This window comes from Cupressus sempervirens, chromosome 9, assembly GCF_028749045.1.
Source record: "Cupressus sempervirens isolate cs-2001-9-10 chromosome 9, ASM2874904v1, whole genome shotgun sequence".
Lineage (NCBI taxonomy): Eukaryota > Viridiplantae > Streptophyta > Pinopsida > Cupressales > Cupressaceae > Cupressus > Cupressus sempervirens.
Genome location: NC_143126.1, coordinates 730707823 through 730852001, shown reverse-complemented (window position 1 = coordinate 730852001; position 144179 = coordinate 730707823). Strand labels below are relative to the sequence as shown.

The window sequence follows — 144179 nt, the reverse complement described above, 5'->3', positions numbered from 1 at the left end:
TCTACTTTGGATGCTCTGATCTCTAGGTTTGCAAATGACCTTCTTTGAGCCCCTTGGAGGCTTATATAGGCCCTCCAAGGCCCCCGTTTGAGTTCATGTCTTCCATGAGCCGTGTCCAGCCCCTGTTTGTTCACAAGTCATGCAATGTCTTCATTTATTTTATTTTTCTCTTTTTTCCTTTTCTTCCAAAGACTTTTTCACGAAAATTGCCCAAATTTATTTTTTTTGCACAATTTTCATGAGGGGGCACTCTCCTCCTCTGTCGTTGCCCTTAGGACTCCTACCTTCTCTAGGGCAACCTATAATTATTTTTCTTTGATATGATGTCATCCCAACATTACATCAAAGAGGGGCAAAATGTGGATGCTTAAAATTGTCCCAAATGACTATATTAATTTATTTAATATTGCCCTTGACATTATAATTAATTATTAATTAATTAATTATATTTGTCATATTCTTCTATCTATTTAATTAAATTTATTTAATTAAGTGGGTTCACTTTTCTAAGGTATTTAAATTTGATTTAATACCTCTAGCCTTAATGTGTTAAATTTATTTAATACATGATCCTCCATTAACCCCCCTTCAAAATAAATTCTATTTATTTAAATCCCTCCATCTCATTAATTCCTCTAAACCCATGATTAAATTAAATCTTGTTTAATTTAATCTTAAACCTAGCCTAAAACCTAGTCTACACCTATCACTTTCATCCTCCTAAGCCTATCCACCATTTAATCCCACTTGATTACCTTAATCATCTTGCTAATCCCTTCTTAAGCCTAAGTGTGTGCTCACACATGTGTGAGACCACTCCCTCTTTCAAGCTTTGTCCCCCACTCTTCTCTCCAAGTTTGCTCACACATGTGTGAGCACCTCACCCAGGGTCTCCCTCAAGCCTATAAATAGAGCTCTTGTCTCAAACATTATCATCTTCTCCACATGCATTATTATCATGTTAGTTTGAGTTTTGAGCTTTCATGGTGTTATCATGCTAGTTTGAGTTTTCATAGTGATTTCATGTTGCATACTAACCCTTGGTAGCTGATTTTAGATTGCATTTGCATTGTTAGATTTAGCTTACTCATGCATTTAGATCTTCACTTCTCTTGCATACTAGTCTAGCTTGCACATTAGCTTAGTTTTCTTTATTGCATTCCACTTCCACATCCTTGAATGCCTTCAAACATGGCTTCTTCTATAGCCATTTTTTGAAGTGTTCTTCATTTCATATAACATAGGTTCATGGTTTCATCACTCACATTTGCACATTCACCATTCAAGAGATTCAATCACATAGTTGTGTTTGGGAGAGCACACCAAACATACCTCCAATCTTAACACACCAACAAGGCCTTTTATGAGTGCCTTTGTTGAGTTATTTGAGGTTGCTTGAGGATTTGGTTTGTTGGTTGTTATGAGTTGCAAAACTCAAGCAAGCATTGGTTAGTTCTTCTATCTTGATAAGTGCTTGATGCATATGTGATTTAAACTAATGTTTGTTTGTTGATTCATACTCCCAACAAGTCACTTCCTTTAGCATACAGGACTAAAAAGAGAGTCATTAAAAATCATTGAAAAAAATTACATGGGCCTTTTACACGAGTAACAGGATTCATATGTGATGTTGGGGAAATCCTTGTGTGTTCATTTTGCATCAGTCCTATGTAATATTGGTAATAAGGCCTTGATGGTCTCCATTACCTTGGCACATCTCCAACATTATCATATCAAACTAAGTGCTCAACTATATAGCAGTATACTTTCTCAGGGTACCCCCCACTCAAGCTTCAATGGATTTCACTCACCTCTGCCACATTCATTCCAAGGAAACACAACCTACATTTTAACTCCCAAAAAAAACCAAAAAAATTAGTTGATCCATGTAATCCTTTTTTAAATCACCAATCAAATCAGTCCTACAAACATGATCTTGATCATCCTACAGTCCCATCATATCTAAAGATTTTTGACCCCCCGCTCATCCCACAATCACTATCTAAAGAGTTCATTTTAAAAGCCATCCTCCCCCACTCCCCCACAAACCTAACTTGTTAACTCATTGAAAACAAATTGTAAATGGTTTCCCTTTATCTCATACTCCCGTAGGGAGCATATGATTCCCTTTTAACCATCTTTTAGCCTCTTGAGTCCTCCTACTCACCCTAGTTTCTTGTACTTTTCAAGAAGTTTTCGGGCCTCATCTTCTCTCCTCGCCACCTTCTCGAGGGGGCATCACACAATCCATTTTCTCCTCTTTCTTTTCGAGACTAGGACACCTTTTTTTCTTTAAAAATCTTCTTCGCGTCGTCTATCTTCAAACTTCTTTGAAAAGTGTTTTTCCAACATTGTGTCAAAGAGAGGCAAAATGTAGACACCTAAATCTGATTACATCATTTAAGTAATCATATTTAGTCATCTCCTAAGGCATTATTGATTAAGTATTTAAAATTTAATCAATTTTATGTCATCCCTTAATTAATTAATTAATTTGATAATAGTCCAATTGATAAAGTTAAATGACAACCAATAGTCCAATTTATTAATTAAATCCCCCTTCTTCTATTAAATTAAATAATTGCACTATACCTATTTTATTTTATTCTAAATCCCTCTTCTTCTATTTAATTAAATAATTACAATATACCTATTTAATTTAATTCTAAATCTCTCTTTTTACCAAATAACCCCTTTAATAAAATCCTCAACCCTAAGCTAACCGTTAACCCAATCCTAACTCTTGGGTTCTAACTCAATCCAACCCATTCACCCATGCTAAGCTTATTTAATTAAATAATTAAACCCATTTTATTAAATGACCCACTTATAGTTGTCTAACATGTCCACTTGCCTCTTAATCCCCCTCTAATCTAAGCCTAACTTCACCCTAATCACTTGCAACACTAAGCACGAGGATTAAGAAATTCTAATCCAAACCTAAACCTAAACCTTATCATATTCACCCACTCACAAAATAAAATATCAAAATATCCCTTACATATTCCTTACACCCTTGTCCCCTTCATATTCTCTCAAATGATTTTTATATTCATCTTAACCCTACCCTCCTAAAACCATGGTAACTCTTGAGCCTTACCCCAACCCTTGGAAAAATCTTATAAATCAAACCCTCTACCCTTCATAAATCATCCACCACTTATGTATTGTTATCATGCCAATTTTCCATCCAATCCATTGAGATGCAACATAATTATGCAGAAATATCTCCATGTCGTTGAACCTTGAGAATCCAACATTTGAGCTCACATCCCATCTTTCAGACACCTCTATGCTTCAAAGAGAATATTGCTTGGTTTAAGAGGTGTTAAGATTAAACCTCAAATAGAAATAACAATTACATGCAAATATAACCAATATCAAAAAATAATAGATCACACAAAAAAGAACACAAGACACCAAGATTTAACGTGGTTCACCCAATCCCTAGGCTACGTCCACCAACTAGCAAGTCCAATATTATTAGGATCCAGTGATTACAACCTGATTACAATCTATAATCCCTTACAGCTCAATATTGTCGCAAGAACCAATTTTTGCATCACCTTAGAGATCAATCCCTAACCCTAAGCCCTTTTATACAAGTATTTTTCCTGTTTTAGGGTTAAAATTAGCTACAACATGTTGGCCATACATTGGCGAATATAAATAATAGCTAATTGGTGAAGAGTACCCCAAAATTTTGTGCCATTGGTGAATGGCGAATAGTAGCCCAATTTTTTTGCCATTGGTGAATAGTAGCCCAATTTTTTTTAAAGAATTTATGAAGTATGTATAGTAATTTCCTAGTCAGTCACCACAAACTAACAAGAAGTTTGCATGTTCTTAGGCTATTTGGTTTTTTAGTTCTCTTTTGTTCAGTCATATATGGCTTAACTCTCTTGTTTTCAAAGTTTTGATTATTCATTGCATTCATTTAAACACTAGTTTTATTGTTTACTGGGAGGACTAGGTCAACCCGGTCCAAGACAATAGGTCCTAGGTGCCACAGGGAGCTAGAGAAGATTCCAGAAGGATAGGGTGAAAAGATGGAAGAGAGAAGAGGAAAAGAGGAACAAGCATAGACATATTCATGGTTTGAATAAGGTTTCATGAAGAGGAGGGATCTAAAAGGTATTAAAAGCCAAGTGAATCCATTTTAAGACAATACAACTTATTACTTCTTTAGCACCATCTTTTCCTTTTCCTTTTCCTTTTTTCTCTTCATCATTGGGTGTTGGTGCTCAATTCCTACACTCTCTGCATAGGTGATTGACCTTTTGACAGTGAAAGCATACTAAACCAAAGTTCTTCTAGCTTCCTAATCTACCTCTGACGTGTTCTTGCATAATTTGTTGCAACATGTCCATAATTTTCACATATCTGACAAGTAACCCAAGTACTATAGTCCTAATTTACTGCATTACCTTGCCTAGTTGTATTTCCTTGACTTTTAGGTGTCCAATTCTATTTTACATTAGATCTACAATCTCATGCCTTATGACCATACTTTTGACATGTATAGAAACAACCTTCAAATCTATATGTAGTTGGTGTCTTACTGATCTTTTTCTACACTTGTATGCTTGGTTTCCATACTTGTTGAATTAAAGCAATAGCCATCAAATTTAGCTTTTGGATTGGACTTATCATTTTTGCTCCTACTGACATTTATTGTATGACCTAGTTTTCCATAGTGATAGCGTGTAAGCTTCTTTCTCTTTTATTTTCATTCCTCTGTTCTCCGTAATTTGATGACTCACCTTGCTTGACAGATGATATGAACTCAGTACAACCCAATCCATTAATATCATGAGATCTTCTTTTTACTTTTAACTATTAATCAAGTTTTCTCATGGCCCCTACAAATCTATTCATTCTCTCAATAATTTATTTTTCAGCTCTTAATTCATTTTTCAGTTGATCATTTTCCAATCTCATATTTGCAATTTCTTCCACCTTACCAGGAATTTTATTATTAGTGCTTAACAATTGATTGACTATGTCAAATTGATTGTGTGTCATCTTTTGTACTTCAGTGATCCTTTCATCAAGTCTTGTAGTCATTTATCTCTTATCTTCATCAACCACTATCTTATCAACTTCAACTTTTTAATTTTGTTCCATGACTTCACAGTCTTACTAAGTGTATTTCATATTCTCTCTTCGGTCCTTTCAATTCTTCATTTAGACAGTTGTTCTCCTCCAATATATTTGTTATTGTTGCATTAGGTTCACTAGATCTACCTTCATCACATAAGTCCTCAATGCTTTCTCCCTAGTATTGTGTGCCATTTTACTGGATTGCCATATCTTTCCTTCTTTTCAAGGATTTCTTTAGTTCCTCCTTTGCAACCTTAACTTGTTCCAAATCCAATATGCAAATCAAGCTTCTAATTCTTATTCACCTTCCCCAATTTGTAGGCTTCTATCTCCATGACCTTTGACTCTCAAGTGGTTAGACTTCTTAGAGAATTGAGCTTTGATGCCAATTATCAAAAATCTAATGGGAAAGCTAGATGTTGAGAGGGGGAGGTGAATCAAGATCTCCAAAAACTTTCACTTCAAACATAAACCATACTAAACATAATTCGCCAACTCCTCATTAACCTTAATCATGAAACATCATGTAATAACATCTATTATCATGAACCATAACACATAAATAAGTAAACAACAATTGATACAAGATTTGGTAATGCATAAACACTCCAATGTGAAGGTGAAACTACGCTAGGGATAGTGCCCACAAAATCTTCACTATTGCAATAAAAAAGTGCTTCTTACAGTTACAATTTTGATCGCTTCTTATGATCTACCTTGTGAGGGTTCTACTTTGCTAAAATCATATAAGACTGTCAAGTCTACCTTTACAATTAAGTGAGTACCATGTTATGAGATTTACAATAAGCCTTGTTGAAGTTGATCAAAGCTCAACCCTATAGCTCCCAAGAATCACTTGCATGCAAACAACTACCACAGAAAGAGAGAAGTAAAAGCTGTGGAGGTTAAAATTCCTAGATTCATAGATGAGACATTCTTGATGAGCAAAAAGAAAATTTGCTATTATCAAAAGTGAATAAATGTTATAATCACAAAGCGAGATCGTCCTTATAAAGCAGATCAAAATGCTAACAAGTAAAACCTAAGTTGCATGATAATAATTGATAAAATAATCAATTACTATATGACCAAAGTTTAGCTTAAGTAAACTAGAGATAATAAGTGACTTAATAATTAAATCAATATGGTTTAATTATTAAGAAAATAATTTATTACTCTAATACCCCCCCTTAAGATAAATTTAGGGAGTAGCTAAAAACCTAGAAACTACTATTGAAAGGAAATTTGGGCCCCAACAATGAAGCCTAATGAGGTATTCAAGCAAAACCAAATCTCTGAAAAGAGGAGAAATAGAGAAGACCACATGGGAAAAACCCTACTCAAAAAAGAGATGAAAATAATGCTGAAATAACTAGTGAAGGACAAAATAAACCTCCAAACTAGGGAATGTCCCAGAAGATAGGAACAAAAGATGATCATGAAGAACACCACTGAAGCATGAAGTTGCAAACACTACCAAACTACTGATCAAAAGAACCTCCAATGTATATAACATGACCAGGTAAAGCAGACTAAGTTTGAAGAGCTAATCAATCAAAGATGGAAGGTATCTTTATGGCCTCCAAAATAGGAATAAAAGAATGTTTATATGGTAAATGATCCATCTCCCCGAAATGTATAAGTATCCATCCATTGCAGCCGCCTAGTACATAGGATCAAATATTGAATACATAGCTCACTCCATCAAACCAAGAAAGAAATAAAACCAATATAACCCCCTTATAATGTTGAGACGTAAGACATGAATGTTGGAAATGATTGAAAAGATCATTGGAATGATCATATGGAACTCGTAAAGAATGTTCTCAATCATTGTTTTGTCATTGATGTCAAACTTGCTACTTGCAAGAATGACAATTGGTTTAGTGATCCAAATACTATCAAGTGGTTGATTGACAAGGAGGAGGCAATCAATAAGCTGTAACTAGAACACCTAGAGAAAAGTTGAAGTTATGATGTTGTAATGAAGTACAAAGATTAGCTAAGTCATTGATGAAATAGTGTATTGATGACATAGAGGATGGGCACGCTGAAACATATCAAAGATGTAAGGTTTTAGCTAAGACATCTATAAAGCCTAACTAAAGTTCATTAGAGAGAGGGATCCAAGCAAGCTAGTAGGTGTCGAATAGATTCCTAGTTGATGCCGAGCAAACTTCAGATGCCGAGTGAACTTCAAGTGTCGAGCAAACTTCAAATGTCGAGTGAACTTTAGATGCCGAGTGAACTTCAGGTGCAGAGTAAAATCAAGTGCCGAGCAGATACAAGTGCTGAGCAGAAACAGATGCCGAGCATCAGAAAACCAATAGTGCCAAGTAACACAGAGATGTCGAGCATTAGTAAATCAATAATGCCGAGTTGCTGCATTATTTTAAAAATTAAAGATTCACCAAATCCAAGCTGACAAGGTTGTTATCTAGAAATTTTGAATTAAATGGAAGATAAGAATGATGAGCTGGTGGCACAGAACACCATGTAGAACATTTTTGGAGATTACAACTGGAGTCTAGACGAAGTTTCTAGATAAGAGCAAGATATAGGGTAGATACATTGTATCCTACCTAATCCATTTGAAACCCTAAAGTTGGAAAGGGGGAATCGAGCGGCAAATGCAAACTAGATTTCTATTTAAGAAGTCATAAGGTCGTGAAGCAAAGAGAGGAAGAAGGTGGTCAAGCATAAAAGCATGAAGTTCTGAAGGAGGTGCTAAGGAGAAAGAGAGCATAGTTACTCTGTTTCGATAACAAGACCCCAGATATGATTGCATTGGCATGATGAGTAAGAAGACTCAAGGAGACGAAGCTTGAGAGGAAGACAAGCTATCAGAGCTAAAGTGATTAAAGCTAAGCAAAAGGATAGAACTGAAGAGTGATCTGAAATCTGCAAAGTATGTTGTAAGTTGTATCAGATCAATATTCTATTATTGTTACTCTCTAGCAATTGTAACAGTTAGTTTAAATCCTATGGACTTAGGTTGGTTTAATAGCCATGAGGTAAATCCTTTAACAGGGTGACATTCCAAGTGAATGTTCTAAAGTTCTTTGATCAGGCCCATTCCTAACAGTTTGGTGAAATCCTCTAACAAGGTCACATTTAACAGTGTGTTGTAAGCTTTTAACAGGGCAAGCTTTTAACAGGGCATCACTTTAGAAGAGTGAGAATCAAGTAGCATGTTACTGGTGGTTTTTCCCAAATTGGGTTTCCACGTAAATCATTGTGTCATGTGTTAATCTTGCATGTTTTATTGCTGCATATTGATTTACTGTAACTTGCTAATATGGTTGATCTAAGTTTGAATGGATGAAAAGTGTATGGATTCATTAAAAGTAGTGAAAAAGTATTATTAGGGCATTTGGACCTTGGATAATTGATTCACCCCCCCCCCCCTCTCAGTTATTCTAAAGAATTCTAACAATTGGTATCAGAGCCAAACTGTTGTTTTAGTTTAAAGGGACTATAAGCAGGAAAGATCAAAATGTCTAAGAGAGAAGTCCCCAAGCTCAACAAAGACAACTTTGTTGCATGGAAAAGTTTGGTGAAGCTACATCTTTGATCCATAGGAGATTATGCCCAAAATTCAATTATTACTAAACATGTTGATCCAACTGGTACTCTTACTGCAGAAGATATGAAAAATAAATAGGAACACAATCAGACAATGCTAAAAATTGCCTTTGCACTCAACTATGCTGGATTTGATGATATCAAAGGATGTGACACTGCATTCAAAATGTGGAAAGCCTTATCAGACATCTATGGAGGAGATTAGAATGTCCAAAGAGCAAAAAGAGAAAGCCTCAAAGGAAAGTTTGATGATATGAAAATGGAAGAAAATGAGAATGTTGCTCAGTATGGTGCAAGAATAAAAGAAGTGGTAAGTGCAATAAGATGTTTGAATGGTCAATTGGATGAAGATAATGTTAATAGTAAGTTCTTAAGAACCTTGTTCCCTATCTATACTATTAGAGTATCTACAATACAAGAACTAAGATGTGTACTAGGAAACAATCTAAGTTTTGAAGGTATAGTGGGTAGACTCACTGCATTTGAGTTATCTAACTTTGACAACTACAAACCTGAGAATGCTGAATCTGCTTTCAAGGCCAAGCTATCACTGAAAGATGTTGAACAGGTAAAATCAAAAAAGGGAAGAAAGATGAAACATGTATCCAATGACAGTAGCACTAATGAGGAAGATGTGGAACAATTGGAAGCACTACTTGCTAGAAGATTTCACAGAAGTAAAGGAAAATTCAAAGGTAAGATGCCTATCATTTGTTTTAATTGCAATGAAGTAGGTCATATTGCTACCAGATGTACACAAAAAAAGGATTACAAGGAAGGAAACAAATACAAATATGGAAAAGAAGACAATAAGAGAGATTACAAAGACAAAGGCAAGAAGTGTTATATTGTTGAAGAAAATTCTGATGATAATGATGATGAAGTTGTTTATCTAGCCATGAAGGACCAATCTAATGAAGAAGAGCCTACAGCACTGGTAACATGTATGAACAAGAATGACAGATGGATCATAGTCAGTGGATGCTCACATCACATGACAGGAGACAAAAGTAAGTTTGTTAACTTTACTCAGTATGATGGAAATAGTGTTAGATTTGGTAATGGTGCTCCATGTCAAATAAAAGGAAAAGGTTCCATTAAGCTTACAGAACAAATTTTATGTGATAATGCATACTATGTTGAAGGATTAAACTACAATTTGCTAAGAGTCTCACAGCTAGGCAATATAGGATGCCAAGTAGAGTTTGGAAACAAAACTGCAAAAATCTATGATATTGATGGTATACTGATAGGTGTAATACTCCAAAATTGGCTCATTGCCATTATACCGATTCTGGTCTATTTCTAATCATTTCTAAGTCCTATTCTAATAGGCAATTCTCATTTTGCTATTCGCTACTTGACTTAATTGTCAGATGCAGAAAACCCTAATCTGCATTCATCATATTTCTTATTTAATTCCTATAGTACGTACTCATATTAGTCACATTAATCCTACTTGATTTAATTATAATTTAATTATTAAGTATTTATACTTTAATTAAATTAAATTATATCCTAAGGCTAATGTACTATGGAATTAAATTTTTTTAATTTAATAAATACGCCTATCTTGATTAATTAAATGTAATTATTTAATTAAATGGGAAAGGTATTTCTAATTAATTAAATGAAATTATTTAATTAAATGGAGTACTTACTTCTAATTAATTAAACAAAGTTATTTAATTAAATGGGAAGCCATTCCTAATTAATTAAATGAAGTTAATTTAATTAAATAAGAAAAGTATCTCTAATTAATTAATAGATTATTTAATTAAATAGAAAAGGTAATTATGAGAGCATATCTCATTTTATTAAATTAAATATTTCATCAAAATCTCTCTTCAGTTCAAAAAAGGGAAATTTCCAATTCACTATTGATCAAAAATGAGTTAAATCAATTAACTCCTTTTTTTACTCAAAATTGAATCAGTTAACTCCTTATTTTACTCAAATTAAATCTGTTAACTCCCTGTAATTTGGGAATCTCCCTTTATGACTGAACTTCACCTTTAATCTTGACCATTGATTGAAATCGATCTCAACCGTTGATGGGTTCCAGGAAAGTCTATTTAAGAGACCCTCATCTCTTCATTTTGAGAGGATGAATTTGGAGAATTTGCATCGAAATGCTGCTGGAATTCATACTCACATTTGCTCATATTTTTACATACATCTTGCATTCTTAGTTTAGATTCATCTAGCTTAATAATGCATGCATTTTTAGTTTAATGTCTTTATTTCTTAGATTAATTGCTTGTAATTTGTCTAGATTACTTGCACATTCATATAGATTAATTTGCATTCAAATCCTTCGTTCTTACAGGGTCTGGTTGCTTAACACCTCAAATCTGAGGATATCTAACAAGAAATTCCCTTTAGATAAAAGGCAACAGGTCGCTTTGCAGGCTAATTTTTGGATGAACAATCCAATGTTCATTTCAGGATGAATCCGCATACAATGACTGTGTTGAAGTGTGTGTGTTAGCATAGGCCGCATATTCATGCATACATTTCTGGCGCCCACCGTGGGGCCCGAAAATCAGTTTTTCTGGCCTCTTTATGTATTTTTAAAATCATTTTTTATTCTCTGTCCGTATTGTTCCGTACAGATTCGAGAATCTTCGCACGAGACTATTCATTTTGACGTGAGGATCCAGAATCTTCACGTGAAGATTCTTTCCGCATTGCGTGAGAAAGTTCTTTGGCGCGCGAAACTTTGCGCGAAACCTGTTTCTTTGCGCGAGCCGAATATAATTTTGCGCGAGCCGTAAAACTTCTTCGTGCGGGCTGTCAGGGATTTCGCGTGAAACTCTACTGACAGAGGCTTTTTTTTCTTCTTCTTTTTGCATTGATTTTCGTGTTTTTTGGTTTTTCTACTGACTATTCACAGTTTCTAGTGTTTCTGTATTTTCTGATTTTTTTGGAACAACATAACAACAGTTTGCGAGACAATGGGAAAAGCATGATAAAGTCACTAAAAATAGGTAAAATATACTAAGCGCGTTACGAGGATCATCAGGTAACCTTCCTCAGCTGATAACACTTCATTTGGATCTAAAACAAACATCTCTCGTGTCGAGCTTGTGTGTGTTTCCTTCCGTATTTTCATTTTACAACACATGCATAATTTGATACTAGGGTGTGATCTTCGTTAATATTCATTTAGCAGGCTTAGGTACTAGTGATAGATTTAGATAGCTATTTTGGGTTATTGGACTCGCTAATCCGCCGGCCCCTCGTTCCACCCTGTGGTTGCAAGATCAACACCATGTTAAAGGGGAAGGGTCTACAGGACAGAAGCGTTAAAGGCTCCACTAGGCAACCCTTTTGTGCTTTCTAGAACTCACTAGTTTCTGATTTGTGGACTCGTGTTAGCTTATGTGAGGGGTGAAATGTTCCACATCTTTGGAATCACCTCACATTAGTTAAAGCATTAAGTGTACCACCTTGTGCTTTTTGATTGCTTTTGGATAGATTTGCTTTCGAAAATTGACATCTGTACACACATAGTAATTAAGCCCCCATGAACACTATTCGTGGATCTTGAGGGAGTGGGTTCCTAGTGAAACTCCTCTCTAAGACAGATTCCTTGTAGGTGGGGAGGATACTTTGAGCATCTCGCAAATAGATGAATCTTCAACTTATTGATTAAGGCATCCTTTCTCCGGAGAGGTTGATAGATCACTGGGAGTTGATATCATAGATCTTTAAGAGATACTCTTCATTTAGCGTGTCAGATTAGTCTATTTGCTTTGATTGGGCTAAAGGTGAAAAAGTGTCAAAACCTTAAATCTGGAAGCTAAGTCCCCTTGTGGTATACTATTGTGAGTCGGTCACCTTTAGAGAGGGTTAACTGTAGCAAACAATCCCTCTACAGGGAAAACTGTGTTGACGAAACCTCAAGCAGTAATAGTCATTTTCGCCATGGTAGTGACAACCGTTATATAAATGTCCTTGTGGAAGAAATCTCCATGGGTGTGGTTCATTGTGGGTTGTCAGATCTCCCTAGCAGCTCTTGAAGATTAAGTTCTTGGACTGTGTCAAAACTTCGGTGCGCTGGGATTGGAGGTCACCCCTATGAGTCATGAAAGTTGCAGAGTCAAACCATTACTAAATACCTTAGAGAGGCCAACTTTTATTTTCTAGAGATGTATGCGTGATTGCAAAACTCTTTGAAAACGTACACAAATAGCTCTCTTAGGGATTAGCACAAACTAAGTCACTTGATTGTTCATGCGCAAGGTTGCTTTTGCCCTTGCTCATTGTTTTCAAACGTACTTGAAATCACTTGCTTGCTATTCTATGTGCCTGTTTATCTGCCTGGTTATTGGAACGATCAAAAATTTTGTTAAAATCAGTCGTTGTTGTGAAACTGTTTTGCCCTTTCACGCGAAATTATTTGGGTCTCGCACGAAATCATCTAAAACTCGTGCGAAGCCATTTTGTCCTCACGCAAAATTAAATTCCTGTTGTGTATCTTCGTGTGATCCTTGAACACTTTCGTGCGAAATTAAACCATTGTTACTGACCTTCGCGTGAGACAGAAACATCTTCGCGTGACCCGTAAAGGTTTTTCGTGTGAGACTTTGTATTAGCATTACCAATTCGGGTCTGTTCTAGCTATCTGTGGCCTACACACTATCCTTTTCTGCGTCTGTTTATCGCTCTCTGTTTGCAAACAGCCCTGAAACAGCGACACTTCGCTTAGCCGAAGACTTGTGTCTTATACCTTGACTAGTCTCGTCTCATAAGTAATTTTGGTCCTCGTCTTAATGCTTGTCAAACTTTGTGTCACAGTGGTCATAATCTCTGGTTGTTCTAGCCTTTAAATTAGACCATTTGTGCCTTAGTGAATAATATTCTTGCTATTATCTTATCCTTTTTTGAGACTAAGTCTTAGTGTAGTCCTTGTCCAGGTTCTAGCTTCTTGTCCTTGCCTATGACTGTCACAACTAGAAGCGGCAACGTGTTTTATCCCGATAACCTTAGACGTGGTCGTGCTAGGGGTCATAATCGCGGTAGAGGTAGCTTACCTTTTGCTATGCAATCTGTATCCAGTTTGGCTAGTGAGGTGTCTTTACGGTCTTCCTCACCTGCAAGGTCATCTCAAGTTCAACGAACATTTTCCAATTTGCAACAAATTAGGAATCCTTTTTACCAAGAGGATACTGAAACAGTTAGAGGTCCTACTTTCCCAAAACCAATGTATGATCCTTTCTCCACAGACCCTTTTGAAACACAACGTACAGAAACTGAACACGTTCCTATAATGACTAATCATGAACTTGAATAGGGTAGTCATAGTCGATATCAAGAACAACCTAGGGATGACAAGGAGAAACAGAAAGAATATGACACTGATGAAGAACAGGAAGAGGTGGAAATCCTTCTTGAACACATAGCAAAATGTCGAAGAGACAAAAACTTTTAGAAGGTCATGGGAATCCTACTCAACAAAGAGAAAGAAAAGTACTTTCTCAAACTTGCCCAAGAGGGAGCTAAACTACCCACACATTTCAATGTGGAGACCATTATCACATGTGAAGAAGAAACTGAGACCGCTAAACTCCAAAAATAACTGAAAATTATGCAAGACCAATTGGCTCAGATGATGCATGAGAAAGAGAAACCCACAAAGACATACACATTGGACGCTCTTTGTTCATTCCCATTTGACAAAAGTATAAACATGTCACCTTTCCCACGAGGCATAGAACTACCCAGATATGACAAGTACTTTGGTACTACTGATCCCAAAGATCACTTGTGAGAATTTGGTGCTTTTTCTATGGAGTTTATACATAATCAAATGTACCTCATGCGTTTATTCCCTAGAAGCCTAGGTGGTCAGGCTTTGGAGTGGTTCTCACATTTAACTCCTGGTATCAAGACGTTTGACGAAATTGCTAATTCATTTGTTGAACAATATTCTCATAACATTCAACATCCTGTAAATATTCAAGATCTATGCAACCTTAAACAGAAAGTTGGTGAGCCTTTTCTCACTTTCCTCCAAAGGTGGAGACAACTTTACACTAAGTATTCCCGTAAAATCCCAAAAAAAAAGAAGCTTGACATTTTCACTGATAACCTCTTACCTGATTTCAGGTATAGAGTCCAACTACAAGGTCCACGTACCTTTGAAGACATGATTACACAGGCTATCCGTATCGAAGAATTTACGGTCAAGAAAGGTGAGCTCACTCTTCAGAGAGACACAAAACAAGGTTCCACTTCCAACAGGGATAAAACCAAACATGTCAACAAGAATCGGGAAATTGTACATGATGGGGTTGTTGATAATGTCACACCCAAACCTGCCAAAGCAGCATTTAATCTCAGAGATTTCCTCAAAGCGGCCAAAAATGCTGAGAAGCCTCCTCTTGACAATAAGGCGTCTGGGAACAAATCGAGAAACTCATGGGCAACACGACCCAAGCGAGAGTATACGCCTTTAGGAGAACCTTTGGATGTGATTTACAAAACATTGCTACAACACAAGCTTATCTCACCAATGGATAACCCTCGTCCCTATGATCCACAACCACGTCCACCATGGTGGAATGAGATCTCATTTTGTGAGTATCACCAAAACAAGGGACACAAAACCAACAACTGTATAAACTTGCGTCATAAAGTCCAGGACATGATTGATGCTGGTGAACTTGTGGTAGATGGACATAACAAAAACTCGGACCACAAGGCATTCAAAGAGCCTTTCCCAGCTTATGAAAAAGGAGATACTTCGAAACCAGAACCCTACAATAAGGTCAACTATACGTATTCCAATGATGACAATATCATTCACATGGTTGAACCTGTAGATTCTGAATATTGTGACGTTATTACTATAAAGGGGAAGCAAGATAATGACAAACCCAAGACACCATTTGTCTTAAGAGGCCCTACTTCCAATAACATGGATAATGCGTCTTCTCAACATTGTGCTAACGTTGTTACTCGCTCTCATGCAAAGTTGGTGCTCAAAGGCCCTACACCTCCTATTTCAAATCTTGAACAACACAAGGACAAAACCCTTGCTGGTCCATCTGGTAAAGGTGCAAAACACACAACGAACTTGACTACAACCAGTTATAGTGTTCTAGATCAATTAAAACGAACCAATGCTCACATTGCCATATTTGAGCTACTTAAAATCTCGCCTGCTCACTGGAAAATTCTGGACAAAGCCCTTACTGAGGCAAACGTTCCTCAAGATCTTGATCTTGAGCGATTTTAATCCATGGTAGGTCACCTGACCTCACCTCATCTTATGACCTTCTCCGAGGAGGATGACAACTAAATGAATCACCCACACAATCAGCCTCTACACATTGAGGTTATGATCCACTAGACACGTGTTCGTCGGGTACTCATTGACAATGGCGCTAGCCTAAACATTGTTTTTGCTGCTCTGCTTAGAGAATTGGATTATTCTGAGGACTCTGTTGATCCTTGACGAAAGATCACTATTAAAGCGTATGATGAAGTAGAATGAAAGTCACTAGGTCTTGTGACTTTACCAATTCGTGTCGGTCCTATCAAAAGGGATGTCACCTGTCAAGTGCTTGACATTCTCTTAGCCTACAACATTCTATTCGGACGGCCATGGATACATGAGATGTGTGCTGTGCCATCCACATACCACCAATGCATTAAATTCCCATTTCATGGCTCTGAAGTTACTAGTCCTACCACTACTAGCTACACTTGTAATATGCTCAAAGCTGCTGATTCTTTCGTCCCTACTAACCGTGAGTCTTCTGATTGTCACAACAATAAGCTGAAACAAATTGAGCAGTCATTTTAAATTGAAAGAAACTAGTATGGGAGAGTACTACATGGAATCAGTGCTATCATTAACATCTATTCCAGAGTCCCCTCGATATTTTGGGAGACCCTCAGAAGCAAAGAAGCCATTCGTGTTGACACCTCAAACCAAGTTTAATGGCTCTTTTGTCAAAGCTACAATTCCCTTAGAAGATGAAAGTGAAAACAAAGCCATTGTTGCATGGATTTACAAAGAAAAGGCTCCAATAGACCTAACAGAACAAGCTCGAGAAATCACTCCTAAGAAATATGGACCCGGTCTTAAGCTTATGAAGCATTTTGGTTACAAGGGAACTGGCCCTATTGGGTGCAATAACAATGGTTTAATAGATCCTATCAAAGCAACAGCTCGAAGCAACAGTGACACAACTGGCCTAGGGTTTAGGAAGGTCCCTTTCCATTTGGGATCCAATAAATTCATACCCGTACTTGAGAGTTCATCTGAAAGTGAGTCGCAATCTGAGTCAGGTACTTGAGAGGAAGAATCTGATGATGAGGATTCTTTCCCTCATCCTATTCCTTATGATCTTGCTAAATTCTTTGCTGAGCCAGATGACTTTGTGCCACATGTTAGCACTGTGGATGATACTAGTGATTCTTCTAAGGACAATGCTAAGCAACTCAAATATCATTCAGAAAAGAGAGAATCTAGTCAGTCATGCCATATTGAGTATTTGTGTAAGAATCCAGAGACTAAAGGAGAGTATGTCCCTATCACTGTTGGGGAGTTCTATAGTCTCTCACCATGTAGCACCAATTCTCATGAATATGAATTTGACAATCTTTCAGAAGCGACTACTGATAAAGACATTGACCAAGTGCATGTCTATGAAAATCAAATCGAAGTGAGTGAAACGTCTAGGGTTAGGTCATGGGGGTCTGATCCAACTAGTGTCCTGGGGTCATCAATTACCAACGTTCGTACTCTGAGGCATTTGAATATACCTGTGGATGAGGTCGCCGTAGGACTCGAATTGCTGGTCCATGCATTTAATGACTATACTGTGAATGCAATTGAACCAGCCACTACTCTCTCACTCGCACATCCTGAGCTTATAGACTGGAACCCTAATGCATCTAACGAAGTCCCCACGTTCCAGAATGACTATGCTCTTGCATGTTACCTAAACGCTATTGAACATGTAACGTCTTCCACCAATGAGCAGAGCGTCAACATGACTGAGGCCAACATCAAATATCTCAGTCACATAATTAAAAAGAAACAGTGCAAGAGGTCCAATGGTGAAAACCACATTGTGGCAGTGTCGGATCCCAAAAAAATAAAAATAAAAGACGTATCCAAGGGTGAAAACCTCTCTAAGGCACCCGCGGATGAGATATTTGATGTCCTTCACAGTCACTTTCAGGAGAGATCATCAAAGTTAATAGAGTCGACACAGCCAATTAACCTGGGCACAGAAGAACATCCTCATGTGATACATCTGGCGCAGTCATTGTCGTCTGAAGAGAAGGAACAATTCATTGCCTTTTTCAAGGAGAAGAAGATAAATTTTGCTTGGACATATTAAGACATGCCAGGATTGGATCCTGATCTTATCATGCATCACTTGTCTGTAGCACCAGGCATCAAACCAGTTAAATAGAAGCTTCGAAAAATGCATCCTCATGTTGCATTGTTCGTCAAAGCAGAATTGGAGAAACTTCTAAAGGTTGGTTTCATTCGTGCAATTGATTATGCTGAATGGATATCCAATATTGTTCCTGTTTCCAAGCACGATAAATCTATCAGAGTTTGTACAGACTTTCGTGATCTTAACTTGGCATGTCCTAAAGATGACTTTTCACTCCCTAATATTGATATGATCGTGGACATGATGGCTGGCTATGAGATGTACTCACTTATGGATGGTTTTTCTAGATACAATCAGATAAAAATTGCGCTAGAAGATCAAGAGAAAACAGCTTTCACATGTGCATGGGGAACCTTTTGTTGAAATGTGATGCCATTTGGTTTAAAGAATGTTGGAGCTACAAATCAACGGGTTGTTACTACAATTTTCCATGACATGATGCATAGAACCATGGAGGACTATGTTGATGATACCTTGGTCAAAAGTGCTAAACGCAATACTCATTTGCACGATTTGGGACCCATCCTAGATCGTATGAAAAAATTTAGTCTTCGGCTCAATCCTAAGAAATGCACATTTGGTGTCACATCAGGAAAACTGTTAGGATATATTGTTTCTGCAAAGGGAATTGAAGTAGATCCAGAAAAAGTACAAGCAATAATGGACATGCCACCACCTCGAAACATCAATCAGATGAGAGGACTACAGGGAAGGCTTCAATCTATTCGTAGTTTTATTTCACAATTGGCGGATAAATCACAACCCTTCACAAAGACCTTACATAAGGGTGTGAAATTCAACTGGAGCCAGGATTGTGAGCAAAGCTTAACACAGATCAAACAATATCTTGTCAATCCACCGATCCTGATGCCTCCTATGCATGGGAAGACTTTGCTTTTATAATTTCAGCCACTGAAACATCTTTGGGAATCTTGTTGGCTCAGGAAGACAATGACAACAAAGAAAGAGCTATTTATTACTTGAGTCGAACATTGGTCTCTTATGAGAAAAACTACAACATTATTGAGAAAGCTTGCTTGGCAGTTGTCTTTGCTTCCCAAAAGTTGAGACACTACATGCTTGCCCACACTACACAACTTGTGGCTAAAATAGATCCATTAAAGTACTTGCTTAGTAAGGTAGCTCTCACAGGAAGATTGGCTAAATGGGTCATGATACTAAGTGAGTTTGACATCCAATATGTTGAACGCAATGCTATAAAGGGATAGGCAATTGCAGACCAGCTGATCGAGGCACCCATATAGAGTCTTCTACCAATAAACATTGATTTTCTAGAAGAGTCAATTCTAACACTCACTCACCATACATGGGTTATGTTCTTCGATGGGTCCTTCACAGAACAAGGATCAAGTGTTGGATTACTTTTCATTACACCACAGAGATACTCATTGCCTAAAGCATACAAGATTATGTTTCCTTGTACAAATAACATTGCTGAATATGAAGCTTTGATCAATGGTATGAAAATTGCAGCTGAATGGAGAGTAGATCAGTTGGATATCTTCGGTGACTCTCAGCTTGTCATCAACCAAGTAAATGATGTGTATCAAACAAAGGATGAAAAACTAATTCCTTATAAACACATGGTTGATGACTTGACAAAATATTTTGCACACATCACCTTCCAACAAGTTCTACGCGTAGATAATAAAGCGGCTGACGCCATGGCCACTCTGGCCTCCCTTCTACAAATGCCAGAAAATGATCTCCGACACGAGTTCTTGATGGAAGCGTTACACTACCCAGCCTATGACACACCTGATTCCAGGATGATCTGTTCTATTATAGGACAAGAATCATCCCGCTACCATCACATCTATTCCTATCTTCGTAATCAAACCATTCTGAAAGGTCTGACCCGAAATGAGAAATGTTACCTAATTCGTAACGCTCCACATTATGTCATTATTGCTGACGATCTATATAGGAGAGGTCTCGACGGAACACTCCTTAGGTGTTTAGAACTCGACGAGTCCAAACGCACACTAATTGACATTCATGAAGGCATTTGCGGATCTCATTCCAATGGCCTGACACTAGCTTGCAAACTCTTTCGTGCCGGTTACTACTGGCCTAAAATGGAGCAAGAAGCTGTTAAATATGCTAGGTCCTGCAAGCAGTGTCAGCTACACAAGAATCTCATTCACGCTCCAGCCATAGAGTCGATTCCCTCTACTAAAACATGGCCATTTCAACAATGTGCCTTTGACTTGGTGGGGTAGATTCACCCAACCTCTTCCAATGGACATAAGTTCATTATCACCGCTACAGATTATTTCACGAAATGGGTAGAGGCAGTCCCTCTCATAGTTGCTGATGGCAAAACTGTAGCGCTTTTTATCACAAACTACATCATCTGTAAATATGGTATACCATCCTCAATCATTACTGACAATGGAGGACAGTTCAAAAATAAAGACCTCAAGGAACTGTGCAAGAAATTCAAGATTACACAACATTGGTCTTCCATTTATTACCCTCAGGGTAATGGCCAAGCTGAGGCATCCAATAAGGCAATCCTCAAAATTCTTCATCGCACAGTCAGTAAGTCAGGGAGAGACTGGCATCTCCAGATCAATCCAGCCCTGTGGGCATATAGGACAAGCATTAGAACTCCAATGGGCACGACTCCTTTTGCGTTGGTGTATGGGGCAGATGCTATGCTTCCAATGGAAGTTGAGATTCCTACCTTGAGAATCTCCATGAAAGGCCTTATCACTGATGATGACTACAGGATAGCTCGGCTTCAAGAGCTTGTGTTACTAGATGAACGACGATAAGTGGCCTGTGATCATCTACGAGCATATCAACAAAGAATGGCATGAAGCTACACCAGGAGAATTAGGCCACGTGACTTCCAGCTGGGTGACCTCGTCTCGAGAGAGAACCCTAAGAATCAACAACAACGAATGCAAAAGGGAAAGTTTGAACCAAACTAGCTAGGTCCTTACATCATTATTGCAGTATATGGATCTGGTGCCTACCAGCTTTCCACAACCGAAGGAGAAGTGCTTAAAGAGCCTATGAACACTCTCCACCTGAAGCGGTTTTACAGTTGATTTAATCTCAGCAAGCTCTCTGTACATATCTAAATGTCCTAAAAAAAATTAAAAATCAAAAACAGTCCTGAATAAAAGTTAAAAAAAAAAAAAAAAAAAAAAAGGTCATGCAAGCAACATTCAGGTCATCCTAGCGTTTATGCTCTGATGCTTATGTTAACTTGCTACATTAAAAGGGCCAAATGTTCTGGTCATTCTGGCTTCCTACATTTAACCCCGACATCCCAATAACGTATGTTATATTCATATTTTCATGATTGCAATGTCAGTGGGAGTTGTATAACATACAAGCTTTATTTTATATCCAATGATGATAAATCGTCGAGGCTTGGTAACCAGACCTATGGTTGCATTTAACATAGTCTTGCATTACATACTTCATTTGCATTAGCATGCAATTCGATGGTACTGTCCATACTCCACATGCATCATATTCCTCCATGACTGCACAAGCATTTGGTTCGTTGATTCACACTCTTCAATGGAATACCTGTGACTGTCAAACAAAAACATGCAACACTACGTAAGATGTCAGTTCATACATATGCGTTCTATCTAAGTACAACATACATCTCATGTACATCAAAGCAAAACAAAACAGACAATGACATGTACACAAGAATACTCGGCTCAAAATCTCGTATATATATATATATATATATATATATATATATATATATATATATATATATATATATATATATATATATATATATATATATATATATATATATATATATATATATATATATCAAAGAATGGGTCAGTACAAAAATGGGCGCTACTCGAGCGCAATCAATTAAAAATGATACATGTGGTGCTGGCACACCAATCGATACATAGCCAGGGATCAAAATAAAAAATCAGGCACAGAGCGTCTAACTCTGTCCCGAACCCTCACCTCCAGGAGGAGCAGGGGCAGCAGGTGGCGGAGGTGGTGGTGGCATATCTGGCCTAACAGGAGGTTGTGTGCCTTCGGACTCTCGCGCGTACTGAGAAAATTGTTGCACCTGTAATGTCTCATCTGGCACGGCACTGGTGTATGCAGCATAGTAATACGCAGCCCGAGCAGACTAGAAGCGGATCTCATCCTGCGCTAGCTCCAACCTCCGCTCTGCAGTCTTCACGCGCTCTCTCTAACGATCTGTCTCTCGCTGTCTTTCCACTAGCTGCGCATCCCGGACTGCTACTGCAACCTGCAACTCTCCCAACTGTCGGGAGGCCACACGAATCTGCTCCCGGTACTGCCGTACTGCATCTTGTACCCCACCTGTTGGCTGATCTGGCATATCCTCATCAAGCATCTCAGGTGCCTACTATTGTGGTGGTGCTTGTGGCTGTAGTGGCACCTGCTGCTGAGGAGCCTCTTGCTAAGGGGACTCCTCTGTCCTCTGCCTGCAATGTCGACCCTGTCCACTCCCACTACCCTCGGCACCTAGGTTTGATCCCATCTAACGTGGGGGAATCTGTATCTGCTAAACTCGATGCCAAACTCGTAACTGTTGTTGTGGCTGAACTGGTGGCTGTGGCTATGCTTGCTGCTACTGAGGTGCCTGTCTCTCTGCCTGCCCTGCCATCCCCATTGGATCTGTAAAATGTGGTAATGGATGGCTGATCAAAAATGTCTGATATGCAGGCGTCATCCCTACATCTACTACCTCTGGCAGGTAGTCCCACTAAACAACAGCTAAACTACGGATATCTATCATGGATCGCCCTAGATCCATCCGTGGAGGCCATCCCTGCTCAATATCCTTCTGCACCCTAGCATAGGCACAATACTCAGGTGAAATATCCTGTGGTTGGCCATACTGCTGCCACACTCATGAGATAACAAATCTCTCAATTACTGATGTTGTCCTGCCCGCCAGAGGTCGAGAACTAAACATCCATGGCAGCTCTCTAGGAGCATCATCCCAGTCCTCTGTCTCTCTCCACGGTCGCCATACAACGGACACTAGGTCATCAAGATGAGTCCGCCAATGCTCAATCTTACCCAGGTGGGCCTGGGTAATATGCCCTTGATATCTGCATATGTAGGGCTCTATAGGCTCCCGGGCATCCTCAAAAATTGGCCTACATACAGGGAGATGCTCCCAAGCCTAGATCTGTAATACATATACACCCGCTGCCATGGTCTTCTTCTCATGGAAGAGGATCTCGTGCATCTCATGGAAAAGGTGGGCCAACATGCACTGACCCCACCCAAAGATCTCTGGTGCCTCCAACATCTTTCGAAGCATGACACCCCATCCACACTCCAACCTATGCTGTCCCCTGTCAGGACATAGGAAACAGCTCAGGAATATAGCTAGCACAAATGCCAGCCTGTGTGTCGGTCCATAGGTATGCATGAGCTCATCTCAGCTGATGGCCCTCCCCCTCGGTAGCTCTCTCCCGAACACAACTGATAATGCCTTTGTCCCTGCTCGAGGTACTGTATCATAGATGACCCGAGTGCCATGGAATGGAATCCTCAGAATCCTCTAGATGTTCTCTGGAGTTATGGTCATCTCGCCCATCGGTAAGTGGAAGGTGTTCATCTCTGAATGGAAACACTCCACCAAAGTTGTGAGTAAGCCATGATTCACCATCACGGTTGGAATCCGGCATAGAGAGGACAAACCCAATCGAGTAATGTGTGCTTGATCTGTGTCATCCAAACTCTGCAATAACTCTCCATATGGTGGATAGTGTGACCTAAATGCAATGTCTCCAAAGACCTCTTGCATGCACAAAAAAAGAGAGACAAACAAACGATCAATATCAAGTCGAAATGATGCATCAAAAATGAAATAAAATGCAATTTTTAAGTGCAAAAGTCAAAACTGTCATGGAATTTCGCGTGACATTCATGAAATCTCGCGCGAAATTATACAGTTTCGCGTGAAGACATTATTTCTTCGCATGAAGAATCACGCATTCGTGCAAAAAAATAGTTGCTCACGCGAGGAAATCAATGTTCGTGTGAGAAAAGAAGATTTCGCGTGAAAATCGAATCGACTAGCGCGAAGAATCTCTTTCTTTGCGCGAAACCAAATGCCTCCCGCGTGAAGATCCTCACCCCGCACGTGAAGAAATAGACAGAACTGAATCTTCGCGTGAAGAAAGAAGACCTTCGCGCGAGAAGAGATCGGTCTCGTGCGAAGAAAGATTTGACCCCTACAAAACATCCTAAAACATGCAATAAATGACCTCAAAATGCGTGAAAATAAAAGTACGAAGCTAAGAAATTGATGACTCATCGGTGGTCCATAGTCTGCTGGCCGGCTGTGTCATCTGGAGCGCTCAAAACGATGATATCTCACGTTCACTGCCATCTCTCTATTAGAGCTCAAAATCACTACAGGACAAAAGCACAAATGATTTGAAAATGACCCTTTGGGCCCTTATATAGGTGTTGACCAAATTTGTCAAAGTGCTCGGATTTGCGCAAAAATCACACCCCTGGCTAATTGGATCGTTCTGGATCCATTTTCGAGATCAAATTCGAAATCTAACACACCTAAGAGCCTCAAAAATGCATTTTAAAATTTTAGGGACTAACGCGATCGAACGCTTGTGCAGCCCAAATCTTTCTGATACTTTGTGATTCTTGGTATCCTTTCAACTTTACATTCTCCATATTTTCAAAATTCATTTTGAAAATAGTCAACTTAAGTCACCTGTGGCTAAATCGGGTCAACTTTTGGTCAAACTTGGTCTTTGCGCCTTCGCAATCATTTCAAATCAACCCTGAATCTTCTTTAGGTCGTTATGATCGCTTCTAGATTCTGCTGAATCTCAAATTTCTTCTATATTTCATGATATACTGCTTCAAATCATATTTCTGGTGTGTCATCTTTTGATTTCGCTCCCAAGGGGGCAGGATGATTACATCATTAAATACTTATTGCTCGGGGCATCTAGTTCCCATCTTATGTTCTCATCACTTGGGGCATCTCATCGCTCGGGGCATCTTGTTTCCTTCTATTTGGCATCTTTGCCATCTATCTTATATTTTCATCAATTGATGAACCTTATAACAACTCTTCTCAGAGTTCGATAGACAGGTATTGGGATAGTCTAAACCCTGACTCCTGAAGATCAAGCCTCGTTTTGGGGATGATTCTACGACTCATGATTGGACCTTGTTATCTTTTATCGATCTTAGGTATCTAGGTGTTCTATTTGGATCCTTGAAGGTTAAGCTTCGTTCTGGAGATAATCTTCTAAATGTTATCAATCTCGGGTATCTAGGTGTTCTACCTAGATCCTTGAAGGTTAAGCTCCGTTCTGGAGATAATCTTCTAAATACTATCAATTTCAGGTATCTAGAAGTTTTGTCTAGATCCTTAAAGATTACACTCTGTTCTGGAGATAATCTTTTAAATGCTATCAATCTTAGGTATCTAAGTGCTCTGCTTGGATCCCTTAGGATTAAGTTATGTTCTAGAGATAGTCCTTAAAAGCTTATCAATTGGTCTCTGTATCATCACCTTCAGAAGCAATCTCATGTTCGCATCATGCTTTCTGATTATCTTTGAATTGAACGTGTTGCTTGCACATTCATTCAAAGAGGGGAAAAATATAATACCACACAATTGGCTCATTATACCAATTCTGGTCTATTTCTGATAATTTCTAAGTCCTATTCTAATAGGCAATTCTCATTTTGCTATTCGCTACTTGACTTAATTGTCAGATGCAGAAAACCCTAATCTGCATTCATCATATTTCTTATTTAATTCCTATAGTACGTACTCATATTAGTCGCATTAAACCTACTTGATTTAATTGTAATTTAATTATTAAGTATTTATACTTTAATTAAATTAAATTATATCCTAAGGCTAATGTACTATGGAATTAAATTTTTTTAATTTAATAAATACGCCTATCTTGATTAATTAAATGTAATTATTTAATTAAATGGGAAAGGTATTTCTAATTAATTAAACAAAATTATTTAATTAAACGGAGTACTTACTTCTAATTAATTAAACAAAGTTATTTAATTAAATGGGAAGCCATTCCTAATTAATTAAATGAAGTTATTTAATTAAATAAGAAAAGTATCTCTAATTAATTAATAGATTATTTAATTAAATAGAAAAGGTAATTATGAGAGCATATCTCATTTTATTAAATTAAATATTTCATCAAAATCTCTCTTCAATTCAAAAAAGGGAAATTTCCAGTTCACTATTGATCAAAAATGAGTTGAATCAATTAACTCCTTTTTTTACTCAAAATTGAATCAGTTAACTCCTTATTTTACTCAAATTAAATCTGTTAACTCCCTTTAATTTGGGAATCTCCCTTTATGACTGAACTTCACCTTTAATCCTGACCGTTGATTGAAATCAATCTCAACGGTTGATGGGTTCCAGGAAAGTCTATTTAAGAGACCCTCGTCTCTTTATTTTGAGAGGATGAATTTAAAGAATTTGTATCGAATCGCTGCTGGAATTCATACTCACATTTGCTCATATTTTTACATACATCTTGCATTCTTAGTTTAGATTCATCTAGCTTAATAATGCATACATTTTTAGTTTAATGTCTTTTATTTCTTAGATTAATTGCTTGTACTTCGTCTAGATTACTTGCACATTCATATAGATTAATTTGCATTCAAATCCTTCGTTCTTACAGGGTCTGGTTGCTTAACACCTCAAATCAGAGGATATCTGACAAGCAATTCCCTTTAGATAAAAGGTAACAGGTCGCTTTGCAGGCTAATTTTCGGATGAACAATCCAATGTTCATTTCGGGATGAATCTGCATACAATGACCATGTTGAAGTGTGTGTGTTAGCATAGGCCGCATATTCACGCATACAATAGGAAAAGGAGATCAAACAAGAAGTAATCTATTTTACCTTGATATGGATGATGTCTCTTGTTTTGTTGCAAATTTTGATGATGAATGGTTATGGCATAGAAGGCTATGTCATGTCAACTTTGACAATCTGGTCAATATTAGTAAAATGAAGAAAGTCAGAGGTTTACCAAAATTGAAGAAGCCTGATAATACCATGTGCAAGCAATGTCAGCTAGGAAAGATGACAAAGTCAAGTTTCAAAAGTAAAAACTATACATCTAAAGAAGTACTTGAGTTAGTTCATGCTGACTTATGCGGTCCAATGGAAGTACAAAGTTATAGAGGAGATAAATACATAATGTTGTTTGTTGATGACTATTCCAGAATGATGACTGTTATGTTCTTAAGACAAAAATCTGATGCCTTTCAAATGTTTAAGTGGTATGTGACTAGAGTTGAAAAGGAAACAGGAAAAAGCTTGAAATGCCTGAGATTAGACAGAGGTGGTGAATTCGCATCAAAAGAATTCGAGATATTTTGTAATGATAAAGGAATCAAAAGACAAACATCAGCTCCCAGAACTCCCCCACAAAATGGAATTGCTGAAAGAAGAAATAGACCTGTGATTGACTGTGCCAGAACATTAATGATAGAAAAGATTGTTGCTCTAAATTACTGGAGAGAAGCTGTAAGTGTAGCTATTCATACACTAAACCGAGTACAAGTCAAGAAAGGTACAAATACAACACCTTTTGAATTATGGTATGGTCACTCACCTAATGTAAAACGTTTCAAAGTGTTTGGTTACAAGTGCTTTATCCTCAAAGATGCTAGAAATAGAAAATTTGATGCAAAAAGTGATGAAGGCATATTTCTTGGTTACTCCACTAGAAGTAAGGCATACAAGTGTTTGAATACTAACACTAACAAAATTGTGAAAAGTGCAAATGTAAACTTTGATGAGCATACAGAAGTCCAAGCTGAAGAATCAAAGAGAACAAATGAATATATAACCTTTGTGTATTCTTATGAAGGAATGCCTATTGATGAGGATGTTGTCAATCACATTGAAACTCAACAACAAATTTCAGTTTCAGCCGAGTCACAACCAGTGAATGCCAAGTTGCATTCAGAAGCCGAGTTGCAGAATGAAGGAAATGCACAATCTGATTCAAAAGTCAGTACACATGAAATAGATGAAGAACAACCTGACAACTCAGTACATAGTGACCCTGAATTAGAAAAATCAAGCATGGAAAGAAGGATAGAACCAAGATTATCCAAATATGTAAAAAAGACATCACCCTGCTGAACAGATAATTGGTGACAAAGATGCAATACCAATGACAAGGAACAGACTAAGATATGAATCATGTCTAATTAGAAAATCTGAACCTAAAACAGTATATGGTGCATTACAAGATGATGACTGGTATAAAGCTATGGAAGAAGAGATTGATCAAATAAAGAAGAACAAAACCTGGAGTTTAGTTCCCAGACCAGTTAACAAAAATGTGATTAGCACCAAGTGGGTATTCAAGAACAAGCTAGATGAGAATGGTGAGATTACTAGAAACAAAGCTAGACTAGTATGCAAGGGTTATGCTCAAAAAGAAGGACTAGACTATGGGGAAACATTCGCCCTTGTTGCTAGAATGGAAGGAGTAAGAACTTTACTTGCATATGCTGCATATAAAGATTTCAAAGTTTATCAGATGGATGTAAAGTCTACTTTTCTAAATGGTATATTAGAAGAAGAAGTCTACATTGAACAACCAGAAGGATTTGTTAATGAGAACAACAAGGATATGGTTTGTAAATTACATAAAGCACTTTATGGTTTGAAACAAGCACCTAGAGCATGGTATGAGAGACTTCACAAGTATCTAGTGCAAATAGGATTTGAAATAACAGATGATAACAGCAACATGTACATCAAAGCAGAAGAAGGTAAGGATATTATTGTATCTGAAATCTTTGTGGATGACATAGTGTTTGGAGGAAAGGAAGTGCTTTGCAAAGGCTTTGCTGACAAAATGAAACATGAGTTTGAAATGTCTATGTTTGGAGAGATCAAATGTTTTGTTGGATTGCAAGTACATAAACTAAAACATGGTCTATTTGTGACACAATCAAAGTATATCAAAGAAATACTCAAAACATTTGGATTGGAGGAGTCCAAACCAGTTAGCACACCAATGACGACAGAAAATAAGCTATCCAAAAATGATGAATCAGCTGAAGTCAATCAAACAATGTACAGATCCATGATTGGAAAACTACAATATGTTGTACATAGCAGACCAGACATAGCATTAGCAGTTGGAATAGTGGCTAGATTCTCTGCTAATCCCAAAGAAAATCATCTCATACCAGTAAAAAGAATAATAAGATATCTTAAAGGAACTGATAACTTTGGTCTATACTACAAAAAGAATGGAAAGTTTGAACTCAATGCATATACAGATGCAGATTGAGGAGGCAACATTGATGATAGAAAAAGCACAAGTGGAGGTGCATTATTTTTAGGTAAAAGGCTAGTTACTTGGACTAGCAAGAAACAAACATGCACATCCCAGTCCACTGCAAAATCAGAATATGTAGCAGTTGCAGTCAATTGCACAAACATTGTGTGGCTCACACATCTATTAAGAGGAGTGAAAGAAGAGGTAACAAAACCTGTGATATTGTATTGTGATAATACAAGTGCTATAAACATATCCAAAAATCTAGTAATGCATCCAAAAATCAAGCATATTGCAATCAAGTATCATTATGTCAGAGAATTGGTAGAAGACAAACAAGTGAAGTTGGAATACATTCACATAAAGGAACAAACTGCAGATATCTTCACTAAACCATTGCCCAAGGATACTTATGAATATCTTAGAGGCAAGTTGGGGGTAATACCCCTAACTCAAGCAGTTTAAAGCAACAAGGATGTTGCCCTGCATCAACAGGAACAAATCATTGAAATATCAACAGAATGATGCAGAGGATGACAGCAGGAGCAGAAACTCCAAATCAGTCACAAGCATGGTGATAGAAGGAGAAGACATCAAGAAGCCAAAGCTTATATTTTGCATGATAAAGATGCTACATATTTGGCATTTATGTCAAAGAGGGAGAAATATACAGAAAACTGATCAAAACAAAGCAAGAGGGAGATATATATAAAAGAAGGAGATTAATGAAGAAACTGAAAGATATATATGAGATCAGTAGTAAAGATGCAGCAGCCAAGAAAAGTAGCAGACAATAGCAAACAACATATACAATCTTGGTGGTAACTAAGTTGATCAATTGATCAGTTTGGTTTTGCCATCAATGCCATAGAGGGAGATTGTTGGAAATGATTGAAAAGATTATTGGAATGATCATATGGAACTGGTAAAGAATGTTCTCAATCATTGTTTTGTCATTGATGTCAAACTTGCTACTTGCAGGAATGAAAACTACTTTAGTGATCCAAATACTATCAAGTGGTTGATTGACAAAGAGGAGGCAATCAATAAGCTATAACTAGAACACCTAGATAAAGGAAGTTATGATGTTGTAATGAAGTACAAGGATTAGCTGAGTTATTGATGAAATAGTGTATTGATGACATAGAGGATGGGCACACTAAAACATATCAAAGATGTAAGGTTTTAGCTAAGACATCTGTAAAGCCTAACTAAATTTCATTAGAGAGAGGGAGCCAAGCAAGACTTCAAGTGCTGAGAAAACTTCAGATGCCGAGTGAACTTCAAATGCCGAGTGAACTTCAGGTGCTGAGTAAAATCAAGTGCCAAGTAAAATCAAGTGCCGAGTAGACACAAGTGTCGAGCAGAAACAGATGTCGAGCATCAAAAAACCAATAGTGCCAAGTAACACAAAGATGCCAAGCATTAGTAAATCAATAATGCCAAGTTGTTGCATTATTTTGAAAATCGAAGATTCACCAGATCCAAGCCGACAAGGTTGTTATCTAGAAATCTATGAATTAAATGGAAGATAAGAATGATGAGCTGGTGGTACAGAACACCATGTAAAACATTTTTGGAGATTACAACTAGAGTCTAGACGAAGTTTCTAGATAAGAGCAAGATATAAGGTAGATACATTGTATCCTACCTAATCCATTTGAAACCCTAAAGTTGGAAAGGGAGAATCGAGTGGCAAAGGCAAACCAGATTTCTATTTAAGAAGTCATAAGGTCATGAAGCAAAGAGAGGAAGAAGGTGGTCAAGCATAAAAGCATGAAGTGTTGAAGGAGGTGCTAAGGAGAAAGGAAGCACAGTTACTCTATTTCGATAAGAAGACCCCAGATATGATTGCATTGGCATGATGAGTAAGAAGACTCAAGGAGATGAAGCTTGAGAGGAAGACAAGCTGTCAGAGCTGAAGTGATTAAAGCCAAGCAAAAGGATAGAACTGAAGAGTGATATGAAATTTGTAAAGTATGTTGTAAGTTGTATCAGATCAACATTCTATTATTGTTACTCTCTAGCAATTGTAATAATTAGTTTAAATCCTATGGACTTAGGTTGGTTTAATAGCCATGAGGTAAATCCTTTAATAGGGTGAAATTCCAAGTGAATGTTCTAAAGTCCTTTGATCAGGCCCATTCCTAACAGTTTGGTGAAATCCTCTAACAAGGTCACATTTAACAGTGTGTTGTAAGCCTTTAACAGGGCAGGCTTTTAAGAGGGCATCACTTTAGAAGAGTGAGAATCAAGTAGCATGTTATTGGTGATTTTTTCCAAATTGGGTTTCCACGTAAATCATTGTGTCATGTGTTAATCTTGCATATTTTATTGCTGCATGTTGATTTACTGTAACTTGCTAATATGGTTGATCTAAGTTTGAATGGATGAAAAGTGTATGGATTCATTAAAAGTAGTGAAAAAAGTATTATTAGGGCATTTGGACCTTGGATAACTGATTCACCCCCCCCCCCCCCCCCCCTCTCAGTTATTCTAAAGAATTCTAACAATGAACACTAAAATTGAATAAAATATCTCATGCAGAAAGAAGAGCCGGGAACATCGAGAGTGCATAAGAAGTACAAACACCTCTAATGGCATGTGTCATCGACACATCATGAGGCTAATATCATGGACAAAAAACTCACTTGACAAAGGAAGATGGTGAATATGGTGAACATGAAACCCCCCAAGGCACTTTCTAATGTAGTGCAAGTACAAAAAAATACAAAGATGTGCAAGCTCCTAAAATGCAATAGAGTGGCACTTTATCTCAATGTATTTGCAAAAATACTAAAAAAGGATGTCAACAAAGATCAAAAGAGACATAAGGTTAATAAAAGAGATAATACAACCCATGAAAAATCATTTGAAGCAACAAAATTGATCTCCAAACCTAAAACAACCAAGATATCCACCAAAATGCAAAAAAGCAAAAAACTGAATGGGATGTGCCTGGAGCAGAATCTAGAAAATAGAATGTCTCAAGATATGTCTTCTGGAGTGCAAAATAGAACCTCTAACTTGGAGTACATAAACTAGCAAGAAAACAACATCAAAAGTCCAAATAAACTACACCATCATGATGGGCTCATAATCAACTTTCCAATAATATCTTGTTTGCGAAAAACAAAGTTTGAATGAGCAAGTTATGACCAAAAAACCACAAGTAGGTCAAAAAAGAGTATGAAGGGAAAAATAAAAAATCACTACCTTGGGGCCCATGCTAAATCACTTCAGAAAGTGTGCTAGTTCCGTACCAGAATCCATCTTGATTTCTATGCCCAAAAATGTCGTTGTTTGTATTGAAAAACCTCATTTTTTGTGCAAAAAAACTTAATTTTTGTGCCCATTTAAAAAAAATTATGCTAGAAAACCTTCATTTCTATGCAAAATCTTGATTTTTATGCCAAAAAATTCATAAAAATAACTGCCTCAGGAAACATGCCCAATTTGGGAGCAACTGTTTTTGCCTCTGATTCCAACTGTGTCCAAATGGATGTTTCGTATATGAAAATAAGGGTTTTGTGGTGCTATGAGCTCAACAATGAGTTCCATTTTTTTCTCAAAGTGCACTGAAAATCAGTGATCTCCAAATCCAATGCAAAAATCTCTAAAAAATTAAACTCTGTGAAAGAAAAAAATATAAATTTGAAAGCCAAGCCAAAACTCTCATAAATAGAATAGGGGCATGAAGATCTAGAGCTCTGATACAATGTTTAAGTTGATCAAAGATCAACCCCATAGCTCCCAAGAATCACCTACATGCAAACACCTATCACAAAAAGAGAAGCAAAAGCTATGGAGGCTAGAATTCCTAAATCCATAGATGAGACAACCAAATCTCTGAAAAGAGGAGAAATATAGAAGGCCACATGGGAAAAACCCTATTCAAAAAAGAGATGGAAATAATGTTAAAATAACTATTGAAGGACAGAAGAAGTCTCCAAACAAGGGAATGTTCCAGAAGATAGGAACAAAAGATGATCACGAAGAACACCGCTAAAGCATGAAGCTACAAACACTGCCAAACTACTGATCAGAAGAATGTCCACTATATAGAACATGACCAGGTAGAGCAAACCAAGTCTGAAGAGCTAATTAATCAAAGAAGGAAGGTATCTTTATGGCCTCCAAAAACAGGAATGAAAGAATGTCTATATGGTAAATGATCCATCTCATTGAAATGCATAAGTATCCATCCATTACAATCGCCTAGTACATAGGAACAAATATTGAATACATAGCTCACTCCATCAAACCAGGAAAGAAATAGAACCAATATAACCCTTCTATAATGCCAAGAGGTAAGACATGAATATTAAAATAGAATAAAATATCTCATGCAAAAAGAAGAGTTAGGAACATCGAGAGTGCAAAAGAAACACCTATAATGACATGCATCATCGACACATCATGAGGCTAATGTCATGGAACAAACACTCACTTGACAAAGGAAGATGGTGAATATGGTGAACATGAAACTCCCCAAGGCACTTTCTAATGTAGTGCGAGTATAAAAAACACAAAGATGTGCAAGATCCTGAAATGCAATAAAGTGACACTTTATCTCAATTTATTTGCAAAAATACTAAAAAAGGATGTCAACAAAGATCAAAAGAGACATAAGGCTAATACAAGAGATAGTACAACCCATGAAAAATCATTTGAAGCAACAAAATTGATCTCCAAACCTAAAACAACCAAGATATCCACCAAAATGCAAAAAAGCAAAAAATTGAATGGGATGTGCCTGAAGTAGAAGCTAGAATATAGAATGTCTCAAGATATGTCTCTTTGAGTGCAAAATAAAACCTTTGGCCTGGACTACATAAACTAGCAAGCAAGCAATATCAAAAGTCCAAATAAACTACACCATGTGATGAGCTCATAATCAACTTTCCCACAATATCTTGTTTGTGAAAAACAAAGTCCAGATGAGCAAGTTACAACCAAAAAACCACAGGTAGGTCAAAAAAGAGTAAGAAGGAAAAAATAAAAAATCACTGCATTGGCGCCCATGCTAAAATACACTAGGAAGCATGCCCACCAACACCAAAAATTACCTTGAGAAGCGTGTCACTTTTTGTATTGAAGTTGTCTAAGGAAGGGTGCAGGTTTTGTAACAAAAGTGCATCGGGAAGCATATTGAATCCATACCAAAATCACTTCAGGAAGTGTGCCAATTTTGTACCATAATCCATCTCGATTTCCATGCCCAAAAATGTCATTGTTTGTACCGAAAAACCTCATTTTTGTGCAAAAAAATCTCAATTTTTATGCTAATTTTTTTGAAAATTTTGTGCTAGAAAACCTTCATTTCTATGTCAGAAATCTTCATTTTATGCCAAAAAAATCATAAAATCACCGCCTTAGAAACGCGTCCAATTTGGGAGCAATTGTTTTTGCCTTTGATTTCAACTGTGTCCAAATTGGATGTGCCATATATGAAAATATGGGTTTTATGGCGCTACGAGCTCAACAATGAGGTCCATTTTTTTCTCAAAGTGCACCAAAAATCAGTGAGCCCCAGATCCAATCCAAAAATCTCTGAAAAATTAAACCCTTTGAAAGAAAAAAAATATAGATCTGAAAGCCAAGCCAAAACTCTCATAAATAGAATAGGGGCATGAAGATTTGGAGCTCTAATACCATGTTTAATTTGACCAAAGCTCAACCCCACAGCTCCCAAGAATCACCTGCATGCAAACAACTATTACATAAAGAGAGAAGTAAAAGCTATGGAGGCTAGAATTCCTAAATCCATAGATGAGACATATTTGATGAGCAAAAAGAAAAATTGCTATTATCAAAAGTGAATAAATGTTATAATTACAAAGAGAGATTGTCCTTATAAAGGAGATTGAACCCTAATAGGTAAAACCTAGGTTGAATGGTAATAATAATAAAAATAAATTATTATATGCCCAAAGTTTAGCTTAAGTAAACTAGATATAATATGTGACTTAATAATTAAGTCAACATGATTTAATTAATAAGAAAATACTTTATTACTCTAACAGGCCTATTAGGAGATTCACCTAATATACTGATTATAATGTAACAATACCTTGATCCTTCGGTTTGCACTAATTTTTTTGATAATAGATCTTCTCTTTCCAATATTTAATCACCTCACTATGATTGATCTACAATATCTCCTCACTACACTGCTCGGTCACCATAGTCCTTCACAACTCATTGATCTCCTTCAGCTTTGCATACATGCATTCCTTTGACTCACAATAATACTCTCTCTAAATTCAATTGTGAAACCCTACTTAAATAACCATCTTAAATAACTTCTAGATCGTAATCAATGATCCTCATTCATCCTTTTTGTTGCTTAAATGTCTCGATTTTCTGATTGGTTCTTCGTAGTGCTCAAGGGTTAGTGATGCAAAATTATTGTCGTAATTATCTCCTTGTTCTTCACCTTGATCAAAGAAATACGTTTCATGCTCAGAAAAATGGTTTTCCATAGGATTTTGTGTCATTCAAAACTCATATACTCAAATTGTACAACTCAACACATACAACCTCTGATGCTCAATCATGCTTGGTTTTTCCTCCTGATCCTTGACATGTACTTTGCTCAACTTAAACTAATTTATCTCTGAATTTGTTGGTTCGTATAACACTCAACTTATATGATGTGTTGCCTCTTGATATCTCAACAACCACTCTATGCTCAACTATTATTAACTGCTTGACACGTATTGAACTTGTGCACTTCTTCTCTTTATAGCTCAACCTTCATTGTGGCTCGGTCACAGTGTTGACCAACCAACTCTATCTTGTAAATGACTAAGTGTTTTTCACTAATAGACAATACTAAGATTTCCTTTAGGGTCAAAATTTTTAACTTGTCATTATCTTCCAAGTGTTTTCAACTCTAAGTTAGTGTAGTTTTTGTGATCCTTGGCTTAAATTTTAATGTTTAAGAGGTCGTGTGAAAGTTAGTTTTATGAATTAAGTTAGTGTGATTTTTGTGCAACCTGGTTGAAAAGTTGTGAACTAGTTTCCTTCTTTTGAACCCCGCACCTTGTTACATTATATGCATCTAAAGCTACTAGGATTATCTAGTGATAAATCTTTTGTGTTCATTATAGTTATGGGTTTTCCCTTCAAAACTACACCACCCTCGTAATTTTGGTGAATCACCTTTGTTTCAATTTAACTCTACGCTATTTGTTTTCTCTCTTCCCATTTTCCTAGAAAGATTAAGTCCAATTTTAATAGGTGATTCAAGGGAAGTCGACCCTTTCTACTGGAGGTTGATCTTTAACATGGCATACCCACATGCTGAGGATCATTGCATGTTTCACTAGATTGTTGAAAGTTCATTTCAGCACAAGGGTGCAATCTATGTGACAACTGGTGGTTGACAGGTTTTCAAAGATGGCACATTTAATTCCCTACAAGAAAACTAGTGATATTGTTAATGTGCCAGAGTATTTTTTCAGATAAAATGTGAGACTACATGGTCTACCAAAGAGTATAGTTTCAGATCGAGATACCATGTTTTGTTGGGCATTTCTGGCATAAATTATGGAAGAAGTTGAAGAAAAAATTGAAATTCAACTCATCACATCATCCACAGATTGATAGACAGACAAAATTTGTGAATATGAGTTTGGGAAACTTGTTGAGATATTTGGTTGGAGATAAGCCAAAAGGATGGGATCTGATTCTACCACATGCAGAATTTGCATACAATAATTCTATCAACATGAGTACTAGTAAATCTCCATTACATATTGTATATGGGAGTAGTTCCATAAATGATTTTAAATTGAGGAAGTTGGATAAAGGAGAGATAAGTAGTGTTAAAGTGGAGGATTTTGCAAAACATGTGAAGAACATCCATGAGGAGGCGAGAAAGCACATTACAAGGATAAATACATAGTACCAAGCTAATGCATATGAGAAAAGGAGGTATAAGAAACTTTAGATTGGAGATGAAGTCATGGTTAATTTGAGGAAGGAGATATTTCTAGTGGGTACATGTAATAAGATGAAAATGAAGAAGTTTAGACCATGCAGGATATTGAAAAAGCATGATTTTGAAAATGCCCATGAAGTAGAATTGCTTGGTGAACTAAATAATTCACTAATATTTAACATTTAAGATCTATAAATAATATCATGAAGGAGGTGATCGAGATGAAGTCACAAAAGTGTTGTGGAGTATTCCATTAGCTACTTTAGCTACAAAGGAAATTGAGGATATACTAGACAATCGTGTTGGTCGAAGTACAAGGAACATAACCTATGAAGAGCATCTAGTCAAATGGAAAGGAATACCAATAAAAGATTCATCATGGCTAAAAAAGGAGGAGGTTGGCCATCTTGGTTTTCCTCTAACTACCTAAGATGTAATGGGATCACTTCTCAAATTACCCCAAGTGTCTAACAGAGGTGCATTATGGGTGTAAGAGCAATCTTGCATCACCCAAAAATATTTCCTTTCTATTTCATGAATAAGGGTTGTCTTAGTGTAAAGTTATTGTTTGTGGAGGAATTATGCTAAGTAAGTTGTTTATACAAGCTCAAAATATCCTAATTGCAGAGGTGAATGTTCATCTTGGATATATCAACCTTCCGTATGAGGTTCACTACCATATCATGAGTATTCATGAAGTCATCACACATTTTTGGTGTGAAGATTTGGTACAAAAACTTTAGGTTTAGTTTTAAAGCCCTTAGAGGCTCTGGATGGGCTCCAAAATGAGGTCAACTAGAGCTTGCACAAGATAAATATTGTAGATCAAAAGTCGAGGATTCCATAACGGGGTCATAGTAGCCAATCAGGTTAACAATTTACAAGTTATGGTCTTCTAAATTTGGGCCACCCAAACATTCCAAAATATATGCCATAATTGTTTTGAGTTGACTTTATATGTAATTTTAGGGTTGGTAGGCCTCAAGGGTTATGCTTTGATGTTTAGAACCTTCCCAGGCGATGTAAAATTGCCTACCTAAGGAAGGAGCATAGATTGTCTAGGACAACTTTGGGTGATTGTTTGTAGCTCTGTCTTGCAAATTATTGTAAGGAAGGCATCCATGTGGGTTTGCATATTGTAATTTTTGAATTATGTAAGTCTGTATTTGTAGAGATAATAAGAAGCCCATATTTTGTTCTCATAATTTATTTGTTGTTTCCTTATTCGTGTTATGTGTTTGTATTATCAAGGGGAGCACCCTTCATCAAATAGTTGTTCTTGAATTAGTTCATAGTGATGTAGCTGGCACATTTCCAGTGCCATAATTTGGTAAGGCTCACTATGTTCTCACCTTCATTAATGACTTTTCATGCTACACTTGGGTCTTATTTCTTGCTCATAAGAGTGAAGTGTTTGATAGAATTCTCAGCTTCAAGGCTTAAGTTGAGAACCAATTAGGGACAACCATCAAGATTCTTGAAACAGACAATGAAAGGGAGTATGCGAACTCGAGACTTAAGGACTTTTGTACACATGAGGGTGTGATCTTCAACACTCACTTGCATACACTCCACAACAAAATGGTGTTGCAAAGATGAATAATAGAACTCTTAAGGAGATGGCCACTAGTATGCTACAACATAAGTCTCTTGATCAAAGCTTTTTGGGCTGACGCAATGTGTTGTGCCAATTACATTTGAAATAAAAGTCCTCATAAGGCCTTAGATGGAGTTACTCCTTTTGAGGCTTGGTGTGGAAGAAAACCAAGTGTGAAACACTTTTAAAGTGTTTGGCTGTACAACTTGAGCAAGGATACCTTAAAAAAAATGCATGACATTGGAACCATAAAGTAAACCTTGCATATTTGTTGGTTATCCTTACTATCTCAAGACATACGAACTCAAGAATCCAGAGACGTGAAATTTTCTTTGAGAGGAGTGTTCACTTTGAAGAGATTGCTTGGCTTCTTATACTCCTCCCTCTTCCTCCTTTATGGAAAGTGATGATGGTGATGATAGTGACTTAGAAGATGAAAATCCACCACCCTTGCAAAGTCCACAAATAGTGGAAGATATTCCTTCTTCATATTCTTCTTCCAATAGACCTTGTCGGGAACAACAAACACTTGATTGAACAAGTTTATTGGTGGGGAGTCCTTTAGATACTAGGAGGACAAGAGCACAATACAAATCATTTCCATATGCTTATATAGCCACTGCTTTAGATCTACAATCATTTAAGGAATTATCAGGGGGTCTTGAATAGGACAAGGCCATAGAGGAAGATTATAACTCTTTCATGAAAAACAACAGTTGGGACTTATTTTCTCTTCCCAAGGGAAGAAATTTGGTTCATTATAAGTGGATCTTTCAAACCAAATTTGTAGTAGATGGAAGCATGGATAAGTATAAGGCTAGAATTGTTGCAAAAGGTTTCTCACGAGTTCCTAGTGTTGACTGTATTGAGATCTTTGCACTAGTTTCCAAGATGAACTCCATTCATTTGACACTAATTATTGTTGCAGCTCATGGTTGGGTTGTACATCAAATGGACGTGAGGAGTTATTATTTACATGAGGATATTATTGAAGATATTTATAAGAAGCAACCACATGGATTCGTACAAGATACTACTATGGTTTGCAGGTTAAGGAATTATATCTATAGACTTAAGAAAGCTATTAGGGATTGGCATGCCAAGATCAATTCCTCCCTTCTCTTGAAAGGATTCACCTGTGTCATTCAGATTCAAATGTCTACATTATTCAAAGGGATGACTCGTACTTGATACTCATGCTTTATTTTGATGGGTTGATCATTATAGTGAGTACATCACCCATCATCGACAATGTCAAGACTTCTTTGCAAGACAGATTTACTATGAAAGACTTGGTTTTACTTCATTGTTTCCTTGGTATTGAGATCATACAATCTTCAATAGGGATCACCATTTATCAGCCCAAGTATGCTCTTGATTTACTTGTTTGGTTTTGCATGAGTGATTGCAAGGTTGCACATATTCCCTTTCCTTTAGGTGTCAAGTTGGGGGCTAAGTCCACAGGACCACTTGTTGATCCTACATTGTATAGACAACTTGTTGGAAGTCTCATCTACTTGACTCATACAAGTGCTAACATAGCTTTTGCAGTTGACATGGTTTCTCACTTCATGCAAGAGTCGCATGACCTTCCTTGGAAGGCAACCAAACACATATTGCACTACATACATGATACACATACACATGAGATACACTATGCAATATGTATTGAAATTCAATTGGTTGGATACACAAACTCATATTATGCAAGAGATCTTGATTCTCGTAAGTATATTTTAGGTTACATGTTTCATCTTGGTTCCGACCCCATTTATTGGCAAAGTAAGAAGTATAATTTTATAGCTCATTCTTCAATTGAGGTTGAATGTCAAAGAGTTGTTACTGTAGCTAAAGAGGCTATACGAATACCACGTATCCTAAAGTAGTTCAATTTCAACATTCCAAGTTATCTACAATCATTCATTATGATAATCAAAGTGCTATTGAGATCTCAAAACATCAAGTTCAACATCAGTGAACAAAATACATAGGTTCATATGCACTACATCAATGAGTTGATACAGGAGCGGGTCATTGAGTTACGATATTGTCCTACAACAGAGCAGATTGCAGACATCTTCACCAAACCCTTCATTGAGGTCAAGTATCTTCATTTGCGAGATCTATTGGGGATACAAGATTTTTTTTAGGGGGTCACTTGACTTCTGTCTTTGGTTTTATAGGGGGGGATATTTTCCTCACACAAGGTCTTCTTCTCTCTCATTTTCTCTTATTGCACTTATCTCTCATTTGGAGGCAGGGTGGGGGGCAAAGTTTGTACATGGCCTAGTAGTCAGAACCCATCATGGATTGTCATTTGGCTTTTGTAAGCTTAAGTGCATTCCCCCAATTTGCACTTAAGGGGGGTGTTTGTGTAAATAAGTATTTACTATTTACACTTTACTTAAGTTTACTTAAGATAATGCATTTTCATATTAGTTGTCATGTAGACACCTAGGAGTTTGCAATTTGATATTAGTTGTCATGTAGACACATAAGAGTTTGTATTCTATTTGAGCACATGTTGTTTACTACCTCTCTTTGTGAGATACACCTTTGCATTCTCATCCTCTCATTGCCACATGTATTTACATGCACAATGGAGGATAATCCACTCTTGGCGGACATGTGCTTAGTTGTCATGCTTATCTATTGCATTACTCCTAATTATCTTGCTTGCCTTTATATACATGCACATCTATGACGTATTCATCCATTATCATTTGATAATTATTGAGATTCTCATTTGATCGTCTATTATCTCTCTTGTGCCATCTCTTAAGCTTATAGATCTTGGCATTGCATTCACTGCCTTAGGCAAATTCCTCCAATCTGTTAAGTTGGAGTAAACTCAAACCCAAGACCTCCCAGATGATAGGTTCCAAATTTATAGTTGCATTGTAGGCTCTTGCCTATTTATAAAATCACATGTTGATTTCTTAAAAAAACAAGGGGAAAAAAAAAAACTAAGTGTATAGCTAGAAAAGAAAACTTTGCGGGAAGAGGGCTGATAATATTTTGACAACAAAAAGTTATTTTTGGGAATAAAGTTTCCACATAAAGGCTATCACCTTAATAATAATTGCTACTATGACATTTCTTAGAAAGCTATGGTGATTGAAATGTCGACGATGAAAATCATCTCCTGAAAACTACAATCGTCTTTTTAAAATAGATATATTTCAACCCTTTTCAATGTCAGAGAATGAGCAATGGACTTTCCATTATATTATAATGTTAAAAGATGACATAATTTGTAATAGTTTTAAGTTCTATCTTCTTGGTTATATAGTTTACATTATAATAACATTTTGAATCTATGTATTAGTTTATCTAAAGGAAATAATCATTTGTAAAATTATTTACTATTACAAATTGGAAATCACTTTTAAGTATTATTTCCTGGATATCAAAAATTTCTCTAAATTTTCAAATTCCTCGTCATGTCAAACAACTCTTTTAAAGGTTAAATGATCTCTTCTCCTCAATCTTTTTAAGCACTTTTTCCTTTTGAATATCTTTGGCTCGTTCCTATCTTCGTCCAACACTTTGAATTTTTTAAATCCACTTCCTGAGTCCCAAGTTATCAAAGGTTAATGAAGCATCCCAAAACACGTGTTTCATTTCAAAATCTTAACCTCCCCATCAAAAAGGTTAAGATAAGTTTCCAAACTATTTGTTTTCATTTCAATCATTAACCATTAACCTTTAAAAAGGTTAAGGTTCGGGGTCCAAAACACGTGTTTCAATTTGAAATCTTAACCTTTCCATCTTAAAAGGGGTAAGATAAATTTCCAAAACACTAACCTCAACCTCTCATTAAAAAGAGAGAGAGGTTAAGATTGGAATTCGAAACACATATTTTGAATACAGTTATTAACCTCTTTCTCTAAGCGATAAAAATGAGAATTGAGAACTGGATCATCTCAAAGGTAAGTGCCAAGATAGGGAAAGGATGCTTGTCTTAGTCAACTGTGGGAAAGTGAATGACATACTTAAATGTTTGGATCAAACACTCCTCAGATATTCTAGATTGTGAGATCATCAATGAAAGATTTATCTTGTGGAATGACCTACAAATCTTCTTACCAAGTGCCTCAAAGAAAATAGGAACCTCAAATCTAATGAAATCCATAGGTCAAAGCATGTCTTCTAATGGATTGCAAGTATTGTTGGATATGCATAAGATGATAGGTTCGACGTGATATCTATTAATGCGTAATGGCTAGAAGAATGGATACAATTTACAAGTTAAGAAAATGCTTGACATAGTTTTAGGATTGAAGTCATCAAAATGTTTGATGAAATGTATTGTGTGGACAACAATACTATAATCTACCACCGCAGGGAATGTATAGAGAAATTTTGGAGCTATACTCATGGCTAGATTTGGATAGAGAATCAATTATGGTGAATATAGGAATATGATGGTATCCACTTGAGAAAATAATTACATGTCGCTCAAATTGTTTGAACAAATGCCTCTATTGAGCTATTCCTCTCTCACGACATCCATGGAATATATATTTCATTTCACTATTGCACTTTCGATTTGAAGATTTGGTAATATGATCGGGCGAGTATTGGTGATATATATGCTGATGTATATGCTTATTGTGGTAGCCCAGAATAATTGGAGATGTTCCTATAGAATCTGAAGAGCACGAATGGAGATGTAAATTGTAGAGAGAAGAAGCTACAAACAGAGGTAACTTTGTGTTTCTGAAGGTCAGTAAGATGTGTTGATGCTGATTGTATGCATGGCATAGATGAAGAATGAGGAATGTGCACCCCATTCCATGGTATATCATTACTATCACATGGCTTTAAGATCATCAACCTACTAGCAATGAATTACCAATCCTAATCTCTGAAGATAACTTCAAATAGTTGACAGAGTAGATATAATAATGCATGAAGACTTGTCAACTATTTAACACAATGTGTTAATCTCCAATTTGTAATATAAAGGAGATTTTGTGTATGGTTTGTGATAGAATACTCCAATCCAGCCCACAACACATTTGATGGTGTTAGGCAATCAATTCCCAATGACTTAGAGTTCTACATGAGGAAGGAGTATTTGAATGCTAACCTAATAGGAGAAACATCACACATGATATGATTTACATGATGTCAACATGAGAAGAAAGTCCCAGAGCAATCGGTGGGCAGTTGCGAGTATTAAAGAATATTGCATCATGATCTATGTCTCACCTCCAGTTCGAGCCTAGATGAGACCACACTACATAAATTTCATTCGCATTCATTTTCCACTGCATGATGCAAGCATAGTCATAGATATGGTAAAGGTTCAAGAAGCTAAGTTTGAAGAGGATGAGTGGGAAGTGTTTGATTTAATGCTCAATCATGAATGCAAGATAAACCACACAATCCTTATGAGAATATTTTACGAAAACACTAGATATGAATATATAGTTAATGTACGTGGTTTGGAAAAGAGCATTCAAATTCTTTAGTGAGTTAAAACTCATTTGTCACCCTTGATTTGACTTGCATAGCATTGATATAGAAGACACTATTATGTGAGGCATTTAGAGCATATTAAAGTGTCGAAATTGGAGTGGGTGGTGGATGTTTGAAACACTCAACACTAATGGAAGGAACATATTGCAGAGACATATTGAGAATCATTACAAGATGTGGAATGAATATGATGGGCAGAGCATAAGGGATATTCATTTACACCTTATGAATGGTTACCCAAAGGAAGAAGTCAAATAGATCATGCAATCATGAGGAATAAACCATCACTAACTCGATAAGTGTCAAGGAGGAAGTGTTGTCTTGCATAAGGATGATGAAGAATATGAGAAGGTGCCAAATCGATGTTAATATTTGAGTAGAAGATACAATGTAATGAGATGTAATCTTAGACTCCACAAATTGAGCATTCCCTCCAAATTGATAGCCTCATGCTCTTGATCTCTTCATGAAAAGAGGGATATGTGTTCATCAATAAAGTGATGTAACTTGAATAACTCATTTAAATATCAAAAGGAGATCGACAAGGATTGATTATTCAATCTTCCTCTCGAAAGGTGTAAGAGCTAAGTTTCAGGTCATACTAGGTTAATTTTGTAGAGGTTAATTAACCTCACCCAAATCACGTATTTGGGAAGTAGTTATTAACCACAAAGGAGTAGTTCTTAACCTCAATGTCTATATAAGGAATCATATTGGCTCTATAAAGGGACTTTTTGGACTTTTGAATAGGGGAAGACTTACATTAGAATTTTGGTGATAAGATAATATTTGGAAAATGTGTACAAATTATATCTTTGTAATAAAAAATTCCTCTTAGGTTCTTAGCGCAAGAAAATAAAGCAAAATGCTATTTGAGTTCTCTTCTTTCAAAATCTAAATTGTTAAAAATGTTCGTTCCTTTTGCAATGAGCATTTTCATGGTATTGTGCAGATGTTTATGAATCTTTGAATCTACATGGTGCTAGTGGTAATTCCCAAGCGTAGATCTTGATTGTTGTTATTAGCGGTTTAAGTTAGTCTAGGAAAGCTTTGAAGTTATGTGGTGCATTCGTCATCAATGGCTTTCTATTGATCTTTTAAAGTTTGATTTCATCTTTATTTGAAAAACTTCAAAATTATATCATACGAGGGAGCTGCCCTCTAAATGCAGAGGAAGGCCGCATATCAAGGGCCTATCCAACTGTTGTGAACAGTTTGCCACATACACTCCGCTAAGCCATTTTCAAGTGACAAATCTGTTTACCAATAAGTATTAGAGTTTAACAACTTGTTTCAATGAGTATTCCTTATTTTTCAAGAGTTGCATAATAAACTCATCAGTTTTGGGTGTTTGTTCTTAGAGCAAAATTTAAGTTGGATATTTTTTTTTGCCTTATTTGAAACTATTGAAGAGCAAATTGTATTTAAGGATATATTAACTCAATTGGGTTATAAAAGTTGCACATATCTTTCAACTGAAAGGCTTAGAACTGATCCAAGAATTTAGAGGACCAAATATGAAAATGTACCGCACAGATCCTTCCTTATTCATTCTAAAATGACAACCCCAAGACATAAATACTTAATTGAAATATACAACTAAAAAATTCCAATCCCAAGAATTAAGTTCGTCTGTTTGATCTTAATCAAGGGAAGAGAAGATTGATCGTCTATGGTAGCTTGTAACATTAATTAACCTAAGTACTTATTGTGTTCAAAAGTTTTGAAAGATTGCAAGACATTTAATAGACATTAAGTACTTATTGTGTTCAAAAGTTTTGAAAGATTGCAAGATATTTAATAGACATTTTTCATTTATTTGTTTTTTCTATAATATTTTTAAAAATAAATTTAATGTGAAAAAACTAATGATTTGAACATTTAGTAATACATTAATAGTTTACATTATCTTTTTATTTCTACTTTGTAAATTATTATATCATTGTATAATTTACAATTTTTTTTTAATTAATCAATATTTTTAGAACAACCAAAACTAATGAATAAACTTGTACCATTCATATTATTATTATTAATTTATTAATAATAACTTATTATTAGCAACAATATTAAATAACATAATAACAATGACATTATTTAATAGTTAATAATCGATTTTTTTTTAATACTAAAAGTGGGACTAAAAGATGACATTTTTTTCTATTAAATTAACGCCTCGGTTTTCACGGGGCACATGTTAACAAAATAAAAATAAAAATACCGAACTCGATTGGAACAACCAGTTCACGTCCGCAAAGGACATTATGTCCGGTGTCCTTCAATTCCCTGAAAATTCGCACTCAAAACGCTCAACTGCGGATTTATCACAGATATAGAGATCGATTGTTCGGCACGCCCAATCTGCTCAAATTATTCTTAGGTTCTATATGTGCTGTAATCAGCACAACCTTGCAGGGCCCTGCGCCTCTGCATATATGTATTCGTTAAACGGTTCGTAGCAATCACTATTACCATTTCTACGGGCACGGTTACATGGAGAATGTAAAGGGAACCGAGGGTTTCAATGGCTTCGTCGAGGCGTGTCTCAGAAATGAAAATTCGTTGCAGTGCGTGATGGACGCACAGAGAGAGCTCCTCCACAATCAGATCGAGGAGTTGCAGAAGATTGTATGCTTGCAATGCCGACTTACAGACATAAATCCCCTCGCACAAGAAATGGTAAGAGATTTATTGTTTATTTATCCATTTTCGAATTGTTCTTGTTTATGAAAATAGTTTTCAATACACGATCTCTACAAATCTTAAGCCCCGAATTTTGAACCAATGCTTCACTCAACAGCGCTATATTAATATAGAAAAATTAAGCCCCCCCCTCCCTCCCCCCAGATGCGCTATTCCCCCCAGAATCACTTGGTGAATAACAACAGAACTGTTAGTCTTAGTGGTCAAGACCTCGATTATATTTGTCAATTAGGCACTGTTATGATCTTTTGATGAATTGTTTTAATATTTTTTATGGATTTGTTGAGCATTGCGCTCGTCTTCTGGTGACCTATTTTTAGACGAACCTGTATAATTTTAATTATTTTTTTAACATTTTATGTATTGCGTCGACTGCTGCATTTGCATTCATTACATCATGGTTTCCCCGAATACTGCGGTAGTAGGCTACAGCGGAGAGCTTAAAAATGTACAAAGTTAAAAGCTTTTAATGGCGGAGTCCGAGTCTGACTATTGACATCTTCTTGTAGATAAAACGGCCATGGCCTTTCAACTGTTTGAGTCGGACTATTATCATCTGAATTTCTTATTCTAGATACAATGGGTGTGAACCCATATCACATTTGGTATTGGAAACATTACTCGTGAGTTTACCGAACGTGAGTTTTGAAAGGGCGGTAACTAGGTTGGGAATCAGAATGAATGTTAGGGTAGAGTTAGACCCTTCGAGGAGGCAGCAGGAGACAGGGTCAGTAGGGGGAGGGCGGTGGAAATGCCGGCAACTTTTTTAGGCGATATGAGAAAGTTTTGCCTCCTACTTGGATCAGTCTTACAAGTGTTTCCTGTAACTGTTCCATTCAATATCTTATTGTTCTGGTGAGAGGCAGGGCAGTTTCAGGTAAAAAGGTGCCTCCTTTTGAGGCTGGTCTTTGAAGTCTATATCCAATTTTTTTCTTTCCTAAGACATATTATTGATGGCAACAAGTTAGCAGAAATCTAATAAATTTAAAATGAAATAGACAAAGGCCTGACACAGATAGTCAACTATATCATTTGGTTTCTCTAGATGTGAATGATTCACACTATCAATAACTTCCCTATTGATATGACGAGAACAATAAAGATATATATGTTAGAGTAAATAAAAAGAAGAAATTTGCAACCCTTTTTTTTTTTTTGATCGGTAGTAATTTGCAACTATTAGTAAAGTATATTGGGGCTCTACCATAAATGACTTGTTATTGGCATCTAGTTTCACCTCTCCATTGTTGTAGCACTAAAGCTGTTGAATACCTATATACCTATTTCTACCTATATATCGATCTATCTACCTGCCAGTTTATCTATTTATCTACATACCTACCTATCTATAAATAAGTTTAATTGGTTCCTTCCCTAAATACCTTGTTCTAAGCATCTTGTGTTTCACCTTTCCGTTGCCTTAGCATCTTGTTGTCCCTTGTCTATTGCCTCTCTAAAAAAGTGGCTCCCCATACTGCCATTACCATAATGCATTCCATATTCCACCTTGGTCATAGTTTTAGAACATAGCTTTGTATGTATTTCAATTCATGATGTTTATCACATTTTTTTGCAGATTCAATAAGCAGTGACTTTTCAAAAGATTCTTGTAGTTGTCTTTTTTCACTTATTCATTGTCCTGGCACTAGAAATATGAAAAGCTAACACTTTCCAGTGTAGCAGATCTCACATTATTTTACTTTTGAGAACTTTTGGGATGATTTCACCCATGAAGAAATGGTACTTGTCTAAATTAGTTAAAATGTAATAAAGCTAGAATTCAGCTCTCATATGAAGTTGACACCAAGAGAATGGCCATCATGCCTATTATTGTCTGCAGAAGGAGAAAGGAAATTTGCAGTAACAAAAGCAATTTGTAGTGTTTGCATAAGCTTTAGTTGTGGATGACCTTTTGTCTGGGCTTGAGACAACCTTTTCCATTATGTCATGCTTATCTACCAACACTTTTTTGGGTGTGGAGTGGTATGTGGATAATGGAGAATTAAGATGCTTGACTTGGAATAAGATCTTCAGCATTTATCTAGAATAGTAGGTACATATAAGTTGGGTGATGATGGTACATATCCTGTTATAGGAATTGGAACTTTATCTTTTCACCTACCTTCAAGTGATGGATGTAACTTCATAGTGTCTTATATGTTCTCGGATCAACTAAGATTCTACCATTTATTTCAACCATAATATATTTTAATCTGTATGGTTGAGTTTGATGATCAAAAAGGTTATCATAAAAAATCCAGGCAAAAACCTGGTCAAGTGTTGTTGAAAAGTATTCAAGAGGAAAGTCTTTATAAGTTGATTACTGATTTGATCAAATAAGAAGCCTTGATAGTGTCAAATTTTTGTGAATTTGGCACAATAGATTTGGCCACTTGCCCTATGAAGTTCTTCGTCCTTTGATGGATACAGTGTAGGGATTGCATAACTTTGAGTTAGAGAAGATTAGATCATGCGAGTGTTGTCAGTTTGATTATATAATTGCACCTTACTGTATTAAGTTTACTTAGATAATATATTTTTATTACTTGGAAGTTGGGTAAGTCAGGATAACTGAGTACGTGTTAATTTTTTCTTTCATGGAATTTTGTTTTTTGCTTATCTCGTCGGATTTGAAACTTAGTTCAGGCAATCCCTTCTTTTTTAGTTTATTGCCCTTGCCTGCTTGTTAGATTTGGAATTTGAGGCCATTAGACTTTTGGTCTTGGGCAGAATTCTTTTGTTTGTGAAATTCCAATATTTTATCAGAGCTATGATGTCCTCAACGTAGTTCCTTTTCAGGTTTTTTGAGCATGATTATATTAGATTCTTAGGGGCTTCTCTTGGTGATTTTTATTTTTTCAATTGAACTCTCAAGTTTCATGACACAAATTTGACCGCACCATAGCATGTAAAAGGCTTGAGAAAGTCAAGATTGATGTTGGTTTTATTGAATTGGATATCAAGAAGCTTGTTTGCAAATAAATGTTTAAGTGTTGATTCTGTCATACAATTTGTTTTTAGAGCGCTTTTAGATCAAACGGACTATGTAACTGCATCCAAAAGGCTCAACACCTCCATTGTTTATATTGTATTTGACTACGCTTGGTGCTGGGAGAGTCTTAGGCAGATTATTTTAATGCTATATGTTGTAAAGGCTTTGTGGTGGCAACTTTGTGCAGATTGCATATCCACACAGCCCGCTAGGGCTTAGCTGCTAGTGGCTTCACCCAAGCATAGCACCCTAGCTCCACCATGTGTAGCCAACTCCAGTGGTACCATCTTTCCTACAATAGCGGAAAGCATTTGGGGATTATTTGCCTAAAACCATGATTTTCTTCCTACACTGGTTTCCTGATGGGCTTTAGTGGTTGTAAAGGAGGTTTTTGATCACGAAGGCAATTTACCATCAGATGGAAGGCATATTTGGCATATTCTAGCTTCGTTTTGGATATGTTACACTTTCTCTCATCATTTGGTTGCATCATTAGATGATGGAGGTTATGTCGGAGTGATGGTGTGTGGCATTATCTTACAAAGCTGACACACATATTAGTTGTAGTGGACTTCTCCATTTTGATATATATGGTAGCTGAAATGCATCATCTAATTGTACTAGACTTCTCCATTTGGATATAGAAAGTAGTTGAAATGCATTATCTACTGAAAAGTGGATGGCCATGTTTCTGTTGGTTCTATATTTTTTTTTTGTGAATATTTTTTCTTTTGCAGAAGGCAGTGCAAGCATGTGACAGGTATTGATATAACTTCATGTGGCAGGTATTAATATAACTTTCACGAGTAATTGCAACTAAGTATTGAAATGCCCTCAATAGTGAAGCTTAGAAAAAAATCACGGAAGCATTACAGTGACCTCCATGTGCTGAAAATATTTCTACATGAATGAGCTAAAAGAAGAAAAAACTGATTTGCTTAAGAGTATTATGTAATTTGTTTGTACACAAAATAGTGCAGAGGAAATATTGATTTGTTCTTCACTTGAAAATTCCAACCACAGCAGAAGTAAGATCAGGTATTAAGAAAAAAATTTGCACAGATGTCCAAATGGAATAATCTAGAGTTACTTAATGATAAATGATCAGCACAAGAAAATTAGAACTGATTGGGGTCTAAACAAGAGACTGTCTAAGCTTTAATGGAGAACATGGCATTGTTACAAACTTCCAAGTCAACATGTACAAACTAAAAAATCCAGTGTACCAATAAGAAGTTTGAAGTTGTAATGGAGAACATGGTATTATTGCAAGTCATTGGCTGCTTACAAATCCAGGGATGCTAGTAAAGAATTTTACATAGACTTCTTACTGATTTATATGTACAGGTTAATGCTAGGGTAAATATTAAAGATATTAAAATGAAGGAATACTTTCTAGTGTCTGTCTCTTATGCCAACCAAGTCTAGTTAGAAATGGGTTGAATGTAAATGGAGAGTAAAAATGTTTGGCAATAGTACACATGCCACACTTTTTATGTTGGCTAACAGATTGGAAGCAAATACCAGATTTTTCGGTGGAAAGCCAATTTCATTGAATATTATTAGTTACTATGTGCACCTCTATGTGCATGATTTTTAAAGTAATTAAATATATGCAGTAAAGATTCCACAAGTGAGACTTGAGTCTAGAAGACAATGAGGCACACTCACATGTCTAGGACTTAATAGTGTGGACCTTGCAATAAATGACCTTAAAATTACATATTATAAAACAGCATATTAAAAGATTGGCAAATAGGAAATATCAAATATTTTTTATATACATTTTTGTATTTTTTACAGCTTTCTATGATTCTTCTTAGTTATTAGTATTTCCTAGAAATACCATTTGTTTTAAGGAGTTGCTTAATATCTAAATTAAACATTTAACTAGGGCATAAATCAGTAAGACATGTCAAGTATTCGCTTGAACATTGATCTTTCTATGATGGAAGTATAGAGAACAAAGGTGTGGTATGCACCGTATTTGGTCTGCACTGGCTTCTGTTCATGTGTCATTGAGTACTGATTAAATGTTGGTTTTTGACATTGTGCTTGAAGAAAATCAGGATATAGAATTTTAAAAAGAGAACTTTGTACACATCTATTCATTCTGTCACTTACATCATTGATGTGCTATAAGAATTTTAAGTTTTACATTTATGCTTCTTTCTCCATTACCTAACATCATTATGCATAACACTCGGTCAATTTTAAGAATATGGATCCATTTTTGTAGAGTAATACTGATTCTTTGACTTTATTTGTTTGCAGGCAGCTGGTGCACTTTCCATTAAAATAGGTGAGACTTTTTATAATTTAGCATATAAATTTAATATATATGTAAGCTGTTAAATCATACACATAGATGGCACAACAAAAAGATAGCTCATGCATTCATATTTTTTTTCTAGCAACGATCTCTTCAAGGTTGGAGAGAATAATTCAATGCGTGTGTTTTGACATTGCGACTCAATTTCCTTTACTCTGAGGCATGTCATAACCTTTCTATGGGAATTGTATGCATTAAAGGTTGTTAAGCATTTGAAGAGGTTCCTTGTGTATTCTTATATCCTTTTCAGTTATGGTGTCTTCAATGTTGGAGAAAATAATTCACTGCATTTATTTTGACATTGCAGCTCAATTTATATAGTTTCCTTTACTATGAGACATGTCATAACCTTACTATGAAAATCATATATTTTAAATTGTAGTTACGCATATTAAGAGACTGCTTGAAGGAGCATAAACTGCATCCCGTGTCAATAAAAATAAAATACTGACAAGCTTATTAGAACCTAAAAGAGATTGCAATAATGGCCCTCACATGAAATAGGAAATAAAAGATTGTTGAATTTATCATGGAAACGTTTGCAGCTTGATTACCCCAATCTACCATCTGTACAGTTATTATCAATCTATCACATGCTATTCTTTTGGGCAATAATAATTAGCTTTTTATCGGGTCAAGAGTCAAAGGTGAACCTCTTATCATTTAAATATTTACCTGCATATATCTGCTTGCCACCTCTCTGACATCATGTTAACAGTGTCATGCATATAACCAATTTTATTTTTATTTTTAATCAGTAGACAATAAATCCATTTAAAACAATCTAGATTCATATAATAAATATTTTCTCTAAGATGAAGACAATATTTGACTGTGTTAAAGATTTGCATGAGCATGTAACATGTCTCCTAAGGAGATGAACATGGGTCTTCAATAGGAAAGTTTTGATGATTTACCAATTGATGTCATTTCATTGGACACACATACCTGTTGTAAGAAGGAAAATTGGCTATGCAAAACAGAATCAAATCTAAGGTACAGGGAGGTGCTTGTTTCAAATTAATTTAGAAAAAATATCATTAAGAAAACGGACATTAAATATTGTGCGACTTTTCATCTTAATATTTGAATTTTAATTTGAAGTTAATAGGATGCACATGACGATGGGAAGGCATTTATGGCCTTTCTTTAGAAAATTGGGATTGTCATACAATATTAAGCAGAAAGTACAACACTCGAGCCATATATTTGTTTATCTATCTATCATGATGTAATCTACAAATCTTAGTGACTAACATCCTATATAAATGTATATTGGATATTATATATTTTATTTGTTTGTTCTAACAATCTCTCATTACATTGAAATTAGCAAGAAGTTACTATTGTTGTTGACAGGTTGCATATTGAATTTTGTAATTAATGAACTTCATTAATATGAGTCATCAGCTGCTAAATATCATTTCAGGTCCCAGGGATATCGTAATTAATGTGCTGAAACTGTACTGTGGGCAAATGTGCTGCCATGAGAAATCTATACGGGAGATTATATGTTTTATTTGTTGCTGTAAATATCATTTCAGGTCCCAGGGATATCGTAATTAATGTGAACTGTACTGTGGGCAAATGTGCTGCCATGAGAAATCTATACGGGAGATTATATGTTTTATTTGTTGCTGTAATAATCTTTCATTACATTGAAATTAGCAAGAAGTTATAATTATTGGTGAAAGGTTGCATATCAAATTTTGTAATTTATGAACTTTATTAATTTGAGTCATCAGCTACTAAATATCATTTCAGGTCCCAGGGATATTGTACTTAAAGTACTGAAACTGTACTGTGGGTAAATGTGCTGCCATGAGTTGAGTGTTATAAATCAACTGATAATGGAAAATAAAAAAGCCGAGTTATAAAGTTGAACAGAATTATATAACCATGAAATTAAAGGTCATGGTTTCTGTTAAAGATATTGCATGAAAAAAGCTGGTGGAGGATCTTTGAGTAATCATATTTCTGCAGTAGAACAAATTTAATGAAAATTAGTTTATTTTTCTCCAATGTTTCTCATGTCATATTTTTGTGATGTTTCATCTGACCAAGTTGATTTTGTATTAATAAGATTTCTGACCCTAATCCATTCGATTACATCTCCAAAATCCTGTCGTGGAATTAAAGTTTATTTTCTAAGGTGATGAATGAAAAGGGAAGTTGAAGATGAGACTCTGATTATTGGTTCGAAGAAGTGTTTGTTGTTTATTTAACAACATGAAGGTTGCTGAGTTAAATCTGGAATCTGCTTTGGTCATCACTATTTTTATTATGACAAAATCTATATATAAAATAACTACTATTTCTTTGAGAAAACCATTCGATACTATGTTGGAGACTATATGTCTTATTTGTTTGTTGTGTTTATTTCTCATCATGTTGAAATTAGTAAAAAAGTTATGTTTATTTTTGAAAAGTTTCATTGTGAAATTTGTAGTTTACGAATTTATTAATATCAGTCACAAGCTGTTAGATATCATGGTCAAGTAGAATGTAATCAAGACACTGAAATTGTACAGTGGGTAAATGTGCTGCCTTCAGCTGAGTGTTAGAAATAACTGCGCCAATGGAAGATCAAAAAGCTTTGAGTTAAAAACAGTATTATGTGAATGTGGGAGAATGTAAAATTAAAAAAAAAGCCAGTGGAGAACCTCCGAGTAATTATATTCCTGCAGCTGAACAAATTTAATGGAAAGTGATTTATATTGTTCCAATGTTTTTCAGGACATATTTTGCTGATGGCTCATCTAAACAAGTTACTTTTGTATTAACAAAGATTTTTGATTAATTTGTTTTTACCTCTAAAATACATACATTGTGTTAAAGCTTCATTGATAGTTATGCCTGTGCATTATTCTATCTGGTTTTTAAGGTGATGAATGATATGGGAAGTTGAAGATGTGAGTATGATTATCGGTTGAAGAAGTGTTTACTGTTTATTGAACATAACAAAGCTTGCTTAGATTCATCTGCAATCAGCTTTGACTTTGGTTATATCTTGCTTCCTAAGTTTGAAGCCATTGCAACCATATAGAAGGTTGTGTGAAAGTGGGACAATTAATGGAGAGCCAAAGATGTGTTGTTACCAAGCTAAAGGGCCCAAAATGTTATTGAATGTAATGGCTTTTGACTATTTAAAAAGTCGAGCAGTCCAATATGATCATGATAATGTACTTGAGAATCGAAATACAAGACAAAAAGTAAAAGTGAAGTGTCTTTTATAGTCCATGACAACAGCCATAGTTTTTGGGTTGACATATGGTGACAGTGTATGGGACTATCTCGTACTCCTTTTCGGGAGGTACCTAACTGCACTACAAACAAGGTGTACATACCTTACCCTCTAGTGGGATTTAAACTTGTGACCTCTCTTTCAAGAGAACAAGTTCTTCACCACTAGGCCAACTCAGGTTATAAAGAATAGCCTGTACAAAGAGTGAAGATGATATTTGCAAACAAAAAAAAAGTTCGTTTCCTGCATGGGATGTTGTTGGAGCAAAGCAGTTGCTCCATCGTGGATCAGAATTGTTAACTTTTCATCATGAGGGTGGAGCTGAAATATCAAGAATGTGATCTGTTTGGGTGCTCAATAATTGTTGAAACCAGATGAGATGAATATAGGTGAATTTGTTTCAAACGGAAGGCAGAGTTGAAATAAAAGACGTGAATGTAAATTGAAATTTCCAGAAGGATATAGACAATGTGAGAATAAAAATAAAACGGGAGATTGGCTAGAAGTTAATTATCAGTAACTCAAGCAGTAAAAGAGTGGAAATTAGTGCAGCTTTGTGCGGCGAAGCTATAGAGTTTGTGTAAGATTGGAATGAACTCATATGGTCACATGGTGAAGAAGAATTGCTAAATTTAGAATAAGGCGATGTATTAGGCATAGGTTGGAAGAGGGATATGAAATTAGTAACGAATCAATTTATATTGTATGTTATGCTGAAGTCAGAATGATGAAGCATATTGCAATCCCATTTTTCTTTGGAATAATAATCTAATTGCTCTCAGTTTATTGATATTTCATCATAAAACTATTTCAATCCTATTTGTAGCCTGTCTTCCTCATTATTTTTGATTTAACGTTAATGACAAAAAGTTGAGGTTTTGGCAATTTTCTCTCGGTTTATGGTATTTTTTTTCGGTTGTCAAAGGAGTTATTGACAATATATAACAAATAACAATCACTAGCAACATACATTTGTTAAAGAATGCAGTTTAGTAAATTTGATGGTAACATTTGAAATTTCAACTTAATTGATATAAACAAATGACCACTCTGCTATCACGGCGTGGTTTAACTTCTTACAGATGACAAGGTAGTTTAATAATCATCACCACTCCATGTAGAATCAAACACAATATCTCCATGCTATTCTGTAAAGAGCATAGCAAATGAAACACACAGTTATTTAAGTAAAATGCAAACTGAAATTGTAATAAACATAATGCTTGTGGTTCCAATAGCTGTATTATATGGAGCGTTTTGTGATAACCATATAGAAGTGGTTAGGAATGCGTCTAAGCGGATGAAGCACAATTGCTGATAGTGTTTAAGCTATGCATTTCAAGGATGAAATTGGCGGGCCAGACATTTAAATAGGTGCTATAATTTATGTTTTTCGATACCATTGCAGAAAAAAATTCTCAGTTTTTTGTATGCTGAATGCATTTCTAATAATGAGATATTTGATATTTTGCAATGTACATTGAAAACATTCTCTGGTTATTGGTAGAGCCATGACATTCCTCTTCAACTGCATACAATCTTAAAAATTAATTACTAGTTTAAAAAAACTTGATCTACCATCCCTATAAATAGGAGTAACTTTTACCAGCAACTTGGAGAATCATGACATTGACATATGCTTGTAATACATCACTGTTATCATCCCATCCCTCAATTTTTAATCATGACAATCAAGAATTATAAGTAGGAGTCACATTTGCAAGCAACTTCATGAATCATGGCATCAATATATGTTTGAAATTCATCACCATTACCATAAAATCCCAGTCTTTAATTCAACGTGCGTGCATTAATGAGATATTGGACATATTTCAATGAGCATTGAAGATTATCTTTGTTCATTGCGAGAGCAATGGCAATCCTTGCTAATTGTATATAAATGATAAAACTTGATCAATAGTTGCTTATAAAAATGTATTGATCTACCATCATTGTAAATTCTCTTGTAAGCAAGTGCCAAAATTGTGATGTCAATATATGCTAGAAATACATGAGCATCATCATGCCACTTGAATTGATCATTCATTATTTTAGTACATCACAATTATTACAATTAGATGCCCCAAAAAATTATCTATTGCTTAAGCTCCCACCATAGAGAATTAAAAAAAAACACGGGATCTTTTTAATCTGTGAACCTCCTTTTTATACTAATCACGTACTGTAAAATGAAAAAGTGAAGTCTATGTGAGCAAAGTAACAAAAAAGGTGTGGTTTATTTATGTTTATAGCTTAAGTTGAGTCAATATGCTCACAATGTGAGTGAAAATGGGAAAGTAATCTTCACTTGATCGATTGCTGCGTAGGCTTTGATGGTACAAGTCTCCAAGAATGTTGGAGGCCCATAATAGCTTGTGGGGGAATCTAAGAGATTGCCTCATGATGGTCTATCTATATATGGGACCATTTATATTTATCTAGTCCTTAATTGTTTTCTCATTTTAGTGATAAAAAGTTAAATGTCCATAATTGGAATGAGCCATGCTTTTGTGAAATAGCGAATTCTTCATGCATTATAAACTTTTTCAATTATTTCAGATTTGGAAAATCATGAGGTTGATAAAACTTTTTATTTTTGGAAAGTGCCTGGGTCCTTGAAACCCATATTTATCCTTAATAAAAAAAGCATAAAAAATATCCTTTATAAATTTGAATTTTATGCTTTACAAACTTAAACAAATAAAATATCTATTTGAATTTCAAGATCATATTATCATAGAAAATGCCATTTGAAACATCAATATTTACAAAATTTTCCCTAGTAAAAGTTAAGTAAATTTGCAAAGAATATTGGTTGCTAAACACTGAGGGATCAAAAGAAGCAAATAATTAGCAATTGATGGTTTTATGTAAGGGATGCAAGAGTACACATCTTGGGGCCTTTTCTAGGTAGTGTTCTTGTACCATTTTGAGTATGCATCAATAACTAGGAGATGGCTTTGGCTAATCCCAAAGAATTAAAAAAATGGGAGAGTAGTCTTGAAGTGCCCTAACAAATTCAACAATGTTTTGGGGATGTTCAGTGTTAACCATCCTATTTAAATAATGCAAAAAAAGAAAAAAATGCAAAAAAGAGAAAAAAACATTGACTTGTGATTAGTTATAACTATGTAAGCTTATTCAAAAAACTAGTAAAAAGTCATGGTGTTTTCTTTGCCCTAATTTCTTAGGGGTTTTATGGCCAAAAATTGAAAGTTAAGTAATCATCATTATTAAGTGAAGTAGCTTGATTTTTTTTTTGTCTGTAATCAATAATTTTAGGCACATTTGGCACAATTATTTTGGGGTGTTTCTTTTTTAAGTATTTGGAAAAACATTTGTCATATGATTTGTGTGTCTTACAAGGTGTAGTAATCACTTCAGGTAGTAGAGGTTAGTTATTAATTAGTTATTAGGTGGTTTTAGGTAGTAAGTTATAATGCTTTATATAGCCATCGTAAACTTTGGGTGTTACTGTTGAACCGTAACAACTAGTTGGTGGGTTTGAGATGTTGGCTTTTTGTTTTCTCAATTTCATAGTGGTATCAAAGCATTTTATTTGGGCTTCTTTGCTTGCTTTCCATTCACTTGTGTTTTCTTTTCCAAAATGTTGCTCAATGATGATGTAGTGAGGATTATGCGCAAAGTTAGTGTTATCCATATATCATTGTTGCACTTTGTTCTTAGAGGGCCAGTGTGGACTGTGTGCCAATCTCTTTGCTTTATTTGCATTTTGTCAATAGAGTTGCAATGTGGATCACATGCAACTCTGTTGGCTTTATTACCCATTTTCATTTGGTCCTTCTTCTTTCTCCATCTTGTTCCTTCATTTTGTTTATGCCCTCTCTCTATTTAGTTTTTATATTTATCATTCATAACCATTTATACTATTGGTATTTTTATCTTCTTTGAAGTTTCTATTCTAGACAAACATCAAGCTTAGCGGAACTTCCCATGGAAAACGTAATATAAAATGCAAGTTTATGAGGTCTTGGTCTATTGTGATAGCCCTTGTTTGAACTATTAAGGAAATTGATGAAAGTGAGATTGAGATTTTAGAGGATTGAATGCCAAAGGCACTAAATGTTATGAAGAAAATAAAAGTTTCAGCGATATGATTAGTAACAAATGTCACCAATAGGTATAGTTAAAACTGTTGCATGGAACATGGGGAGTCACATTCACAACTTTAGGTTATCGGAAACAAATAGGAGACTAATATTAAAGTCACTGCTCAAATCATTTAAAGTTTATAATTCTTGCAATGATGGAGAGCTTTGCTTAATAGATAAAGAAAAATATTGTATTCATTGTTGGTTTACATCCCTCATAGTGGCAGAGTCAAAAATGAATTTTATATTCATTTTTGAGATATTGAAGTACTTGATTTCATCCTTGTTCAAGATATAACAAAATGCTGTTAGTGTAGGTGCTACATGAACTTTCACATGCATAATGTTGAAGGCAGAGGTTGCAGAGTTCCATGCGATTGCTAACATGATGTTGGTCTAGGGTGTTCATGTCCATGTAAAGCAAAAGGTGTGTCCACTTGTTGAATGGTTGGAGTAGAAAATGTCATTATACATTCAACATTATCGGATGACTTGTGTATTTAGAAACAATTTACTCTAAATGGTCAAACATTGCGAATTATTGCCATGAGAGATTTATATACCTAAGGAAAAAAGTTTTGGCAAGCCATAGTATTGTAATCTCTTGATGTTGAAAATGAAAGATTGAATTTGTCTATTGGAGTCTTGTGCTTATTGTTTCCTATTTTAATATCTTGTAAGTAGATTAATGATTAATTATGGCATGTATTTCTATATAGGGGTTACATCTATCAACATTGTAATTGTGTAAGAGCATCTATTAGTTGTCTTAGACGAGGAGCTACATGAGAGAGCCATTTTTGACTTGTCAAATTTAGCCTCTAGACAAAGAGTGCTTTGTTGTATGTTGAAGCATGTTGGAGAATGTACATTTTTTGGCTATTCTAGATAATGGATGATTCTTCTTGGTGGAGGAGGTTATAATCTTGATGTTGTCCTCATTCTTTGAAGGCGGCTTTTCAATCTAGTTGTGGATAGTTACACATTGTTCATCCTTTTATTGTTTGATTTTGGTGTTCCAATGTAAGGAAAGACCAGTGCACCCGAGTCAAAACCCTAGCTCACTTGGTGTGTGTAAGCACTCGGTGCGGGTGTGTCACGCACCCAAGTACCCCCATCGGGAGTTTTTCCGCTACCGCACCCCCACCGCACCGGTCAAGCACCTAGGGGGCATGCAGTGCTTGGGTGCTTCCAGGGTGCTTGGGTGAGTGGGTGCTTCCTGGGTGCTTGCGGGGTGGTGCTTCCTGGGTGCTCGCGGGGTGCTTCTTGGGTACTCACTTTGATATGGCTATGATACATTATTATTATTTCACTGTTTCATGCTATTCGATTCATTGTCATCATGAGCATCTTTATGATATATGATATTCATAGAATCATATTTGAAGAATGAATTTTGAATCTTGCATCTTGAACTAAGTTAATTTGTTAAATGGTCATTAGTAATGGTTATGAGGTTTCAAGTTTCAAGTTTGAACTTATGGTTTGTGAATCACATTTCAATTTTCTCTATTCATTGTATTCAACTATATTTGGTATGTTAATGTTATATAATATTTTGAAGTATCATTTCATAATTAGCATTTTCAGTCATATATATTATATATATACTATGCAACCCCCTCCCTCCACTCCCCCTCCTCCCCTACCTCCCCACCCCCCCCTCCTCTCCCCCACAGCCACACCCCCGCCATCCCCAAATTGAGGCTATTTTTTTCCCGCACCGAAACTTGTCCCGATGTCCCCCTCGCACCGCCGCACCCCCGCACTGGGGTAACACTAGGAAAGACTTACAAATAACACTCAAAGATTGAAAGGAAGGTTAGCTTGTTGACATAGGTTTGGCAAGACCATAAGGAGAGTGGTATTCTTCCTTGTCTATAGGGTTCTAAGAAATTCAATTGAGAAGGTCAAGGAGTACTCATTTTGTGTTTGCTAGTGTTAGATTTGAAGAGTTGCTTATATGCACATTGATTGTGCAGGTTAAGATTGTTGAGTTTGCAATAGGGAAAAGTTAAGTTGTATAATATTATTATGTTGTTTTAGAGGTCCTATTGTGTGTGTATCAAGGATAATTTGAAGTTAAAATATAGAGAGGCTGCATACAGTATCGTGGGTTGGGAATTATTTGTTAAAGATTTTAGTCCACGTATTGAAAACTTTGCTGAAAATACAATATACTGAATGTAGTTTGTGAACATTTTGGCAAAAAATGTTTTGTCAACATGACTTGCATGTCAAGTACTTGGCAAAAAAATGTGATATTTCTCTTGAACTCAATAGAAACTCAACTTTTCTCTCATGCTCTTTTATCATGAACTTGTCTGCCAAATAGTGCAAAAACCAGCATGTGTCTTTGCAATCTGCATTTTGTTTGTCCTTTGATTTCTTTGCAATCTGCATTTTGTTTGTCCTTTGATTGCAATCATGTGCTGAATGAGTTATGTAGTTAGGCGACAAAATTTCACGAAGAAGTGTTAGGAAGTTAAAATGTTTGTAAAGATTCAATAATGATGATATTCCTATCTCCATGTAGCCCTCATCTCTTAGACCGATTAGATTCTTGTTTCATTGTTAATTCTACGGAGAATTAAGATTGGTTAGAAATAGTGAAAACTTGGTGTTGGAAAAAAGCTGAAAATATATTGATAAAATTATGAAAGATGCAGTATGCCATGAAGATTTATGTAGTCTCAAATTACTTAATAAGCATCTTGTTGGTGGGGGCATTGCCACTTAACCCCAATTTGACCTTGTTTTCTATTCACACATCTAGGCCCTACAAAATTACGAAATTTATTCATTTCAAGGTCATATGACATGTAATCTTTGAATATTGACAAATTGATGGTGATAACAAATTTACATGTTCTCTAAATGCAATAGTTTTTGTATTTTGTGGGATAATGCCTTTTTTGCAAATTTTGTCAAGCATTCTTTTAGCCCTAAGTTTGAGTCAAATGTTTGGGTCGGCAGGTTTGTGCTAAGCCTAATATGCTCTTTGTAGAAAAATGTAATGCATTTGCAAATCCAAATTAATTTTGTACTTCCATATTTGAAAGTTGAATCATTGTAAATAGATCATTTGTATGCATGAAAACCTTTGTGCTAATGAATGAAAATGCGCTTGTTGGGAAACAATGTAGGACTCCCTTTCTTGTTGTTGATGAATGAGACCATAGTCTTTTTGATTTGGTGCATATTGATTCATGTAGAGTAATGATTTCTACTCAATAATCTTTGTTGTGTCAAAATTTTTGTGGGTATGTTACTTGACTCAAAGAGTTCAACCATTTGCAAAATTCAAGGAGTTTGGAGCCCTAGTTGAATCAGTCAATTGGTTGCTTTCTCAAATAGACTTAGGGTTAATTCACAAATAGAGTTTCTAGAGTTCAAAAAAGAACATGGGATTAAAAGTGGCATATCATTTGGTCACTTCTTTTATACCTAAAAAATTGTGTTGTATGGTGATATAACTGTATCATCATGGAAATGGTGTGTAAGGTAGTGAAATATTTAGATCCCGTTGTTACATTTTGAGTATTAGGGGTTTTCAAGATAGTGTAAATACTAAATATTAGTACCCACATAAGTGTTCCGTGCCATCACTCCTGAACAAGATTGGATCGATACTGAGCCCTCCATTTAACATTTCAAGGTGTTTGGCTCTATAATATTCATACACATCCAAAAGGTGTAAGGAAAGAAGTTGGATGAATGTACTTTGAGTATATCTTTCTTGGATGCATTTTGTAGTCAAAGATATAAGATGACTTTCTCGGATCTCACCATCTATTACCCCAAATCACATAACCAAAAATATTTGAGAGTGAAGAAGAATTTGAGGACAATGAACATGTAAGAGGACACTTTAATCTTTCATTTGAAATGATTATTGGAAGTCTAAATGTTAACGAATGAATTATGTTGCTGTTTTGAATTTGCCTTTTTAACATTTGGAGTTGCAAGGAATGGGAAAGGTTGAACTATGGCTTCTTGTAGTTTGAGATTTCAGTATCCGTTGTCCAATGTAAAATGAAGGGCCTAAATCCTCCTCCATCCCTTTACCACATATGATAACTACCAATACTTGGACACTCTGCTTTTTCTTTATATTTTTCTTGTCATAAGATGGAGAGCCTTAGCCTCTTGCTCAATTTCTTTGACCAATACATTGCATATTGCAATATTTTAGCCATTGATCTGTGCAAGATAAAATTTGAATCAATTGATATCTCCTCTCATACACAATCTAGAATTGTATATGATTAGTGTGCCATGTTTCCAAGTAGGGTTCCTAGTTTGTTCACACTTTTGTTGCATTTGGCTATTCTTGTGTTTTTGGAAAAAATGAAATGTGGCTATAACAAAGAAGAAATATTTAAAGCATAGTTGAAATTATTGCCAATGACCCAAAAGAAATATATTAGAGATTACTCAACAACTTATTGGCAAAAAAATCGAGAACTTAAAAATGCGCTTAAACTTAATTAAGGAGATGCATGCAATGAGTCAATAAATGAGTAAACAAAACAAACAAGCTGAGTCTAGATATATTTAAATGCAAATAGGGTACAAAATGACATCCTCATGTGGAATGTTGATGGTTGGTAGCCAAAGTTTGATAGTTTGAACTTTGAAGCAAACTAACAGTACCAATTTGTCTTCGTAAAACTATTAAGTAAATACAACATCAAAATTGTTTACATCTTCCTCTTCCCTTTCCCAACAACTCTAGTAAAATCTACTAGAGGGGGAGGAGGTCTAGTCCTAGAACTCTGTTGTGGTTGACCTCCCTCCTCTATAGAATTGGCTATGATTAAACCTTCATCTTGGGTGTAGATGGTGTTGACATTGGCAATGACTCCTCATTATTCTTAACCTACTCATCTTCGTCATCCTCTTGAATGTCATCCAATCCGACTATGAATCCACACTCCTTTATAGATTGGCTCTCCAAATCGTAGATCTCATCCTTTGTAGACAATGGGTCTGCTCCTATTATGTCCAAATCTCAGTAAGGATCTATATCATCCAAATCAAGTGGACCATTTATATTGTATAAGGACAAGGGCATTGAAGCGTTTATGCATTAACTTGTTTCTCTTCTTTGTCTTTGCAAGGTTGGCATAAGATATTGGTTTCTCACAACTAGATGAACTACAATGTTGGCATAAGATATTGGTTTCTCAAAACTGGATGAAATACAAGGCTGGCATAAGATTCAAGGGGCAAGTCTTTGCGGGTTTGGGACATTTCCACCCCAATTTGGTCTCCAAGCATTTGCAAGAAAGACAAGACAATAATTAAAAAACAAGGAGAATAAATTTGAGAACTCATGTAAATTTGATTTTACTTCATAAACCTCTTCAAATTCACCAGATGTTGCACTAGACCCTACAAATCATTTTTCTTCCCACAAATCATTCTTCTTTTCCTTAAAACCCTTTTTTCTCCCCAAACAATAGTTTGCAACTCACAAAATGTAAAATGAACTTATGTTTGGCTGATAGTCCCTAATAGGTGTTTGTGATTGATAAACAACCAATATTTGCCAGTTTATTGACGATAAGCGGGCTTTTTATTGCATTTTATTTGCAATAAAATGACAACCTATCAGTGATAAACTTGGCGATGAAGTGTTGAGTTTTAGTGTCACGGCCAACTTATTGGGATAAAAGCACTTATTGTTGTTAAGTGAATCTATGATTTAAATCAGATAGACAAGACAACTAGAAAAAGCTAATTAATGATCAAGAAAAAAAATGTAAAGCCCAACTTGTTCGAAGGATGACCTCTTGCCAAAAACAATGAACAAGAAAAAAGTCCGTGTTACATGCCTGTCAAGTGCAGTTGATAAGTTCACTTAACATGACCAATACTCACTTTGAGTTTCGTTCAAACAAATATTCAATGTTTTGAGTGTTCTTCATGGGTGGATTGGTGTTTTTTTTCGAACAAGTTTATCTATTTCTCTCACGAGTGCATGAATCATTAGATGAATATTTGAGCAAGTTTCTTGTAGGCTGATTTGCCTCACAAGTACTTGCTTGACATTTTTGACTATTTCTTGGCCATCTCTTATTGTTCCAAATATATGTGTTTTTTGTGGTTACTAGTTTTAATTTTCATGTTGCCCACTATTTTTAAAATGCTATAACTAATTTTATTTATATTATAGTGGAAATTTTAGCAAAAGATTGGATTTTTCAGCTTAGTACCTGTTCATCCAATAGTTTGGACTACAAGCTTTTGTATCAATTCTAGTAGAAATTAGAACTTCCATTTTATGGTTGTTTTTCTTTTTGTATCTGAGCCTAGCATGGATGTAATGTCCCTTTCTTGTACCTATTTAAAAACAGTGAAAAAACAAAGAAAGGTGCTTTAATGAAGAATAGAGAAAAAGCAAAAACTATTTTTAGGGAAAAGTGGGAAAAAAGTATTTTTCCTATGATAGCTCACAAAAGTTATAAAAAGGAGACTTTTGATATTCTAAAGTTAATATCTAATGTCCTTTTATTAGAAAGATTTTGGAGTTAATGTTTTAATTGGTTGAGGACAATCTTTCAAATAGTTGGTTTTGGTGGTGGAAGATTCACCCTAGCTCTCATAGTTGTAGGTTTTTCAGTGTTTGTGAGGCTTTCAAGAAGATTTTGGTATCCATAAAGTGCATTATTAGATACAATGTCTTGAAACTTAGCCAACAAGTTAACAACTTCCACAAGTACATCTTTTACATTGTCTTTATCATCTTTTGGAATTAAAGAAAAATCCATGAGTATGCTTCATGTCTTTCAGAACTTCATTCCATCAATTAAACATATTCTTGTATTACTACAAACCTTTTCCTTTTTTTCCTTCAGTGGCTTTAGTGTTAGTTTTCAGTAATGGCTTGCAGAATATCAATATATGATATTCTCCATGTACTCAATAATTTTGATATCACATCTGATATCATGAGTATTGGCCTTTAGAATATCAACATATGATATTCACCAAATACTCTTTGAGTAATGGCCTACCAAATGTCGAGATACAAGATATTCACCAAGTACTATGATTTATGGCCTCTAGAACATCAAGTCACATGATATTCATCAAGTACTCTGTGCAATGGCCTCCAGAACATCAATTTGCATAACATTCACCATTTACTCCAAATGTTTATAAGGTATGTGCACACACATTCTCATAATGTGTTCTATATAAACATCCACCATGCAAAGTATAATTTATCATGCTTTGCATAAACATCATAAGATATTCATCATAATAGAAAATTAATTTATTGTAAGATCGTCACCTTTCAATAACTTTGCAAATACAAGTGATAATCATTTGGAAGTCGTCACTTCCTTATGATGTGTCATATAGTTACACACAAGGACTTTCGAACTCTCTCTGAAAATCAATCATTTGAGCTCGTCAACCAAAGTTATCTTTGATGAAGTGTCATATTCGCACTGAAATTGATATGATCAAGATCTTCAAGGATCAACTGAAACATATCCTCTATCCGCTCCTTCAGACGAATGTGTCAGACTTCTTCTGAACATCAATCTTCTAAACTCCTTTACCTTTGAAGAAGTGACAGACTCCCTCTGAATCTTATATCAATTTTCCCTTTTTTTGCATTAACATTCTCGGAGGAAAAAAAGTCAAGGCAAATAGCTCTTATATCCCTCTGAATCTTATATCAATTTTCCCTTTTTATGCATTGACATTCTCGAAAGAAAAAAATCAAGGCAAATAGCTCTTATAGTACATATAGAAATACAAATAAAAGAGAGATTGCAATGTGTAGATAAATGTAATACTCAAGGAGAATACTTATCTGCACAATCAGCATCCTTGATTGTCCTCATAATCATTGATATCTTCATTTTATGACTATCAAAATTACTGATTTGTCTGTTATATGTATTATTAATGATAAGGTATTACAATTTTCCTCCTAGTATCATGATACTATTTCTGTAGCAAGTATCTCCACAAATCAAAAGCATGTCGTCTGCACATGCACTAACTATTGCATACATCTAAGCACACAGACCATCTAAAAACACATGTTGTCTGCACATGCATGCATACATCTGAGCACACAGCCTACCTTCAAAGAAAATTGACATACATCTTCAATGGTAGACATTCTTACTAAACTCTTCTTGAATACTCGACTTCAATCCATTTATGTAACGATCAACCTTCTCCTTGGTGGCTTCAAAATACCTTGTTTTGATCACTCGATAGATCTCTTCTATATACCTTTTGACAAATTTTCTTGCTTGTTTCAACCCTTGTATTTTTTATATGAAATCGAGCTCATAGTAAACAACTTCCGTTTGTACATTATTCAATCCCATGTTGTTATCTTCTCCTCCCCTCTTCCATTTCTTTCTAACTTAACTTTCCACCAAATTTTTAGTAGGACCTTTGAGCTTAGTCTTTGCTATCTAGACCTTCTCAGAATCTTCTACTTCTCCATACTTCTCCATACTCTTCCATATCATTGATCCAATCAACCAACTCTTTTGGATTAAAATTTCCAAAAAATGTTGAAAGCTTCAATCTTTGGTCTCTTTCAAATCTTGGAAGTGGGCTTCAAAAACTTACCCTTGTCAAGATTCTCACTGCCTCTTGCTCCTCTTTAAACCACCCTTCTGTAGATTCATCCTCATTTTTTTTTTCTAATATCAACTCCTCTGCATAGCTCCTCTTATAGTGCTTTTACCTGTCTCTAGAAGGATCTAAAATTCTCTTCTATCACACTAGCAATCCTTCCACCACAATTCCTTCATAGAGCTAGTTTTACTTATCTCTTAAACCGACAACCAGAATTTTGGTGCAAATTGCCTCGTGTTTGGCAATTTGTTTAAATACCCAGGAACTTTTACTCTGATACGACTTGATGAAGGGTACTCCTCTTACTCATCCAAACACAAAACACAAGAAAAAAATAAACAGAAAATGGTAGGAATATAACAATCACGTTTCATTACCTTTAGTGAAGTGATATTACAATATTTCAGAAAATAACTTGCTACAGTCACATGAGCCTTCTTGTTACAATAATATGCAAGATAGAGCCACAATCTACATTTTTGGAACTGTATCCCATAACCCTCATTTATCTCTATATATGTAACACCAATAACTGCCTTAGAATGTTCTAGAAAGTGCAACTTTCCTCTTTTGGTGCGTATTGGTTCATTAGCTCAATTTCTTGTCCATTGGATTTGTTTTAATCAAAATTTGAGTTGCACAACTTCCAAATGCCATAACTTTTGATTCGGGCACTGGATTCACTATTATTGCATACTGTTTGAAAGCTCATGAAGAGATCTACTAAGGCAAATGTATCGAAGATCTAATTGTTGGGATTTTGAACATTTCTGGGGCCTCTAAGGTCTTCAATTTTGAGTTTTAAGCTTTATTGGTGAAATTTCAAGGGACAAAAACTTTGATATCTTCCAGACTATACTGGATATTGAGATGCTTCTTTCACCAAGCATTGTATTGTTTAATATCACTGCTTGGGACCAATTTTCATTTCCATACAACCCGAAGTGAGCATACATTTTTAATTTAGTTTGACTATTTTTGGCTATTTTAAGCTTCAATATTTCTTGTATAGTGCAACTATCATAATGAGCTCTAAGAAAACTACAGAAAAATCACAAAATACAAGGAAAATACAATATTTCTTTTTTGGTGATGTAGTGTGGTGTGAGATTTCTGATTTTTGGAGGCGTGTTCTGTGTGGCTAAATTTGGATTTTGCTCATATTTTCTAAAGGAAATCTTATCTGCTTCTAGGTATTGGTTTATACCTCATTCTTAGTCTGGGTGATTCATTTTAAGAGGTTATTTGCAGCCATTGATGAAGATTTGACTTTCCCAAGGCTAATAGCCCCTCAAGGAAGTTGTACAAATCTGCCCTATTCAGTGTTTTAGACTGAGAAAAGTCCAAGATTTTCTGAGGTTATATCTGTTCATTGTTGTGACTTTATGTGAGGTATTTACTGGAAGAAGTTTGAAAAATTGATTATTGGGGTTATTTCACTGGCATGTGCTGCGTGCTTTATGGTCTGATTTGAATGATGAGAAGTTCTGATTTCAATTTCTTACCTTTGATATTGTTATTGAAGCTAACTCGATACTTGAAGGGTTTTAATCTTATCTTACACTCGTTTTCTGATTAAGTGGTGATGGTGTGAAGCTCCCACTTAAATCAACAATTGCAATTTATGTTTTATACTGATAAAGAGGTGAAGGCTCAGCCCAATCTCATTTGTTACCAGCAAACAATCCATCTTCCTTCTATGATTTGTACTGACTGAGTGGCTATAGTTTTAAACTCTCTACTCTATGTAGTTTACTGTTGTAACTAATGTGTTTGTTATTTTATTTATTTGCACGTGTCAGAAGCTAACAATCAGTAGTCATTCTACTTTAGTTTCTATATTATTTCATATATTTCAAAGGAAAATCAAGGGTGGTTATTACAAAGGAGAAGCTAGTTATTACTTTGAACTTCCATAATTAATCTATTAAAACCGGTTTGTGGTCACATGCATTTTTCTGGCAAGATACAGGAGCAAGACCATGAAGAATGGTAAAATACTTCTCTATATATTGGACTTAATAACGTTTCCCGACCTTAGCAAGAGAGAAATTGATTCCTTTTGTGATTATGTTTTCTCATTGAAGAAAGCTACATAAATTTTGAATTACTTTTTTTGGAATGGTCTTTTGATCTCTTTGCAATGTGTATAAAATGCTATATCTGATTTTCAAACAGAATAATATTATGTTGCATTTATGGTATTTTCTCAGGTAGGAGACCAAGAGACCTATTGACTCCAAAAGCTATCAAATGTCTGCAAGGAGTTTTTGCAATTAAAGACACGATTACAAAGAGAGAAGCTCGAGAAATCAGTGCTCTTTGTGGTGCCACTATTACACAGGCATGTTTATCAAAAAATTGATACAATAATATACGAACGGTGTATGTGAGTATAGTTTGCTAATTGTTTTCTGATGAGTTACATTTTTAAAATTGTAAGTGCATCTTTGATGTTTGTTGATATCAAGGCAGTTGCATTGCCAACTTATCCATACTTGCATAAGGGATACTAGCATATTTGTCTGGTCCAGGAAACCTTAATTGATTTGGAGAACTAAGGATATGTTTTAGGTGAAAGTGCAATCATACTTTCCAATGGCACAAGGGAAAAGATGTTGACTGAAGTCACAATCATAATATCTGGTGAAAGGTGTAATTGTCATTAGATTTTATTTTTCAGTGGACCTGAGTACGGCCATGCATACTACTGTCATTAGATTAGCAAAGTTAAGAAATACTCTAGCATGAGTATTTAATGTAGATATGTTCACATCTGTTGTGGCTACAGAACACATAGTTTTTTATAGGATGAGTCATGACCTTTTGCTTATATTCTCGGTCCCCTGTAGAGCTTTGATTTTCATGAAAATTTTCCTTGAATGATCTTTTGTACTCTGGATATCTGGTTGAACAGTGAACACTTAGTCATAATTTTTCACCTAAGAGCTTTGAGATCTGGCCCTCATCCTTGCCTGATTTAGGCTGCCTCCGGAGAGGGATGGGAAGCTAGGTGTAGTACATTTTCATTGTTGGACCACCTAAGCAAATGTCATGACAATGTTTGTCATACATGTGCGTGTGAGCATATGTCTAAATAGTTTTCTAGTTAGTATGAAAATGTGTAGGAATGATCCCATTAGAGCACTAATAGATTTTTTTGAACTACATGATTTTCTAAGAATTTTACACACCTGGATGAATCCAAGGCACTTGTATGCTAAATTCAATGAAACTTGTATATTTTTACGTTGTGGAAAACTTTTTAAATAGTAGTTTCATATTGCATTCCTTTACTGCATATAATCTTTCAGGACTTTTAAAGCCATAGTTGATATGTGCATTTTTTACTTTTCTGAGGATTTATTTGAAAGCGTGTCCTTTCTGTCGGTATTATCTTCTGATGATTTTTGTTTGTGTGGACCCCACATTCTTTGATTATTGTGTTTTTCTGTTCATTTTTAATCTGGTCAACTTATATTCAGCTGATTGGGATTTTGTATTCATTCTTCTATGCCTCTATCAACTGGACATTGGTATGGTCCAAATGTTCAATTATATATATATATATATATATATCTTTTTTAATTTCAGAATTTGTTGATCAGTTGTCCAAATATTTGAAGTGGCGTTTGTTTTTATTGCTTATGGTTGATGTCAATGTTTCTTGCTTGAAAGTGCCGAGAAGGAATTTGGTGATGGGCAAAATTCGCCTGAATATCATCAGCATTTGATCAAGCTCTGTGTACATTTGATTTCTACATATTTTCACATTCATTTATCCAAGTCATGGCATTTTCCTCTAAAGCTAACTACTATAATTTTTTGTAGGTCAGAGAATTCTTTTCAGGACAGCGGTCTCGAGTACGGAGGCTTGTCCGGCAGGCACATGATAAAACAAATAGTATACCATCAGGCAATACACCGGATGATGGCGTTCCAAGTGCCTTAAAACAATCGAGTTGTCTGACAACTTTGTTGCATTCCCCAAGTGCAGTTGGAATTAAGACTGCTGGCAAAGACTCTTGTCGGTTACTAGCTGACAGTTCGCTTGAAGATAGGGAATCATTTGATACAAATTTCGTTAGAGGTTTCTTCTTTTTAATGAGAAAGGAAGGCACATTTTCTGGTCAGGTCCAACTATTGGAGCGAATTTTGCAGATACATGATTCAACAGTTTTGTGCTGGTATAAATGAAGATTCTTTCTTCTTTGATTTTGCATAATGTTGGCATCACTTGTTTGAGCTTTTAGCTAGGAGAAGCTTTTATATCTGTATGACACAATTGGCAGGTTTGTAACCAAAGGAGGCATACCAATTCTGGCCAAATGGCTGAGTCAGGCATCAGTTGAAGAGCAAACAACTGTGTTACAAGTCATATTCAAGGTGTTTTGGAGCTTTGCTAATACATGATTAATTGTTGTAAACTCACTTGTAGAAGATAGGTTTTTTTGTCTGAAATTCAACAAAAGCTTAGATTTTAAAACTCATGCAGGTTCTTTGTCATTTGCCACTACATAAAGCCTTGCCCGTTCAAATGTCGACTATACTGCAGACTGTAAATAAACTTCGATTTTATCGTACATCAGGTATATCAAAACTGCTTGGACTAACATATACGTGGGTTTTTCTAGCAAGTGCGTCGGCATTCTTTAAAATAAGTTCTTTTAACCTTTTCTTTTACTTGATTTTATTTTATCATTTTAAACTGTCCTAAATTGAATAATTTGATACTAAGCTTTATGTCTTTTCTTAGAGCACACCTTTTATTCTTAAAACCTTTCCCTGCATCCTGAGATTGTTTGTAGTGTAGATGTCCTAGTAAATTATTTCAAAGCAATGGGCTAATCCTTCTAAAATTGAAGTTATTGTTTTAATTCTTTTCCCGTATTTAGAGAGATAGTGCAGTGTTCTTGGAAATTTTAAACTAGTCTACCACATAATGGCTGATTGCAGTCTTTTTTCTGGAAAGTTTTTACTGAAGTTATCACATTCTTGGCAGGAAGCTGTGTTAAATTATAAATATTCTATCTTTAGTTTTTAACCCATCTCCTTAAAATTATGATGATTATAACATCCTCTTTGACATTATAATATAAATGTCCTCTGGAAGTGAAGATGAATTATTATTATGAGTTAAATAAACATTCAAAATTTTGTTTAACAAGAATCTTTCTCTCAAGTGAAATGATTTTATTTATTACCACTGTTCATTAAAATTGGTAGCATTTGCATCTATGCCTGGTGCACATTTTTTTTTTGAAACAATCAGTATTTGATGTGACGTGAAATCCATGTATGCTTGCAGCATTTGTTTGAATTTGGAATGTCCTGTGAAAGGATATCGTATTTTTGTGGCAGAGTTGTTAGAATAATTTATCTATCATCGTTCTTTTCTTTAAGATTAATTTGGTTTTAATGATTTAATTCTGGAAATGACTGCACCCTGAGTAACAATACTTCTCTAGTAAAGTTACGTTTGCAGCTTGTTTTGTCTTGTGGTTATATATGCCTTTCTGTTTCCTGTTGATGTGATTCTTTTTGCTATAAATTCAGTTGTTGAAAGTGAAACTGATTGAAACATGGTCAACTTGCTATTAGCTTTGCCATTTGTATTCAGGCTATTGTGCTTCCGGTCAACAATAATTCTTCCTGGTGTTTCCTTCTTCATTTCAGCATAACCTAGGAAATATTAACCGATACACGATTATTTAGATACAAGCTCATCATTTTTTCCATTATATGTAGACTGGTATGCAAAGGATATATATTAAATTTGAATCCTTAAAAAATTAATACATTTACTGGAATGACGATTCTTGTATGATCGAGTGGCTTGCAAGTATTTTTTTTTTGTAAAATTGGAAATTCAAGAATTTCCAAGATTACATCTGTTTTGAATGGTCTAGTTTATGAAAGACATGCTAGTTCCCATTTGTAGTGTTTATGCATTGAGAAAGATTCCTCCAGTGTTCAAATCTGCCTTCGTGTTCTCTTTTGTTCGTGAACTTTATTCATAATTCAAAGAGGCTATAGGTGAAACTATAGAGAAATAAAGTATAGAAACTAAGGGAGCAAAAAGGCAGACTGGACCATTGTAGAAATATTTCTCAAAATCATTCTTTTATTCGACATATAGTGATTGACTATTCACATTTCAGTATTGACTGCTGTGGTAGAGCCACATATTAAATTGATGAGTTTGCTGTCTCAGTTTATGCACTTGAGCATGAAGACTATAATATATATTCTCCAAATTGCCTGTATTGGAATCGATGCCATTCAAGGTCCTAACTTGATCATCCAAGGTTCTTCTATCTGCTTCCATCCTCGGTTTGAAAAAGATGGCAATTGATGTCATCCACATTTTTATTTATTGAAGATCTTAGATTATAAAGGTTCATTCTTTTGAGGCAAGTTTCCTGGATATAGTAATTGTCCACAGTCTTTCAATCCTGGATCATAGGCACAATATCTCAAGCAGTCCCTTTACTTTTTTGATGTTGAAAGAATTGATTTACATAGGATCATTAGAACAGTGAACCTTTTTACATGATTTAGAGTCAACCAAGGCAACCTTACTCTTCCTTTTCTTGTTGGAATAAGTAGGCATCTTCTTTTTATCAGCATCTACACTCCTTGGTGAATGGTAGAAATCCATATTGCTGGTAGTATTCTGATTTTTAATATTTTCTTTATTGTAATAAAGAGCTGAGCTGGAAGTTAGTTCCATGTTACTGTAAAACGTAATAACTTTCCATGTTACTGTAAAACGTAATAACTTGTAATATCTTCAACAACAATTTGTTGAACTTCTATGCCATTGTATAGGCTATACAAAAGTGCTAGCATTGAACTAGACATGTAGAATCCCATGTGCCAGTGGTAAAAGACCTACTAAAGGCATTGGGAAGTGAAAGAGATTCGAGCAGTTTCTGCTTGATAGATAATTTGTGGACCAAAAGGTTACGAGCAAAACACCATTATCTGAGGAGGTTACCATTTAAAGATAAATCCATGGAGGCAAGAGGCGAAGGATAGCATCTATTACTCACTAGAAAGTGACTAGAACAGTATGCGAGGGTGAGGAAAAGTTATGTGCTTGAGGAAGAAAGGGTGCTGTTTCCTAACACAAATGATTCTTTCAAAGGGAAAACAAACAGTCATGAAAGTAAATAACTGTGGATCAATCAGCAAAGGTGCAACACAAGGAACATGAGATGAAAAAGGAAAGAACAGAAGAGGGAAGCATGAAAAATTAAAATCGAAGGAATAATGGGTGTGAAGAGGGAAAGACCAAAAATGATGGTCATTTAAAGACTAGATGCACAGAAAAAGGGAGACTGCAGAAAAGATTAGCATAATACATTGGGCTGTTGTTGAATGAAAGAGTTAATTTATGGGGTGCATTATTCCTATTTATCTTCATTGAAAAGATGAGGGACAGAAGAAAATATTTCAACTTTTTAAAAGCTGCTGCCAACTTGAACATGAGACAGGAAAAGCTCTTGAAGGCTCAGATTTGCCAGCTAGTCATCAGCTTTGTTTTGTGTTTCTTCTTCACATGCTAGAAATAGGTGCAATTAAGTTGGCATATCAGAAACTCATCTTCCTCCATAAAAATGCTGATCTGCCCTTTTTTTGGATGGAAGAATAGAAACTTCCAGCTACTCCAAAGGTGCTTCCAACTTGCACATGAGAATGGAAAAGGTTCTTGGACACTCAGATTTTGCAGCTGGTCTGCAGCTTGTTGCATTCTTTCTTCTCATGTCACAAAGGATGCAATTAAATCAGTGAATCAGCAACTGAGCTTCCTCAATAAAGTCATTTATCTGCCAGTTTTTAGCTTTCCTCTTTGCAGGTTGATGATTCAAAGATTTAAATCTTACACAACTATCTAATTATGAATGCCAACTTGAATTTACAAATTGAGATTCAAAATCATCCTTCAATCTTAGGTATGCAGTTCCTATTAAAACTAGTGAATTGATTTTTTAAAAGCAATGACATCACCCTCATGTTTTGATCCATCCAATTAGAAGGACCAGTTCTCATCCTTTTTGATTGGAGTTTTAGGAAGAGAGACATCACGATATTTGCCTCCTAATGATAGAAACTTTTGCAAGATTGGCCTCGTTGGAATTTAGATACTTTTATAACAGTAGTACTTTAAGAGCAGGTCCTTCTATGCTTGGTCTTGATTATTCTCTTTTACGTTGAAAACTCTATTATTTTACTCAAGCCACACTTTCTAGGAAATGTGACATGGGGTTCAAGGATGTTTAGTGTGACTAGACTTTTCCACGATTCAAAATGCTTATGGTGGTTCTCTCAAACATCCATTTGAAGTTCAAGTTATTGAGGAATCTATCCCATATACCTCTCTCAAAATCATTAGTGAGGACTAAAAAAATACAATGTTCCTCCTATATATGATAGAGATAACAACGGCTAGAACCCAAAAGCCCCTTCTTTGGACTTGGTCCCATGTGAGGATTTTACAATGACAAGTTGACAATGGGAAGAATCAAGATTTTGGAAGAGCCTTAGAGTTTTGAATCTTTTTGTGACAAAAAGGGGAAGGATTTTCCGAGGAAAAAACTTTTTATATCCTTCATTAATAAAGTCAGTATACCTTCATGATGCCAACTAAAGATGTCATCGTCCAAACACCAATAGACCTAATACTATGGAGAAGATTCAAGAGCTGCATCCAAGCATCCTTTGAAAATCTAGGAATTTGATGGGTGGGATTTCCATTATTAAGAAATTTAAATTCCTATCCTTCTGCTAATATTTGGCTTTAATGCTTTGAGAATTTTTTGAGATAAGGCCCAAACCTAAAGATTGTGAGATTTTCTTTGAGACGCTTGTCTAGTACTTAAGGGTTATTACAAAAGGAGGGTTTTTTGCCATTGTGGATATTCTAGAGGCGAAATTGGCTAATTATATTTCTGACCTCTTTCATTTCTTCCCAAATTGCCAATCTTTTGGGGTAATCATCCCTTCGAACACACGTTGGTCGAATGTTTCTATATCCTTGAAGCTTAGATCACCTAGGTTCCTACTATAGATCATATCCTAGGATGATAACTTTAGAAACGATGCTTGTAGGGGAAAGCATTAAGGAATCTTTGTATTCAAGGATAAGTTGAAACATTACCTTGAAGAGCGTCACTTGTCTTGTAGCAGAGACTTATCTGCTCTTCCATTCATCTACAAGTTCACTAATTGTTTCTAAAATTGGAGACCAACGCTTCTTCTTACTGCCCCTAATGTACAATGGAAATCCTAGGTAATAATTACGAAGGCCAACATTGCAAAGGAAATCCTCTATTTGAATTTTGATTATACATAAAACATTGGATGTTTCTTTATTTTCCATTAGTTCAAAAGCTTGTTCATAATTGGCAAGACCTTTGATAACTTTGCATTCTTTGATTGTAGGAGTTGCAACAAGCATGTTGTCATCTATAAATGTTTGACAAGTAAAGCCTTTTCAAATATTGCTATATATGGGTTGAAGGGGAGAGAGTAGATCGGCTTAATCTAACTAGTACGAAGCTATGAAGTAGTCTTCAATATAATCAATTATTTTGTTGATACAGGCTCCAAAAAGCTAAAACCAAATTTCTCTAGGATCTAATTTAGGAAGCTCTTGTCAAAGGGATGATTCTAACTACCCAGTCAAAGAGATTGGAACCGAAACCATAAAATTGAAATCAGGCATATCTATTCAACTCACGGGAATATTATTTGTGTCAGGAATAAAAAAAAACATGGTCTCTTTCTCTGCATTTGAAGATAAAGGGTATAGAATAACCTTTATAGTTGGCAATGTTTTGGCATGGCCAAAGAACTCCTCTGTAAAGAAAGCACATACTATAGGAATAAGACATGGATAACTTTACAAACTAAGCACTAATTCAAATCAAGCCCTAATTTATGAGACTTTTTAACTCAAATGAGATTTGGCACAAAAAACTAGGGCATCTTCACTTCAACGCCCTATCTTCAATAAAGAAAATGTTGCCCAAACTAATGAAACTCATGAAGGAGCATGCAAAGATTGTGCTATAGGGATGGATACAAAGGGAACTTTTCAAAATAGTGCTAGCAAATCTAAAAAGATACTAGATTTAGTTCATTATGATTTATGTGGATCCATATCTGTAACCTCCATGGGAGGATTTTTATATAATTTTTGTAGACGATTTCTCTAGGAAAACTTGGATATACTTTCTTAAATGTAAAGAGTCTTAAGAAATTTGAATGAGGTAAGAGGAATTCAAAGCTCTTGTAGAAAACATTTTTGGGAAGAAAATTAAAATGTTAAGAAAAGATAATGGGAGGGAGTACACTTCTAACATATTTAAAGAGTTTTGTGTAAATTTTGGGATTAAGAGGGAGATTACTGTACCTTATAATCCCCAACAAAATGGAGTAGCTGAAAGGAAGAATAGGGCCATTGTAAAGGCTGCTAGAGCTATGTTGTATGATCAAAACATAGAAACTTCATTTTTGGCTGGAGCCTCTAGGACAACTGTATACATGTCCTCATTCAATCCTAGACAATAACACCCCTGAAGAAGCATTCATCGACATCAAACTTGATATAAGACATCCAAGAATCTTTGGGTGTATTGTCTACATTCATATGCTTAAAGAAAAGAGGTATAATTTAGAACCCTTAGGCATGAAAGGAGCATTTGTGGGTTATAGGGAAACATCTAAAGCCCATATGATATAGATACCTAGACAAAAATTAATTGAACTCAACAAAGATGTCATCTTTGAGGAAGACATTGATTTCTGGAGATTCAAGAGCTCTCATGAGATAGAAGATCAAGATCCTCCTAGAGATATGGAAGAGGATCATGTTCTTGAGGTTTAGAGGGAGTCTCCCAAAGAGATTGAAAATGAAAATCAGACTGCTCCATTAGATGAACCCAGCAATAATAAAAGAGATCACTTTGGCCTAGGAAGGTGATCCGGGAAGCTGAAAAGTATGCAACACCAAAGGGAACTTTTTGGCTTAGAAAGGTGATCTAGGAAGTACGAAAAGTATTAACAAACTCTCTAGTTATGTTGCCTTGATGAGTGAGGTCATAAAATCAGATTAAACATATGTTGAAGAAGCTCTCAAACATCAAGTATCGAAATATGCTATGTGGGACATAGATTATCAATCCATTGTAAAGAATGATGTGTGGGACATAATACCAAGACCTAAAGGAAAATCTGTTGTATCGTCAAAATGGCTCTTCAAGATCAAAAATGCTGTAGACAACAACATTGAGAAACACAAATCACAGTTTGTTGCTAGAGGTTTCTCTCAAAATGAGAGTATTGATTATGAAGAAACTTTTGCCCCTGTTGCCTGATATACTTCAGTTAGAGTCATTATTTCTATTGCAACATCTAATGTATGGAAATTTCATCAAATTGATGTGAAGACTACATTCCTGAATGACAGGATTGAAGAGGAAGTTTATTTAGAGCAACCCGAAGGTTTTGTTATGCATAATGTTGAATCACATGTATGCGGATTGATAGTGTTATGTTAATTCTATTTTATATGTTGATGACCTATTAATCACATGAGTGGATTTCCTAATCTCTTAATGTAAAAAGGATTTAGCTTCACAATTTGACATGTACTTGGGAATTTTACGTTACTTCCTTGGATTAGAAGTTTGGCAACAGTTAGATAGTATCACTCTTAATCAAGGAAGTATACTATTGACATTTTGAAAAGGTTTGGAATGTTGGAATGTAGACCTAGGTCTACACCCAGGAAACTAATTTGCACAAATTGAAAGAAGCAACAACAAACTCAAAATTAGCAGATCCCACTCTTTGTAGATAGATAATTGGATCCCTAATGTATTTGGTCATCACAAGACTAGATATAGGTTATTCAGTTTATGAACTTAGCTAGTTTATGTGTGAACCAAAGCAAATACATCTTGTTGCTGCAAATCATATTCTAATATATCTTCATGTATTTGGTCAACACAAGATTGGATATATGTTATGCAGTGAATGAACTTAGCTAGTTTATGTGTGAACCAAAGCAAATGCATCTTGTTGTTGCAAAGGATATTCTGAGATATCTTCGAGGTACAATTGGATATGGTCTTAAATACAAAAATATAGACCTAGGTATACATGGATACTTTGACTCATTGTGCTAGAAGTGTGACTGATCAAAAAAGCACTTCAGAGTGTTGCTTCACTTTAGGGTTGGCAATGATTTCATGGATTGGTAGGAAATAGTCCCTAGTTGCACAAAGTTGTACAGAAGTTGAGTACATTACAACCTCTATGGGAGCAATATCACCCTGCCATGGAACTCAGGAGGACAATATTAAAAGCTACTAAGTCTAGTGGATATTTCTTCTCGAATTAATTTTGCTGCTTGTTTTTACCTGACTCTAGATGCAAGAGTCCTAACAGGTTCTGTAGCATTCTCCTTCAACACATTTCTTAGTTTCCAACTTGAAGAGTTATGTTTACACATCCAACCTACTCAAAAGGTATTTGCTAGTTGTAAATGACTTTATTAATACTCACTTAGTTTCTTGCTTGCTCTATTATTCATGTCAATATCCATTTCCTTATTAATTTTAGGTTTTATTCTATCACTTTCTACTCTTAGATCTTAAGTAGGACCTAGATACTTTCAATTATGCTAATCCACATAGTCATCTTTATAGAAGTTAGGGTAAGAGACTAAACATCTAGATTGTCTTTCTTAATCATTGTATTTATTAATCCCAAGTGATTTTTATACTTTCAATTTATTACTTTCACCATTTCCACTCTAGAAGCTAATGTTCTAGGCATTGAATTTTTTTGCAACAACTTAATTTGCATTGAACTATTCTAAAGATTAATTAAGTATATTTAAGCCTTTAACTACACATGTTTACTAACCTAAATGATTTGATTCTAACATTCATTTGATAACATTAACTATTTAGAAATGTACATGGTTCTTTTACTCATCATTACATATTATTACTATAATCACTTAAACATAAAGGAATACACAATGACATGACATCATTTTTACTTCATCACTCCCAAAGTATATTTAAGCCTTTAACTACACATGTTTACTAACCTAAATGATTGATTCTAACATTCATTTGATAACATTAACTATTTAGAAATGTACATCGTTCTTTTACTCATCATTACATATTATTACTATAATCACTTAAACATAAAGGAATAGACAATGCCATGACATCATTTTTACTTCATCACTCCCTTTACATATATAAAGCAAAACAATAAGTTCACATTTCCCTTCTTTTCTCCTAGTGATACCCTTCTCCCCTTTCATATGATTTTGATTCATGATACATATACATATGATCTTAAAACTTCTTTCAAGAGTTCACATTAAATCATTACATAGATTCTTCCAAAGAAATTGTAGCATAATGATTTTAAGATTCAAGAAATAATCTATAATAGCTACTCAACAAGGATCCACATAGAGCCATCCATAAGACACAAACACTATCTCAAAAATATTTTACCACCCAACTGCATGGAGCCAAAAATGGTCCACTCCCCTGAGCTAAGATATAAGACCATGATCCACATAGGTTGTAAGACAATCTAAGGCTTATACCCCAAAATCAAGAGTACAAAGATAACATAAAGCCACATGAAAGCATAATGCCAAAATGAAGTCATATAGCAAATGGACAACCATAGGCAAAAGTTAGTGTGAGAGCCTTGACCACATTTAGGCAAGTGTCATTGTACATCCCTATATGTTGGGATTAACCACCTGAGCTAAGGGCCATGTTGCCACACAAAATGTTCTTATCGTGAGTACTCCGTCAAGGACATGTATGACATGCTCCAATACATTCTTGAGATCAATAATCTGAGCTAAGAACCATCCTTACTTCGAGTACTCCAACGTGACATGTACAATCATGACATCCAATTACCTTGATTAATGTGAATTCCCAAACCTCTATAACCTATTAATGTTATTAATGTTTCCACTCGATTACAAAAACTGACATGTAGAGCCGACCTATACAAGGCCCTTGTCTCAAACACATAAGATCATCTGGTGGCCACTTTCAGGCTCTAGCACCTAGGGTCTCTACGCTACTCACAAATCCAAAACCAAAATCATGGAAGAGTTTTGGGCACACCATTTCTAGGGTCCCATAACCCTAGTTTAAACAAAATCCTGACTCATAATATACGCATCACAATGCATAAAACACATAAACAGTCATAAGGCATAAAGACTATAAAGATATGTCTTTACAAGCATTTTCAATGCTAAATATACTTATTATACATCAAATAACAATTTGACATGCCTCTGGTATCTTAAACAACAATTGGGAGCATGTAAATCTAAGTAGGATGTCAAACTGGTTAAAAACCCCTAAATCTAGCATATATAATTCCAAAACTTGTAATCAAAACATGTATTTTGTACTAGAAAACATGAAGAAAAACACATGAAAGGTATCATAATACAACATTTCATGCCTTGGGTTATCTACAACCTTCTAACAAGAAAATAACATATGTTCGAAACTGGTGGCTAAATACTCTGAGAAAGCACATAGCAATTTTCACATAAAGGGACTCAAAAATCTTAAACAACTCTAGGAACTAAAAGTACAAATATAATACATCATGAGAATATATAAATAGATATATAGTTTATGAGATAGATAATATAATCAACAAAGGTAATCCATAGCCCAACTCTTACAAAGATTCAATGGGAGTAGGAGGAAGGAGATAGAGAGCAAAATAAATCCAACTTGAGATGCATCATTCAACTCTCTCCACTTTTAGAAATCTCCATGGAAAAGAAAGGAGAAGTTCCAAGGGAATTTTAACTTGAGATGCATCATTCAACTCTCTCCACTTTTAGAAATCTCCATGGAAAAGAAAGGAAAATTCCAAAGCATAAAATTCCCCTCTCAACCCTTGAAACTCTCATAAATAACTCTCTCCCCAAAAGAAAAGAAACTTACAAATTCTTATAAAATTATACTCACAAACTCTCTCTCACATATCATAAGTTTTTTTTTCAAAAAATATCCATGAATAATACAACCAATCTTTCCTCTACTTTTTAACCATACTTCCTATTTTTTTTACATTTTACACCACATGTATTTATTAGGTATAATAGTTCTCATAATCCTTTAGGTGAAAATACACCACTCTTTAAAAAAAAAATTCCAAAACCCGAAATTGTCTTAGTTTATGTAATTAACTACCATTTTACAACGTGTTTAGGCATATTAGGGGGGGCATGTTAAGGCTATTTTAGGGGTATATAATGGATAAATTGTCTGAAAATGATGTAAATGCCCTCTTTGGTGCTTCATAGTCTATTTTTCCATGCCCTTTATTGTATTTATGTTCTGTTATCATATTCTTCCACATGTTATATCTTTCTCTCTTAACTTCATCTTATAACCATCCTTTGTCTATTAGGGGGATTTCAAATTTTGCATAACTTACAAGTCACATTAGGAGATTACTTAGTTATTAGGTTTTACTCTTCATTGAGATGCTAAATATTATTATTATCTTTTAATATCTAAGTATTTTTATAATTTATTCACATACAATTACAATCATACACGACAATTAAAAACATTAATTATGCAACTATGTATATTAGTCATATATGTGTGCACCCATATGTTCTTATATAAATATACCAACCAATATCATAGACAACTTACATGAAAATCCAAATATCTAGATCATGAACACATAATTCTAAACATTAGCATCCACTAATCAAATCATCAAACAAAATGATAAAAAAAAGACATAGTTCTTGGATTAGGTTACCAACTTCTAGTCAGAGTTCTAAGAATACAGCGGTGTCTATCTGGATCATGGTGCTATTTCCCTTTTAAAAGCAATTGATTCAAGGATTTTAAGGCATGCTTAGACGTCTATAGCCAGGTGGAGTTGATGCTTGGCACCTGCACACGCTTGCATCACTGACTAACAATATAGAATACATGTACATACGTATATAAACACTGACAAGCAAATAAGGAGTGTGACATCGTGTAGATCTCCCAAAGAAGTGACTTACTGCCTCCCCTCATTCACAAGACACAAGAAGCATACAAAAACATTTATATAAGACATAATGGGTTAGTTGGGTTAGCTTAAAAATTAATCATAATCATGAATTAAAAGAAATTGTAATATGTCCAAGCATATTACTGATTCAAAAATCTAAGCAAAATATAAAGCATGATCCATGGTACAAATCAAAACAATATATTTAATCTCCTAATATTATTATTAGAGAATCAAATAAGCAGTATATAAAACATGATCAAATTTTTGATACAAAACAAGGTCTAAACATTGTAAGAAAACTCCAAAAGAGTGTCACAAGGATGTGCGTTAGAGATATTTCTAAACTATTAACATGTTATATCTAGTAAATTTATTTCCTTAATCAATATAATAACTTTGAGTATTTAAATCTGGAAAATATTTGGTGTTTTTGCTAGTTTAAACTTAAAATTGTGCATGCATTTGTGGTTTGATAATTCTAGAATTTCTTTGTAAGGAATTAGATGCAAACCTAGTTCAATATTATGTGGATTCGAGAGGGAGTTCACACTGCGTATACAGGTTTTTTCTTAGTATTTCCCAATCTGATTTTGTTACTATATTTAAGATTGGGTTTTGGGGTTATGTTATTGTATTGTTGATCAATATAATAACTTTGAGTACTTATATCTGGAAAATATTTGGTGTTTTTGCTGGTTTAAATTTAAAATTGTGCATGTATTTGTGGTTTGATAATTCTAGAATTTCTTTGTAAGGAATTTGGTTAAGTATCTCAAGTGGGATATTGCTTACCGTACGGGTAAAATAAATGAACGCATACAGACAATGGAACACGAACAGTAGAACTCCTTAGATTATTCGCATATGCCAGAACATTACATTATGCTTGATAAGATGAATGATTAATGAGAGATGATGCCAGACGGGATATAAATACTATCCGCCGAACCTTCCCGAAGGAGTCCGTTGGCCACAAACATTATGTTTGCTACAAACTATTTACCCGTTGGCTACAGAATATAGAAACATTGACGACAATTAGCCCGTCGGCTATAGAAACACCGCTGACAATCACTCTGTCGGCTACAGAAGCACCGACGACAATCCAGTCGGCAGGCACAGTTTCTACCTACAATAACATCCCCCCCGAAAGAAAAAGTCATCTTCGGACGACAATTACAAAATATCTGAGATAAATTAACAAACAAAATACATTAATAGAGTGACTACAACAAAAAATCTGCTTCTGTCACATCACTTTCACATTCATCCCGTTGCATCTGTAGCCTCTGCTAACACAATACTGTCTCCTCAAGCTGACCTTGATAGCCACCCGAGTTGCTTTCTCTGCTTCCAACATTGGGCCCATTGAGCTAAGTGTCGCTGTACTGCCTTCTGGTTGACCCGTATGGGTAAAATAAATGAACGCATACAGACAATGGAACATGAACAGTAGAACTCCTTAGATTATTCGCATATGCTAGAACATTACATTATGCTTGATAAGATGAATGATTAATGAGAGATGATGCTTTACAATGATCCCAGACGGGATATAAATACTATCCGCCGAACCTTCCTGAAGGAGTTTGTCGGCCACAAACATTATGTCCGCTACAAACTATTTACCCGTCGGCTACAAAATATAGAAACACCAACGACAATTAGCCCGTCGGCTACAGAAACACCGCCAACAATCACTCCGTCGGCTACAGAAACATCGACGACAATCCAGTCAGTAGACACAGTTTCTACCTATGACATCATCCCCCCCAAAAGAAAAAGTCGTCTCCGGACGATAATTACAAAATATCTGAGATAAATTAACAAACAAAATACATTAACAGAGTGACTACAACAAAAAATTTCTTCTGTCACATCACTTCCACATTCATCCCGTTACATTTGTAGCCTCTGCTAACACAATACTGTCTTCTCAAGCTGACCTTGATAGCCACCTGTGCTGCTTTCTTTGCTTCCAACACTGGGTCCACTGAGCTAAGTGTCGCTGTACTGCCTTCTGGATGACCCACTCCTCCCGAGCTCTCTATGCATCCACCAAGACAGCCTCTCGGCCAACACCTACTTCCAGTGCCTCTGGTACACAGACACTCCATTCTTGCAGCAGCTTCAAGTCTTCTCAACTGGTCACACTTCACACGACTGATATCTGCAACGACTGGGGGTCTAGGGGGCAATGCCCCCGGTGGGGTCGAGGGGCAATGCCCCCACGAGGTCCTGGGGCAGCGCCCCTCGCCACCAAGACCAAATTAGCACTTTGAAACCCACACAAAACTGCACGGAACACACCATTTTTGTCATTTTTTGCCAATTTCAATCTTTCTGACAACCACTGATGCTTCCCCTTCCCTTTGGCATCATCAGCTACTCATTCTGAACTGCTTGAATCTGTTGTCGTTTTTTTTTTTAAATTTTAATAGCTCCGTCACTTCTGACTGCTTCCAAGATGATGATCGCATGCCTGCATAGCTTTTCCTTCCAAGAAGATCAAGCCGCTGATGACTATATATGTATTGTGTTCAGACCAACCACATCAAAACCCTGCAAGCGAATAGCAATCCAAGGCATCACCGTCACCACTCTAGGCGACCCTTCCCTTCTCTACGGGAAGACGGAAAACATCTACTGGAAGAAAAAAAACATCGGCGGGAAAAACACCCGCGGAACAGGAGTCCGCGGACCAGTCCGCGGGACAGGTGTCCACGGAATTGTTCGCGGGCAAACTGTCCGTGGAACCCTGTTCGCGGGCAGATTGTTCGCAGAACTATATCCGCGGACCAGTTCGCGGGACGTGTCCGCAGAACAATCCGCGGGCAAACTCTGTCTCTTCCTTTATTTTTTTAATTTTTTATTGTTTCTAATTTATTTTATTTTATTTTAAATTTCTTCAAAAATAAAAATATAGAAAAATACAGAGGTACCTCAATTTTGCCTCTAGGCGTCGCCATTTTGCAACGACGACAACGAAGGAGCCCTCAGATCATTTGGCGACGACTTCTTCAACGACAGCGATAGCGTCGGATCATTCTGCAACGATTTCTTCGACAGCGACAGCGACGGTGATGAAATCTTCCGGCGCGATATGTTTTCAATTTGGACCCATTGACTGCCTGAGGGATCTCTTCCCCGTTCAAGGTTGACAATTTAATTGCTCCATTGTTGCCGACTTCTCGGATCTGGTATGGTCTGACCCATCTGATTTTGAACTTCCTGGGCTTGATTTCATTTCGCCTGTCATACTTGAGTACCAACTGCCTCGGCTGAAACCTGTTGAGTTTTTCATGCCACGCCTTATGTCTGTTCTGTGTCACCTCCGTTGCCCACTATGCCTGCGGTCGTTGCGCATCTAGCTTATTTTTTTGCTGTCAGTATCCTTCAAGTAATTTTATGGTGCGATGCATTCTTTTCTTCTTGTGCGGTCCGTTCACCGTGTACCGGATGGTGGAATTTTTCTTTTTTCTGGGTTTGTATTGTATGTCCTTCCCTTCTTCAGCAATAACCTCCTTTGTGTCATCTGCTTCTCTGTATTCCTTCGGACACTCATTTTCCTCTTTTTAATCACCTTCGTCGACCCTTAGCATATTACAACTCGGAAAGAGTTCGAAGTCTTCTATTGGCCAATGGTAAAGGCCATTTACCGAGTCTAGGTCGTCGTCATTCGATCCTCCTTGTGTCAATACTCCTCCTTCGTCCGGTTCCATTCTCTTCTTTCCTTCGTCGTCACTGTCGCCTTCACCTTCTGAGTCTGACGATGTTGCCTCCTCACCTACTATTTGTGTGTGCCAGTCAATTATGAATGTTTTGCCTTCGCGCTCCATTGATAGGGTATTTCGTTTCCAATCATGTTTTACTTTTGCTTGCACCAACCAAGTCCGTCCCAAAATAGCATCATATCTTTTTCTTTTCAATGGAATGACCACGAAGTCTAATAAAAATGGCTATGTTCCAATAGTTACCGGTTGCGCCCTTAAGGTTCCCAACGGTTTGATCCCATGCTAGTCTGCCGTGAGCAACTGGAATGTAGGTGGCCACAACGTCAGTTTTCCCAACTAATTCCAAGTATCCTCCGGCAACACATTCACGTCGGACCCTCCGTCAACAATTGTTTGTCAAAACATTTCCCAAAATCCCCATTTTGACGACCGCCGGATGCCGTTCGGATGTGAGTGCTAGCAACATTGGGGCTATTGTCGTCACTTCCCTACTGTCCCTTCCTGTCTCCTTCGTTGCTTTCGAAAATGGTGTATGATTCAGAATGGTCGTCCGTAACTGGGGCATTGTGAGGAGGTCACTTATCTTGACCGGTATCTTCGTTTGTAAGATCTGTTGTACAATGTTTTGTTCTACGAAGTTCCTTGCCAAGGTGCTGATGATGTCCTTCAATTGAGATGTCCCTGTCGATGATGCCTTTCCAATTTCCGCCTGCGCTTCTCCCAATTTTCTTCCGGCAGTTTTGCTTGTCTCCACATAATTGCCAGAACCTCCTCTTCATCCGTGCCGATAGTGATCAAGTTTACTCTAGACTTTGGGCACTTGGCATCTTCATAGTTGTTGGGTCCGCACCATCTGCATAATAATTTCGGTGTGTTTGCCGCTGTACAATCCGGTGCAAAATGACCCCAGAAATTACATGCTTCTCATTGAACGATCGGCCGTCCGTTTGCATCGTACTGGTTTCGACTTCGGCTCCCATTATTATTGTTATTGTTCACATTGTTGTTATTTTGCCCTTTGTTATTATTCTTGTACCCTCCGGATGTGGCACCTGCGCTATTTGTATTTTCGCTACTGCTTGACGGGGAAGCCTCCTGTGTAGGAAGCACCTGCAGAGATCCTCTTGTCTTCATGTTAAAGGGGCACTCTTTTGTCAAATGGCCCATGATCTGACAAATGTCACATAATTGGTTCTTTGGACACGATCCTTTAGTATGACTGTCGATCTTACACTCCGTGCACCACAGCTCACTGCCTTTTGGCTCCTTCTGCATGTTTTTAAAGTCCATCATGCAGATCATGTCCTTCTGTAGGGCACGGACCTTCTTACTGTTGCCTTCATCGTCGTTGCCATCATCTCCGATAGGCTTGTCGTCATCCGAATCAGATGAGCTAGTCTTCGTCTTCTTCTTTGTCTTCAGATCACTTTCAAGGTCCAATGCCCTGTTATAAGCTTCCGCATATGACGACAGTGGCACAATTTTCATTTTCCTCCACAACTTCGAGTAGGCCTTCCACGAACCATCTTTTCTGAAGTCCGTCTGCTGGCTTATTTTTCATTTTATTTATCAAATCTTTTAATTTCCTGGCGTAAACGCGGACGGTTTCGTTCTTCCCCTACTTAGTATTGAAGATCTCTGCTACAATTTCATTATCATCCCACAAGAGTTTAAATTTTGCCAAAAAGTCCTTTTTAATGTTATCCCAACTGTTTAGCTTTTGTGGATTTGTATCAGTAAACCAATCAATTGCTACGCCCCGTAGGGTGGCCGGAAATTGCCTCATCCAGTCGTCTTCATCAGTTATCCCATTTGCCTTCCAGATCGTTTCACATGTTTTGCAATGTCGAATGGGATCGGCCGTACCATCGCCATTGAACTTCGACAGTTTCTCTTTTGGTCCCGCCATCACAATTGGTTTCTATAAACAGGTGTTGCTCGGTCTTGCAACACCGGCGGTCTGCACTCCCACACCGGCGGTCTGCACTCCCACACCGACAGTCTGTACTCCCACATTGGTGGACTGGTCTCCCACACCGGCGGATTGCACTCCCACACCGGCAGATTGCACTCCCACACTGGTGGATTGCTCTCCCACACCGGCAGACTAGTCTCCCACACCGACAGACTACAATCCCACATTGGTGGACTATTTTCCCACACCGTCAGACTCAACAACTGCGAACCTTGGTGAAGAAGGGTGTTCTGAAGTTGTCCCCTACGGAAGTATATCTCGGACGAAGAGTTCACTCTACGCTCATGCTCTGTCGGCACTTCGAGCCGTGCAAGTCGATGCTCTTCTGTTTGGATTCTCTTCCCTCGGCAAGCACAAATTCAAAAACTCCTCCTGTGTTTCTTCCACCAATTTCACTCGCTGTCGAGTTTCCTCCAACAATTCTTCCGTGCTCCGATTTCCGTTGGCAATCTTCTGGAATCTCTTTCGGCGTTCTGCTTGCCATGCCAGAATTAAATTTTCTTGCACAGTACGAATTCCATCTTTTCCCTTGACCTTATTTCGATCCTTGTTAAGCTGATTTGGCATTAATCTTCATTCCTCCCACCTTCCAGGTTCATAGGGCAACGACGCCAAATGTTTACCGTACGGGTAAAATAAATGAACGCATACAGACAATGGAACACGAACAATAGAACTCCTTAGATTATTCGCATATGCCAGAACATTACATTATGCTTGATAAGATGAATGATTAATGAGAGATGATGCTTTACAATGATCCCAGATGGGATATAAATACTATCCGCCGAACCTTCCCGAAGGAGTCCGTCGGCCACAAACATTATGTCCGCTACAAACTATTTACTCGTCAGCTACAGAATACAGAAACACCGACAACAATTAGCCCATCGGCTATAGAAACACTGCCGACAATCACTCCGTCAGCTACAGAAACATCGACGACAATCCAGTCGACAGACACAATTACTACCTACAACAAATATTACAACCATTAAGAAGGAAGGGCAAAAGCACGTGACCTCAACATTGCAAGTTCAATGACCCCTTTTATTGGTCAAGAAATGTGAGATAGATGTGATGTGTAATATGAGATGTATAAATCAGATCTAGAAAAGGAAGTTCTAAGAATAATGATAGGATTGAATGCATCTTGAAGATAAGTGGAGGAAAGATCCCAAATATCTGATTATTGCTGATCGAAAGCCCAAAATCACCTAATATTTCTCTAAACTCCTAGAAATCAGCAAATTTGAACTTGGCTTTGTTTTTTAGCAGGCAAGGGATGACCTAGAAAGTCAAGGTCGACCTCAACCTCAACCCCACGTAGAGGACAACCTTGACCTCTACTTGGGCCAAAATTGACACAAGGATCTATGAATCTATAACTTGGACTCCTGCATCTGTAACAAAACTGTCCTTGACAATGTCGGCATAAGAGACAACCACAACCTCAACTTAGTATGTTGGAACTCAAAATAAAATATGGATTTGGAAAGTGCTTTGAAAAGGGTACTCGGATGTGTGCTCAAAATTCTCTTCTGAATCCTACAAATCTAAAAAGTGTGTGTGTGTGGGAGTAGTTATATAGGGGGTTTGTCTTAGTCAATTCCCATTTTGGTGATTTCCACCTCCAGGGGTATCGATAAGAGAAATATAGTGTGTGACGTGAATCTAGAATTTGGATCTAGAATGCAAGGAGCTATGTAAATATACTGTAAAATGCTAAGATATAACCCTAGAGAGTGAAACCCTAGCATGTAAATGCAATTAATGTGTGCTTGAGCACATGCTGATGTGTATATATGAAGAAGCAAAGCATAAATCTGAAAATAACATGGACACCATACCAAGCCGCTAAGGGCCAAAGTACTCTAGCCACATTCACAATCCATTTGATGGAGTGGCCTTTGCTGAACACCGTCAACAACTCCAACAAGATGTCTGACACAAGTTACAACTCAGCAATGATAGGTACAAGATTCTTGCAGATGCTACTAGAAGACACCAAAAATTTACTGAAGGTAACTTAGTCATGGTTTACTTACACCTCGAGTGGTTTCCTACTAGTACATATCACAAATTGAAATACAAAAAGATTAGGCCTTGCAAAATCCTTAAGAAAATTAATGATAATGCTTATGAAGTTAGCTTACTCGACAATCTAGACATCTCTCCTATGTTTAATGTTATTGATTTGCATAAATTTCATGGAAATGTTCCAGAGGTAGCTAATGAACAGGAAGTTGAGTGGCAACATCACCTTCCAAATAAGAAACAGGATACCTTTGCCCAAATTCTTGACAAACAATCTACTTCCACAAGGCATGGTCAATATAACCTCTATTTAGTACAGTGGGATGGCTTACCAAACATTGAAAACACATGGCTATCTGAGTGGGCAGTGCTATGGTTAGATCCTTCCAAGTTGCACCACTTCACCAACAGTTACTTGCAGGAGTAATGTTTCTTTCAAAAAGGGGAGAATGATGCAGGGAGTTCAGAGAGTCGTAACTTTTGACTTGGATCTGGGTTTTCTTAGATTTTTCTGGGTTTTTTGCAAAATTTATAGTTGAGGTGGATTCTAACTCAGCCAGCTCTATTGGGGCCGTTTCGATTTATTTTTCGAGAGCCATAAATTCTATCTTGACCTCCAAATTTCAATTTAAAAATATCTTAAGCCTTCTTTTTGTTTTTTTTTGCTTTGTAATAACTTTAAAATTTCTTTCTAAATTTTGGAGATTAGTTGACAATTCGTCTTTATGGTTTAAAGGATAGATATAGGAAACTTCGAATTTGCTTTTGGAGGTTTTGTTAGAAGTTACCAAAAATGGCATATTTTTCCAGTTGTCGAAATTTGCCAAATTTGGAAATTTCCTGTTTTCATCATTTTGGAGTCAGTTGTTATTTAATGGAGTTAGAGATCCATGTAGAAGCAGTTTTCGGTAATGAACAGTTTAGAGTTTGAAGCTATATTGGGTTTTGTCATGAGTTATTAAGTTCTCTATGAATTGAGATCGGTGTGCTACATCATTTCCTCTGTTGTCTCAGGTATTACTTATAACCCAATCTTTGTAACTATTTACTTATAACCCAATCTTTGTAACTATTTACGAAATAAGAACCTATACTTCTAATGGAATGGAATAGAGATTTCACCTTATCACTATGTTTTTTCTTGCATATGTTTGCAATTACCCCTTTACAATACATTTTAGTTCCTTCAGAGATAGTGAATAAGCATCATTACTTTTCTCCACAAATTTGTTTAGTCTATTTTGACAAAGATAACTTTCTATGGTCCTACGGTGTTCTTACTTGCATAATTTATTTGAGTTAACCGATTCTCAAACTTTTCAGTGTAAAATATTTATTTTTTGTAATATAGGAAAAGAGAGAAATTTTGAATAAGACTAATCCTTTTAATGACTTCTCAATATCAAATTACTCCAAAATAGTTTAAGTCTTCCTAAATTTATGAAGTGAGAGGGAACATATTTAATATGGTTGTTTCTAGAGTTTTATTTTCGAGTTGCATGATCAAAATTAGCATACAGTCCTATCTCAACTTCTTATTACCTAAGTAATCAAGTTATTACCCTATACAAGTATCTTTTCCTTATATGTTGAAGGCAGGGATAGAAACATATACTCCTTGAATTATTTATCATTGAACATTACTATCAATGTAATCTTTTATTAGAGTCAAAACAAGATATATTGTTGGTTCGCAATAGCTTATAAATGTACCATTGCGTGAATCTAGTTGGATTTGTAGAGTGAGGATGTGTGGTCAAGTATTTGCTAGTCCTAAATGTAGTCTTATCATACTTTAAAAGACTTATTGTATTTTCCAAGAATTTATATAAGGGATTGTTATCCATTAAGAGAAAATTATTGTATTCTTATAGTTCCCTTAGGTGCAACGAGTTAAAACTACAAACATGCACTATTGAAGGAACACAACTCATGGATTGAAAAGAAGGTATATTATCCTGCATAAAAGAGGAGTCAATTCTAAAAGTAAAATATTTTAAGTATGAAGTCGTATCAAGTGCGTAAAATTCTAGGTTATCATATAAATGTTTGTAGGGTAGAATGAGATACACTAATGAAGCCTTAAGTTCCCTTTTTCTGCCAAAGAAATGAGACATAGTTACCTGAAGGCATTAACTAAGTCCTAGTGATACAAAATGCTAACATATGTTTTTTAATAAAAGATAAGTCCATCATGAAATAAAGAAGGCACATCTGTCATCTCTAGTTATACCAATCATCTAGAAGACACACAAAGAGTTCTACTCAACACTAACTTTATGATTGAGCCAAATTCGAATCCCCAGAATTCCCAATGTGGAAACGTAGGGCTTTGATACCAAATGTAATACCCTGCTAGGGAACTCGGAAGGACAAGTCTAAAAGCTATTAAGTCTAGTGGATTTATTTTTGAATTAATTTTGCTTGCTTTGTTTACCTAATTCTAGATGCAAGAGTCCTAATAGGTTCCCTAGCATTTTCCTTAGTTTACAAATTCAAGAGTTATGTTTACACATCCAACCTACTCAACAAGTATTTGCTAGTTGTAAATGACTTTATTAATACTCAGTTAATTTCCCTTTAAACATATTATTTTCATTACTTAAATCATCTTTTAGTTCACAACTACTTATTGTTTCTTACTTGGTACATTATTCTTCTCAATATCCATTTCTTTATTAATTTAGAGTTGTCCTATCTCTTTCTACTCTGAGATCTCAAGTAGGACATATACACTTTTAGTTAACATAGTCACCTTTATAGAAGTTAGGATAAGAGACTAAACATTTAGATAGTCTTTCTTAATCATTGTATTTATTTACCCCAAGTGGTTTTGTTACAACTTCAATTTGTTACTTTTACCATTTCATATCTAGAAGCTAATGTTCTAGGCCTTGGAAAAAATTGCAACAACTTAACTTGCATTGAACTATTTTAAAGATAGATTAAGTATATTTAAGCCTTTAACTAGACATGTTTACTAACCCTATTCCATTCACTAATTGCTTTGATTCTACTATATATTTGATAACATTAACTATTTAGAAAAGAACATGGCTCTTTTACCCATCATTACATATTATTACTACCATCTCTCAAACATAAAGGAATATACAATGCCATGACATCGTTATTACTTCATTAATCCCTTTACATATAAAAAACAAAACAATAAGTTCACTTTTTCCTTCTTTTCTCCTAGAGATACTATTCATGATACATATACATATGGTCTTAAAGCTTCTTTCAAGAGTTCACATTACAACATTACATATATTCTTCCAAAGGAAATGTAGCATAATGACTTCAGGATTCAAGAAATAATCTTCAACAACTACTTAGCAAGGATCCACATGGAGTCGTCCATAAGACATGAATGGTACCTCAAAAATATTTTACCATCCAAATGCGTGGAGCCATAAATGGTCCACTCCCTTGAGCTAGGAGATAGGACTATGATCCACATGGGTTCTAAGACAATCTAAGGATTATTCCGCGAAATCAAAAGTTCAAGGATAACATAAAGCCACATGAAAGCATAATGCCAAAATGAAGTCATAAAGAAAATGGACTACTAGAGGCAAAAGAAAGTGTGAGAGCCTGGACCACATCTAGGTGAGTGTCATTGTACGTTCCTATATGTTGGGATCAACCACCTAAGCTAAGGACCATCGTGCTGCACAAAATGTCCTTATTTCTAGTACTCCAACAAGGACATGTACGATGTGCTCTAGTACATTCTTATTGAGATCAACCACTTGAGCTAAGGACCATTCTTACTACGAGTACTCCAACATGACATGTACAATTACGATATCCAATTATCTTGATTAACGTGTATTCCCAAACCCCCATAACCCATTAATTTTGTTAGTGTTTCCACTTGATTACAAAAACTCACATGTAGAGCCAGCCTATACAGTGCTTTGTTTTCTAACACGTCGGATCCTCTAGTGGCTACTTTTGAGCCCTAGCACCTATGGTGAGTCAATTACCTAGGGCATCTACCCTATTCACAAATCCAAAACCAAAATCATAGAAGAGTTTGGGCACAACATTCCTAGGGTTCCATTCCTCTAGTTTAAACAAAGCCCTAACTCATCATATAAGCATCACAATGCCTAAAACACATAAACAACTTATATGTCTTTACAAGCATTTTCAATGCTAAATATACATTTAATACATCAAATAACAATTTGACATGCCTCTAATATCTTAAACAACAATTGGGAGCATGAAAATTTAAGTAGGATGTCAAACTGGTTGAAAACCCCTAAATCTAGCATATATAATTCTGAAACTTGTAATCTAAACATGTATTATGTACAAGAAACCATGAAGAAAAACACATGAAAGGTATCATAATACAATATTCCATGCCTATGGTTATCTACAACCTTCTACTGATTTAGAAGTCTAAGCAACATATAAAGCATGATCTATGATACAGTTCAAAACAATATATTTAATCTCCTAAGAGTATTATTAGAGAATCACGTAAGTATTATATAAAACATGATAAAATTTCTAATACAAAACACGATCTAAACATTGGAAGAAAACTCCAAATAGTGTCACAAGGATGTGTTTTATATCTAGTTGATTTATTTCCTCAATCAAGTTGCGAGACACTTTTAGAAGGTTGCCAAGTAAATATATGTCATTTGTGTTAAGAGTTTTGAAGGTCCTTAATAGAAAATATATAATCATATGCAATATTACAGTTCTATATTTGTTTAGTCCTATGTAAGTATTTGTCAAGATGAATTATAGAGTATCATTAGTTGGGACAAGGCAAATTAGAAGTAATTCTGTTTTCAAAATAGTTCAAATGTACTTGTTACTACCCTAAACTCTACTAATACTCTATCAGGGTTAAAAGGGGCATTACAGGAGCAAGAGAAGCAGCATGGCTTGGGAAATTGCTTGCGGGTATATTTTGTGAGCCCTTGAATCCTACTATTAGCCATTGTGATAACAAAGTTGCATCGAGCTTTCTGTGAATCCATTATTACATGATAGATCAAAATGCAATGGGGTTCCTTATCACTATGTTAGGGACATGATAGAGAGGAATGTGATTCAGTTGAAATATGTTTGTACAAGTGGTCAGATAACAAACATTTTCACCAACCTTTTTCTAGGATAAGAGTTGTACACTTCTGAAATACTTGGTATGGTTGAAAATGTAAGTCAAACTTGAGATTGAGTCTCAATTACTCTTTATTTGTACTGATATATAAAGATGTTTAATGTGTAAACTCTTTTGTTGTCATGTGTGCAACTCCATGACTTTATGGCCCACTTGTGGACATTATTGAAAGGTGACGACTTTTAAAAACGAACACTTGTATTTGACATTCTAGGGTGATGACTCTTCAATGATTTGTTTCATTATCGTGATGTATATCATGTGACTTGATATCCGTGGACATGTCATGATAATTAATATCTGTTAGACATTTTGATAGATATCATGATTTGTTATCATTTGATAGATCATAATGATCTTTAGGAGATAATCATGGTGGATTATGTATCCATGGATTTACCATGATTAGTCATACATATGATAGACATCATGAGACTTGATGTCAATGCAGATACCTTAATATGGATATTTGAGTTATGAAGAACCTCATGTGACATGATATTCTTGTGTATTCCATACCTCCTAATATCATGAGTAAGGTGATATCTCTTTCTCACAAGAAATTTATCAATTGTGTTTGATACTTGAATAAATTTATCTTCCCTAGCTAAGAGGGAGTAGTGATAATGATAGCTTCGGTTGGATAAGTATGATTGATAAATATCAATATGATGATAATGCATGTATATCAATATACACTAGGTATATTGATATACATACATGCATGAATAAAATGTTAAACCATACATCATTAAATTGACAAATTAAAATATCAGTCATGATTATCGATTGTAATTTTTGTAATTTTCAAGTACGAAATCTGTAATTATCAATCCACATTGGATCGATAGTGGATATCATTATTTCGGCCACTTAATAAGTGTCGATCTTAGACATTACTTATTGGCATTGATAATGATATTGACCACATGTAATCTGCATTGGTTACAAATTGTATATTGCCTATAACAAATGGCTTTTCATTAATGTAACTAAAGGGCATCGACAATTGCAATGACATGTCAATGGAGAAACATTTCTCCACTTACGTGAAGGCATGTCTATTTATTGACATGACCCCTCAAGATCATATATATATATATATGATTGGTCAAGCTGACATGTACACAAAACAACAGTGCAAAGCATCTTGAGAGTGATCTCTCTCTTACTCATATTCAGTTCTGCAATACAAATAATCAGAATTGAAGTATCATTGTTTTGAGAATCCTATACAATACTTTGTGAAGTATTATTATCTCATCATTCTTGTATCATCCTGCATGAGGTTATAAGATCAGTAAGAGCACCATTCAAGAAATAGAAAACTGAAAGACTTCTATATTCTAATCTACAATAAATTCAAGCAAAATTAACACAAGGATTGTGACTTCCGATTTTTCAGTTGAATTTACATTGTTACCCTGAAAATACTTGAGTTGTAGAATATCACAGAAGCTAGTTAATGCACATGTTTATTATCATACAATATCCAAGCTGGCAATTTACATGAAAGGAATAATATAACCTAGGACAACGTATCTTGTTTTATATGATGTGCTTCTTGAGCATACCCAAGTTTCTTTATTAGTTTAACCACTTGTTATTTTTTAGTTTTTTTGACCTTCACAAATTTGTTGATGTGGGTTGAAGATCAGACATCTCTAACAGGGCGAGGGTTCTCTTAGCAAGATGGAGCAAGCTGTTTGTGAAGAGTTCGAGTGTAAGGAAAGCTGCGTCGTCAAGCTTTCAAGTTCATGCACAGAAACGAGGTAGATTTTTAATTTTTTGTCCAAGCTTGTCTTATGGTTCTGGTTGCAATCTCAATTTATATGACGAAAACTGAAGACTCTGAATTTTGCCAATTTGTATCTCTCTATGTTTCAGGTCTGCAAGGACGGGATGATTCTTCCAAGAAAAGGTTATTTTTTCACTGATTAGATCTTTTAGTTATGGGTTGAATTGGGGCACACTCTTGTTACAGTTTTTTTAGGATTATCATGCCTGGTACTTTAGCATCAGTGCTGCATAGTGCGTATTACCTATAATTGCTGCCAGATATCTATCCATCTGTAAGTTGCAGGATGATTATTGTTGCTACAAAATTACCACATATTGTGCCGACCGCATCCTTATGTGCTTTTTGATGGAAAAAATGCTACATCCTCCAGCACTGCTTGGCTGTATTCTCACTGGTATACCACTCACTTAGCATGGGCTAAGCTGCTAAGACGTCCAAAGGGAGAGTTAACATTGGTCCCCATCATTAGAACCAAATGAACAAACCACTTGATCACACCCCTGTTGACTTATCCTAGATTAGGTTTTATCTATGACAAATTTTTAGTTCCTTGAGTTGTCTGATATTTTGATATAGATCTGAACTCTCTATTCATTTTGCAGAGTGGATGATTCATCAAGGGAAGAAACTCATAGTAACAACAAAAGAGCCAAGGCAAGCAGCATTATTAATCGTCATATTCCTTGATTTTGTTCAATTATTATTTAATATTTATCTGATGAGGCATTTTTGTACTACTGTTTTGTTGGCAACGATACAATGTGCCAAATATGGAATTTGAGCGTTAATCTATATATATATATATATATATATATATATATATATATATATATATCTTGAAGTCTCACATGTTATATTTTTTGTTTGTACTAGCTTGAGGTAGGTGGTAAATGTCACTTTCTTCAATTTAAGTAATTTTTGCTAACAAAATAATTAAGGGGTTTTCATAATATTTTGCTACAAATGCAAATATATTTAAGGGGTTCTACAATCAACAATGTACTAGTATTATAGATGACAATAAATTTCTTAAGAGTTAGGTGTCCAGATTTGTAAAATTGTAGTTCAAGTTTAAAATCATTGGTTATTCAACATTGATAAGTTACTAATGGGGAGTGGTTTAAGTATTTTAAAACAAAAATGAGCATTTCTAAAGAAGTCAACCTACAATTGGGTATGAACTCACTTGGGTGCTATGTTTTGAAGGGATGCACAAATTTGGCCTCCTTCCATCAATTCCCATCTTTTCCATTAGGTCCTTGGATGAGGATGGGTGAATGGCATATTAATTTGCAGTGCACAAGATTGGATGTGTGTGATGTGTCAAATCAAATAAACATTTAATAATTTGAGATGATCGTTAAGAACATGTTTTGGTAAATAATTGAATGAATATTAAATTATGAAATGAGCAAAGTGATCATTATAAAGAATTACAAAACATATGTTTCTTAAATGAAACATTCATAATATAAAAAATTCTAATATTTACTGTAAGTTACAATATTGACTATTAAATAATATTTAGTAAAGATATTATTCTAATACCCTCTCTTAATGTCCAATCTATCAACTACACCAAGTGCCCACTAAATGATAAAATTGATCATTTAGAGAATTACAAAACAGATGTTTCTTTAAAGTTGAATGAAACTTGCGTAAAATAGAAGCATTCTAATATCTACAATTAAGTTCAATATTGACCATTAAATAGAATTTAGTAAAGATATTATTCTAATATCATCCCTTAATGGTCAATCTATCAACTACACCAAGCTGCCCGCTAAATTTTACAAACTTGTTGGGGCTGAGAGACTCTGAGAATATTTGTTGTTTGATTCACAATCAGAACATACAAAAACTAAATTGATCTGTTTTCAACTAGCTTTTGAATGAAGTGACAATGAAGGTCAACATGCTTGGTTCTTTTGTGGAAGTCCGAATTCTTGGCCAGTTTGAGCACCCCTTGATTGTCATAGTAAAGGGAACTAGGATCTGCTTGAGGCATCTGCATGTTTGAAAGCATCCTTCAACACCATCTCCCTAATAAATTGCCTTAATTATTCCTCGAGATGCTTAACTTCTGTCAAGGAAAGAGCCACCACGTGCTGCATCTTGCTAGTCCATGTGACTACACCAGATTCAGAACTGAAAGCATAACTGGATGTTGATTTTTAGTCATAGCACACACTTCACTTGGGTAGCAGTAAGGTAGATGAGAGTGCCCACGTATCGCTTGATTGTTAATTCATTCACCAAAGGTTAATCTGATTTGGCTGTCAGCCTCAGCCCTTTCTTCATAGGTGTGCATTTAGGTTTTCAGTTTCACATCTGAAACTTGTCCATCAAACTGTGAGCATACGTAGACTGAGATAAGAAGACACCACCTTTAGTTTGCCAAACTTCAACACCTAAACAATAGTGCAAAAGTCTCAAGTCTGCCCTGTCAAAGAATTCATAAACTCCATTTTGTCCGATCAATCAAAAGTGCCAAGCTACTAGTAAGAATTAGATGAACAACATAAACAACAAGAAGAATATCACACCAGTGTTTTGTACGTACAGATTAGAATTAGATGAACTCCTTTGAAAGCTATTATCGATAAGACACTTTCATGAGTTTTCCTTGGCTAGTTTGCCCAATTGATGTTCTTTTCCAGCAACTTTGAAAATAGGAGGCTATGTCATATAGACTTCTTCCTGCAATTCGTCCTTGAGGAAGACACTCTTAACATCCATTTGATGGACTCTTCTACCCAACTGAGCTGCTAAGGCAAGGACGAGCCATATGATACTCATTGTGGCTATAGGAGCGATACTAATTGTGGCTATAGGAGTGAAGGTCTCCTCATAGTCAATGCCTTTCTTTGTTTGTGAGAACCTCCTAGTAATGAGGTAAGCTTTGTACTTGTCAAGAGTTCCATCAGCTTTGTACTTAACTTTACATACCCATTTGCAGCTAATGGGATTCTTATTTGGAGGAACATCAAAAAGAACCCAAGTGTTATTCTTAGAAGACTGTGATGTTCAACTTCCATGGTCTTCTCCCACTCATGAATCCATTTAGCCTCTGTATATGTTTGAGGCTCAAATATACTACAAATGTTGGCCATGAGAGAAAAGCTGATTGTATTTTGTTGCTTGCTCTTGTTTTTGGAAAATGTACCCTTGATGAGCTCATCAAGACGGAGATCATTAACAGTTTTAGTCTAACGTCTAGGCTAGAGAGTAGAAGAACCAATATTAGAGGCAAGAGGAATAACTGCAACATGATCTGGAACAGGGTCAACAAGTGGAACATAATTCCTAGGTAAACTAGTTAGTGCATCATAAAATTCAAAGTCTGCATCATCTATCCCATCAAGTAAACCAAATGGAAGACAAACACCCAAATCAGTAACCTTCAAAGGCCGATCCTCAGAATTCTTCTCAGACAAGCAAAGCTGAAAAGGTCCTTGTTCTTCATCAAAGACAACATCATGACAGAATTTAAGACAATCAGTGTCTACGGTTAATATGCCTTGTTTGTAACCGTACCCCATGAACATAAGTTTTTGACTCTTGGGATCCAACTTGGAGTGCGTGGCATTTGAAATCCAAGCATATGCTAAAGAGCCAAAGACTTTTAGACGACTGATCCTAGGATTGCGACTAGTCTAGGCTTCTTCAAGAGTTCTTTCCCTTAACATCTTGTGTGGTTGACCCATCAAGGAGATAGACTGTAGTGAGTATTGCTTCTACCCATAATTTGTTAGGAACGCTTCTGAGTTCCATCATTGACCTAGCCATTCTAGTTATAGTGCAGTTTCAATATTCAACAATGCTGTTTTTCTGGGTGTAAGGTGTTGTTAGTTGCCATTTCATGTCATATCATAGAAGTTGGAGAAAACAGTAGTTCAATACTCACCCCCATTATTTGACCTAAGAGTGATTATGGGACAACCCATCCCTTTTTCTACTAAGGCCTTAAACTTTTAAAATATAGTAAACACATCTAATTTTTGTCTAAGAAGGTACACCCACATTTTATGATTGAAATCATCAACAAAAAGTAAGATAATCTCGAACCAATAACAGGTGTATTGATTGGACCACATACATAAGCCTAAACCAATTGTAATACCTTTGAGGCTCACCATGAGTCACCATCTATGAATTGTGTCCTGTATTGGTTCCCAGCCTGACAAGCTCCACAAACTCAATGATTCTAAGTCTAAATCTCAGGTACGCCAAGAACTAGCTCCTCCTGAACAAGCCGAGCAAGATAGTGAATGTCCAGGTGGTCATACTGATGATGCCAAAGATGTCTGATGGAAGATGATTTATCTGCAAAGACATGCCGAAGAGAATCACCCATACCCACATGTTTGTATAGACCATGATCCTTGATGCCAACAACCACAATGGTATGGGTCACACAACCAATAATCGAATACTTGTATGAATTGAAAACTACATCAAGCTAGGAATGTAACTTGGCTCACAAAGAGAAGATTTAGTTCCATACCTTGAACATAGTATATATCGAGGAATATGAAATTCCTCCCATTAGACTCTCTTTGTATGACCTTGTTAACAGCAGTATACTCTTCTCCTCCAGAAATGACTGAACTGATGAAAGGTGAGAAATTGAGACACATTGGAGTCTATGTACGAAGCAGAAGATTTCACATGATCTGCGAGGTGTTTTACCATGAAAGCATAAAATGCAAATTCTTTTTGCTCTTGAGTGCTTTGTTACAGGCTTTAGGTTGAGAATCTGATTTTGATAGTCTTTTATCAAGTATCCAAACTTGTGGTAGTATGATAATGATTTTTCTTCTTCTTCAAGCTATCTTGAGGTTGATTGGAGCCTCTCTACTGAGCTGATTAATATTTGCCTTTAGCCTTGTGAGAGGATTTGGCTCCAAATGTTTGTTCTAAGGAGGAAGTGGCACTACTTCCAAATTGTTGTTTCCAACGGTCTTGTTGCAAAAGTTTGGTGCACAAATCTTGAAACTTTGAGTTAACATTCGTTGTTTCGATTGACTGCTCATAGGATTTAGGTACTTTTCAAGGCTATTACTACCATATCCTCTTCCTCCATTTTTTGACCAATGGGCTCTAGTTGATCTTGGATGGCCTTAATCTTCATCAGATGCTTCTGTAAGGACATAAGCTCATCCATCAGGGTAGAAAATAGTCGATTCTTAGGGAAGAATGCATGATTTCTATCTGATTTCTTTTGGAGATCTTTCAAAATAGTCCAAACTTTGGCAACTGTCTTGCCGGATGGTACTTGTGGCAACTGATCACTAGTAACTGAAAGCTTGATAAGCATGACCTCTCTGTGGCAAGTGATCATTAGTAACTGAAAGTTTGATAAGCATGACCTCTCTATTGTGCTTGTCGAACTTATCCTTGTCTTGTCCAAGTTTGGTAGGATGAGTCTCTCTACCCAAAACGAGCTCATCAAGATGACGATATCAAAAGATAGTCATCATCTGCTGCTACCATTTGTTGTTATGTTTACTGTGGAATCGTTGACTGCCCTCCAACATTATGTTGGTCAAAGATGCCATTTGCATGCTTTCCGAGTTAAAAAAATGAGAAAATTCGAAGATGCAAAAATTAATTGCCAAACACTAGGCACGGACCACAATGTACAAACATAGGCAGATTAAAGTACATGCTTCAAAAATCATGGCTGGTATGGACAAGAGAAAATAGGGCTATGACAAATGTGATTTCCAAGCAAAAACGTGAGCTCACAATTTGCAGACACAGTAGATTGTAAAATGTTGGCTCCAAGAAACTCCACGACTTCCAGAATAATGATACACTCACGAAAAAAGCTTCCTTGGAAAAAATCATTTTGCCGCAAAATTAAAAAAATCACTCAATTTTTTTAGAGGAGAAGTCTTGTTTTCCTACTTTGATACCATGTTCTAGGAGATAATTGAATGAATTATGAAATGGTCAAAGTGATCATTTAAAGAATTTGCCAAATAGATGTTTCTGTAACAAAACATTCATAAAATTTAAAAATAGAAACAATCTAATATTTATACTAAGTTACAATATTGACCATTAAATAATAATTAATAAAAAACATTATTCTAATAGGAGGATGATGAGAAATTAAGTTTTAGGAAACATCTGATTTGGCTTTCCTAAATCCGGAGTAATTGAAATATCTATTGAAAGGACCTAAAGAGGTTGATATCTGTCGCCTTATGTTACTCTTGATGAATTAATATAAATAGGAGATATTTTCGGCCATAAGTCAAATTGAACTACACAGTTGAATCTTGATAGTAATACCACAATTTGACTTGTGGAAAACAATGTTGAAAAACTTGTTCTTGACAATTTCTGAGTAAAGAACTTCACAACTTAAAAAATTGCTTAATGATAAGATGCATCTAATGATTCAGTAAATGAGTATACAAAAAAAAGGCTGAGTAAATATATTTGAATTCAAATCACATAAAAAATGACCTTGTGTGGAATGTTGATAGCTGATAGCTTAATTGTCATGACCCCAAATTTAAGGATATATGAATATTTGAATAACATATTATACAATGATAATAATTATGAATAATAAAGAATAAATAATAATATATTATTAATATAATAATAATATGTTACTAAGGTAATAAGGTAATATAAAAGGTCAAATCATTATTAATAAATGAAATAATAATGTTATTATACACTACGATATTATATTATAATATGATAATAGTATTAAAATATAATAAATTAAAGATTAATAATATTAGTAAAGTAATCAAGATTTGTGAATATCACACACACACACAGATATATATATATATATGTTTAATAATAATAAAAACAATGTTATTAATGAATTATGTGCCCTATTATTAAATAAATATTGAACATATAAATATATACTAATTATATAATTGTACATTATGGATTGAACATATATATGGTACAATATAATACAATATACATTATGATATTAAGCTTGATGGTATATATATATAAGTTATATTACCATTAATATTAATGAAACTACAATAACATATGATTATTCATAATAGTCATATTGTTTATCCATTCAAATAGTGGTTAATGATATTGAAGTGGCACCTTCTCATTGTGGCTCTTCGGCACATATATTTACTAAGCTTATTGGCTATCCAAAATATAGATTTGGAGAAATACATTACACAAAGCAAGATCTACTGTGGAACAAGGTAAGCCAACATTCAGAAATAAATAATCAACTATACCTTCAGCGGTAATAAGGAGAGACCATAGCATTAGTGCAGAGATAAATGGAAACTTCAAGCGGAGGAAGATACCTCACATTCATAGACAATGCGAACATATATTTTTGAGACCAATCGAACTATATTAGAGGAGGTGATTGGGATTCAATAATACGGAAAATGTATAGTTCAAGAGACAACTCCGATCAATGAGAAGAAGATTATCAAAATCATCACGAGAATAATATAAATAGAAGGAAAGTCGTAGAAAAATGATGGACCCCCAATTTGGGTTCATTACATTAATAGTTTGAACCAAAATTAAAATAGCAAATTGTCTTTGTAAAAACTAGGGGAGAGGTAGTCATTTATTCTGTTGCCACAGTTTCCCAAACATCGAGCACTCTTATTCAGATAGATGAAGGATCATTTTAGGGGAGTTTGACTTATCAAAGGAGCTGCAGAAGTGAGTAATAATGGGTCAATTTGATATTCGTTGATTCCGGTGACTTCCAATGCTGGGAATCAATATTACAGCGTCGATTTCTCTTGGTGATCCGGTATGAGAAGAGTTTTAGTTTTATAGCAGTTCGCAAACTTCTGTGGGTGGATTCTCTGTTATTCGATGCTGAGCATTAGTGATGGCTACATCATCATTCTATAAGACAAATAATTTCTGGTTCTGAAATATTCTGCCCTCCATTTTTATGTGCATACTATGCAATTTGTATTGTTGCTGTATCACAATTGAACGAAGAATAGGAGTTGTGTAGCTTGTAGCCTAAGTGACAGTATTCTTGTAATGTCTGTGATTGGTCATAGAAAGCGTGAAATTGGTAAGGGGTGGCAGAAGGAGATTTATTGCTTTCTAAGTCAATATTTCTACCTAGGGATATCTCTATATGGCATTAGATGATTGAGATGGTGAAACATTATAAAAAATAGTTATTAGTTTGAGTAAGTAGCTTCTTGTTGCACTACATTGAAAAACAGTGGTTCAGGCCAAACTTTAGGACCTGTGTGAAGGACATAAAGTGATTATTATTGGGAAACTTTCCATCTTTCAATACACTATATACAACCAATGCTATATCTTATCTTAGGCTGTAAACATTTAATTCCTATAGCCATGCGTACTTCGTATTTTCTCAACATTTAAATTTTTGATCAATTCTAATAGAGGTCACTATGTTTTTATTTTAATGTAACCCATCATCCCATTCAAATTTTTAGTATTCTATTTTGAGGACTTCCTCTACTTCTCATCTTTTTGCTAGAAATTTAGTCTTTTTCTATGCAAATTCCAACCAGTGACCTCTGCTTCTGGTGAGGTTCCAGTATCACTATGACGCTATTTTATGTGGACCATATAGAACAGCTCACTTTGCTATTTATTCTTTTCAATGCAAACAGCAAATTTCATAAAACCTTTTCATGTAAGCACCAGGCTGGGGTCTCTCTGGCTCTGTCCAACATGCTTTCAATAATCTTGCAAAGACCAGAAGCCATTCGGATTCCCCTTCTGCTGAAAGTGAAGGGTCCATACCATTGTTTGTGTATAATTTATTGATTTTCAGCCATTAGGGGATTTCTCACTTCAATGGGTCCTGAAGTTGTGGCCAAAGGGAATTTTAATTCCTTTCATGCAATATATCCAAAATCTGCTTTAACAATGGACATTTCAAAAACTTGAAAAACTAATAGCCATTAGTATTTCATGTATGGCATTACTGGTGTGATCACTCTAAATCCCTGCATTCTGCATTGTCAAGCTGTGGCAAATTTAATTAACCTGTTTCCATCTGCAGACCTTGTTGCATCTTAGTAGGGCATACATACATGATACACCTATCCATCTACAGTATCATTTTGCCATTTGGCTCTTAAATGCATGACAAGTGCTTAATTCATTGTCTTTTATTTTCTTCTATATATTTCTAAGCATTTATAGTGAGGGAATCTATTAGAAGTGATATAGATAGTTATCGAACGAATTGTAATATTCTTAGTATTATAAGTATCAACTTTCAACCTTCCATTTATTAAAAAACATGCTTTTTTCATTTTGTATTATATGGATAGAAACAAACTTTTGGAAAATCATTGCAATGCCCATTTTCACCGGCTCAGGAGGAACTAAGTGTAACCTTTGAATTGCTCTTTTCAGGAGAATCCTCAGGAGTGTATGAAAATTAAGTTGGTACACACAATTGCAGGCTCCAACTCACCAAAGTAAGTGGTCTATACAAATGTCCTTAGAAGATGTAATAAGTAATGGGATAAGGATTCTATTTTCTATGTAATAAATGATTTGAAGTTCATACTAGCAATCTGTCAGTGAATGAAAGCATATATGCAGTTCATTTGAAAGAATTATACATGACACAAACACTGCAAAATTTATAAAACTGGAATGAGTACTCACTTGAATGAACTCATTTTGCATTAATGCCTATCAAATGGAATATTAGCAATTCGATATTGCTGAGAACAAGAATTCAAGGTTTCTAAAAGTGATAAGTTTGTGTGGGATCTTAATCATGCAGGCAGCAGTCAAGGCTAATGCAAAGCGCAGTGCAAACTTCAGACTCAGAATGTTCAAAAAAGCGGTCTTCTCATGCAATTACAGTTGATCGTATCCTTTTACATGCATATGTGACTGGTGTATGTTGTTGTGCAACATGTCCTCAGAGGGTGTTTGAACATAGGTGTTTGGCATCTGCCATTTAAGTGTTGATTTTAATGTCTTCTTTTATTCAAACTCTTGAATTAATTATGAACATGCATATAAACTATAAATCAGAAGATTGATATGATAATGGTATAAATTATTTGAAAAAGATGACCACGTGTAATGAAACATTCATCAATGAGATAGCTGATGATTCTTTATATGCCTTTGAAATTTATTTATTATATCATACAATGTGCTTTTTTCAGTTTTTGCAAGAGCCTTGATTGGATTCAAGATTGTCACATTTTTAGGTATGAAATTTAACTATTTCGAGCAGGCAGCTAAACAAAGTTCTTTGAGTTGTGATTGGGCTTGTAAGTTATAGTTTAACGGTAACAGCTAAAAACAACACTGAAGGTTTGTATTCTTCTTGGATTTGTTGATTCTCGAGTACATGCCTTTGTAGACTTGTTCACAGCCACTGAGAATTATGATAGCATAATATTTTCTTGGGAGTAAATTGTCAAACTATAACCTAAGGGTTTCGTCAATTTATTGGGAATTCAAAAAATATTGGAAAATCAGAAAAAAAATGTAATTGCTGTTTTAAATATTTGAACACAATTTACTTGAGAGAGAGAGAGAGAGAGAGAGAGAGAGAGAGAGAGAGAGAGATTCTTGAGTACATATCTGGCAAACTAAAACCTAAGGGTTTTGTCAATTTATTTGGAATTAAAAAATATATTGAAAAATCAGAAAAAAAGAGAATTGCTGTTTTAAATATTTAAACACAATTTGAGAGATTTAGAGAGAAAGAGAGAGAGATTCTTTGTTGACTACATATCTTTTTAGACTTGTTCACAGGTATTGAGAATTATGATAGCATACTATTTTCTTTGGAGTAAAGTAGCAAACTAAAACCTAAGGGTTTCGTCAATTTATTGGGAATTAAAAAAATATTAAAAAAAGAGAAAATTGCTGTTTTAAAATAGAGAGAGAGATGTCACATTACCTTTGACGACATTGGTACATAGTTTGCTCCATATCATAATGATGAAGCTGCAGGGTTCATGCTTCTCTGATTCAATTCATCTAGTTTTTAATCAAATGGCTCAACATACCTTGAGATAGTGAAGTTATCTTCTTCACATGTGCTAGATTTTGGCTTTAAGGTCTAACACTTCAACTGAGGGTTTTAGTGATCCATTTCCATAAGGAGAACTGTCCACTAAATTGCAAAGGTTGTTGATATCAGACTGATGGATAGACAGAAAGAATGATAATCTCATAACTTTTTACTAGCTTTGAGCGGCAGAGTGGTGTTCTTAAAGTTTACAGATGTCCCACATGAAGTAAAAAATGTTGACACTTTATGCCAGCTATTGGAGAAGGTGTTCTAGGGGGTTGGGGGTGCAAATATTGTCCAACATGGGTTTAAGATTATTATTATTTTTGGCTCAAACTTTTCCAGTTATTTTTCAAGTCCTGATTCTTAGGCAAAATTTTATGCTGCCAAGTTCGAGTTGTCCAACAGTGGTATGAACTAAAGAAAAATTTAAAATCAAACGATTATTATTAATCTTTAGGACCTTACTTAGAGGGCAGAAATAATATGTCAGTTTCACTGAGGGTGTGAAGCTGATGGATGTCTATCCAGTTTCGTTGCAAAAACCAATGTCAAAGTCAAATGGAGCTGATCTGTCAATATTTTTTCTAAGATGGTTTGATTTTATTTTTATTTTAAAATGAGAGGTTGTCTCATACGGTGAAAAAATTACTATTAATTGCAATTTGCAATTTATCATGATTTTCGGGTCAAGGATTGACGCTGACCAATAAATTTAGGAAATCACAAATTTTGAATATTTTAAATTGTCTTTGAGGTTGACTCATGATTAATCTTGGAACAATTGCCAATTTTGTAACAGTGCCTAGAATATATTGTCACCAAGAATTCATGGAACCAATCAATTGTTCGCTCTCAAATGTAAACGGTTAAGCTTGATTTTTCTTATTCAAATGCAAATCTTCGAAAATATGTCAATTGCATATTTTAATATCATGTAGTGTGTAATTCATGATCTGCCTACCTATGATTTCTTGACAATTGATATTTCAATTTATCTGCATATATGCTGCATTTTTTATAGTAAAATGAATTGAATGAGGAAATATTTTCCCAAAATTTCTGGACAAGTATTGAGGTATACATTTGAGCATACTTGTTTAGTGTTTTTGGAATTCATAGCAGATGGCCCAAAGAAGTAGATATTGATGTGGGAGATGTTATATTCAACTTATTGAAATAACAGTATTAAGAAACTGTTATCTCATGCATTCCATCAAATTGCCAGAATATATTATTGGATAAAAGTTACGTATTGGAATTCAATAAGAAGTGTTTCATTGTTATCCCCAAATGCTGAAATTATTTTCACCATTTTTATATTGTCTCCCTGACTACAATTATAGAAACAAAAGAAAAAAGGAAAGTCCTCTTGGTTGAAGAGCCTACTACAGTAATGGGCAGGAGAAAAATGAATGTAGCAGTTTCCAAAACCTGTTCTCGTCCACTTTCTGCTGATGATATTCAGAAGTCAAAAAGAGGAGCTCAGTTGTTGAAAAGTAGGAACAGCGAGTGTAATATCTTAAAGCTTGAAGATGGCCAGTCGAAGAAAGTGAAGCTTTCAGAATTGGGCATTACATACTCATTTTCGCACAGAGATCATAAAAAAGTGGGTTGTACCAAATCTGGTCAACAAGAATCAGGTATTTTAGAGGTCCAATCACGAGGTTGCCAAGATAGTCTAGAGGATGTAAATAGCAGTACTGTCAAAGAGAGTCTTGTAGAGGAGACAATAAGGAATGTGTCAATGCAATTGGGAGAGTTTCAGAATCCTAGAGAGAATCTGATACAGGATACAGTAAAGAGCAAAATGATAGAAGAATCATCATTGATTATGAATGAACTTGGAAAGACTCAAATTCTCAAGGAGAATCTTGTAGAGGAGACAGGAAAGGACTTGCTCGGACAAGAAGCTTCATTAACCATGGGTGAACAATTTATAGCTGCTCAAATTCAAAAAGAGAATCTCATAGATGAGCCATTATCAAGAATGAATGAACCGTTTGGAATGACTCCTGTTCCTTGGTTTACTCCTCCAGGTGGCTATTGATTCTAACCATATAAATCCTGTACAAATTCTATGCAATGAAAAGAAAATTTCAGGCAGTTTTTTTGAGGATAAATGTAGTTCTAGAGTCTTGAGTTATGTTTAATTTACTAATTTTCTGACATTCTTTTATTTTTTGTAGAGACGAGGATTGATCCATCTTGTAGGTTCGCTTGTGGGCAAGAAAGTAAAGAAGTGGAAATTCAGTCAGATCGTGTCAAGAGGGAAAAAGAATCTGTTTATACAAATGAGATGTCTATTCCATCTGAACCAAAGGAGCCTTGGGATATTGAATTAGATTATGATGATAGTTTGACTCTTGAAATTCCATTACAATCCATTCCACTGGAGGATGGTGCTAAACTATTTTCCCAAGGGAATGACGAAAGACAGCAACTTCAAGATATTGGCAAGGATTTGAAAATTGAAGGTTCTGCCTCTTTCAGAGAGTGTTATAATCGGAAAGTTTGTGTTGATGTGGATAACACTGTAGGTGACATGGAAGATTCTTCATTTACGGAGCTCACTTCAGATTCCTGGAAGCAAGTTAGAAGTAATAATGAACCTGGGCCTGACCTTGAATTGTTGGCAGTACTGCTGAAGAATCCTGATTTAGTGTTTGCCTTGACTTCAGAGCAAGGTGCACGCTTCAGTAAATCTGAAACAGTAGCTCTGCTTGATCTTTTGAAGGCTACTGGCTCAAAACAAGAAAGCTTTTGTGGAGTTTCCAGTTTTGCTTCAAATAAACAGGATGTTATTTCTAGCTCAGGTTCCTCTAATGCTGAGGTTATAAAATATGAAGAACCTTTGATGGAGGATAGTGCAACCTCAGCATCCATTCTACACTCTGTTCGAAGACTGGTGGGTTCACATTTCTGCTGTTATTGTGTGCTAATGGCTATTATTTTGATCAAAACAGTAAAAATTGACCACATGTTTTCTGCAGAATTGATATATGTAAAGTTGAGAATCTTTTATCAAACTCTGATTTGGTTGATGTGGAAATTGAAATTCAATACATACAAACAAGGATCTTTAATTACAGAGACTACCAATAATTTGTGCAGGGCTTTTGTCTTTTTTTCCTTCCTTTTTCTTTTTTGTTCCATTTTGTATTTCAGGAATTGTTTAAGATAAATTGAAATATCAAAACCAAATATTAAGGTCAGTTAATTGAATTCCAACTTGGGTTTTCTGGGTATCAAATAAATTACTCTTCCTTGTTTTTAACTATTTAAGATCCCTGTTAGTTGGATGTTCGGGCTTGAAGGATATAAATATTAAATTAGTGCAGAACTTCCAGAATTTGTCTACATGGAAGACGTGCATGGGTCTATGATCTATTATAATAGCACGATGTCCAGTTTTTAAAGTTAATTTTGGAATGAGGAATTTATTTGGGACTGTTTTTAAATATCAGACCTTACCTCCACAAATTTTCAAACTATAACTCGTAATTTTCAAGGAGTCAAATCAACTGTGTTTTCTTTACTCATTTAATTTTTTTTATTGTTAATGCAAAGAAAAATTTAAATTTTAAAACACTTCATATGTCAGACATATATTCTGATAGTACTCCTGCACCCTGATTGTCCATCAAAGCGAGGTTGAGATGCTATATGCAATTTAATATAATGACCAAACAATCTCACATGTGATTAAAATCAATTGTATCTATGGTCTTTACCAACCAAAGATTGTAAAACAAATTTCTGATCATAATTGTAAATTTATATGTACGTCAACAAGAGATGACTTAATGAAGCAGTGTCAAAACCTTATAATGACTTGAGGTATTTCAGCATGTTTGATTTATAAAAAGGACCAACTTGACTGCTATGGTTAACTGTAACATGCATAAGTTGCCTTGAGTTTGTTTTGGGGTTTCATTAGAAAGTCTTGTCAGATCATACGTGAGTCATGTCTATACGGAGGCCATGAACATCATTTTTGGATCTATTAATAGAGGTTTCTATTTCATAGTATGCTGTAAACTCTTATCATGTGATGAGAATATATATAATAGTGGGGATAGTTTCTGCAGTTGTAAAATTTTTCATCTATTCTATCTGGTAGTTGTGGAGCGCATATGTTTAGTATGTTGTATTTGTTATTAACTAAATTTTACAAAAATGTTACGTAATTGTATTGTATTCTGCTTTCTTCCAGGCTGAACAAATATCTACTGCTGCCGAGGCTTCATCCATTCATATGTTGCCACCAAATCATGAGACTTCATCAAATATATTATATAGGATGGGTCATGGAGATAATAATGATAATGGACTCGTTTCTGACACGTTAAAGAAGAAGCAAAAGTTGTCTCCTCCCCATGATTGCGTATCACAAACTTTTGTTTTTCCTCAGGATATCGAACAAGCTTTAGTATGGGAACCCCCTGAAAATTTTTATAGGTCTCAAGATGGTTGGTTGCAAGAAGAAACTGCTAATCCACAACCTGTTGTTCCACAGGTAAGGCCTGCGTTGGCTGCAAACAAAGAATTTAGACCTGAATATGTTAGAACTTCTAGTGCTTCCCAACCACCAAATTGGCCACTGGTTAATGGACAAAACGATTTCAAAGATGCAAACATAAGCAAGCATGGGTTTGAAGTTTCAATGTTACATTCACTGACTGTTGAACACAATTTACCAAAAACCATTAATAAAGCATCATCTAGTGACTTGTCTGTTGCTCAGCCCACTCTTAAGCGCAGTCCTCTGAATGGAACCGGTGGGCCCTTGGCTGTTATGATTCCAGCAGGGAAACCTACACATCAAAGTGCACCACAAGCTTTGTTGCCAAGATGTGAACCTTTTGTCGGACAAGGTCCTATGCATCAAGGGCACATCAGAGCACCCAATTCTCTAGCCAGTCCGGGTCTGCGAGTCATTCATAGCATGCAAAATTCTTCAAGCAATGGTGCTGGATTTACTCAAGGTGGGGTTTCCGAAAGAAATGATCACATTGATCGCATAAGGAGCTTGGTAATGGATTTTGGACGGGACACCGGAATGGCACACCCAGAAAACACTTTTTCAGCTGATAGTCAGGAACGTTGTTTGAGAACTAATATTTTGCCTCCACCTTCAAATTATCCTAACCAAGTATTGCCACCTGTTCAGTCAAATCTAGTTGGACCAGAACCTGTTGAATGGTTTCACACAAGAAGACCTCACAATTACTCCCAAAGATCTATGCCTAAGCCCAAGATTAGTACTCCTAGAAATACAAGGGCACCAAATGTAAGAGACGTCCATCAAGCACATAATCTCTCTCATAGGACAATGGACCATGACCACTCTAATCAACTTGAAAATTTTCAACGCCATGGCCCTTGGGGGTGGTCTGGAAGGAGACCTCCCCCAAGATCAGGATGGCGATGAAACTGGTGAAATAGAGTTTCTGTTTATTTTTACATGTAACATAATTTATTTCAGAGTTCTGATATAAAAGATAATTTGGATTGCGGAGGAAATGATTGCAGATTAGCCTTTTTTGCAACAGGAGGGAGAAATACCTGCCTAGAGCTGAGCAAGAATACAAATCAAATGAGCTGGACTAGACTTTTATTCTACTTGCAGGCTAGAATACCCAGGCAAATATAACACTTGATATCTGCATTATTGTCTTGTCAGATTTTTCTCAGTTTTGTAAAAGTTATTGAAATCACAATTTATTGATTTCATGTCAACTGAAAAAATTAAAAGAAAGAAAAATAGTGGACTGTCATTGTTTTTGTTGTCAACCAGAGAGCAGTAATTAAAAGTAAGTTTTTTTGCGAGGCAAATTTACTGTCACATAAGATTGATGATTTCAAAACATTGTCGTGGAGAATTTGAAAATTGGGCTTGTTTTTCAAACATTATAAAGTGCTAGAGATAATGCCTATGAACAACTGCACCTGAATACAGAATCTAGGACGTGACATTGTCACCAAGATACTATCTAGATTAATATCTCAAATGGACAAGATTAAGGATATATTATGATTTCACATATATAGACCAGATAGATATGAGGTGGTAAATAGACCATCAACAACCTTGAACTACACATATTGTGTGGAAACCAAGTTTAGTCCATTTAACTTACAATCTCAAAGACTAGCAACTGCATATTGCCAAATAAACAGCAACTGCGTATTGTCAAGTTCCACAAATTTGTTTCTCCTTTTAAAACTATCTTCTTACTACATTTTTCTTTTCAAATTTTAGTTATTTGAATTATTATTAATGCTCCTAGAAGTTTAGAATAGCGGGTCAAAACCAAGAGAAAAAAGTTAATATTTATGTAGGCAGCAAAAGAGTTTGAATATTCATTGTATCTTCCAATTAAGTCATTGTATCTATTGGTACATTGAAATTATATAATGTTTATAGAATCACTCTTAGTACTTTTTGAATCTTTAGAATATTCATTATATCTTGCAATTAAGTCATTGTATCTATTGATACATTAAAATTATATAACATGGGATCTTTGGAATATTTGTTATATCTTGCAATTAAGTCATTGTATCTATTGGTACATTGAAATTATAAGTCATTGTATCTATTGGTACATTGAAATTATATAATGTTAATAGAACCACTCTTAGTACTTTTTGAATCTTTGGAATATTTGTTCTATTTTGCAATTAAGTCATTGTATCTATTGATACATTAAAATTATATAATGTTAATAATATTATGCATAATTTTTGGTTTTTTAAAATTCAATTTTATTTTATTTTCAATAGATTTCATCCACTTATTTTATTTATTTGAAGTTTATTATATATCAAGATATTATCATTATGACTCTTTGAATTTTTTTTTAATGATATATGTACCACCCATTAAGCAGCAATGCATCCATTATCCCTTGCACCTTGGAATGCACTAATGCCTTGTGTGTGCATATGAAGTATTCAAGTTCCTTCGAAATCTGTATTTGATACAATCTTGTAGAGAAAGTGGCTAATATCATTCTCCCTAATGGTATCAGTAGTGTTTTTTAGGAAAAGATAAAAATTAACTATTCATTTGGAGAGGGTTCATGAAACCATTATTCATGAACTAGGGACAATGAATTTGACTACAAAAACTATACAATTGAATTATGATAGTAATATTATAGTTCAACTTGCTGTGGAAAATATCTTGTTAAATATAATTTAGAATTTTGTTTTTAAAAAACCAAACAAACAAATGAATAAAAAAGGAGAAAAAAAAGGTGCAATTGTCAAATTAGATTAAAATTAAATCAGACAAATGCACTTTACATTTTGTATAAAAAATATTCATCTATGAGTTCTGATTTCCTGCCATAAAGTGTATTTGATAGCTTGTACACAAAAATGTAGGATTGTGGTTACCTTGTAACTAGAAGATTCTACTGGATATTCTGCCTTTCAAGTAGTAAGTAATGTGGCAGCACTTTGTAAGATATTGCTGATAACCAATATCAAGATTGGATTCTAGCAATTGCACATCAAGTGTTCTATAATGGGGATTTAAACTCTTATTTTTAAGAAAAAGAGGTGTTATGAAGGGAAAAAAAAATAAAATTGCTGCAAAGATAATTGGAAATCTTATATTTTGAAATTAAAAAAATTCTTTCGATTGTTTTTTTTCCTAGGTTTGCCTATTCAAGCAGATGAAAAGGGGGTGGGGCTATAAATTATTCCACTAACTTAGGGATGTTATTGCCACTTGTTAAACATTTAAGTAAATTTTTTTGTTAAACAATATGATTTTCTAAAACTTGTTTTTATCATTGTAGAGCAAAAATGATATATAATGCATTTGTAAGACTATTGTCTTCTTAAAGTTCTAGATCTTCAACGTTTAACCTGATTTGCACTACAAAATTAATAGGACAAGTAGCTTTTAAATGCCACTAAAGCATATCCCACAAGACCCTAGCCTAAGATAGTTTCTAAAAATTTCAACAGTTAGAACTTAAGAAAGGTCAGCGGCCAAAAAATGCAGTTCAGAAAGCACTAAAGATTTGAGACTTGCATAATCCTTCAACGAAAATAGTCCACAAAAGGTAGTACATAGGTGATCTATCATCCCAATCTAAACAATGTCATAGTTATGTCCTAAAATAATTAGGCATTGTGGGATCTATAATTTTCTATAGAAAATATAAATTAATTATCTTGTATTATAAATTTCAAAATTTATAATGTAAATGACATTAGTTTCCTTGAATGGATGGTGTAGTTGGTTGAAGGTCTTGGACTTTTCCTCTATATAGATTTTGATTTTCTTTATCTCCAGAGGCACTGCCCTTCTATCGCATATATCGAATTATCTTTCAGAGTTGCAGTTTGATTTCTCCTTCTCCCTTCCTTCTATTCTCTGTCTTCTGGTTATCGATTGGCAGTCTTGCTGTTGGTAGTTTTTTTGTTGGGCTCTTGAATTACTTAGACTTGAACCGTTAATAAATTATTTTATCTAACCAGGCTTATCTGATCATAGTAACATGTAGATTGTTGCTATCATTCCCAAGGAGATTAATCTGCTCAAAAAAAATAATTTAGACTTGATAGATTGAAGGGATACTCCTGATTTGTTAAAAAGATGGTTAACCTGAAAAATTGTCTTTAAAAAAACAGCATTACACTAACATAATCACAAGCTCATCTAGACAGCTATTAGCAACTCATAAATTTCTGATATTTCTCTTGATAAAGTCAGTTTACCTTGTGGAAAACTTAGCAGCTGTTTGGGTGCCTGATATTTAGCACGTCCCTTGTAACAAAGTTTTCAAACCGTTTTAGGTCATCACAAAATTGGTATTACACCATATCCAAGAGTTACATTTCCTTACCCTACGAGAGCCAACTTTTGAAATTTTCTAGACCTCAAATAGTGCATTAGGTTTTGCTTTGATTATAACCCGTCATATTATGTTTTTTCGTTATTGAGAAGATTAATTGTTTTGATAGAGTTTGATGTAATCTGTGTTTCTATTCTCCCTTATATTTTTGGCATCAGACATATTATATTTCCAGCAGTGGATGTAAGTACAAAAACTTCGGAATGAATTGGTAGACGTGTTTGTAGAGTTAGTTTTATTGCAAGTGTCAGTTGGAATACAATAGTGTTGTTTAAGCTAACGAAGGACTTACTCTGGTTGCAAGATTTTCATCATGGTCTGTAAATATAGTGCTTACAAATTTCGTGGTAATATTCTGAAGATCTTATGGACATTTTCTGTATATGCTTTCATTTCTCAGATTTCTTTCCTTAAATATAAGGAGAATATTAAAATGACAAATATCTATGAAAAAAGGGTTCTGAATTGTCTGTTCTCCATATGGCATGCATTTTCTAATCAGTGCTATCTGGCAGTTAAAGGCTTGGGGTGCTTGCCACAGAAATTGTAAGAATCAACTAATTTGTAAATATGCGTCTTTTATGCAACTACATTCAGTTGCAAGTCAAAAACAAAATGGTTTACAGTATATGTTGGGTTTCATTGTTGAGCTAGGTGCATGTATTGGCTGATCTGAATTGAGTAAAATGAAATTGTTTTTGGCAATTGGAGAAGACCCCGTATCATAATTTTTGTATTTTCTGTTTAGAAATGTGGCTACCACTTCTTTTGTTGTTGGTCTCTTAGTTGGCAGTTATACGTGGCAAGATTGACAATGAGGCAATGTTATTGGTTACAGAATCTGAAAAAAAAATCACCAGCTGATAGAAAAGATTATATGGGAGAACTCCTTGATCTCCAAGGAAAGACTATAACATAATAGAGGAAAAAGGAACAAGAGTTTTAAGGTTTCCAATGCTGTGAGGAAGAAGGAACAAGACTTCAAGGTTTCTAGTGTTGTGAGTTAGGGATTAGAAGGACTCAATAGGAAAAAGAACAAGAAGAGGAGTAAGATAGTACGTAAGCTTACAAAATAAATTAAATAAAAAAATAAAGTGGTGGCAAACAAGAAGGGAAAAAAAAAGACAATGGAAAGGAAAATAGGGTTTTGTGAATATAAGGAGATAAGCTGATATTATTAGAGATAAAATAATCTAAATTTACTTTGTTAGAGATTCTGATATGAAAAACAAAAGATTACATTATGATTATTCAATAGCTGCAAAGTAATTGTACAAAAATGAGTTTGAAGAAGAGGTTTTTACCATAGTTAACAATACAATAGACCACTTCAAAAGAGGTTAAGGTGGTAAGAAGCAAATATATTAGGCTTGCTAAATGCACAGGCTAATTTAACTTTCTAATCGATTGAGCTAGTAATTGAGTATATTGCATATCCAAGAATAAAGACAAAAAAATCCTTCTTTTTGTTAAGGAATTGATGGTCACAGATAGAGTAGATATATACTTTGATTTTCTCAATGGATAGGATAAGACGATCCTTGTAGATTTCAGACTTAGATCTTTTATTGATCTTTGTCACTAATTGACAAATACAAACTAGAATACACACTGTGGTCTTAATCGAAATTGTTTATAATGAATCACCAATTATTGATGGAATGCAAGGCAAAGGAGTCTTTATTGCAGATGCTAAGTATGTCGTTGATTGATATGTTCTCTACAATATCATTATTGATTTATATACACTATAGAAGGGTCATGCCCATGTAGAGGCATGACTCTATGTGGCTTATGTCGCGTAGGGTCATGATCCTATGTAGTCATGACCATTCAATAACTCAGTTTTCATTGTTTAACAAGATGACCGATATCATTAATGACTTGTTAATTACGATAGAATAAAGCGCGATCAAGTCGCATATAAACCACGACGATTTCATATGTATCTTGCATTGTGTACTATGTAGAGAATAGTAAATCATTTTCTTAGTTTTTTTTGCACAACACTACACACACACACACACACACACACACACACACACACACACACATATTGCCAAGTCCAAGAGTGCCTCGTAAGTATCTCAAAATGTGCTTGGATGCCATGAGATGTATCTTCTTAGGTTCACACATAAATTGACTTAATGTATTTGTAGCATAACAAATATCAGGGTGGGTATTTACTACATACATTAGGGATCCAATTATTTGTCTGTAGAATGTAGGATCTGTGGCTTTTGATTTGGGTGCTTCACTTTTGAGCTTATGGAGATTTGTTTCCATAGGTGTGGACAATGGTTTACAATCCATTATGTCAAATTTATTTAATGTCAATAGTATATTTATTTTGGTTTCAGGAAGATATAGTCTTCCTTCTACCATACTACTAATCCCAAAAAGTAGTGTAAGAGACCTAAATCTTTCATTTCAAATTCAAATGTAAGACCTTGTTTGCACTTTATAGCAAGGTGATCTTCCCTTGTTATATTAGGAGATCATCAACAAAGAGAACAAGTATTAGCATATCTCCCTTTGATTCTTTGAAGTATATATTAGGGTCAACTTCATTTCTTGAGTATCCTAGTTTGATAAGGTAATTGTCAATTTTTTTCATACCATGCCCAGGGGACCTATTTAAGGCCATATAGAGATTTCTTTAGTTTACATACATGTGTGTTCCTTCCATGAATAATAAAGCCTTCTGGTTGTTCCAGGTATATTTCTTCATCAATGACATCATTTAGGAATGTTGTCTTTACATCCATCTAATGTATCTTCCACCCTTTGGATGCAACAATTGCAATGATGGTTCTGAAAAATGTATATCAAGCACTAGGAGCAAATGTTTCTTCATAATCAATTCCAACCTTCTTTGAGAATCTAGCCACAAATTTGGCTTTATGTTTTTCAATACTGCCATCAGGTGCTTGTTTAATTTTAAATAGCCACTTTGAGGAGATAATATTTTTTTCTTTGGATCTTGGTACAATTTCCCAAACCATGTTCTTTAATATGGATTGATATTCCTCAATCACGACATCTTTCTAGGCTTGAGATTTCAAGGCTTCTTCAACATTTAAGGGTTCTGATTGAGTGGATCATTTATGTGAGTGACATAACATGAGTCAATACTTGTTTTCTTATTTTCTCTAAAGATTTCATTAGGAGCCACATTGTTTTCTTCAATTGTTTTTTTGCCCATAATGGTCTTTTCTTGTTGGGAGGATTTGAGTAATACTTAGGGTTAGGTGTTGTGGGTCCATGATCTTCTATATAACTCTCCCTCTCAATCATAGAACTTTCATCTAATTCTAGGATGGGATCATCATTTGGTTCTTCTATATTTTTAGAGTTATTCTATGCAACATCTTCTTCAAACTTAACATCTCTATTGAGTTCAATAGTCCTTGACCTTAGTATGTATACTTGATAAGCTTTGGAAGATTCACTATAACCAAAAAAATGCCTTTATTTCCCAAGGGTTCTAGTTCAGTCCTTTTCTCTTTAGGTATATGAATGTATGTCATGCCCCCAAATTTTAATGTAATAATTAACTTAAATTAATTAATTAATTGGTCCCATAATTTGTATAATATAAAAAAAGGACATTTAATTAGCTACTTTAATTAATTAATATGGGGCCCAAGTTAATAATATTTGTATTTGTGGTTTTGATTGATTTATTATATCTTGGACCCATTTTTATTTAATTGTTTTTGTAGGTAGGTGTGACTGTCAACTATCTTTGTAAACCCTCGAAAAGTTTCTCCGAAGGGTATTTAAGCACGATATGTAGGTAGTAGTTGGTAGGCGATTGGGGATTATTTATTTGTACTACGAATTCCTATTGGAGTTCTGTATTGTTCACCATTTCAGAAGTGAAAGACCTTCCCTACTTGGTAGGTGCGGTTTCAATGGGATTCATCTCTCACCCTATTCCATCTATTACTTATCCGGATTCTAGAAAATCAGAGCACCTTTCTTATGTGCAGATATTATTGTTTCTAAAATACATCTATCTTTATTATTGTTCCGTGTGTGGAAGTTTGCGCTCTGTGTTTCTATTGATTCCTCCGTGGTCGATCAACAACATCATCCTTCCATATGCATGCCCCTATCACCCATCAAAAACCATCATCCGTACCCATTTCTCTATCACCGTACAAACTTGCATTAGAAACCATACAAATCACCTTGTAGACTGTATCATTGACCGTACAACCCTTGCCTTGCTACATCGTACATTTGCACTAATTAACTGTAAAACACTTTCCTTACTACACTGTACAACTACACCCATTGACCATACGGTCTCCCCTTGCTGCACCATATGACTACACTGTCTTGTTCTGACTGTACGACCTACCTTGTTGCTATCGTACGACCTCTACTCTTCGCTCCATATGAACATTAGGGGCTTAAAGAAGTTGATTATGATTTTGACAGTGCATCTTTGCAGAGAGGAAAGATACCCTTGGTCATTTTCTGGAAAGGAACATTACAGTGGTATTAGAGTTGGCGATTCTGCTAGCCTATTGGGAGAATGGAGAGCTTTGACTTGGATTACACTATGGCTTAGTTTTGAGCTGATTAGAGGACACATTTGTTATCGAATACTCCAAGAATACTTTTGCATACCAACAATTGGATGGTCAAGTACAAGATGATATATACAAGGTGGTTGGTGAAATCATTTACAACAAAGACAATCTACTTGGTAGTTGAGTCCAAGATGAAGGAAATGATTCTGGAAGAATGTACTTGCAAAAATATCATTGAACTAATGCTCCACAATCAACTTGATCAAAATTTGTGTTTTACTAGCGACCCTTCGAATAAGCAACCTCTATAGGTAGTTCTTCAACCTAATAGTGTTGTGGATTCGATTGAGGATTATTTGCAAGAGCAATCTTTATAGTTGGCTGATTATGAAGTCTATTCCCTAGTGGCAATAATGATGGATTACACAGATGAATTTCAAGTTTGGGATCTTGGTGACTTGGGACAGGACAATATTTATATTAGAGTGGCACAATGAATGCTTAATGATAGTGTGGTGGAAGGGAGGTTTGATGACAATTCACTCATTTCGCTTGCTTGTTTGGTTTGGGATATCAGAGTGGCGCAATGAAAGTTTGACAACAATGTGGTGTTGCAAAGGATTGATGTCATTTCACTTGTCTAGTCTGGACGTTTGATTTGGGACCTTGAAGCTATTGTCGTTTCGTCTGATGACAGATTGCTTGAGGGCAAGTAATCTTTGGGCAGCAAGAATTTGTCATGTCCCTAAGTTTTAATGTAATAATTAAATTAAATTAATTAATTATCTAGTCCCATAGTTTAAATAATATAACGAAATGACCTTTAATTAGTTACTTTAATTAATGAATATGGGGTCCAAGTTAATAATATTTGTATTTGTGGTTCCAATTGATTTAGTATAACTTAGACCCTTTTTTATTTAATTATTTCCATAGGTAGGTGTGACCGTCAACTATCTTTGTAAACCCTCAGGATGTTTCTCCGAAGGGTATTTAAGCATGATATGCATGTAGTAGTTGGTAGGCGATTTGGGATTATTTATTTGTATTGCAAATTCCTGTATGGATCACCCTACAGATAGTATTATTGGCCGTGTAGACCTTGCCTTGCTACACCATATGACTGGACTCATTAACCTACAACCATTGCCTTACTAAACCATACAACTACACCCATTGATCATATGACCCCCCTGCTACACCATACAACTACACTGTCTTGTTCTGACCGTACGACCTACCTTGCTGCTATCGTACGACATCTACTCTTCCCTCTATATGGACATTGGGGGCTTACAAAAGTTGATTTCAATTTCAATGGTGCATCTTTGCAGAGAGGAAAAGACACTCTTGGTCATTTTTTGGAAATGAATATTACAGTGGTATCAGAGTTGGTGATTCTACCAGCCTGTTGGGAGAGTGGAGAGCTTTGACTTGTATTACACTATGGCTTAGTTTTGAGTTGATTGGAGGGCACATTTATTAGTTGAATACTCAAAGAATACTTTTGTGTGCCAACTATTGGATGATCAAGTACAAGATGACATATACAAGGTGGTTGGCAAAATCATTTACCAAAAAGACAAAATCTACTTGGTAGCTGACTCCAAGATGAAGGAAATGATTCTAGAAGAAGATACTTGTACAAGTATCATTGAACCAATGCTTGATGATCAACTTGATAGAAATTTGGGTTCTACCAACGACCCTCTGAATAAGAAAGCTCTATGGTAGTTGTTTAGCCTCCTGGTGATGTGTATTCAATTGAGGATTATTTATAGGAGTAATCTTTACAGTTGGCTAATTATGAAGTCTATTCCCCAGTGGCAATAATGATGGATTCCATAGATGAATTTCAAGTTTGGGATCTTGGTGACTCGGGACGGGACAATATTTATATTAGAGTGGCGCAGTGGATGGTTAACGACAGTGTGGTGCAAGGGAGGTTTGATGACAATTCACTCATTTTGCCTACGTGTTTGGTTTGGGATCTCGGTGACTCAGGACATGATAATATTTATATCAGAGTGGCACAACAAAAGTTTAAAGATAATGTGGTATTGTGGAGGATTGATGTCATTTGACTTGTCTCATCTGTGCATTTGACTGATCACCCTATAGATAGTATCATTAGCCGTGCAAACCTTGCCTTGCTATACCATATGACTGGACTCATTGACCTACAACCATTTCCTTACTAAACCATATGGCTACACCCATTGATTATACGACCCCCCTGCTACACCATACAACTACATTGTCTTGTTCTAACCGTACAACCTACCTTGTTGCTATTGTATGACATCTACTCTTCCCTCTGTATAGACATTAAGAGATTACAAAAGTTGATTTCAATTTCAACGATGCATCTTTGTAGAGAGGAAAGACACTCTTGGTCATTTTCTGGAAATGAATATTACAGTGGTATCAGAGCTGGTGATTCTGCCAGCCTATTGGGAGAGTGGAGAGCTTTGACTTGTATTACTCTATGGCTTAGTTTTGAGCTAATTAGAGGGCATATTTATTAGTCGAATACTCAAAGAATACTTTTGTGTGCCAACTATTGGATGATCAAGTACAAGATGACATATATAAGGTGGTTGGCAAAATCATTTACCAAAAAGATAAAATCTACTTGGTAGCTGACTCCAAGATGAAGGAAATGATTCTGGAAGAAGATACTTGTACAAATATCATTGAATCAATGCTCGATGATCAACTTGATAGAAATGTGGGTTCTACCAGTGACCATCCAAATAAGAAAGCTCTATGGTAGTTGTTTAGCCTCCTGGTGATGTGGATTCGATCGAGGATTATTTGTAGGAGTAATACTTACAGTTGGCTAATTATGAAGTCTATTCCCCAGTGGCAATAATGATGGATTACATAGATGAATTTCAAGTTTGGGATCTTGGTGACTCGGGATGGGATGATATTTATATCAAAGTGGTGCAGTGGATGGTTAGCGACAGTGTGGTGCAAGGGAGGTTTGATGACAATTCACTCATTTTGCCTGCGTGTTTGGTTTGGGATCTCAGTGACTTAGGACATGACAATATTTATATCAGAGTGGTGCAACAAAAGTTTGACAATAATGTGGTATTGTGAAGGATTGATATCATTTGACTTGTCTTGTCTGTGTATTTGATTTGGGACCGTGGAGCTATTGGCATTTTGTTTGATGACGGATTGCTTGAGGACAAAAAATCTTTGGGCAGTGAGGATTTATCATGTCCCCAAATTTTAATGTAATAATTTAATTTAATTAATTATCTAGTCCTAGAATTTAAATAATATAACAAAAGGACATTTAATCAGTTACTTTGATTAATTAATATGGGGCCCAAGTTAATAATATTTATATTTGTGGTTTTGATTAATTTAGTATATCTCAGACCCATTTTTATTTTTAATTGTTTCCATATGTAGGTGTGACCGTCAACTATCTTAGTAAACTGTTAGAAAGTTTCTCCGAAGGGTATTTAAGAATGACACATAGGTAGTAGTTGGTAGGCGATTTGGGATTATTTATTTGTATTGCAAATTCCTGTTGGAGTTCTGTATTATCCATTTTAGAAGTGAAATGCCTTCCCTACTTGGCTAATGAGGTTTTGATGGGATTCATCCCTCACCCTATTCCATCTATTACTTAGCCTAATTCTAACAAATCAAAAAATATTTCTTATGTGCATATATTATTGTTCTGGAATACATCTATCTTTATTGTTGTTTCGTGTGTGCTTTGTGTTTCTATTGATTCCTCCATGGTTGATCAACAATAATATCCTTCCATATGCATACCCCTATCACCCATCAACAACCATCATCCGTACCTATTTCTTTATCACCGTACAGACTTGCAGTAGAAACCATACGAATCACCCTATAGACTATATCATTGACCGTATGACCCTTGCCTTGCTACATCGTACAAATACACTCATTGACCGTACGGTCCTTACCTTATTACACCACATGACTACACCCATTGATTATGCGGTCTTACCTACTACACCATACAGCTACACTATCTTATTCTAACTGTATGACCTACCTTGTTTCTATTGTATGACCTCTACTCTTCGCTCCGTACGAACATTAGGGGCTTACACAAGTTAATTTCAATTTCAACGGTGCATCTTTGCAGAGAGGAAAGACACCCTTGGTCATTTTCTAGAAAGGAACATTACAATGTATACAAGGCATCCAAATATTCTCAGGTGAATTAGATAAGGTTTGGTCCTTGAGAAGAATTCTTCTAGTGTTACATTTTCTAAAAATGAAAGAGGGCATCTATTTTCAATGTATACTTCAACCCAGATGTTATATGAAGATTTTGATCATGCGTTGCAATAGACATTTGATTAGATAGACTTTGATAAAGCAAAGTAATTGTTTATGTCAAGAAATCTAAGCCAACCTGAGCAAAAGAATAAATACTAAGGACTGTCAAGTAATGCTAGCGTCAACCGAGCCACAGTTAGTGCCAAGAAAATCTAATATTGACCAAGCATTAGTATCGACTGAACAAGTTAGTTGATATCAAGCAAGAAAGCTTATACAATGAATGAGCATTTCAGTATTGACCAAGTATTAGGATACAATGATTGCTGAGTGATAGTAAAAGATCAAATTCAAAGGAATCGTGAGATCAAGCCGACTCATTTGATTTCTTGGGATATGTAAAATGTGTTGAGAATAAGATAGATGAGTTAGATCATTAAATTCAAAGTGATGATTAGGTAAAGACCTAATAGAAGGATTCTAGAGAAGTTTCTAGAGGATGATCAAGAACATATATATATACATTGAATTGAGTTGAACCTGATTATAAACCCTAAGATCTACGGTGGATGTAGAAAATGGTAAAGTACAAATTTCTTATTTAAGGTGATACAAAGAGGAACATTTGATGCCTATGCCCTAGCAAAGCCCTATCCAGCTAGTGTGTGTGCAAAACGTGTATGTCAAGGAAGTAATACAGAGCAAGGTTGATTAGAGGTCATACAAGTGAGTGGATGCGAAGCTAGAGGAGAAAGATTGTAGATGTGATGCTTTTGTTGATAAGTGAATTTGAGCATAAGGTTTAAGTGTCGATGAGTAGACTAAATTGATTTCTTGAAGGGTGTCCAAGAAGATCAAGATTAGAGATGACAATGGAAGACTTATCAGTGAAGCAACATAAGGATTGAACAAATATCTAAACCAACAAAAGTGAGTTGTAATTGCATAGATCAAAACCTATTGTTTTCTTTCTTATCATTGTAAATGATTTGTATTGAAATCCTTTTAATAGAGGTTGACCTAATAGTCATTTGAAGACTTAACAATTTGTGTAAATCCTTTAACTAGGTGACATTCTAAATGGAATGACCAAAGTCCTCCTACAAGGCCACTCCTAAAAGGGTGATTAAATCCTCTAACCAGGTCACATTTAAAGATGTGTATTGCAACCTTCGATAGGGTTGGCTCCTAATAGAGCTCACTTCGAAAGAGTGAAAAAGAGTGACATGTTGCTGATGGTTTTTTCCAAATTGGGTTTCCACATAAAATCCTAGTGTCAAACTGTAATGAATGCCTTATGAATGTTTTACATGTGATAATGTTTTCATTATACAATGCATGTTAAGTTTATGATAGTTTTACAGTAGTGACTGATCAAAAACACAAAAAGTAGAACAATGATGTGTTTAATGTTTTATTGTTCAAGTGGTACATATAGACCTTGAGTAATTGATTCACCCCACCTCTTAGTTATTCTAAACATTTCTAACAATTGGTATCAGAGATAAGTGCTTACAAAGAAAATTTTGAATGTACTTAAAGTTAAACATCATAAAAAACAAGAGAGATGTACCCAAGCTAAATAAGGAAAACTTTCCTGCATGGCAGACCTTGATGAAGCTACACATATCCAATATCAGTGATGCTTCTTTCAATTTTCTAAGCAGTGAATATGTAGAAGTAACATCTTCTCCTCTGACTGCTGAGGAACTGAGGCAGAAGTTAGATCATAACCAAGCAATGTTGGAAATTGCCTCAACCCTAAGTTATGTCAAGTTTGATGACCTAAAAGATTGCAACATTTCAAAGAAGATGTGGGATAGATTGAATTTTTAGGATTTAAACCACAAACAAAAATAACAATTACATGCAAATATAACCAATAACAGAAAAATAATAGACCACACAGAAAAGAACACAAGACACCAAGATTTAACATGGTTCACTCAATCCCTGGGCTATGTCCACCAAATAAAAAATCTAATATTTTATGATCTAGTAATTACAACCTGATTACAATCCGTAATCCCTTACAACTCAATACTGTTGCAAGAACCAATTTCACTTCACATCCTTATAAAACAATCCCTAACCCTAAGCCCTTTTATACAAGTATTTTAACCGCTTTAGGTTTATAATTAATAATTACATGTCGGCCCAAAATCTTGATAAAATAGGGCCCAAATTTTTTTTCAAAGAATTTATGAAGTATTTATAGTACTTTCCTGATCAGTCACCATAATCTAACAATCTCCCACTTGGGGACTGATTAGGCTCCATACTAAACAACAATCTCCCACTTGGAGACTAATCCTATAGCAATACCGCTACCACATGGGGCTCCCACTGGATCAAAGCACCCTGGACTCTACTGTTCTTTTATTCATATGCAGTCTAGAAGACCAACCGAAGCTGAGGAGGAGTTCAGCTTCTCCCTTGTTACTACCTTTGTCAACATATTTGCTAGATTGTCATTGGTATGTATCTTCTCCAGCTTTAACTGTCCATCCTCCAAAACTGACCAAATGAAATGGTACCACAACTGTATGTGTTTGGTCTTTGAATGTAGAGCTGAATTCTTTGCAAGATGAATGGCACTCTGACTATCTGTGAACAAATAATTATCCTTCTGAGGATGTCCCAATTCTTGCAAGAAGAATTGAAGCCATATCATCTCCTTGGTTGCCTCTGTAGCAACTACATACTCTGCCTCTGTAATGGATAAATCATTAACCTTTTGTAACCTAGAAACCCAGCTCACAACTGCCCCACCAATAGTAAAGATGTAACCTGTAGTACTCCGCATAGTATCAATATCCCCTGCCAAATATGAGTCAACATAGCCCTATAAATCAGTAGTAGAGCCCCCAAAGTGTAAACACTTATTGGATGTTCCTCTTAAATATCTGAGAATCCATTTGACTGCATTCCAATGCTCAATTCCTGGATGACTCATATACCTGCTAATGACTCCCACTGCATGTGCAATATTTGGCCTAGTACATACCATAGCACACATCAAGCTTCCTACAGTTGAAGCATAGGGTACCTTGGACATCTTATCCTCCTCTTCTTGTGTCTTGGGACACATCTCCTTAGTCAATTTCAAATGACCAGGTAAAGGTGTGCTGATAGCTTTAGCATTATCCATAGAGAAACGTTGCAACACTTTCTCAACATAATTAGCTTCAGATAGTGTCAATGTTCTATTTTTCTTATGTCTACAAATCTTCATACCAAGGATTTGTTTTGGTGCCCCTAAATCCTTCATAATAAATGCATGTGCTAATTGGCTTTTTAGCCCCTAATGTGATCCATGTTAGACCCAGTGACAAGCATATCATCAACATATAAACATTAAATAATGTAGCTATAATCATCCAACCTCTTAAAGTAGACACAATGATCTGAATGACACCTACTGTAACCATGCTCATGCATAAAAATGTCAAATTTCAGATACCATTGCTGAGGTGCTTGCTTCAAGCCGTATAAAATTTTCTTCAATTTGCACACTAAGTTCTCCTTACCATTGACCGCAAATCCTTGTGGCTGAGCCATATATATCTCTTCATCCAAATCACCATGAAGGAAGGTTGTTTTAACATCTAGCTGCTCTAAATGAAAATCTTCAGTAGTCTAGAAGTTATTTTAACAAGAAGAGAAAATATCTCATCAAAATCAATTCCCTTTTTCTATGCAAATCCTTTTACACACATCCCATGTCTTATTCTTCAGCAAAGAGTCCATTTCATATTTCATTGCAGAATCCCACTGAATCTTATTATCCACCTGCATAACTTCATCATAACTTTTAGGTTCACCAGCATTAGTAAGTAAAATAGAATACAAAGAGGGAGAGAATCTTTCTGGAGGTCTAATTTGCCTTGTTGACCATATAACATTCACTAGTGTATGTGGTATTTTTTTTTGTGGTTGTTGCACATCATGAGGAATGGCTGGAACATTAGCTTTTGGAGTATCATCCAACACTACATAATCATCTTCTTTCTTCTCATGTTGCTGCAACAGATCTTTGTACAACACTTTCTCATTGAATATGACATCCCTGCTTCTTAAAATTTTATGATTTTCAAAATCCCAAAGCCTATAACCAAATTCATTAATGCCATATCCAAAAAATACACATTTCTTTGACTTAGCTTCTAGCTTGTTTCTATTTTCAGAATTTATGTGAGCAAATGCTTCACAACCGAAGGTTTTGAGAAAAGAATAACTCACCTTCTTACCAGTCCATGCCTCATCTGGAATACCACAACCCAAAGGAGTAGAGGGACCTCTATTAATCAAATATACAATAGTATTGACAACCTCCACCCACATGTGTAAGGGCAACCCATCATGCAACCTCATGCTCCTTGCGCGCTCCATTATATTCTTGTTCATGTGTTCAGCCACTTCATTTTCCTATGGAGTCCTTGGAATAGTTTTCTATCTACGAATACCATTAGTGGAACAATAATCTTCAAATTCATGACTACAATACTCACCACCATTATCAGATTTGAGACATTTTAATTTTTTACCTATCTCATTTTCAACCAAGCATTTCCATTTCTTAAAAGTTTGAAATACAGTAGATTTCAGTCTAAGGAAATAAACCCATACTTTTCTAGTTGCATCATCAATAAATGTAACATAGTAATGAGAGCCACGAAGGGAAGATACTTGAACCAGTCCCCATACATCGGTATGCACAAGCTCTAATTTCTCCTTTTTATTTTCCTTCCCAGTCTTTGCAAAACTTGCTCTTTTTTTTTTTCCATACACACAACTTTCACAGAAATCCATATTAACACATTTCAGACATGGTAAGAGTTTCTTTGATCGAAGTACTTTCATACCTTTCTCACTCATGTGCCCAAGTCTATTGTGTCATAGCACTGTATTAAAATCTACAACAACTATTTGTTCTCCTTGCTCAACTGCAACAATTATTCTTGAACATTTATTTTTCTCTAAAACAATTAAAGTAGAAGGAACAATATGACCTGTTCAAAGATATAAGGTGCCTACTTTCACACCTTTTTCTACTACAAGGGAACCTTTTCAAACCTTCTAATTTTTATCATTAAAAGTAACTACACAACCCTCATCACCGAGTTGCCCTGCTAAAATTAAATTCCTACTCAGCCTTGGAACATGCCTTACCTCATGTAGTAGCCAATGATTTCCATTCTGTTAACCTTAATTTTTCCCTTTCCAACAATCTGACAGGGTTCATTATCCCCCAAATAAACAAGCCCAAAATCTCCTTGGACATAATCAATGAAATAACCTCTATGAGCTGTCGCATGAAATGAAGCACCAAAATCAAAAACCCATGAATCATTAACACTTTTTAAAGATAGAAGAAAAGCATCCTCTTTAGATTTGTTACTTACCACATTTTCCTCCTTGTCTCCATTTGATTTATCTCCTTCATTTTTCTTTCGATTCTAGCAATCTTTCTTTTTATGCCCTAGTTTCCCACAGTACCAGCAACCGTTTGGTCCTCTCAATTGAGACCTCCTCCCCTTTGACTTTCCTCTTGATTTCTCACAATTTTTGGAATTACTTCCTCTCTGAATTGTTCTGCCCCTGCTTTGTGCATTCAAAGCATTTCCTGATGTAGATCCACTTGAGGTTTTCCTACGAGTTTCCTCACTCAAAATAACACTGATCACATCATCATATTTTAGAGTACTAGATTCAGGAACAGAATTACTCACAACCATTATCAAGCCATTCCAACTTTCAGGCAAAGAACACAAAATCAAGAGAGCCCTAATTTCTTCTTCAAAATTGATACCCATAGAAGATAACTGACTAGTAATAGTATTAAACTCATTTAAATGATCTGTAATAGATCCACCTTCTTCCATTTTTATATTAAATAAATGCTTCATGAGAAATACCTTCTTTGAAGCGAAGGGCTTTTCATACAGTGTCACTAGGGTTTTCATCAATTCTTCTGTCGTCTTTGCTTTTGTAATATTAAATGCCACCAATGGTGCTAGGCATAACCAAATGATTCCAAGTGCCTTTTTGTCCAAAAGATCCCATTCATCATTTGACATAGATCCCTGATAGCTTTTCCTTCCAACGGCTTCCATAAATCCTTATGATACAGATAGTCTTCCATTTGCATCTTCCATAATTGGAAGTTCTACCCATTAAACCTATCAACCCTCAGCTTACCCTCATCTGCCATTGCTCCCACTCAATCATGAGACTCCCACTCAACTGTGAAACTTTCCCGCAGAGGATAACTAAAAAACAACCTAGCTCTAATTCCACTTGTTAGGATTTAAACCACAAACAGAAATAACAATTACATGCAAATATAACCAATAATAGAAAAATAGTAGATCATACAGAAAAGAACACAAGACACCAAGATTTAATGTGGTTCACCCAATCCTTGGGCTACGTCCACCAAAGAACAAATCCAATATTTTATGATCTAGTGATTACAACCTGATTACAATCCGTAATCCCTTATAGCTCAATACTGCCGCAAGAACCAATTTTGCATCACATCCTTATAAAAAAATCCCTAACCTTAAGCACTTTTATACAAGTATTTTAACTACTTTAGTGTTATAGTTAATAATTACATGTCGGCCCAAAATCTCGATAAAATAGGGCCCAATTTTTTTTCCAAAGAATTTATGAAGTATGTACAATACTTTCCTGATCAGTCACCACAATCTAACATGAATACCATTTATGGAGGTGATAACAATTTACTAAGAGCCAAAGCAGTATGTCCGAGAGATAAATTTGATGATATGCCAATGATGGAAGGTGAAAAAATAGTACAATACTACACAAGAGTTAAAGAGGTTGTTAATGCTATTTGAGGAGCAAATTGAGTAATTGAAGATGAAATAATGATAAGAAAGATATTGAGGAATCTACTCCCTATTTATGCCATTAGACTTTGCAATTCAAGAATTGAGATGCACACCAAGTAACAATTTGACCTTAGAAGGTGTAGTTTGTAGACCTACTACTTTTGAGATGTCTAATTTTGATAACTACACACCTGCTACCATTGAATCTGCTTTCAAGTCACAATTGCTTGTTAATAAGAAGAAAGGAAAACATGTGAACAATGAAAGTGATAGTTCTGATGATGATATTGATGAACTTGAAGCCCTTATTTCAAAAATGTTAGGAAGAGGAAGAGACAATTACAAAGGTAAATGACGTATCATTTGTTTTTCATGCAACAAAGTTGGTCATATTGCTGCTAGATATCCTAAAAAAGAAGATAAGGATGAAAAGAAGGAAAGCAAGTACAAAGGAAGAAGATATGACAAAGACTATAAAAGGGGCAAGAAATAATGATAAGCAAGATATTGAGGAATCTACTCCCTATCTATGCCATTAGACTCTATAATTCAAGAATTGAGATGCACACCAAGTAACAATTTGACCTTAAATGTGTAGTTGGTAGATCTACTACTTTTGAGATGTCTAATTTTGATAACTACACACCTGCTACCATTGAATCTGCTTTCAAGTCACAACTGCTTCTTAATAAAAAGAAAGGAAAACACGTGAACACTGAAAGTGATGGTTCTGATGATGATATTGATGAACTTGAAGCCCTTATTTCAAAAAGGTTTGAAAGAGGAAGAGGCAATTACAAAAGTAAATGATGTATCATTTGTTTTTCATGCAACAAAGTTGGTCATATTGCTGCTAGATATCCTAACAAAGAAGATAAGAATGAAAAGAAGGAAAGCAAGTACAAAGGAAGAAGATATGACAAAGACTACAAAAGGGGCAAGGATAACAAAGGTAAGAAATCTTTTTATGTTGTTGAAGAAAAGTCTGGTTGAAATATGAGAGTAATGATGATGAAGTTTTCTATGTTGCTATGAAAGAAGAGTCTGATGAAGATGAGAAAACTACATTAATTTCTTATGTGAACAAAAGTGATAAATGGATAATTGATACTGGATGTTCCAATCATATGACTAGTAATAAAGACAAATTTGAAGATATTCGTCCATATAATGGTGGATGTGTTAAATTTGGTAATGATATACCATGTGCTATAAAATGTAAAGGCACTATACAATTGGCTGAAAATGTAACATATGAAAATATTTACTGGGTCAAAGGACTTAACTACAAATTGTTGAGCATTTCATAGCTGAACAAATCAGGTTACAAAGTTGAATTTCACAATAAGAAGGCCAAGATACATAATGGTCATGGTAAGCTAATTGGAAGTGGTGAGAAAACAAGAGGTAACTCATTCTATCTAGACCTATCAGGAGATACATGTATGTTTGCAGAACATGAAGATGTATGGTTATGGCACAAAATATTATGTCATATAAATTTTGATAACTTGGTGAATATTGGTAAGATAAAGAAAGTGAGAGGATTTCCTAAACTAAAAAAGCATGACAATGCTTTGTGTAAACAATGTTAATTAGGAAAGATGACCGAGTCTAGTTTTATGAGTAAGATATATACTGCTAATGATATTTTGGAATTGGTTCACACTGACCTATGTGGACCCATTGGTGTTAAAATCTAATATGGAGATTAATATTTCATTCTATTTGTAGATGACTACTCTAGAATGATAACTGTGATGTTTCTTAAAGTTAAATTCGATGCTTTTCAGTTATTGAAGAGGTATTAGCTAGAGTTGAAAAAGAAACAGGGAAGAGTTCGAAGTGTCTAAGATCTGACAAAGGTGGTGAATTCATTTCACATGAGTTCAATATATTTTGCAGTGATAGAGGAATTAAAAGGTAGATGTCAGCAGCAAGGACCTCTCCTCAAAATGGGATAACTGAAAGAAGAAATAGATCAATAATAAACTGTGCAAGAATACTAATGATGGAGAAAGGTGTATCACAAAAATATTGGAGAGAAGTGGTTAGTACTACTGTTTATACCTTGAATAGAGCTCAAGTCAAGAAAGGTACAAATGCTACACCTTTTGAACTATGGTATGGCTATGCTCCTAATATTAAATATTTAAAAATATTTGAAAGTAGATGCTATATACTGAAAGATAAAAGGAACCTAAAACTTGATGCAAAGAGTGATGAAGACATATTGCTAGGTTATTCCACAAAAAGAAAAGCATATAAGTGTTTAAGTTCTAACACTAACAAAGTTGTGGAAAGTGCAAATGTGAGAGTTAATGAGTTTGCAAAAAAAGATGATGCTTCATGTAATGAAGAATTTGAAGACTATAGTACATTCATCTATGTGGATGATGATGTTCTCAACACTCAATTTGAATAGAAAAATCAAGCTGCAAGTTCCCATTAGACATGCAATGATGGAGTACAAATATAGATTGCCAAGTACCAGAGAGTGGATGTTGAGAAACAAACTAAAGATGCTGAGTCATAAATAGGCAATGCTAATCATTAGATAGTGAATTCCAAGTATTCAAAACCTGAACTTAAACCAAAACAAGATAGAGGAAATGAGCTTGAGATTGTTTATCCAGATGAACTTGAAAGAGATCCTAGAAGAAAGCTACCTATATTAGAGAAATATGTGAGAAGACATCACAAACATAATCAAATCATTAGAGATGTTGAACCAAGTGTTATGAAAAGTAGAAAACTCAAAGGTGAGACATACTTATTATGTGAGTTGGAGCCCACGACAATAAAAGATGCTTTAGACAATGAAGATTGGATACAAGTTATGAATGACGAAATTGACTAGATTGAGAAGAAAAATACTTGGACATTGGTGCCAAGACCTAAAGACAAGAATGTGATTGCTAAAAAATGGGTTTTCAGAAACAAGCTCAATGAAAATGGTGAAGTAAACAGAAATAAAACAAGATTGGTATGCAAGGATTATGCACAAGAAGAAGGAGTTGACTATGTAGAAACTTTTTCTCCTATGGCCATACTTGAAGGAGTCAGAACCCTACTTGCATACTCAGCCTACAATAATTTTAAGGTATATCAAATGGATGTCAAATCTACATTTTTAAATGATATATTGGAGGAAGAAGTATATATTAAACAACCTAAAGGATTTGTAGGTCCAGACAAGAGGAACATGGTATGTAAACTAAAAAAATTCCTTTATGGACTGAAGCAAGAATGATGAGCATGGTATGAAAGGTTACATAACTATTTAGTGAAAATTGGTTTTAAAAGGATAAATGATAACAATAATCTATATTTGAAGAATGGTAAGAACAATGAAGTATTGTTATATGAGATATTTGTCAATGATATCATATTTGGAGGAAGAGAAGCATTATGTAGATCATTTTCTGATGAAATGAAAAAAAGAAATTGAAATGTCTACGTTTGGTGAGATCAAATTGTTTGTTGGATTACAAGTGTGTCAAATGAAGTTTGGTATTTTCATTTCACAAATCAAATACATCAAGGAAATATTAAAGACTTTTGGTATGGAAGATTAAAGACCAATGAGTACACCTATGTCTATAGGACATAAGCTATCTAAGAATGATGATTCTACTAATGTGAACTAGACCCTATACAGATCTATGATAGGAAAATTGCAATATATTGTTCACAACATACCACATATTGTATTGGCAGTTGGGATAGTTGCTAAATTTTTAGAAAATCCTAAAGAGAATTACATGATAGTTGTAAAAAGGATAATGAAATATCTAAAAGTTATAGAAGACTATGTATTATACCATAGGAGAAGTGATAGATTTGAATTGAAGGTTTTCATTGACTCTGATTGGGCAGGAAATATTGATGATAGAAAGAGTACGAGTGGAGGTGCATTCTTTCTAGGAAAGAGATTGGTGTCATGAACAAGCAAGAAGCAAAATTGTATTTCTCAATCAATAGATGAAGCCAAGTATGTGGCAGTTGCAGTAAATTGTTCAAACATAATCTGGATTAAGAAATTGTTGAAATGAATGCAAGAAGAAATTATATATCTAGTAGTTATCTATTGTGATAACACACATGCTATTAACATTTCAAAGAATCTAGTGATTCACACTAAGATAAAGCATATTCCTATCAAGTATCACTACTTGAGAAAACTAGTTCAAGACAAAGAAGTAAAACTAGAATGTGTGAATACAAAGGAACACATTGCTGACATATTCACAAAGACATTCCCCAAAGATGTTCATGAATATCTTAGAGGTAAATTAGGGGTCATTCCCCTAACCAAAGCTACTTAAGGAGACATGGTGCACTACAACACATGTGCTAAATAGAATATTATACATAGTGGTGCAATACAACTCTGCTTTGGGACATGCCTAAGGTAGAATACTTCAGTACAACATAAAAGATTAGTCATAGATAGATGACAAGTATTGGTCAGACATGCAAAATATACATAATCCAAATGTATGAAGAATTTGAAGCTGAAAAATCTTCACGTCTTTGTCATTTTTATCAAAGAGGGAGAGAATACAATAAAAGGGAGAGAATGGAATCAGAAAAGAATATAATAAGGGAGACAATGAAAGATAGCAAAACTAACAGAGGGAGTTTTGAAAGTTTGAATGGATGAGAATTAGAATGAAACTAAGGATATTGGTCACTCATCGAAGTGAAATATTTTGGATTGTATGGTAACTAAGTTAGGATTAGTATCTTAGATATTTGAGATGTTGCCATCAATGCCAAAGAGGGAGATTGTTAGAAACTTACAATTGGAGAAATTGTTGTTTTGTTATTGATGTCAAATCTATGGATGAGAAATATTGCTACCTAGTCTAAATGTCATGTTTATTGATTGATGAAGAAGATTTGAGAGTTACTCATAACTATAAAACTTAGAGGAAAGGTTGAAGTTATGAAAACAAAGTTACAATGGACATTTTATTGGATAGACTTTGATAAAGAAAAGTAATTGTTTATGTCAAGAAAGCTAAGCCAAGCTTTAAAAAAGAATAAATACTAAGGAGTTTCGAGTAATTCTAGTGTCAATTGAGCATCAGTTAGTGCTAAGAAAATCTAGTGTTGATCAAGCATTAGCATTGACTGAGAAAGTTAGTTGATGTCAAGCCAAAAAGATTATATAATGACTAAGTATTTTAATATTGATCGAGTGTCAGAATACAGTGATTGTCAAGTGATAGTAAAGGATCAAATTCAAAGGAATTGTGAGATGAAGATGACTCTATTAATTTCTTGGGAGATGTAAAACATGTTGAAGATAATATTGATGAGTTGGATCATTAAATTCAATGTGATGATTAAGGAAATACCTAATAGAAGGATTCTAGAGAAGTTTCTAGAGGATGATCAAAAAGATGTATAGATACATTGAATTGAGTTGAACCTAATCATAAGCCCTAAGATCCATGGTGGATGTAGGAAACTATAAAGCATAGATTACCTATTTAAGGTGATATAGAGCTGAACATTTGATGCCTATGCCCTAGTGAAGCCCTGTCCAACTAGTGCGTGTGCAAAATATGTATGTGAAGGAAGTCATATACAACAAGGTTGATCAAAGATCATACAAGTGAGTGGATGCGAAGCTAGAATATTAAGCTTGTAGATGTGATGCTATTGTTGATAAGTGAATTTGAGCAGAAGGCTTAAGTGTTGATGAGAAGAGTAAACTAATTTCTTGAAGGGTGTCCAAGAAGATCAAGATCAAAGATGAAAATATAAGGTTTATCAGTGAACCAACATAAGGACTGAATAGAGATCTAAACCAACAAAAGTGAGTTGTAATCACATAGATCAAAACCTATTGTTTTCTTTCTTATCATTGTAAACGGTTTGTATTGAAATCCTTTTAATAGAGGTTGACTTAACAATTATTTGAAGACTTAAAATTCTATGTAAATCCTTTAACTAGGCGACATTCTAAATGGAATGAAGAAAGTCCTCTTACAAGATGACTCCTAATAGGGTGATTAAATCCTCTAACTAGGTCACATTTAACAATGTGTATTGTGATCTTTAATAGGGTTGGCTCCTAACAGAGCTCACTTCAAAAGAGTGAAAAATAGTGACATGTTGCTGGTGGTTTTTCCCAAATTGGGTTTCCATGTAAAATCCTAGTGTCAAACTGTGATGAATGTCTTATGAATGTTTTACACGTGATATTGTTTTCATTATACAATGCATGTTAAATTTATGATAGTTTTTCAACAACAACAAAGCAATAACACGAAAAACAGAACAATGATGTGTTTAATGTTTTATTGTTCAAGTGATACATATAGACCTTGAGTGATTGATTCACCCCCACTCTTAGTTATTCTAAACATTTCTAACATGTTGAATAGTCATAAACATCTCATATGCTATTGTAGATTTTTCTGTAAATGGAATGATATGATCTTTTTCAATATTAATTATTATATTCACAACTTTATTGCTATGCCTTTTCCAAATTGTTTTAGTTGGCTCATTTTCTAGCATAGTATTATTTTCTTCTACATATTGTTCTAATTCAAGTTCTCTAAGAACTATTATTATTCGTATTCTCTGAGATATGAAATTTGATTCTCCATCAATCTATTAGAATGTATAGAATAACTGAAGGAGGGGGGGGGTGAATCAATTACTCAAGGTCCATAAGTACTATTTTTACAAACAAACATTAAACATTCATTATTCTTCTTATCTTGTTGTAACTTTGTCTCTATTGAATACTGGAAAAAAAAAATACTAGTAGTTCACTATCCTAAGATAATAGACTTAGTTGAATGTAAAACATGTAAATATAAAACACTACAAAACATTCAACACAAGTTGGAAACCCAATTTGGGAAAAACCACCAGCAACATGTCACCACTTTTTCACTCTTTTGAAGTGAGCTCTGTTAGGAGCCAACCCTATTCAAGGTTACAATACACACTGTTATATGTGACTTGGTTAGAGGATTTAATCACCATGTTAGGAGTGGCCTCCAAAGGACTTTGATCATTCTATTTAGAATGTCACCTTGCTAAAGGATTTACATAGATTTTTAAGTCCTTCAAATGTTTGTTATGTCAACCTTTGATTAAAAGGATTTCAATACAAACTATTTATAATTATTAGAAAGAAAAAATATGGTTTTGATCTGTATGATTACAACTCACTTTTGCAGTTTCAGATCACTATTTGTCTCATGTGTTGATTCATTGATAAGTTACCCCTTGTCAAATTTGTCTCTTAACTTTCTTGGTAGCCCTTCAAGTAGTCAATCTTCTCCGTCGAACAAACTTAAGACTTTTTTTTTCAGATTTACTTATCAACTTTCAACATCATCTGCGCAAGCATTTCCTTTCTCTTGCTTCACTCTCTCTCTCTCTCTCTCTCACACACACACACACACACACACACACACACACACACACACACACACACACACACACACTTGTTCATTCACCCTTTTTCCACATATGTTCCACCTTTCTCTATGTGTATGTATCTAAAGTTTGTCTCTATACCTCCTTAAATAGGTAATTCTAGCTTTTCCATTTTCATGATCACTGTAGATCTCAGGGTTTATGATTCGGCTCATCAGGTTCATTGTATTTGTCCATTATAGAAACTTCTCATCCATCATATTCGATCTTAGGTTTGATACCTAAACCTCACCTTGAATTAAATGATCCAACTTATCAATCTTATCTTCAACACTGTTTCCATATACCAAGAAATCAACCGAGTCAGCTATAAATCATGATTCCTAAAATATATTCAAAATGTTGTTACTCAAAAATCACTAAGTTCTAACACCTGATCATCACTTAATCACTCGGTCATTGTAGAGCTCAACACCAACTATCACTCGGTCGATACTGAGGTTCGGTCAACACTGAATTTTCTATATACATATTGTGGCTTAGTTGACACTAGCATCACTCGACATTCCTTAGTCTTTTATATCATTTCTCGGTTAAGCTTTACATTAATTATATAAATAATCACTTTGGTTTTTCAAACTCTAACTAATCAAATGTCCTTTGTAACTTCCTTTTCATAGCTCAACCTATGCTCTAGGTGCTTTTGTTATGACCAATTTCTCAAATCCTCTTCATTAATCAAAATAGATATGACATTTAGATTAGATAGTACCATATCTCATTAGTAGATTTGAAATCAATGACAAAACAAAAATTCTTCCAATTGTAGTTTCCAACACAATAATGTTTTGTAACTTAACTTCGTTTACCATGTTTGCATTTTCAAGTAGTTTGGAATAATTTTGAGATTTTGAAAGATGATTTCAATTTTATTTAAGTTCTATCTAATAACAAGGCTCTGATACCATGTTAAGGAATTGATGATCAAAGATAGAGTAGATATATACTTTGATTGATTTTCTTAATGGATAAGATAAGATGATCCTCGCTGATTCAGACTTAGATCTTTTTATTAATCTTCGTCACTAACTAATTGATACAAACCATAATACACATTGTGGTCTTCATATATACTAATAAAATTGTATTATAATGAATCACCAATTACTGATGGAATGCAAGGCAAATGAATATTTAATGTAGATACTAAGTATGTCATTGATTGATATATTCTCTACAATATCATTATTGATTTATATAAAATATAGAATAGTCATGCCCACATAGGGGCATGAATCTACGTGGATTATACCATGGAGGGTCATGGCCCTACGTGGTCATGACCATTCGATAACTTAATTTCCATTGTTTAACAAGGTGCTTGATATCATTAACAACTTTGTTAGTTAGGATAGAATAATGCATGATCGGGTTACATATAAACCACAACGATTTCATATGTATCATCCATTATGTACTATGTAGAGAATAGTAAATTATTTTCTTGGTTTTGTTACCAATATATAATAAATACATTTATGCACACTATCTATCTATCTACATATATATAGTGTTCTCATTTCAATCTTACATATAAACATATATGTTTACTATCTATATAATTTTAATTATGATTTACAATATGTTTTCAATCCAAATAAAGCTATATTTTTAACACTTTTTTCTTGAAAATCATGATAATCCACCTATTTGCAAAGTTGTTTGAAAATATGGTTGAGAATAGAATCAATGGATGGGTTGAAAAAGTTAAAGGGGAAAAAGGAAAAATAAATTCTCAAGAAAAATCAGCAATTGATCATGACATTGATTTGGGTATCTAAAAAGTAATCTA

At 35.2% G+C, this 144179-nt stretch overlaps 1 protein-coding gene across 1 annotated transcript; it reads left to right on the top strand.

Annotated features, from left to right (window-relative positions):
• The first annotated feature begins 46732 nt into the window (after positions 1–46732).
• Positions 46733–116143, top strand: LD (Homeodomain-like superfamily protein). Its single transcript, XM_089801874.1, has 14 exons — positions 46733–47177; positions 52468–52495; positions 70717–70847; positions 72335–72690; positions 72796–72889; positions 72999–73092; positions 99179–99292; positions 99408–99441; positions 99924–99975; positions 108715–108779; positions 109094–109182; positions 111694–112386; positions 112537–113255; positions 114564–116143. Exons 1-14 carry the CDS (start codon positions 46992–46994, stop codon positions 115779–115781), a joined length of 3873 nt encoding a protein of 1290 aa, XP_089658000.1. The 5' UTR covers positions 46733–46991; the 3' UTR covers positions 115782–116143.
• The last annotated feature ends 28036 nt before the right edge of the window (positions 116144–144179 follow it).

Bases quoted from the DNA above. Each gene is read 5' to 3' on its own strand.
- LD (XM_089801874.1), top strand. From the start codon at position 46,992: ATGGAGAATGTAAAGGGAACCGAGGGTTTCAATGGCTTCGTCGAGGCG. The intron at 99,442-99,923 runs GTTATTTTTTCA...TTCATTTTGCAG, and splicing joins GATGATTCTTCCAAGAAAAG to AGTGGATGATTCATCAAGGG. The intron at 108,780-109,093 runs GTAAGTGGTCTA...TTAATCATGCAG, and splicing joins GCAGGCTCCAACTCACCAAA to GCAGCAGTCAAGGCTAATGC.